The 126,469-nt window shown below is 38.5% G+C and overlaps 6 protein-coding genes and 2 long non-coding RNA genes across 21 annotated transcripts; 2 read left to right on the top strand and 6 right to left on the bottom strand.

Moving 5' to 3' along the window:
• Positions 1–1,591: 1,591 nt before the first annotated feature.
• On the bottom strand, positions 1,592–3,225 carry LOC126912257 (uncharacterized). The gene is made up of 2 exons (XM_050703813.1): positions 3,124–3,225; positions 1,592–2,309 (listed from the first exon to the last, which is right to left on the bottom strand). Exons 1-2 carry the CDS (start codon positions 3,167–3,169, stop codon positions 1,948–1,950), a joined length of 408 nt encoding a protein of 135 aa, XP_050559770.1. The 5' UTR covers positions 3,170–3,225; the 3' UTR covers positions 1,592–1,947.
• Positions 3,226–5,030: 1,805 nt separating this feature from the next.
• LOC118278565 (adrenodoxin) lies at positions 5,031–12,637 on the bottom strand. Its single transcript, XM_035597824.2, has 3 exons — positions 12,292–12,637; positions 9,027–9,206; positions 5,031–7,051 (listed from the first exon to the last, which is right to left on the bottom strand). The coding sequence occupies exons 1-3, from the start codon at positions 12,429–12,431 to the stop codon at positions 6,895–6,897; spliced, it is 477 nt and encodes a 158-aa protein (XP_035453717.1). The 5' UTR covers positions 12,432–12,637; the 3' UTR covers positions 5,031–6,894.
• A 1,176-nt stretch (positions 12,638–13,813) lies between these two features.
• Positions 13,814–29,686, bottom strand: LOC126912240 (uncharacterized). 7 transcript variants are annotated; one of them, XM_050703461.1, is made up of 7 exons: positions 29,081–29,686; positions 28,440–28,652; positions 26,244–26,369; positions 18,148–18,273; positions 17,254–17,322; positions 15,622–16,725; positions 13,814–14,939 (listed from the first exon to the last, which is right to left on the bottom strand). In XM_050703461.1, the coding sequence occupies exons 1-7, from the start codon at positions 29,127–29,129 to the stop codon at positions 13,819–13,821; spliced, it is 2,808 nt and encodes a 935-aa protein (XP_050559418.1). In that variant the 5' UTR covers positions 29,130–29,686; the 3' UTR covers positions 13,814–13,818. The 7 variants fall into 7 exon arrangements, with proteins under 7 accessions (XP_050559418.1, XP_050559422.1, XP_050559423.1 ...); XM_050703465.1 differs by lacking the exons at positions 17,254–17,322; positions 18,148–18,273 and adding an exon at positions 25,339–25,407; XM_050703466.1 differs by lacking the exon at positions 18,148–18,273.
• Positions 29,687–29,691: 5 nt separating this feature from the next.
• LOC118278564 (tetratricopeptide repeat protein 1-like) lies at positions 29,692–33,045 on the top strand. The gene is given in 5 exon segments (XM_035597823.2): positions 29,692–30,000; positions 30,530–30,600; positions 30,603–30,780; positions 32,031–32,187; positions 32,690–33,045. Coding segments are annotated over 5 exon segments (864 nt in total). The 5' UTR covers positions 29,692–29,822; the 3' UTR covers positions 32,970–33,045.
• Positions 33,046–62,556: 29,511 nt separating this feature from the next.
• LOC118278766 (uncharacterized) lies at positions 62,557–76,238 on the bottom strand. Of its 8 annotated transcripts, none has more exons than XR_007706877.1 (5): positions 76,090–76,238; positions 73,953–74,019; positions 71,757–71,849; positions 70,819–70,945; positions 62,557–62,672 (listed from the first exon to the last, which is right to left on the bottom strand). It is a non-coding gene; the product is annotated as an uncharacterized LOC118278766 (long non-coding RNA). The 8 variants fall into 8 exon arrangements; XR_007706875.1 differs by lacking the exon at positions 62,557–62,672 and adding an exon at positions 66,344–66,459; XR_007706872.1 differs by lacking the exons at positions 62,557–62,672; positions 70,819–70,945 and adding exons at positions 66,344–66,459; positions 67,079–67,205.
• Positions 76,239–76,685: 447 nt separating this feature from the next.
• LOC126912262 (uncharacterized) lies at positions 76,686–79,128 on the bottom strand. Its single transcript, XR_007706869.1, has 3 exons — positions 78,876–79,128; positions 77,412–77,444; positions 76,686–76,697 (listed from the first exon to the last, which is right to left on the bottom strand). It is a non-coding gene; the product is annotated as an uncharacterized LOC126912262 (long non-coding RNA).
• A 2,293-nt stretch (positions 79,129–81,421) lies between these two features.
• On the bottom strand, positions 81,422–85,301 carry LOC118278665 (uncharacterized). Its single transcript, XM_035597978.2, has one exon. It carries the CDS (start codon positions 85,199–85,201, stop codon positions 84,452–84,454), a length of 750 nt encoding a protein of 249 aa, XP_035453871.1. The 5' UTR covers positions 85,202–85,301; the 3' UTR covers positions 81,422–84,451.
• A 6,699-nt stretch (positions 85,302–92,000) lies between these two features.
• On the top strand, positions 92,001–124,814 carry LOC118278499 (transferrin-like). The gene is made up of 16 exons (XM_050703484.1): positions 92,001–92,168; positions 98,436–98,529; positions 99,231–99,367; positions 100,239–100,387; positions 101,257–101,401; positions 103,980–104,182; positions 108,085–108,227; positions 108,910–109,076; positions 109,518–109,637; positions 110,958–111,078; positions 111,876–112,036; positions 112,769–112,914; positions 116,203–116,269; positions 117,232–117,345; positions 121,894–122,035; positions 122,893–124,814. The coding sequence occupies exons 1-16, from the start codon at positions 92,108–92,110 to the stop codon at positions 123,227–123,229; spliced, it is 2,307 nt and encodes a 768-aa protein (XP_050559441.1). The 5' UTR covers positions 92,001–92,107; the 3' UTR covers positions 123,230–124,814.
• The last annotated feature ends 1,655 nt before the right edge of the window (positions 124,815–126,469 follow it).

Raw genomic sequence — 126,469 nt, 5'->3', positions numbered from 1 at the left:
AGATTGAAGTGAACTCGATCGCGGTCCACCATATCAGTGATTATGAAAATAATTTCGACTAATGACGGGAAACACTTCGAAAGTTGTAATTGATAGCTACAAAGTAGCCTTATTTGAGTCCTGGCGAGGCGAGAGGGAGTGTCAGACTTTTACTGTTTATAAACAACCCCAATCCTGATTTTCGAGCCGGAACCTCGGTAACCCGCTAGACAATCCGCAGCTCCGGTACAAAATAGCTTAGCAGAAGAATAAGCAACGTAGTCAAAAAAGATTTCTAGTAGATAATAGCACAGAATTTAAAATTAAACAACGCAACAGATTCATCCATCAAATACCACATTCATACATATCGTTACACCTTTAATCCCCGAAGGGGTAGGCAGAGTTGCACAATATGGTACGTAATGCCACTATGTACACCCACATTTCACAATTTATGTTGTAAGTCCCATGTAATGGGTGGTGAGCCTATTGCCATGTACCGGTCACATTTCCAGACTCCAATACCACATGAAATATGTAATTATGTCTTCTCTTTCACAAGCAAAATCTAATAACTAAACACCTCTATCTTTCCAGCATTACCAGCTCAAAAACACAAGTACAACAGCTATCAACTGATAAACAAAACACCAGGCCAACCAAAAGACAACCTAGACAAGATACGCATAACGACGACAAAATACCACAACATACCAATACTTATGTTGACACGCTCAAAAACTGTGCAAAGAAGTGGGGGATACACTTTAAACAACTTATTTGATGATAAAGGCATGATATATCTCACTGAGCCAAGATCTAGGCGGGATGTACAACGGAGAACATATGTTCCTAACCAAAATGCCATGAGCAGAAGGAAAATAGTTGCTGTATTGAATAAGGAACAAGAAAGACGAATGTTATCGGATCCGAATAATAATCACCGACGTCAGAAGAAACTGGGAGAGTATGTGTTTGATGAATTGGTTTCATAAATAATATAGTAATTATGTAGTTTGTTTTTTATTTTTGTAGCGGTTGAGTTAGAATGCTTTTGTCGCCAGTCACCATCCTATACTTTTCCATCTTTTTTTTTATATTTTACATTTGCTGGGTCGACGTTTGGCCGCCATCTCGCCTGATGATAAGTAATTATGCGGCCTACGATGGAGCACATCTGCCCATAAGCAACCTATTCACTCGGGCTTTGAAGACACCCAGGTTATACCCATCAGGAAACGCAGACTCCGGCAGAATTCCACTCCCTAGCTGTTCGCACAAGGAAGCTTGAAGAGAAATGCTTAGTGCTAGTGGGTGGGAAATCTACCATGAAGCGAGTTAGGAGTCGACTTAGGCCTAGCTGTGAATGAGCTATGAGCGAGTGACACTATCATAGGTGTTAATTTAGGTAACATTTGAATAAATAAAAGACATGATGTGATGTGAAATAACTTTAATAACCAACACAAAATATTAATTAAGGAATAGTTTAAAAATATAATTATACTCAACTCTAAAAGGGGCTCACGTATACACAGGGCCCCATGAATTTACAGTCCGCCTCTGGATTCAGGAAAAAAATTGGTTATTGAGTCGTGAAATGATATTTAACCTTATTCGCTTGTTATATACGAGTAGTAAATAAAAATCACGGTTTACTCACGTAAATTAATGGAGAAAAGCTCTACTAGTTTCGAGTAACAGAGGGACTCTTCATCTTGAAGTTATAAATCACTACGTAGTATAAAACAAAATCGCTTTCTCTGTCCCTATATCCCTTTGTATGCTTAAATCTTTAAAACTACGCAACGGATTTTGATGCGGTTTTTTTAATAGATAGAGTGATTCAAAAGGAAGGTTTATATGTATAATACAGGCATAATATATCATCATTGCACCCATGCGAAGCTGGGGCGGGTCGCTAGTAAATAATAAAACTAGAGGAGTTACACGCAAACAAATATTCTAATGTATACCATTAGCCATTTCAATAAGTTTCATATTTAAAATTACATTTTTCGCAGCCAACATCCTCTTTTTAGTTATATCGTGGATTTTAAAGTAATTCCGTATGTCAAAGTCGTAATGTTTCCTGCTTTCAGGCGAAATACCGTCTCTCTTGGTCTTCATTAGTCTGTCCATATTTTTTAAATATACTTTGTCGTCATTATCATCTTCAGTCATTCGGAGCGGTGTTTTGTATTCCACGTCAGTTGTTAAGGGATCTTGTTGTTTGTAAGAAGTAAATAGCAGAATTTTCGGTGAATCGCGCGCCTCTTCATTTGGCTTCTCGGAGTATTGGAAGCCCTTGGGATAACGTGATGTGGCTAAAATGAAATAATTAAATCTTATTAATATTATAAATTGCTGCCTTGTTGGTCGAGTGGTCGCAAGTGCGACTGCCGGACAAGTGGTCTCGGGTACGATCCCCGGGGTCGGGTAAAGTATTATGGATATTTTTGGTATTTCAAAAATTTCTCGACGAGCGCGCGAAACGAGCAGACGGATCACCTGATAATAAGCGATCAGCACCGCAGATGTCCACCCGCAACACTAAACGCAAGAGCAACAGGTGCGTTGCCGGCTTTTTTAAAAGGAAAAAGAATACGTTTTTTTCTTGAAAATTTAAAGGTCGTATCGGTTCGGAAATACCGCTGACGACAGATCATTCCACAGTTTTGCTGTGCGAGGTAGAAAGTTTCGCGAGAAGCGCACAGTTGTGGCCTGCCAACCATCTATATGATGTGGATGGAAGTGCTGTCGTGTAGGTCAATGAAAGACACGGCAGGTATCAGACCAAACAATTCCTCAGAGCACTTCCCGTGGTATAAGCGATAGAGAATGCACAACGAAGCTACATCTCTACGCATTTTTTTAAGTACTTAACATGCTATAGTAACAGTCGCGCATGCAAATTCTCAACTCGTTCGAGCATTGATGATGATCAATGCTCTCTTGACGTCCGCACCAGAGTGTGATTTGTTCGCAGCGAGATGGAAGGATGTATGTCGTGAATGTTTAAGGTTTTGTGAGAAGATGGATGGCTGATGAATTAGTTTTAAGTAATTAAAAATATTGTAATTTTTTCTTTGTTGTCAATTTTCAACATTTTAACTGTATTAAATAAATGTTTACTCTTACCTGCAAATCCAAACAACAACGCTAGCACCAATGCCCTTAGATACATCCTGTTGATAACTGTTCCAAAAAATTATAACACATACGAAAACTGTTAACCCGTTTATAATTATTAATTAAAGCTCATAATTGAAACGAGAAATCGATTTATCTTGCTCCAATCTTTATAATTACCTACATATCTAAGACCTAGGTACATAATTATAAATGGAAAAACCTCTTATGACTTAATTTAAACCACATATTTGTTATCATCTTGGCTAACAATATACGAAAAGTGAGCGAAATGGACCCAGTAGTTAAGCCAAAAAGTGCATTATTCTCTTTAAGCTAATTTGAACACTCTTTACAAATACGGCATTATAACAGCCGCGCCGCATGTCCGTAACATTCTTAGGCAATCTACAACAGCTGTTCATACAGAATTTAATACTTGATTAATTCATTTTTTTTATTTCTGTTGATACTTTCAATTTATTAATTTTCGCTTTTCATTGAAATATTTAGTTGTATTATGCTTCTGTGGATGAGTAACACTTGTGGTTTCATTTTAGTCATACGATGAGTGATCTCCATACTGTAATTTGTTTATCGTCATGCCATAGTTCTCAGAAAGGGCTTAATTAAGCGTAGCGTCAACGTAAAATAATATTAATCAGTTTATCGCACAAATTACTAAAAAATCTACACACGTATTCAATGTAATATTTTTCTTATGGACAAGCCTGCCACAACCTCCCATACCGCTGCAACTCCTGTGCACCAGGATCTACAGTAGATACAACCATGAAAACACCGGAACACTGAAGTCCAACGTCTCAGGGACATGAATGACTGTCTTGGATCCCGCAACGAAATAAATCAGAAGATATTATTAGAGGAGAAGAAAATAACGATAGATTCAATGAAGTATTTTTTAAATATTGATATATCAACAAAAAAAAAGTACTTACTTATATTTTGGGTTCTCAGGTTGGCGGGCCCCTGCGTTACTATGGGCCCCTAAACATGGTATGCAAAATCAATACCAAACTTCTAACTTTTAAAAATAAAAAACAAAACTTACTAAGTAAAAATATATTATTATGCCATAATAAAAATTCATTTAACTATAACTAAATAAAAACAAAATAGTAAACACTACATTTTGTTTTAATAGAAACATAAATAGGTAAGCTGCCATTTTTATTTTAATTGTCCTACAAATCAGTAGCTATAAATAATTAGGTGTCTATGTTTAAAGGAATATTGTATGTCTAAATATAAAGTGTCAAAAGAGTAGAACTCATATTGTCACTATCCCTACTCTTTCCGCGATTGTCATATACTCGACTAATGCGACATCATGCGTAATCGATCTAGAATCGAACGTGAAGCGGTGTTGCGCGGTGCAAAAAATAACAAACTGTCAAAATGTATTGACGTGACACCCCCCCCCGTCCTTGTCACAATTGGTCACATTTCTGAAACCCCTCCCTCTCTAGTGTGACGTCACATTTTATAATTTTACATCTAGACTTTTTTGAGTTTTTAGATAATAGTTTCAAGTTCGTGTTTTAACAGTTAGATTATAATAATTGAAATGTAACGTCACGAAATTTAAGTCTTGCCCCTTGTCACACTTCGTTGACATCCATTAATTACGTCACACCTTAGGGAGGGGGCGCTCCCCCTCCTTAAGGTGTGATGGCCCCTAATGTCGGAAACAGAAACAAAACGAAACGATTCACATGCACGTAAGACATAGCCGCCGTCACATCGCATCGCGTTGGATTCGCGTGTCACCGCACCGCTTCACGTTCGCTTCTAGTTCGCTCGCAGGACGTCGCGTAAGGGACAACACATATGACAGAACTGAACCTTTAAAAACATTAAATAAAAATATGTATACACAAATAACATTGCAAACAGATTTTTATAACATTTTTTATTTCATAAAAGGTATTTTTTATCATTTTTATAATATAAAATTCTACTGAGGTACTTATACGTCAAAATTATACCTACATACAATGCCTGGCGATAAATATTACACATCGACTTTTGGTAAAAGACATTTCGCAGCCTATAAGTGGCCACTGCTGACCAAACGCCTTTTCTCACACGGAGAAGGTTTGAGCATTAATCACCACGCTTGCTCAATGCGGGTTGGCGATTTCAAACTTATAATTAGAAATTATAAGCCCAGGTTTCCTCAAGATGTTTTTCTTCACCATTTGTCAGTGGTGTCTAAATAATCTTAGAAAGTACGTATAACTTGGAAGGAACCGAAACCAGTAAACGAGCAGACGGATCACCGGTAAGCAATCGCCGCCGCCCATGGACACTCGAAACACCAGAGGCATTACAAGTGCGTTACCGGCCTTTTGGGGTTAAGAATTTAAGGTTTGTAGGGGAATCGGGGATTGAGAAGATTGGGGAGGGGTGTGATTGGGCCTCCGGTAATCTCATTCACACAACGAAACACAACGCAAGTTGTTTCACGTCGGTTTTCTGCTCGGCCGTGGTATCACTCTAGCAGGCCCAGCAGTGCCGAAGCATGGTCTAATTCAAATAAATAATTATTTACTTTAACTTTAAGCAATGACGACTTTGACGCAGCTAATTTAGCCAATTATCTCTTTCGAAAAGTCAATGTGCAATATTTATCGCCATGCATTATAATCTAGGTAACCTAGTTAATCTAGGGTATCTCCTAACTTAGCACCGATCCCCCAAAAATCTCAAAAAAGAACTAAATATATAAATACTTATAAAAAAACGGACATCGGTATATTTTATGCCATAATTCGTCATTTAGTTAGGGGCTTACGTTTCTTTTTTTACTCACTAGATGTCGCTAGTGTAGTTTAAGATCACCAGGGCTTAGTATTAGTACGGTTTTAGGTTTAACAAGATCTTTTTTTTTAAGTTGCTTACATTAGGATTGTCTCCTGTGTCGTGTGTGCGTTTACAAACATACAAGTTCACATACACATGACACCCAGACCCGAAACAACAATTTGTGGATCACACAAAGAGTTGAAATGCGGGAATCTAATCCGCTACACGTTGCGCGGCAGCCGTTTGCCCAGGCAACGCACCAACAGTGCAGTCTAAGATCAAACGTTACCACGTAATGCCGCTATACAATGTACACCCACTTTTCACCATTTCTGTTATAAGTCCCATGCAATAGGGGGTGAGCCTATTGCCATCTACTGGGCACAATTGCGACAGACATTTTAATGTGCCAATAATTTGACACTAGCTAGTTTCTCTATTGGACAAATAGATCTCATGCTACATAGACGCCATCTGGTGTGCAAATAAAACGTTAGCCCTTATTGGAAGTCTAGGATTTTAGCGATCTTTCCCTGTAATTTTATTACTACTTTCGTGAGACATACTAAATTAATTATTATGTTATCGGCTTACTCACGTAACCGTTTAACGAGGAACTCGACTAGTTTCAAGCCATGCTAGAGGCTCATATTCATGTCGGCTGGCTACTGTATCAGCGCGACAGTCACCGCGTCGTGTGTCGCGGAATGCTGCTCATGAATATGAGCCTCTAGCATGGCTTGAAACTGGCTTGAAATGGCAAACCCATAGGGGTTCGCGTATCATACTTTAAAAAACCCTAATTAAGCTAACAGAAAACTTAAAATTTTTAATTAGGAACACGCCTAAACTCCTACAAAACGAAAATCCCAATTTTTATACAAAAAGAAAAAACCGCTAAACTCCCAATCCATAGACTATTTTGACATTTGACAGATTTGACAGCTGTCATCAACTTCTAGCATCGTTGATTGTCTCTGGAACCTTGACCTCTAGCCCGTCCATGTCTTTGGTCAGCGTGATCTGGCATCCGAGCCTGGATGTGTCTGTCAGCCCGTAGGCCAGGTCCAACATGTCTCTCTCCTCGTCACACGCTTCTTCTGGTAACCTGTAAAGAGGAGACAAAATTAGTACCTATTATAGACTATCTACATGTTTAGGAGAGCCATGCATTACTAGTGCTGGGCCGGTTCAACGGAGTACCATATAGGAGATACTACGACCTCACACGCTTGCATTGTTTTGCCTTGTGAGTGAGGTTACCGAAGGCCCAACCACCTCACAAATCCTCAATCACAAATACCCATTTGTAACTCCTCTGGTGTTGTGGGTGTCCATAGCCGGCTGTTAAGCGTAAAGATAGTGGCAAACACCTCCGTCTTATTTAGAGTGGATCCAAAGACATAAAACCTTTTTTGAGGTGCCAAAATCTGACATCTCCCACCTTGGGTGAGGCGAGATGGAGCGTTAGACTTTTACTAAGTAGCAAACCACCCGTTTCTACTCCTGCTTTTCGAGCCGGAGCCCCGGTAACCCGCTACGTAATCCGGAGTTCCGACATTTTTTTATCACCACACAAACATACCATCAGGTGGGATTGTAGTCAAGCATTAGTATTTATCGAATAAAAGAAAACAGATCGTATTATAATAGTTATGTAGGTATAATATTTAGTGATAATGGGTATGCCCTAATTTCCTAACGACAATTTAATTTTTGTTTATTTGTAGTAATTAAATATACTAAGTAGATACGTCTTTGAATCAATGAATATTACAAAATAATTGTGCAAGATATACTAGATCAGTTCACCGACTTTTTTATGGTATAAGCTGGTAAACGAACAGACGGATCACCTGATGGTAATCAATCGCCGCCGCCCATGGACACTTGAAACACCAGAGGCGTTACAAGTGCGTTTTCCGGCATTTTGGTTAGGAATTTAAGGGTTGTTGGGGAATCAGGGATTGGGTCTCCGGTAACCTCACTCACACAACGAAAGCATTTTTTCACGTCGGTTTTCTGTGAAGAAGCATGGCTCTCACACTTAATTATATGTAAGACAAAACACTGCCCACGTCGCCCAACTCAAGATTTGAACCAGGAGTTTTTTGCTCGGCAGTAGCCATTATTATTTATCAAATGCATTTCTATCCTCTACCTGAGAGATTAAAGGTCTCAGATAAAATGTAAATTACGAAAGTGACGGACGGTCGGTCTAAATTCTTATAAATGCGCAAAAAAACACCAACTTTTTTGCTCCTTCTCGTCTAAATGTGACATAACTAACTGTAATATGTTTTTCTATTCGGGACAAAAAGAATATATTATACAACGAACGGTCCCCATTTCCGAGATGCATGTATAATATATTTTGGGTCGTCGATGGTGAGAGGAAAAAATAAGATTTTTTAAATGTCTCCTGTATCGTGCGTGCGTTATAAATTGAAAGTAAACTATAAAATATCCGGTATACCTAAAGGTTGGCAGATAACTTAGCAAGATTTTGTATCATTATTTTTAACAAAAAAAAAAAATACTTTATTGACTAAAAATAAGCGGACGCGGACGTTCAATAGTCAGCGCAACGTCGCCGCGTCTGCACACAATGCTTGTGAGGATCAATCCCTGAGCGATTGGCGGAACGTTCTTATTATTTAAAAAAAAATTGCCAAATTACGTGCCGAAGACTATATCATAAAATAAAAAAAAAATCTTAAGGTTAGGGGTAGGTATAAGTATCATGTATTGTAAAGTATTTAATATAAGCGACATATCATTTGATGGAAAAAAATGCGGTGATATCGAATATCCGGGAAACGAGCAGACGGATCACCTGATGGTAAGCAAAAGCCGACGCCCATAGACACCCAAAACACCAGAAGCGTTGTTGGGGATTCGGGAATTGAGAAGATTGGAAAATAACTAGGCCTCCGGTAACCTCACTCACAAAATGTAAGCTTTGTTTCACGTCGGTTTTCTATGAGTCGGCCCAGCAGTGCCGAAGCATGACTCTCCCACACTTGAAGATTATGTCATATATATGTGATAGTTGTGCCTTAGATATAGAAAAAGAGTCTCACCTATCATAATCCTGCTTTTTTAATACAACGTGGCAAGTGGAGCAGGTGAGGGTGCCTTCACACGCGCCGTAGCCCTCGATGTTCAGGTCGTTGTTGACGACCACGTCCAGCAGTGTGTCGCCCACCTTAGCTTCCGTTTCTAGTTTCTTCCCGTCGTACAGGACGAATGTGACTTTTACTCTGAAATAGACAAAAAAAGGTCAAAGTCAAAGTCAAAATCATTTATTTCAAATAGACCAGGAAGGCACTTTTGAACGTCCAAGCAAATCTATACCATCTATACTAATATTATAAAGCTGAAGAGTTTGTTTGTTTGAACGCGCTAATCTCCGAAACTACTGGTCCGATTTGAATAATTCTTTTTGTGTTGAATAGTGCATTTATCGAGGAAGGCTATAGGCTTATAAACCATCACGCTATGACCAATAGGAGCCAAGCAGAGCGGTTGAAACCGCGCGGAAGTAGCTAGTTTCAAATAGACCAGGAAAGCACTTTTGAACGTCAAAGCAAATATAATAATATTAATAACGTCTGTCTGTCGGTCAGTCCTCTAATGAAGCTATTTGCTCGTTCCAAAGTGTAGATTCCTATGGAGAAGAACGAGCAAGAAACTCCATAGGTTACTCTTTTCCAACTATATTCACAATACAATACATGGTTACATTGTTGCGATTGCTTCAATTATGTGAGAACAATGTAAAAGTAATATTCAGGACTAGACTAGAAAGGAGTTCTTAATGAGATGTATCTACGGATGGACTATGGGCCTCTTTATAGGGTAACTGATAATTAGTGTACGATATTTAAACACGTGATTGTACTCATGATTACAAAAAACTTTCCCAAAGAAACTTGTTTTGTATACTCATTAGTTTTATTTTTATCACAATAACAAAACAACAAAATTTCATTAGCACGCGCGCGTAACGTTCCAAAATACCTACCTAGTTACTAGTCTTCCGATAACGCGGGCGCCTCGCTGCTAACAGCTGATCATGCGAAAGCACGCGCGCGCAAAATTTTGTTGTTTTAAAAATAAAACTATAAACGCCGCTTTTCGACAATTTGCAATACTTTAGACGTTAATTATTATGTTATCGGCTTACTCACGTAGGTAACACTCTACTAATCGCCGCGTCGTGTGTCGCGGAATGCTGCTCATTAATATGAGCCTCTAGCATGGCTTGAAACTAGTCGAGTTCCTCGTCAAACAGTTACGTGAGTAAGCCGATAACATAATAATTAATTTAGTATGTATCACGAGAGTTATAATAAAACTTTAGACGTTTTAACCATGATAGACAGATGGACAAGGTTGGTTGATAACACATTGATTATTTCAAGTAGGTACTTCAAGCATCTACTACCGTACTTGTATTGATAGCTGATACTTCCGTATAATGTACGCAGTTACTAGTTAGTATCTCTAGCCAAGGAGTATCAACATTAGAATCTACAACTTTGGGATGAGTAACTTTACAGGAAAAATAAAACACCACCCTATTTCCAGACTCTAGGTTCCTAATGCGAATGCCGCATTCTGCACGCGCCTCAAAGAGTCATCATTTCTCTACAGATAGGGCCCAGTAGGCGACCCGCAGCTGCATACAACAGATTACCGGCTCCAGCTCGAAAAGCAGGAGTAGGAACGTGGTGTTTTTGCAGTAAGAGTCTGACACTCCCTCTCGCCTCGCCCAAGGTCGGTTTCAAACCGACTTTGATACTTTGGCAATGTGTAGAAATGAAGCTTCGTTGTGCATTTTCTATCGCTTATACCACTGGGAGTGCTTTGAGGAATTGTTTGGTCTGATACCAGCCTGCTTTTCGCCATCGACCTACACGACAGCACTTCCATCCCCATCATACAGATGGTTGGCAGGCCACAACTGTGCGCTTCTCTCAAGACTTTCTGCCTCGCACAACAAAACTGTGAAATGAGCCGTTGTCGGCAGTATTTCCGAACCGATACGACCTTCAAATATTCAGGAAAAGAGCATAATCCTTTTAAAAAGCTGGCAACACACCACCAAAAAAGTTACACCTTCAAAAATGGATTTAATTGTAGGTAGCTACATACATGATCTACTCATTTAAAGTCTCTAATGAAGAGAAGCAGTCACAAAAATAAATCTTGCATTGTTGATAAGATTAAGGCACTCTAAGTAGTTACCTTAAAAATTAAAATAGACTTTTATCAACTTTAGTATTTATATCTATCAGCATATCTAGTACCGACTAACTACATCAATTGTTATTGTATTAGTCATAGTATTACAATAATAAATAATAGCGTAACATGATGAAATTGCAGCTGGTGTTTAGCAAGTTAATTTTTTTATGTTTCCCCACAATATAATTTTCTCCTGTGTCATGGGTGCGTTTACAAACATACAATTTCATATCAACATGACACCCAGAATCGAAACAACAATTTGTGGAGCACACAAACAGATTCTTCATGCAGGAAACGAAACAGCTAAGTACATGTTGCATGGCAATCGGTTTTCTGCAGTTGAATATATAGACAAATATTATTATTTTATGCATGAGTGTGCAAGTGTGCAAGTTTAAAACCTACCAACGGCAAGTACCAATGTGACTTTTTTCAAGTTATATGTACTTTCTAAGATTATTTAGACACCACACTTTAACTTTGACATTGAATACTCGGCTGATTAGACTATTAACAAATGTGATATTACAGATTCCAATATTATAATTATGAATTTATTCACTAAGTTAGACAAATAGGTATGTTAGTTAGTTTTATGTATAGAGTTAATTAGTGCCGAAGAAGTATATATTGGGGAGGGGAGAATCTTCTAATTACTTCGCGAGGCGAAAGGGAGAGTCAGACTCATACTGAGTAATAACCACCCCGTTCCTACTCCTGCTTTTCGAGTTGGGACTCCGGTAAATTGCTAGGCAGTCTGCAGCTCCGAAGAGGCATAGTGTTATTATTTAGTCATAAGTACATGTCTATGTATAGTGAATTAACTAATATCAATTTAATTTGAACACCTAGTAACATATTTAGTAAAATTAAATAATTGAAAGATAAAAAATTACTGCAGTTTTATTTATACAATTTGCTAAGTATTATACAATAAATAATGTGTATATTATAATCTCTGGACAGTAGCCAGTACCTCAAAAATAATCTCTAAAAAGTTTTCACTTAGCAACTAACCTCTTTGCAAACTAAATACGAATAGATTTTAGAAATCATGTAAAATTCATAAAAAATTGTAAAAAAACGACTTACTTCTCCTCTTTTAAAGCTAATTCTGTTGTAGATAATGGCGCTATGCTCCTCTGATTGACGAAATTCGTTGTTACACCGTTATTCTTAATAGAACAACGTAGATTTCGTGTTGTTACACTTTTCAATAAATTCCGTAACATTTTTGCTTATTTTCTAAACCACAGGAGTGCTTGGAAGCGCTGAATCACTGCGTATATCACCACTGTATATTAAGTAATTCAACGAGATAGCCTCTAACTGATATATGATAACATAATATGATAATTTCATCAAATTATTCTTGACCTTACAGAGTAAAATTTTTTAGGTTACACAAGATACGTTTCGTTTGTGACATTGAAATTGGTGATAACTATTTTTATTCAAATTTCTCAATTCAATTCTCAATTCTCAATTCTTTATTGCTTGCCATAATGTATTACAGGTTGTTAGTATATAGATATTAGTCACAATTATGGACCCTGTCGGGCACAGCAAAATAATACCTAGTAGGAGAGAGGAGGTGCAGTTTTTTGATAACTAAAATAGGTTTTTAGTATAAATTTTAGAGTCACTTATATCGTGTTATTGTTAATTATAGGTTAGGTATTTGTTTTATTAGTGAAGATGTTTATTACAGCCAAATTAGAAATTGAACAGCTGCGTGAATAGGAAAAGTGTAACACCTGATGTTGACGTTGACATTGCGTTTAATTATTAACTTTCGTGTTTTGGTTTAATAAAAAAAGTTGTTGCATATTCTGTAAATCGATTTGTATTGCTTTAAGAAATTAGATCAACGGTTATAAATAAAAATGAAAATGAAATAGTAATTATACTGCTCATAAACTCAATATTTTACAGAAAATTATTGTCTCACTGCCTTATATCTAAACGCTAAGCGGGTAAAAACGTTTGGTCACGTTCCATCTACGGATGCGTCAATTTCTAATATGTTTAGCATTATCATATTTTTTTACAGATTAAATATAACTTTGAATTATAGGTTTTACAGTGATTGATACCGTTTTCAACTTGTATCAGACTTAAATTAATAATTACATGCTAATCTCTAATATAAGTTACAAAATAATCAACAAATTAATTAAATTTAAATAAAAAATATCGATTTCAAAATAGATGATTCCAGAAACGACATGCTTGTTTTTGACAGCAAAGAAAAAAACGAAACAACACTGGAACGTTTCAATAAACCCCATTGTCATAGATTATACACTTATACGGGAATAGATACGCAACTCTAGGATTAAAAAATAAGTTTCTAGACCTTGAGCACCAGGGCGGCGTGGCTGTCGTTTAGTACCAATAAAATACGCCAGAGGGCTACTACTTTTTGTTGCTTTTTAAATTATTTAATCTTGAATAATACTACGTTGACTGAAATTTATATTCTAACTATAAATTTGAGTTAGAATATTTATTTCACTATAAATTTGAGTTAGAATATTTATTTCAATCAATGTAGTATTATATCAAGTAATTTTAAATTATACTGGTACACATTTTTAATAAAACAACGCAATTGATTTAATTTTTTATTGGTTTCTTTTTAAAGTAATCATAAGCTTGCTGTTTGACATGGTCATTCTTATCGAATGTCATTATTTTGCCCTTCAAAATTCTATTTACCCCTGTACACCAACTGTGTATAATCAACTTGATTGCAAGGTTGTTAATACATTCAATCAACAACTCTTTGTGTTTTATACAGGTTATTATATTATAATCACATGCACAATTAATCATAAACTTTATTTTTTTATATAATACATTTGATTCTGGGCAATCACGTAAGCATGCTACAATCAAATGATAAATATCTGCCATTAAATTATGGAAATTATCGCTGGGATGAAATAATGATTTTTTTGTATAATCAACTTCATAATTGAAAGATTGCACATCAACTTCTGATCTACATAAATCACGCATGCAAGTCTTACACGTCCTGAAAACGTTAGTTTTAATTTTTTTTATTATGTACCCCGCTACATATTTTTTTGATTCCTTATAAATCAATGAATCATTTATTTTAATTTCATTCATCACCATTAATAGTGCATCAATATCACATGCAAAATCATCATTATCTGGCAAATCAGGTTTATTAGCAATCAAATTAAAAAATGATTGAAATGATTTATTGAAATCGTCCTCACAATTGGCTCTAACTGAATGAACAGAATTAAAATTATTAATCAGCAGTGTTTTATAAGCATTCATAAATTGATTACAATTGGGATTAATATTACGTACACCATTACTTCTAATACTACTAAAAAAGTTTTCCAAAGGATCTTGATTAAAGTTTCTAGTAAGTAAATTTTTTATTTTATAATCAACATTCACATGCAACCACATTTCCTTAAAAGTTTTTATATTATGAATCCAATTTTTGATTGAAGGGATCGACTCATGCTTAATCAATACAGAATCATTTTTTCTAACTACTGATTCAAATTTAATTGATTCTAAAATTGGCAACATTTCATTCCACAGTTGGAAATGGGGTGAGTTATATTTTAAACACTGCTTATATTTCTTAGGCGATCCTTCATAAGAATGGCCATTAAATGAGTCAAACAGCTTGTCGAACACTAAGAGGAAATCTGCAGTCCCTTGGCATTCGTCTGGCAGAATGTTGTGTTCTGAAACAAAGCAAATCTCAATTACAATAGGCATTTAAAAATGCTCATCATCACAGCCTTTCACCACAGTACACTAAAGTACTACAGTAGGTACTGGGATTTGTAAAAACGGCTGAACATAGGCCACTCCTAATTTGCTTCACAATAGGTTTGTGAGAAAATACTCAGGCGAATATAATTTCAAAAAGAATAAGCCAAGTAACATAACAAATGTCAACGATTTTATATTATTCATCACAGCCTTTCTCCACGGTACACAATGGTACTAATAAAGAAAGAAAATATAATATAAGAAATAATATAATATAAAATAAAATATAATACATACATACATACATATCGTCACGCCTTTAATCCCCGAAGGCGTAGGCAGAGGTGCACATTATGGCATGTAATGCCACTGTACAATGTACACCCATTTTCACAATTTATGTTGTAACTCCCATGTAATAGGTGGTGAGCCTATTGCCATATACCGGGCACATTTCCAGACTCCGTGCTACCACTGAGAAATTGTCGAAAATCCGAAAAAAGCCCAGTAATACTTTGCCCGACCCGGGAATCGAACCCGAGACCTCTTGTCCGGCAGTCGCACTTGCGACCACTCGACCTACGAGGCAGTCCTATATAAAATATAATATAAGAAAGAAAGAAAAGAAAATATGAAGGTGTAGATACTAACTTGACAAAAATCTCAAGGCACTAGACACTCTCTGGCTGAACACTTGTGCCGCAAACTTGACTTTCATTTTGGGTATTTTGTTTTTATCGACATGCATTTCTGTTAGCTTATTGACTAGTCGAATTTCGTCATCCCCATCATCAACAGCTAATAACATTTTTAGATGTTCCCATTTAGCCCATTTGACTTCACCATTTTGTACAAATTTGGCATTTTTACTTAATAAATTATTTCTGACTCCTTTGAGAAGGTGCGGGGTATCGAACAGGGGAAATATTTTTTTACCATTAATTTCAAACGCTTGACTATTATAGCTATTCCCCTGTCGAACATATCTTTCTCTGGTATCGTTTTGTAGCTCCCGCACCACTCTTACATTTGTTGTGGCTTGGTCACAAATAGTAGCCACAACTATTAAGCCAGTTGCATTTATTTCTTTTATAATGCATTTCAAAAGATTTTTTAATTCTGCCGCCTTTGTTGTTCCTTTACAAAATGTGAAGCAAATGGGCTGTTTGCATTTACTTTTTATGCCTTTTATCATGAAGACAAGTGCGTGGTCAGCCAGAGTTTTATTTCTTGTATATCCATAATCTTCAAAGCCAATGATTTTGCCAATAGCTGCATTATATTCTACGCCAGGTGCCAAGGAAACTTCATCAAATAAAATGTTAACAAGTTTATTTTCCGTAGACATGCGACTTGCAACTTTCTTCAAATCTTCTAAAATCTCTTTGTTGATGCCTGGTTCCATTCTAAAAGAATGTAATAAGCCCTGCAGACATCTCTTTGAAGGCAACACAAACATTTTTTTTAATAATTCATACGCCTTTGGGCTTTGTTTTAATATGGTTAGTGCCATAACCTTTTCCTCATTAGTAAACCGTCTTCCTCTTGGTTTTATTTGACTTTTTAATTGAAGCTTTGTGAAAGTCTTTATACTTTCGGGTAGTTTTTCAATTGCCGACAGAAACGCTGTATTCATTGACATTTTCTTAGCAGCTTGTATTTGTCTTTTTTGATTTTTATATTTCAATGCCATTTTTTCCAACTTCATCTTCAATTTATTGATAATTTTAATATTATTTTGTTGTTTCCGAAGACCTGTAATAAAAGATGTATATAATTTTGGAGAAGAAATTAATACACAATATTGAGTCTATAGTACAATATTCCGGCGACTTAAAGTCAGTCAGAAGATGACGAAGAGAGGTAATATGCTCTATCTATGAGATCAGTGGAAAAATGTATATTTCGTTGCGTCTGGTTTAAACCACATAGTGAACTCGACCGAAAAACTTATTTAAAATTATATTAAAGATAATTATTATAGAGGTTACATTAGATACCACACAGTATTAACATTGCTTAATAATGTTTTCGAAGTTATGTGCGTAATTATCGCTTGTCTCGTGCCTCGGCCAGCACGTTAGGGCCGTCGTTCCGGGTTGTCATAAGATCAGTTATGATAATCGTTACGGGAAGTCAGTACCCTTAAAAAGCCTAACGCATATTAAATAGATATTCGGTCTTCGATCCAATCTGTTTAGACTAGACAGTCGACCCGGACATTAAAGACAAAACTGAGAATGAAATGAGAATATTTTAAAATGATGATGGATTGTTTCTTACTCATTGTAGGTTTATAAATTGTAGAAGTCTGCAATGCGACAGATTCTGCATCACTCGGCTGCTGATGACCTGGAAAATAAAGTTATTTATAAATCACATATCCTAATTTTCATACATACATAGACTCACACCTGTTTACCAAAGGGGTAGGCAGAGTCGAGGGGAAAAATTTTTTTAAATAAATTTTTGGCAGTTATTACAAGACACAGACTATATACACAAATATAAACATACACTCACGCCTGTAACTACAAAATATTAACAGCACTGTAACCCTGAAGAGTAGCAGAGCACCTCTGCCTACCGTATCGATAGGCAGAGGTGCATTGCTACATCCACTCTTTGCCAGATTTATAATACTACGTGATAGGCAGCGAGCCTGTTGCCGTACCGAGCACATTACAGACTGACTGTAAAACGGTATTTCGAAGTTCAAAATAGCAATTAACTGTAAGTGCGCCACATCGAAACACATAAGTTCTAATATTTTCCAATGTGATGCACGTTAGTGCGAAAGACCAAGGAAAAAACTCGTTAATAGACGTAACAAACGTGCTGTCTCGCTAAGAGAGTGAATGCAAGTAACCAAGTGAGTGCTGCATGATTTTATGAACAACGAAATGAATCAATTTTTCTTCAATATTATTCACAAAACTGAAAACTTATGGCATGTATAATTTTTTTTTCGGTTATGGCGACTTCAACAAACCATATTAGATAAATTAATGTATATTTTTTTTGAGGGTTGAAAATCATCCAATGACTTCTCTTGACTAAAAACCACCCCGTTTCTACTCCTGCTTTTCGAGCCGGAGCCCCGGTAAGCCCGCTAGGTAGTCCGCAGCTCCGGAAAATTTATGTATGTTGGATAATTTTTGTTTAAACTTTACAAACCTCTTGGTACTTGAATAGCAGTTAATGTTGATGGTTGCATGTTTTGGTCAATTTGTTGTACTTTTAAAAGTTGCAGCCCTGATGTAGATGGCATACTTTGATCAATTATGGGTGGAGTTTGGCGTCCTGAAAATAGTTAAAGAAAACATTTTAATATCTTAGGAGCAATAGGTTATTAGTATTATTAGATTTTTCTAAAAGGAAATTTTCAGTAGCAGCACGGAGTCTAGTAATATGCCCAGTACAACAATAGGCTCACCCCTATTATGTAGGACTAAAAAAAACTGGCGAAACGTAGTGTTGTAGTAATGCATCTCTGCCTACCTCTTCAGCCAGGCCTAATAGGCAGGGTTAGGCAGTATTGTAATGACTTGTAATTAAAATACGTAAATGAAATAAAAATACGTATTTGGGACTATAAATTATCCACACGAAATGATATTGTTTGTAATCCGAAGCGAGTATTACATTATCTAAATAGCGCGTAAGTAACACAGCATTTTATAAAAACCGAACTGTATAAAAATTTTATGGTACCAAATGGCATGCATTCCGTGTCAAACTAAATAAGAACGGCGGCAATCGGACCAAAAATCACGAAGTAATCGTACATAGATTTTTTTATGTATAATAATACATTAAAAAAATAAAGACGAAAACCAAAGGCTGAATTGAGAATCTCCTCTTATTTGAGTTGGTCAGCCTCCTAATAGAAGTAAAGCGCTTTAAATTTTTGAGCGCTATCTAAATATGTATAATAATTATAATTACAATTTGACACAACTTTTTGCTCACCAAAACTTTTTTTTAGCAATTTTATTCACTCTCTCAAATTCTATTTTGAGAGTGAATAACTAAATAACTAAGCTGTTAGTACATAATAAACTTTATTTATTTATTATGTACTGACAGTACATAATAAATAAATAACCTTTATTGTATACATTTAAATAAATTAAGCATAAGTTAACATCTTTTAGGATGAAAGTGCACAAAGGCATCGCTTATAGCGATAAGCGCCAGGCAACCTTTGGGTGGATGGAGCTGTTGAGTGGTAGTGGAGGTGGTTCTAGGTGTAGGTGTGTGACTTACATAGAATATAATATAATTACATACATACATACATACATACATATATACATACATACAAACATACATACATACAAAAAAAACTAAATATGATATAAATGACAGAATAAGTGAAAGTAAGTAAAAATAAAAACAATAACAAGGAAAAATAGTGAACTACATCGTGGAGAGATAATGTTCCTTCACGAGCACCTTAAACGACGCGAGGGACTGTGCTTGTCTTACTGTAAGCGGCAGAGCATTCCACAGTCGCACAGCCCGAAACGTAAACGATCGGTCGAAGGCTCTGCTCGCATGCTGGGGCATCTCAAGCTTCAATTCCTCCGATGACCGTACTGGTCTAGAATATGTGTCATGGAAGAACTTAAAACGTTCTTTGAGGTAATGGGGGGTAGTAGGATTGAACAGTATATTGTATAGAAGAGATTTGTATTGTATAATATGTATGTATTTAGACGTGTATAAGTATTTTTATCAGCTTTCTGAATACTGTACAGGCTCTGCCTAGTTAGGAATCAGACGACTATGTATAAATTGTGCAGGAATATTTACTATTATAATATTTAAAATAAATATTAAATCATATTACAAATATATTTTAATTATAATTTATAATGTTTGTATGTATATAATATAGTAATAGGTATTTAATTTGCAATCTGAAACTTTCTTATTAATATTTTCCTTCAACTATTTGTATTTTGTTCACACGGCTACACTTTAACTTAAGGCATTAACTGCCACACTCAGAGTCATTTAATGCTTACTTAAACTATTCTTTATTAACGATTTTGTATGAAAAACAATTGCTAAGGACTGGGTTAAGTAACCATTAAATGACTCTGAGTGCGCGTGTAAGTCCTAAAACTTTAATATAGGTGCTGTTAGTATATAAAATTAACAAATCAATTTGAAATAGATAAATTTGTATTTCATATTGTATTTACTTGTCATATAGTATGTGTTAATGTCTATTTCTATTAAAGCCAAGCATTTATTTTACCTAGGCCTTGTGGCAGGCGCAATCCATGTGTGCATGTAAAATTTTGGAGATTATAACTTATAATAAGAAAATGTTCATAAAATATAAAATTTCGCTTACCTAGATTTAAAGTGGGAACAGCATTCTTAGTCAGACGACGGCTTGGTAGCTGATAGCCCTCCAAAAAGTGCTTATTGCACAGTAATATATGGTTATATATATATACATTCCCTTTTTCTTGTGTTATTTTATCTAACACAGCTTTCCACCGAGAAAATTTCTCAATATCTTCTAGTTTAGTACTTTTCGGGTTAGGGAAATGATGCAGCGGTCCTGAAAGTAATTAATGAAGTTATGTACCTAAATTTCTATTTTTCATTCCAACATCGAAAACATATAAATTAATACTAACTCATGACCGCGGCTTCAACGTAGGCGACTTCTATGAAGATATATAATAATTTATAGCATTAATTACTATGTTATTGACTTACTCACGTAATTGTTTGACGATGAACTCGATTAATTAAAAAAGCCGATAACATAGTAATTAATTTAGTATGTCTCACGAAAGTTTCAATAATTTATAGAATATGATTTATTCTCACGTATTAAGCTATTTATCTACAAAGTTTCATCACAATCTATTCGGTATCTTTTGCGTGACCGATTACTACACAACTTAACTATAGATAGGATGTATCTAAACCTTTTCGTTGTACATTAGTTTCATATACGATAATGATTATTGTAAAACTTACCATCATTAGCGCACCCAAAGTAGCACTTCAATCGTGATTTATTAGGCATGGTTATCAAGTAACAAATCCAAAATCGTGAGCAGCCAGTAGTCCGGATATCTTGCCAAGGTAATTCGCGAAAGCAGTTATCAAAATCCAAATTCGAAGCCAAGTAGTATCAGGTGTGGTAGAATATCAAAATCCGTAGGAAGATAGCCAAGTCGTCAAAAAATTAATAAAAAAGCACAATTATAACACCAGCGAAACGTCAGAAAAGCAAAGAAAATTGTTTTGAAAGTTTTGAAAACAAAATGGCACTTCAAATCCCCAACCATAGACACTCCAGCACATAAACTATATCCGTAACTATAACTATTAAAATAATTTATTTTTAAAATGACTAGATGTGATACTTTAAATCATATTTTATTTATTATTTATATAAACAAACACATTATAGTGTTGTTTTTTACAATGTCTATAAATATAATTGATATAATGCCATCTATTGAGAAAAAAAGCAAAATCTAAAATGTATTGTTGCCCTTAACCACGGGATGGCGCTAGTTTCTATGAACATTTTTGTAGCTGTCATTTGTATAGGAGTTTCACGCCCCTGCCCATAGATTATACACTTATACGGGAATAGATACGCAACTCTAGGATTAAAAAATAAGTTTCTAGACCTTGAGCACCAGGGCGGCGTGGCTGTCGTTTAGTACCAATAAAATACGCCAGAGGGCTACTACTTTTTGTTGCTTTTTAAATTATTTAATCTTGAATAATACTACGTTGACTGAAATTTATATTCTAACTATAAATTTGAGTTAGAATATTTATTTCACTATAAATTTGAGTTAGAATATTTATTTCAATCAATGTAGTATTATATCAAGTAATTTTAAATTATACTGGTACACATTTTTAATAAAACAACGCAATTGATTTAATTTTTTATTGGTTTCTTTTTAAAGTAATCATAAGCTTGCTGTTTGACATGGTCATTCTTATCGAATGTCATTATTTTGCCCTTCAAAATTCTATTTACCCCTGTACACCAACTGTGTATAATCAACTTGATTGCAAGGTTGTTAATACATTCAATCAACAACTCTTTGTGTTTTATACAGGTTATTATATTATAATCACATGCACAATTAATCATAAACTTTATTTTTTTATATAATACATTTGATTCTGGGCAATCACGTAAGCATGCTACAATCAAATGATAAATATCTGCCATTAAATTATGGAAATTATCGCTGGGATGAAATAATGATTTTTTTGTATAATCAACTTCATAATTGAAAGATTGCACATCAACTTCTGATCTACATAAATCACGCATGCAAGTCTTACACGTCCTGAAAACGTTAGTTTTAATTTTTTTTATTATGTACCCCGCTACATATTTTTTTGATTCCTTATAAATCAATGAATCATTTATTTTAATTTCATTCATCACCATTAATAGTGCATCAATATCACATGCAAAATCATCATTATCTGGCAAATCAGGTTTATTAGCAATCAAATTAAAAAATGATTGAAATGATTTATTGAAATCGTCCTCACAATTGGCTCTAACTGAATGAACAGAATTAAAATTATTAATCAGCAGTGTTTTATAAGCATTCATAAATTGATTACAATTGGGATTAATATTACGTACACCATTACTTCTAATACTACTAAAAAAGTTTTCCAAAGGATCTTGATTAAAGTTTCTAGTAAGTAAATTTTTTATTTTATAATCAACATTCACATGCAACCACATTTCCTTAAAAGTTTTTATATTATGAATCCAATTTTTGATTGAAGGAATCGACTCATGCTTAATCAATACAGAATCATTTTTTCTAACTACTGATTCAAATTTAATTGATTCTAAAATTGGCAACATTTCATTCCACAGTTGGAAATGGGGTGAGTTATATTTTAAACACTGCTTATATTTCTTAGGCGATCCTTCATAAGAATGGCCATTAAATGAGTCAAACAGCTTGTCGAACACTAAGAGGAAATCTGCAGTCCCTTGGCATTCGTCTGGCAGAATGTTGTGTTCTGAAACAAAGCAAATCTCAATTACAATAGGCATTTAAAAATGCTCATCATCACAGCCTTTCACCACAGTACACTAAAGTACTACAGTAGGTACTGGGATTTGTAAAAACGGCTGAACATAGGCCACTCCTAATTTGCTTCACAATAGGTTTGTGAGAAAATACTCAGGCGAATATAATTTCAAAAAGAATAAGCCAAGTAACATAACAAATGTCAACGATTTTATATTATTCATCACAGCCTTTCTCCACGGTACACAATGGTACTAATAAAGAAAGAAAATATAATATAAGAAATAATATAATATAAAATAAAATATAATACATACATACATACATATCGTCACGCCTTTAATCCCCGAAGGCGTAGGCAGAGGTGCACATTATGGCATGTAATGCCACTGTACAATGTACACCCATTTTCACAATTTATGTTGTAACTCCCATGTAATAGGTGGTGAGCCTATTGCCATATACCGGGCACATTTCCAGACTCCGTGCTACCACTGAGAAATTGTCGAAAATCCGAAAAAAGCCCAGTAATACTTTGCCCGACCCGGGAATCGAACCCGAGACCTCTTGTCCGGCAGTCGCACTTGCGACCACTCGACCTACGAGGCAGTCCTATATAAAATATAATATAAGAAAGAAAGAAAAGAAAATATGAAGGTGTAGATACTAACTTGACAAAAATCTCAAGGCACTAGACACTCTCTGGCTGAACACTTGTGCCGCAAACTTGACTTTCATTTTGGGTATTTTGTTTTTATCGACATGCATTTCTGTTAGCTTATTGACTAGTCGAATTTCGTCATCCCCATCATCAACAGCTAATAACATTTTTAGATGTTCCCATTTAGCCCATTTGACTTCACCATTTTGTACAAATTTGGCATTTTTACTTAATAAATTATTTCTGACTCCTTTGAGAAGGTGCGGGGTATCGAACAGGGGAAATATTTTTTTACCATTAATTTCAAACGCTTGACTATTATAGCTATTCCCCTGTCGAACATATCTTTCTCTGGTATCGTTTTGTAGCTCCCGCACCACTCTTACATTTGTTGTGGCTTGGTCACAAATAGTAGCCACAACTATTAAGCCAGTTGCATTTATTTCTTTTATAATGCATTTCAAAAGATTTTTTAATTCTGCCGCCTTTGTTGTTCCTTTACAAAATGTGAAGCAAATGGGCTGTTTGCATTTACTTTTTATGCCTTTTATCATGAAGACAAGTGCGTGGTCAGCCAGAGTTTTATTTCTTGTATATCCATAATCTTCAAAGCCAATGATTTTGCCAATAGCTGCATTATATTCTACGCCAGGTGCCAAGGAAACTTCATCAAATAAAATGTTAACAAGTTTATTTTCCGTAGACATGCGACTTGCAACTTTCTTCAAATCTTCTAAAATCTCTTTGTTGATGCCTGGTTCCATTCTAAAAGAATGTAATAAGCCCTGCAGACATCTCTTTGAAGGCAACACAAACATTTTTTTAATAATTCATACGCCTTTGGGCTTTGTTTTAATATGGTTAGTGCCATAACCTTTTCCTCATTAGTAAACCGTCTTCCTCTTGGTTTTATTTGACTTTTTAATTGAAGCTTTGTGAAAGTCTTTATACTTTCGGGTAGTTTTTCAATTGCCGACAGAAACGCTGTATTCATTGACATTTTCTTAGCAGCTTGTATTTGTCTTTTTTGATTTTTATATTTCAATGCCATTTTTTCCAACTTCATCTTCAATTTATTGATAATTTTAATATTATTTTGTTGTTTCCGAAGACCTGTAATAAAAGATGTATATAATTTTGGAGAAGAAATTAATACACAATATTGAGTCTATAGTACAATATTCCGGCGACTTAAAGTCAGTCAGAAGATGACGAAGAGAGGTAATATGCTCTATCTATGAGATCAGTGGAAAAATGTATATTTCGTTGCGTCTGGTTTAAACCACATAGTGAACTCGACCGAAAAACTTATTTAAAATTATATTAAAGATAATTATTATAGAGGTTACATTAGATACCACACAGTATTAACATTGCTTAATAATGTTTTCGAAGTTATGTGCGTAATTATCGCTTGTCTCGTGCCTCGGCCAGCACGTTAGGGCCGTCGTTCCGGGTTGTCATAAGATCAGTTATGATAATCGTTACGGGAAGTCAGTACCCTTAAAAAGCCTAACGCATATTAAATAGATATTCGGTCTTCGATCCAATCTGTTTAGACTAGACAGTCGACCCGGACATTAAAGACAAAACTGAGAATGAAATGAGAATATTTTAAAATGATGATGGATTGTTTCTTACTCATTGTAGGTTTATAAATTGTAGAAGTCTGCAATGCGACAGATTCTGCATCACTCGGCTGCTGATGACCTGGAAAATAAAGTTATTTATAAATCACATATCCTAATTTTCATACATACATAGACTCACACCTGTTTACCAAAGGGGTAGGCAGAGTCGAGGGGAAAAATTTTTTTAAATAAATTTTTGGCAGTTATTACAAGACACAGACTATATACACAAATATAAACATACACTCACGCCTGTAACTACAAAATATTAACAGCACTGTAACCCTGAAGAGTAGCAGAGCACCTCAGCCTACCGTATCGATAGGCAGAGGTGCATTGCTACATCCACTCTTTGCCAGATTTATAATACTACGTGATAGGCAGCGAGCCTGTTGCCGTACCGAGCACATTACAGACTGACTGTAAAACGGTATTTCGAAGTTCAAAATAGCAATTAACTGTAAGTGCGCCACATCGAAACACATAAGTTCTAATATTTTCCAATGTGATGCACGTTAGTGCGAAAGACCAAGGAAAAAACTCGTTAATAGACGTAACAAACGTGCTGTCTCGCTAAGAGAGTGAATGCAAGTAACCAAGTGAATGGAGTGCTGCATGATTTTATGAACAACGAAATGAATCAATTTTTCTTCAATATTATTCTTAAAACTGAAAACTTATGGCATGTATAAATTTTTTTTTCGGTTATGGCGACTTCAACAAACCATCTTGAGCAGATAAATTAATGTATGTTTTTTTTTGAGGGTTGAAAATCATCCAATGACTTCTCTTGACTAAAAACCACCCCGTTTCTACTCCTGCTTTTCGAGCCGGAGCCCCGGTAAGCCCGCTAGGTAGTCCGCAGCTCCGGAAAATTTATGTATGTTGGATAATTTTTGTTTAAACTTTACAAACCTCTTGGTACTTGAATAGCAGTTAATGTTGATGGTTGCATGTTTTGGTCAATTTGTTGTACTTTTAAAAGTTGCAGCCCTGATGTAGATGGCATACTTTGATCAATTATGGGTGGAGTTTGGCGTCCTGAAAATAGTTAAAGAAAACATTTTAATATCTTAGGAGCAATAGGTTATTAGTATTATTAGATTTTTCTAAAAGGAAATTTTCAGTAGCAGCACGGAGTCTAGTAATATGCCCAGTACAACAATAGGCTCACCCCTATTATGTAGGACTAAAAAAAACTGGCGAAACGTAGTGTTGTAGTAATGCATCTCTGCCTACCTCTTCAGCCAGGCCTAATAGGCAGGGTTAGGCAGTATTGTAATGACTTGTAATTAAAATACGTAAATGAAATAAAAATACGTATTTGGGACTATAAATTATCCACACGAAATGATATTGTTTGTAATCCGAAGCGAGTATTACATTATCTAAATAGCGCGTAAGTAACACAGCATTTTATTAAAACCGAACTGTATAAAATTTTTATGGTACCAAATGGCATGCATTCCGTGTCAAACTAAATAAGAACGGCGGCAATCGGACTAAAAATCACGGAGTAATCGTACATCGATTTTTTTTATGTATAATAATACATTAAAAAAATAAAGACGAAAACCAAAGGCTGAATTGAGAATCTCCTCTTATTTGAGTTGGTCAGCCTCCTAATAGAAGTAAAGCGCTTTAAATTTTTGAGCGCTATCTAAATATGTATAATAATTATAATTACAATTTGACACAACTTTTTGCTCACCAAAACTTTTTTTTAGCAATTTTATTCACTCTCTCAAATTCTATTTTGAGAGTGAATAACTAAATAACTAAGCTGTTAGTACATAATAAACTTTATTTATTTATTATGTACTGACAGTACATAATAAATAAATAACCTTTATTGTATACATTTAAATAAATTAAGCATAAGTTAACATCTTTTAGGATGAAAGTGCACAAAGGCATCGCTTATAGCGATAAGCGCCAGGCAACCTTTGGGTGGATGGAGCTGTTGAGTGGTAGTGGAGGTGGTTCTAGGTGTAGGTGTGTGACTTACATAGAATATAATATAATTACATACATACATGCATACATATACATACATACATATATACATACATACATACATACAAAAAAAAAAACTAAACATGATATAAATGACAGAATAAGTGAAAGTAAGTAAAAATAAAAACAATAACAAGGAAAAATAGTGAACTACATCGTGGAGAGATAATGTTCCTTCACGAGCACCTTAAACGACGCGAGGGACTGTGCTTGTCTTACTGTAAGCGGCAGAGCATTCCACAGTCGCACAGCCCGAAACGTAAACGATCGGTCGAAGGCTCTGCTCGCATGCTGGGGCATCTCAAGCTTCAATTCCTCCGATGACCGTACTGGTCTAGAATATGTGTCATGGAAGAACTTAAAACGTTCTTTGAGGTAATGGGGGTAGTAGGATTGAACAGTATATTGTATAGAAGAGATTTGTATTGTATAATATGTATGTATTTAGACGTGTATAAGTATTTTTATCAGCTTTCTGAATACTGTACAGGCTCTGCCTAGTTAGGAATCAGACGACTATGTATAAATTGTGCAGGAATATTTACTATTATAATATTTAAAATAAATATTAAATCATATTACAAATATATTTTAATTATAATTTATAATGTTTGTATGTATATAATATAGTAATAGGTATTTAATTTGCAATCTGAAACTTTCTTATTAATATTTTCCTTCAACTATTTGTATTTTGTTCACACGGCTACACTTTAACTTAAGGCATTAACTGCCACACTCAGAGTCATTTAATGCTTACTTAAACTATTCTTTATTAACGATTTTGTATGAAAAACAATTGCTAAGGACTGGGTTAAGTAACCATTAAATGACTCTGAGTGCGCGTGTAAGTCCTAAAACTTTAATATAGGTGCTGTTAGTATATAAAATTAACAAATCAATTTGAAATAGATAAATTTGTATTTCATATTGTATTTACTTGTCATATAGTATGTGTTAATGTCTATTTCTATTAAAGCCAAGCATTTATTTTACCTAGGCCTTGTGGCAGGCGCAATCCATGTGTGCATGTAAAATTTTGGAGATTATAACTTATAATAAGAAAATGTTCATAAAATATAAAATTTCGCTTACCTAGATTTAAAGTGGGAACAGCATTCTTAGTCAGACGACGGCTTGGTAGCTGATAGCCCTCCAAAAAGTGCTTATTGCACAGTAATATATGGTTATATATATATACATTCCCTTTTTCTTGTGTTATTTTATCTAACACAGCTTTCCACCGAGAAAATTTCTCAATATCTTCTAGTTTAGTACTTTTCGGGTTAGGGAAATGATGCAGCGGTCCTGAAAGTAATTAATGAAGTTATGTACCTAAATTTCTATTTTTCATTCCAACATCGAAAACATATAAATTAATACTAACTCATGACCGCGGCTTCAACGTAGGCGACTTCTATGAAGATATATAATAATTTATAGCATTAATTACTATGTTATTGACTTACTCACGTAATTGTTTGACGATGAACTCGATTAATTAAAAAAGCCGATAACATAGTAATTAATTTAGTATGTCTCACGAAAGTTTCAATAATTTATAGAATATGATTTATTCTCACGTATTAAGCTATTTATCTACAAAGTTTCATCACAATCTATTCGGTATCTTTTGCGTGACCGATTACTACACAACTTAACTATAGATAGGATGTATCTAAACCTTTTCGTTGTACATTAGTTTCATATACGATAATGATTATTGTAAAACTTACCATCATTAGCGCACCCAAAGTAGCACTTCAATCGTGATTTATTAGGCATGGTTATCAAGTAACAAATCCAAAATCGTGAGCAGCCAGTAGTCCGGATATCTTGCCAAGGTAATTCGCGAAAGCAGTTATCAAAATCCAAATTCGAAGCCAAGTAGTATCAGGTGTGGTAGAATATCAAAATCCGTAGGAAGATAGCCAAGTCGTCAAAAAATTAATAAAAAAGCACAATTATAACACCAGCGAAACGTCAGAAAAGCAAAGAAAATTGTTTTGAAAGTTTTGAAAACAAAATGGCACTTCAAATCCCCAACCATAGACACTCCAGCACATAAACTATATCCGTAACTATAACTATTAAAATAATTTATTTTTAAAATGACTAGATGTGATACTTTAAATCATATTTTATTTATTATTTATATAAACAAACACATTATAGTGTTGTTTTTTACAATGTCTATAAATATAATTGATATAATGCCATCTATTGAGAAAAAAAAGCAAAATCTAAAATGTATTGTTGCCCTTAACCACGGGATGGCGCTAGTTTCTATGAACATTTTTGTAGCTGTCATTTGTATAGGAGTTTCACGCCCCTGCCCCTGCCCATTGTCAAAATTCGCGTTGTAAGGAGAAGTGTATGAAAATAAAGAAAATTCTCACGTTTTCCCTAATTCTCTTGAATTCTAAATCATTAAGAATAATTTCTAAACTCCTTAAGTTATAGAGTGTAATATAAAAAATGTCGAAAAGGTTACAGAGTACGGATCAGGCGAAAAATGACGAAATTATTGATGAACTAACAAAGAATTTGGAAACATCGTTAAAAACTGAGGAATCTGTGGATGAATTTGTCATAAGTCCTGGTACAAGTGCTGAGGACTTTCCTAAGGCGGCTGGAGACGCACCACAGACAAGCGGTACGTATGTTTTTTTAGTTAGTATGAGTTCATTACGGGCGTAGCCTCTATTTGTGTGTTAATACTTTTCAATGCCAAATTGGTACTTAATTCCACTTAATCATTACGTCTTATGAAAAAACCTTCGTAAAATCTACGAAACTTATTATTAGAATCTTCAAAGTTTCTTAGTAAGATCGATATTTATGATTTTAAGTGCTTTTCTTCAATGCGATTGTTGACTGCGAAGTTTAATGTTCAAAGAATATTGTCATCATGTCTTGTGCGTGTCAATCAATGTCTTTATCGTACATACATACATAACCTCACGACTGTCTCCCATGGGGATAGGCAGAGACTAATGAACGCCAATTGCTATGAATCTTACGAACCTATCACTTTCGCCTCAACAACAGTCATCAATCTATTCATGTATGCTCATCGGTTAAGCAGTAACCATTTTCTCTTTACTCTTTTCTATAAATCCAATTATAACTTTTTTCGAATTTCTACCAAACAACTTATTATAAAAAATACTTACAAATTCCAGACATACCTCGAATCTACCCAGATCTATCCGAAGACGATGGAATAGAAAAAGATTTCGAAGAAAATTCAACACAGAAACCAAAGAGGACAGTGATACGGACATCGATGAGGTGTCTCTGAAGGATGCTGAGGTGGACCTCACCGATGACCAGAAAGAGGAACGGAGAATCATTGCCGAGGAGCTGAAGAAAGCTGGCAATGATGCGTTTAAAGACGGTGACTTTGAACGGAGTATTGAGAAGTATACTGAAGGTTAGTATTTTGCCTTAACTCATATCGCACCTTAGGTCGAAGGCCGAAGTGCTAATAACTATTTCCGAAAATGAGTTAAGTATGCCAAAGTGCCTATAAAAATTATGAAACCCTAAAAATGTCTGTCCTGAAAAATATTAATATTAGTACTTTGGCCCCTGTCTTACCGAAGGTGCATTATACATAATATTCATCATTATATCAGTCACAAGACGTCCACTGCTAAACATATGCCGCCCCAATCACTTCCAGATAGGTCGGTTGGAAACAACCTGCCTCTAGCAGCTCCCTGCGACCCTAATCAGGTTATTTGTCAAAGTCAAAGTCAAAATCATTTATTTCAAATAGACCAGAAAGGCACTTTTGAACGTCAAAGCAAATATAATAATATTAATAACGTCTGTCTGTCGGCTGTGTCCACTGGCATATATACAATTGAATGTAAATTAACTAAAAATCACAGTTTACTCACATACATTAATGGAGAAAAGCACTACTAGTTTCGAGTCACAGAGGAACTCTTCATAATGAGCAGCGACGGCGACGAGGTCGCGCAGCCTACTGTACAAACAACTTTCGTTGATTTGTGATAAAAATAAAACAAATGAGTATACAAAAAAAGTTCTTTGCGAAAGTTTTTTGTAATCATGAGTACAATCACGTGTTACACAATACTATTCACTAATTACTAGTCACCCTACATGTACCAAACTATCAATTCCCGATATTTGATCATAGCAATAAATTCTGTAATTGCTGACCAAAGGCCTCTTCTCACACGGAGAAGGTTTGAGCATTAACCACCACGCTTGCTCAATGCGGGTTGGCGATTTCAAACTTACAATCAGAAATTATAAGTCCAGGTTTCCTCACGATGTTTTCCTTCATTCCTTATAACTCGGAAAAAATCACATTGGTACTTGCCGTTGGTAGGTTTTGAGTCCGCACCCTCCATACATGAGAAGCGGGCGTGTTAAACTACCGCACTTGAAACACCAGAGGAGTTACAAGTGCGTTGTCGGCCTTTTGGGGGTTAGAAATTTAAGGGTTGTTTGTTGGGGAATCGGGGATTAGGAAGGGGGGAATAAGACCTCCGGTAATCTCACTCACACAACGAAGCACAACGCAAGCGTTGTTTTACGTCGGTTTTCTGTAAGGCCGTGGTATCACTCCGGTCGCGCCGGCCCATTAGTGCCGAAGCATGGCTCTCCCACACTTAGATTAATATCTACTTATTAAACTGATTACAGGTCTCCGAACGTGTCCGCTCCAGTTCTCACAACAGCGTGCGATACTCTACTGCAACCGCAGCGCTGCCAAGATGAAGCTCAAGAAGTACAAGCAAGCCATCAAGGATTGCTCTAAAGCTATTGAGTTGGACGAAAATTATGTTAAGGCTTATATACGGTGAGAAATATACTTGACTAGTTACTTTCGCGCTAGTTCACTCGCTCTGCTCGGCTCCTGTTGGTCGTAGCGTGAACAAAACTCCGAGGGTCGGCTTTTAGGTAAGCGTCCACCGTATCGTGCGCATTCCGTATGACGTCATCAGTACATATCGCATGTAGGCATTGCTAATGATGCGGTCCATACGATGCGGATCAGTGGACGCAGTTGTATGAGTGGTCAGATGGGCGACTGCCGATCAAGTCGGATCGGGTCGAGCAAAGTATTGCACCTTTTTATTCCCGGAAGAGTAGGAAAAAGTTCGTGTATACTTTGCTCAAGTCGATTTCTCGCGGGAATTGAACCCACTTGACATTTTTTCGATTGCGAACACCAACGCACCCGCGTTTTCCATTTCGAACTTTGCAATTTCAAATCTCGAACTCACAGATATAATTATTGAGTAACAAATAGGATAATTAGGAAAAATATTTTGTCTACATTTATACTATTTATTCCACAGGAGAGCGCAATCATACGAGGCGACAGAGAAACTAGACGAATCATTAGCGGACTACAAGAAAATATTGGAATTCGACCCCTCACACAAGGAAGCTAAGCAAGCTACCATCCGTTTACCACCTTTAATAGAAGAAAAAAACGAAAAACTCAAAACTGAAATGCTAGGCAAACTAAAAGACCTAGGAAACATGATTTTGAAACCTTTTGGGCTATCTACGGAGAATTTCCAGATGGAACAAGATCCAGTTTCAAAAGGATACAAGATTAATTTCAAACAATAGTTTCGTTTTAAGTGAAATTTGTGATATAAACTTACTTATCTATATTGTTTTATTTAATTATATAAAATTTACTTGATGATGATTATTATTATTTGTCGTTTTTAATTGCCTAATGGAGGAAATCCTAATGTGGGGATTGTCTCCTGTGTCGTGGGTGCGTTTACAAACATACAAGTTCAAATACACATGACACCCAGACCTGAAACAACAATTTGTGGATCACACAAAGAGTCAAACTTTAAATGCCATGCTTCGGCACTGCTGGGCCGGCTCGACCGGAGTGATACCACGGCCGAGCAAATAACCGACGGGAACAATGTTCCCAATCCCCGATTCCCCATCAACCCTTAAATTCCTAACTCTCCAAAAGGCCTGCGATACACTTGTAATGCCTTTGGTGTTAAAAATAAATATTTCGGCCAAACCAGAAATCTAACGCACTGTGATGTAGATTCTACGATGATGTGGAAATTTGTTAAGCACGCCATCTATTGGTGCATTACTTCAACTACATATTTACTTTATGCGACGACAGATGGCACTACCGTAACTTTCAAATTTCCTAAATAAATCTGCAACTAGAGATGTCGCTAGCGTTTCGAATTTTGTAAAAGCCATTTATCTTCGCAGTGATAACGGCAAAGAAGAATACATTTATTACTACCCCTATTCTTCCTGCGGGTGTCGTAGAACCGACTATGACCGGCCAGCAAGACTCTAATAAACCTGAACCTTTTTAAACTGCGATTTCTAACCCTAGTAAGCACCAGCGGAGATTATGGCATACTCCTCTTATGTAGAGGAGGCTCATAGTCCAGCAGTGGACTGCCAAGAGCTGTTGATGTTCAGTACATATAAAATTAAAACATTATTCAAATCTAGATAGACTCAGTCCCTATTCATCTCACCCTTTCAAATTGCACCTCAAAATCAATAACTATGGCGGCGTGCAAATCAAAGTAAATCTTACCTTATATCTTGTAAGCTAAGGTCCATTTTCATTTGAAGCGTGTTATAAGTGTGTGTGTGTGTGATTTGTATATAGGTACACTAGGTATTGAAAAGGGGGAACTGGAACAGGGCTGGATTTAGTACTTGCGGCTTGGGATGTAAGCTAGGGGCCCAGAGGATTTTCAACGCAGTAGGTAGGTACTTTAACCTTTCGTATGTTTGGAACGTGGATCCATGCGAGATACAATGTGTTTTTTATTGTTGTCATATAGGTATACGAGAGGCATCTTTTAATTCGAACATCCGAATTACTTACTGAAGTGTGTATATGTTGCGTCTAATAGTATTTGGAGATAAATAAAATACTAGATACTAACCTTTGTATGTCTATATTAATAAAAGAATAAAATATACAATAACAAGAGTGAGATCAACGAAATTATACAAAATGAAACCGAGAGTAATAATTTATGATGCGCGCGCGATCGCTAGCTGAGGACTGTCTTGGGCGAGCGAGTGGCGCGGGGTGGAAGCGGCGACTGCGCCGTGTGCCGAGCGGCGACCGCGAGCTCCGCTAACGGCCGGACGGTGTGTAGGTATAGCTAAGGGCTTGTTATTTGTATGTATGTAAATGTTTATATTTATTTATGTATACGTAGGTACAAATGTCTGTAATTATAATGTACCTTAGCTATACCCTACATATACACACTCACACTCTCTTACACACGGTGTGGGCTCACCATGCTTCGGCACTGCTGGGCCGGTTGACCGGAGTGATACCACAGCCTCATCGAAAGCCGACATGAAACAACGTTTGCATAATCGTCATAAAACACCTACTTTGTTGCTCTCAGGAACTAAATTGAAGATCCCATGTTTAGCAGCCGCACTTACGACATTTCAACCTATTAATTAATAAGTTGGACCCACTTCGAGTGCTAAAACAGGGCCCCACAATACCGCAGTCCGGCTCTGCATTTAATTAACTGTTAGTAGCTCACTCCAGCATCGTTCAGGTACTTCCAAGAGTAGCAGCAGACGAGCCACTGACCATAGTTACAAAATGTTGTCACTGGCATATTTCGAACATATTTTTGTGTGGGAGAGCCACGCTTCGGCACTGCTGGGCCGCCTCGACCGGAGTGATACCACGGTTTTACAGAAAACCGACGTGAAACAAAGCTTGCATTGTGTGAGTGGCTACCGGAGGCCCAATTCTTCACAAACTCTCCAAATCCTCAATCCTTGATTCCCGATCATTAAAAAGGTTGACAACGTACTTGTAACTCTTCTGGTGCTTCGGGTGTCCATGGCCGGCGTCATTTACTTGCCATCAGGTGGTCCATCGGCTCGTTTGCCGGCTTATATCACAAAAAAAAGTACTAAGGCTCCATTAGTCATATTCCAATTCCACAATCAAACCAGCTAGATGGCACTATAATATTGTATTGTCATCCATTCTACATACAATTGCCAAGTTTTATAATGAAAATACCATATTATACTGGGCAAAATTCCAGACTCCGTGCTACTACTGAGAAATTTTCGAAAAGCCGTAAAAAGCCCAGTAATACTTTGCCCGACCCGGGAATCGAACCCGAGACCTCTTGTCCGGCAGTTGCACTTGCGACCACTCGCCTAATGAGGCAGTCGACGAGTTAAAAGTGTGAAACCGAAAGAAGCCCAATAGTACTTTGCCCGACTCGGGAATCGAACCTGTTACCTATTGTCCGGCAGACGCACTTGCGACCACTCGCCCAACGATTCAGTCAACGTCATTATTAGAAGTGTGTGTAATTCAGATTCTTTCACTTTATTACATAGTTCGAACTAATAAAATATAAATGCGTAATTTTATTGTAACTTTCGTGAGACATACTAAATTAATTATTATGTTATCGGCTTACTCACGTAACTGTTTGACGAGGAACTCGACAGTAGCAGCGCGACAATCGCCGCGTCGTGTGTCGCGGAATGCTGCTCATGAATATGAGCCTCTAGCATGGCTTGAAACTAGTCGAGTTCCTCGTCAAACAAATACGTGAGTAAGCCGATAACATAATAAATGCGTGTTAAAATGTCGCTCGTCTACTCAGTTCCTTTTAACTTCCCCCCATGTAAATACCTAGTGTACCTATCTACAAATAGGTTTCAACTCGCTACAAATGAATATGAACCTTAGTTTTCAAGAATAAAGTTAACTTTGCCTTGTAGGTGTACTCCACCCTGGTTATCGATTTTAGCCCTGCAATTTGAGGGGCTCAGATGCGATGTGTAGTCTGTTATATCATTTGATAACTTCAAAATTATTTGAAATGACATTTTACCTTAAAATCCTCGAAGGAGTAGACAGAGGTGCTTAAAACATACTAAAACGTTCCTCAGATGCATTTTGTCCTACCCAGTCCTTTAGGTGTGGGAGAGCCATGCTTCGGCACTGCTGAGCCGGCTCGACCGGAGTGATACCACGGCCGAGCAGTACACCGACGTGAAACAACGCTTGCGTTGTGTTTCGTTGTGTGAGTGAGGTTACCGGAGACCCAATTACCACCCTTAAATTCCTAACCCTCAAAAGGTCGGTAACGCACTTGTAACGCCTCTGGTGTTTCGGGTGTCCATGCTAATCCGTCTGCTCGTTTTCCGGCTTATTACCATAAAAAAAAACCGTAAATAAAACTCAAAATCTCTTAAAACAATCCCATTTACGACACTACCGACCTCTACGTACATAATTTGACATTCTAAAACTATTGACACACAAACAAAACATTATCATTAATTTGAATTTACATTAAACAAAGGAAATGTTACTAGAAGCTTCGAGAACGCTGTTTCAGTACTTAAAATCTACATAGGTACCTAAATATAGGATACCTAGCTTTGCAGGGTGCAATAAATCAATATTATAAGGGACGAATGTTGGGGGGCGATGCACGGGCTCTAAAGCCGACCATTCATAGCTTCAAAACTGCAGTTTTACACCCTTTTAAAGAGTAAAAGGGTAGGCAGAGGTAGTGGTTAAAATAGGGGATCGGTTCAGATTGTTATGTCATGGTATTTGGTTATGAAAATATAGTTTGTTTTGCTTTTAAAAAAATGGTATTAGTGATATTTTTTTTTTCTAGGGAGTTTTTTGTTAATCAATTACTACGACTGCGACTGAGTGGTCACTAGTGCGACTGCCGGAGAAGTTGTCTCGGTTTCTATATCTGGGTCGAGCAAAGTATTACTGGGCATTTTTCGGCTTTTCAAAAATTTCTCAGTAGTAGCACGGAGTCTGGAATTGTGCCCAGTATATGGCAAAAGGCTCACCCCCTATTACATGGGACTAATAACACAAATTGTGAAAAGTGTGTGTACATTGTATAGCGGCATTACGTGACGTAATGTGCACCTCTGCCCACCGCTTTGTGGATAAAAGGCGTGACGTTGCAATAAGATTAAGATACTCACCACAGTAATGTATCATTTCATCTCTCCAACTGTTTTGTTTACAAAACATCACAATGTTTACATCCTGAATAGCCAGCTTTTTAGGGTGAGGCCGTTGTGGCACCATCGCGACCCGCATGCGCGAAAACCCCACCCGTCCCGCGCACCCCGCGCACCGCTATAAAACCACGCCGCTAGCAGACGAACCAGTCAGTCGAGCTGCGAATTTCAACCGTGACACACCTCTAAACCGAAGAAGCCCTCTTCATAAACCGCAATGGCAACTGTTGTGACAAAGTGCGTTCAAGTCTCCTCAGGAAACAATGAATTCTCATACAAGTTCCTTGGACCAACTTGGGATCTTCAGGAGCAATTGATGTTGATCAACACCATTAACAACATCTTCGCGTACCGACACCTCAACGGCGACAAGGCTGAGTTCCGGCGCTTCATGATGGGCATGCCTTTGGGTGGCGCCATGGCGATCATCAATATGGGCAAGAGCATCCTCCAGCATCCAGCGCCTGCACCAGCACCACAGAAGTCGAAACTGTAAACACCAGCTTTACGAAGACAGAAACATCAAGACGGAAGACATTATTGAAGATTGCAAGCAGTTCCTTCGAAGATTCACCTCAAGACAACTCTTCACCATTTCACCTCACAAGAAAGAAGATTTCAAGAGACCCAAAAACTCAGCTCAAGACAACTCTTCACCACTTCACCTCACAAGAAAGAAGATTTCAAGAGACCCAAAAATTAAGCTCAAGAACACCCTACTTCACTTCACCTCACAAGAAAGAAGATTTCAAGAGACCAAATCAAGACAGCTCAATATCAACTGCCTGTACAGAGACTTATTCTTCAACCAACATCACTTGAAACACCTTCAATATCTCCAGAAGACCTACCATTGAAGACATCAGGAACTAAAACAGCAACTCATCTCACCAAATTGCCGCAAGGACATCGTTCTGCAATGAGAAGATCTTCAGTATGGGAGCAGTATCCTGTCCTGCCTCAAGAAGACCTCAAGACCATCAACGGCTGATGCTGAGCTGCTCAAGATGTTCCTGTTCATCCACCAGTCCAGCTCTTCAAGTCTTCGGGGCAGCCGCTGCAATCTTCATCTTCACGTCGAGTCTTCAAAGCTAAGTTCCTAGTATAGTTTTACCTTTCAGCATAGCTCATCACACTTTGGTACCAGCGAAGATTATTTCCATGTTCATCTGGCGTTAACAGCGAAATTTGTCATCATGATTCTGTTTATGTATTTGTTTCTATAGCAAATGTTTTTGACAGGTCATATTATTGTAAGGGGTGGCAATGATTTTAGGGGCAGTCTGCAGCCAAATGGCGAATTTGTCTTGTATTCGCAGTGGCTTTGGTTCTGTTTCCTTGATCTAGCTTGACTCGTCGTGTGCCGGAATGCAGATCTTCGAGACACAATGTATTTTCTATCGTTGTCTTATATACTGGCATACGAAAGGTTAAGGCTACTGTCACCCCTAATTTTTAACTCCTAAAAACCAGTTTGATTGAGCTTTGTTGGAAAATAGTAGTAGAGCGGTTTTGTGCACCGCTCGTCCGGGGTAGTACTACATCCATGCCTATTTCTGCCGCAAAACGGTGCAACATACCGTGTTTCGGGAGAAGGGGTGGAGTCCGATCCATTTTACTGGCACATAGAGACTTAAAAACCAGTCTCATAAAAGGCGACGCGTTTGCAATGTAAAAAGCAAGTTGGCCGCTTTACACTGAGCGAATCAACAGCGCGTTTAGCCTTAAAACTCCTTTACATAATAGGCTATCCGAACTGGGCCTAAATAAGACATAAGGAGTATAAATATATACTTAAATGCTAGCTTAACAGTCTCATAAAATATGTCTACTTAGACATAATTTATAAGATTGTCCGTGATTGTAAAAGGGTTGAAAAAACATCGCCGTCAACTTTTACGATTCGTCAATACGTGTAACGCTATGTTGATTTCGATATTCAAAGATGCTAAAGCGAAAATTAAAACTGACAATTTAATAAAAATAACTGCAGAAATTGCCATTTTTATACTTTGCAATTGCATATTTAAATATGGAAATCTATTTGTGTGGTTGGTCTCACTTTTATACTCGCTGGCTCACTTCCAACCTGCCGCCTAATAAGTCTTTGTGGGGGGCCTATGTTCAGCAATTAGGAATTATTAACTGACAATGGATACAGAACTCTCCTATTCACATTTTCCATCATTAGGTATTCTGTTTCCCGACTAATCTATTTCACCATAAACATATTTGGCTGTTGCTTTGGGGGACTAAGGGAGTCCTCCATTCACAAACTGCGTGATGTGTGAATGGAGGACTACAGTAGTTGCTGTGTAAGTATCTGTCACAGCAACTGTACAGTAGGTGGACCAGAGAAGTCCCCCGCTCACAAACTCCGTCATAAGTGAGCAGAGGACTTCTGAAACCACTTGGGGTGTGCGTACATGATTGATAATTAACTAGGCTACCGTATAGTGTGGAACTTGAAAAGTCCTCCACTCACAAACTCCGTCAAATTAGAGTGGGGGACCTTTCAGCTTGACGGTAGCTTAGTCAATCATCGATTATGTAGCCTGTCCTTTAAGTCGTTACATCAGACTTAGGGAGTCCCCTAACCTTGCAATCTCCATCAAATGTGAGGTTAGGCCTGTCCCATAGACCCGGGAATCCTCCATTCACAAACTGCGTGATGTGTGAATGGAGGACTACAGTAGTTGCTGTGTAAGTATCTGTCACAGCAACTGTACAGTAGGTGGACCAGCGAAGTCCCCCGCTCACAAACTCCGTCATAAGTGAGCAGCGGACTTCTGAAACCACTTGGAGTGCGCGTACACGATAGATGATTGACTTGGCTACTGTCAAGCTGTGGACTTGAAAAGTCCTCCACTCACAAACTCCGTCAAATTAGAGTGGGGGAATTTTCAAGTTTACCCTGACACAGTTTGACGGTGGCCAAGTGTATCATGAATCGTGTATGTACACAATTAGTGGTTGTCTGGAGTAGCCCGTTATCCTGTCCTTTAAGTCGTTACATCAGACTTAAGGAGTCCCCTAACCTCACAACCTCCATCAAATGTGAGGTTAAGCCCATAGCAACAACATTTGGTGTATACACATGGTCACTGGTCGGCTATAGTCCCCCGCTCACAAACTCCGTCAACATCAGAGCGAGGGACTTAAGCTGCCATTTCTGTTGTATACACACAATGTAGCTGAGTTATCTCAGACATTAAGAGGACTAGAGGAGTCCCCCGTTCACAATCTCCGTTGCAAGTGGATGGGGGACTTTTGCAGCCACTTATTGTCTGGGAACACAGTTGGTTGACTGGGCTGGTCTTTCGCTTAGTAAGTGTAGGTTGTTAAGCTTAAGACTTCAATGGGGGACATAAGTAGTTCTTCGCTTTTAAACTTTGTCAAAATTGTGTTGTCATGCCACAGGAGACAAAGTTTGTGACTGGAGGACTTCTTCTACTACTTGTAATGCGTACACTCTATTGCTTTACCGTTTGTGGGTGTGGACTGAAGAAACGGTAAACGAATAGAGTCCTCCGCTCACAATGTAGTTGATGTGAGAGGGGGACATTAGTTTCCACTTCTGGTGTACGCATACAATCAGTGGCTATGCAGGGTAACTCGGTAGCCTGTCCTTAGGTCGTTCCATCAGATAAGTCCCCTAATCTCGCGATCTCCATCAAATGTGAGGTTAACCTGAGGGGGTATATGGGTGTCCTCCTTTCACAAACTGGGCGTGATGTGTGAACGGAGGACTACAGTAGATGCTGTGTAAGTATCTGTCACAGCAACTGTACATTAGGTGGACCAGAGGAGTCCCCCGCTCACAAACTCCGTCATAAGTGAGCAGCGGACTTCTAAAACCACTTGGAGTGCGCGTATACGATAGATGATTGACTAGGCTACCGTATAGTGTGGAACTTGAAAAGTCCTCCACTCACAAACTCCGTCAAATTAGAGTGGGGGACCTTTCAGCTTGACGGTAGCTTAGTCAATCATCGATTATGTACACACACAATAAGTGGCTATGCAGGGTAACTCGGTATCCTGTCCTTTAAGTCGTTACATCAGACTTAAGGAGTCCCCTAACCTCGCAATCTCCATCAAATGTGAGAGGGCCTATGGGAGTCCTCCATTCACAAACTGGGCGTGATGTGTGAATGGAGGACTACAGTAGTTGCTGTGTAAGTATCTGTCACAGCAACTGTACAGTAGGTGGACCAGCGAAGTCCCCCGCTCACAAACTCCGTCATTAGTGAGCAGAGGACTTCTGAAACCACTTGGAGTGCGCGTACACGATAGATGATTGACTTGGCTACCGTCAAGCTGTGGACTTGAAAAGTCCTCAACTCACAAACTCCGTCAAATTAGAGTGGGGGAATTTTCAAGTTAAGTGTTGCACAGTTTGACGGTGGCCAAGTGTATCATGAATCGTGTATGTACACAATAAGTGGTTATGTAGGGTGGCCCGTTATCCTGTCCTTTAAGTCGTTACATCAGACTTAAAGTGTCCCCTAACCTCGCAATCTCCATCAAATGTGAGGTTAAGCCCATAGCAACAACATTTGGTGTATACACATGGTTACTGGTCGGCTATAGTCCCCCGCTCACAAACTCCGTTAACATCAGAGCGGGGGACTTAAGCTGCCATTTCTGTTGTATACACACAATGTAGCTGAGTTATCTCAGACATTAAGAGGACTAGAGGAGTCCCCCGTTCACAATCTCCGTTGCAAGTGGATGGGGGACTTTTGCAGCCACTTATTGTCTGGGAACACAGTTGGTTGCCTGGGGTAGTCTTTCGCTTAGTAAGTGTAGGTTGTTAAGCTTAAGACTTCAATGGGGGACATAAGTAGTCTTCGCTCACAAACTTTGTCAAAAATGTGTTGGCTTGTCACAGGAGACAAAGTTTGTGACTGGAGGACTTCTTCCACTACTTGTAATGCGTACACTCTATTGCTTTACCGTTTGTGGGCGTGTACTCAAGACTAGAAACGGTAAACAAATAGAGTCCTCCGCTCACAAACTCTCCGATGTGAGAGGGGGACATTAGTTTCCACTTTTCGTGTACGCATACAATCAGTGGCTATGCAGGGTAACTCGGTAGCCTGTCCTTTAAGTCGTTACATCAGACTTAAAGAGTCCCCTAACCTCGCAATCTCCATCAAATGTGAGAGGGCCTATGGGAATCCTCCATTCACAAACTGGGCGTGATGTGTGAATGGAGGACTACAGTAGTTGCTGTGTAAGTATCTGTCACAGCAACTGTACAGTAGGCGGACTAGAGAAGTCCCCCGCTCACAAACTCCGTCATAAGTGAGCAGCGGACTTCTGAAACCACTTGGAGTGCGCGTACACGATAGATGATTGACTTGGCTACTGTCAAGCTGTGGACTTGAAAAGTCCTCCACTCACAAACTCCGTCAAATTAGAGTGGGGGAATTTTCAAGTTTTCTGTTACACAGTTTGACGGTGGCCAAGTGTATCATGAATCGTGTATGTACACAATAAGTGGCTATGCAGGGTAGCCCGTTATCCTGTCCTTTAAGTCGTTACATCAGACTTAAGGTGTCCCCTAACCTCTCAATCTCCATCAAATGTGAAGGGGCCTATGAGAGTCCTCCATTCACAAACTGCGTGATGTGTCAGTGGGGGACTTAAGCAGCCTTTTATGTCGATGTTAGTGTTGAATTAAATTAGTCCGTAACACCACATATAAGAGGATATATCTATCTTTCCTCTTACTCAAATTCCATATAAATAATAAGGAATAATCGTCATAGTTATGGAAACAGAATAATTCTCTGGAATTCTTTTACTGTAGCTTGTTCAATAAAAGAATTCCTATAGATTTGTTTTGTTTCTAAACAGCTGACTATTTATAAATACTGCCATTGGCTAGGGAACTTTATAATCCTATGATTAGCACATTAAACTTATTTCAATCACGAAACGGCTTTAACTTAACATTGGCTAAATGGGGATTATAATTATAACTCCTGTTTAATATTACAGTTTCACATCAAATCTGCAATATTAATGCCATGTGATAGTTAAGTTTTAATCACCATTTATGCCATTGTAAAGTTAAAATTCATCTTTTGTGATTTTTTAATAAGTTTCGTAGCTGATGTGCTATTAAAACATAGGATTACGAAGTTCCCCTAGGTAAGTTAAGTATCTATTTAATCGTTGTCACCTTATAACCAATTGCAAAGACTCATCTATTTGCAGATTTGCTTACTACAAATAGAATTTTGACACGTTTATGTCAAAATTGTGTCTCTAGTTAGCAAATCTACAGATACAGGTACACCCTTAGTACGAATTTGGTCAACTTTTTATGTAATCGAAACGAGAGAGCGTACACCGCCCGTGTTTTCTCGTTTCGTTTTCGTTTAACGTAAAGCAAACTCGTACTAAGGGTAATGGTTATTGAAATTTGCCGATCTAAGTTTTTGTGTCGGATGCAATGTTTTATTACTATTATATAATCACAATTATGATAATAACGCTTGCCCGGATGGTGATATTATTGTGATGTTGATTATATTAAAGTAATAGAGCCAATGTGGTGATAATATTATTACTGTGTCTATTGTAATTATATTGCATTTGTGCAATATAATTATGGTGGTTATAGTAATAGTGATATCAAAAGTTGTCTAGTCTATTAATTATTATGCTATCGGCTTATTCACGTAGATGGCGAGGAACTCGACTAGTTTCAAGTCATGCTAGGCTCATATTCATCAGCAGCATTCCGCTGCTGCGGCATCAGTAAAAGTGCGACCGTCGCCGCGTCGGTTCGTCGTCAAATTACGTCAATGAGCCGATAAGACAGTGTGGTGATAAAAATATTACTTCAATTATTGTGATAATATTGCTTTTTTTAGGTTGGAGCAATATTATTGTGTGTTGATAGTAATATGTTTATAACATAATAGGTAATTAATTTAGTATGTCTCACGAAAGTTATAATAAAACTTTTTAGGGCTGTCAAAGATTACACTGACGATAAGATTCGCGCGACAATATGGAAAGCGGTAATAGTAATAATTAAGGTTACATTATTACTGTAATCGCTTTTAGGTGTAAGTTGCAATGTTATTACAGTAATAATTACAACAATGTCATGAAGGTGGCGTTGTGGTGATTATTGTAGTAATACCGCACTTAATTGAGTCCGGTGGTAGTAATATTATGACAAGACGAAGTATGTGATGAAACGAAAAAGAGGAATCTGTATGTGGACGAATGAGAGGTACTGTAAAATGGGGTGAATAGAATTCGTGGGCTGAATAGATACAGAAGAGTTGTGAAAAAATGTTGGGTAAAGGTAACTAACATCTATTCACTGCTTTCTTGTGTCTATTCACCTTTTGAATTCTATTCACCCTGTTTTATCGTTAAGAAAACGTGAAAGATGTGTGTGAGAAACTTTCTGAATGTCTTGTGTGATTATGATAGGGAAGGATGGAGTAACAAAAAGTAAATTAACTAAAAAAATCACGGTTTACTCACGTACATTAATGGAGAAAGGCTCTACTAGTTTCGAATCACAGAGAGACTCTTCATCATGAGCACGCGGCGTCCCCTCGTATGCGCCAGTTCAAGCTCGATCTCTTGCTCGAAACTAGTAGAGCTTTTTCTCAATAATGTATATGGGTAAACCGTGATTTTTTAGTTAATTTAGTATGTGTTAATTATAGTTATTATAAAAATAAGTTAAATTGATGATTTAAATTATCCTTAAAATTTATTATCCATAAAATTATAGTATTGGTCACGGTTGCAGTATGGACGGTGATAATAGATATATAAAAGTGGCTAATACTGCATATTATAATATGCATACTGCATATATGCAACAATTGTGTTACTTCTACATACATTCGGTTTCTTTCGTCTGTATAATTTGTACTATATTACCTATACTTTTGCATTATAATTGATTATGATTAATTATAAAACTGACTACAGTTATTTAAGTGTTTAAAAACTGACTTAGTCACTAGAACTTGAGACGGGATATTTACCATATTAATTAATTTATTTTGAACATCTCATCCGTGATCTTGCAAAAGTGCCGAAATATCGGAAACTCATAGAAATTAATAAACATGGTAAATATCCCGTTTCAAGTTCTATTTAATGATTTGACTAGTGTTGACTCGGCAATGCCGGTTATTACTAGTTAAATAGACTTTTCCTGACGATGTAAAAGAGTCAATGTGGTGATAACATTATTACTTCAGTTACTGCAATAATATATTTGGCATATTATTGACGTAGTTGGTGATGATGTTATCAGTTGCAGTGTGGCGATAGCGTCTCTATAGGCACTATTAACGCCAGTTTGTGACTTTTGTAGTGGTGATTGAAACATGGCAATGTGTCGATAACAATATTACTACAATTATTGCAATAATGTTGTTTTTACTTTGCGTCAATGTTATTGGGTAGTAGTAGTAGTTGTAGTATATGTTTATCGGCCTATTTAATTATCGTACCGCCAGATAATTAGCCATGTACCACTACGTCTTGCTATGTCTGCAAAGTTACTGAGATATTTCAGTGATTTAGAAACTTGACAGTCCAATGTGGTGATTATGGTAACGTTAAAGTGACAATGTGGTGATAAAAATATTACTTCAATTATTGTGATAATATTGTTTTTGATGGTTAGGGCAATATTATTGTGTTTTGGAAGTAATATGTTTATTATTGCCCTATTTAACTACCGTACCACCAGATCAATTCACTCAAATGTCGGTATAAGAGGCATTTGAGTGAATTTTACAGAGGTGAATAAAAATAATAGTGGCAATGTGGTGATAAAATCACTTCATTACGGCGATAATATTGTTTTTTTTTAGAATTTTTTTTTTTGGCAATATTATTGACGTAATGTTAGTTATAAATTACCAGCTGCTATATGGCTATTACGTTTCTTTAGCCATTATTGCAATAAAAACGCCCCTTAGGTTACAGAGCGATTTTATTGCGGTGGTGAGTTTTAACCTGACAGTGACAATGTGTGGTGGTGAGTAAACCTAAAAGTGACAATGTGGTGATACTATTTTACTCCCATTGTTTTATTTTTAGGATAAGTTAATTAGGTATGTAGCTATAATAATATATGTAGCGATGAGAGTAAATATAGTATCATCTTTTTACGGCGGGAGGTATATAGCTTTCACAGAAAGAGCTTCCTCCATGCCAGAACTATTTCCCGTGCCAATTGGCCGGTGGGACATTTGACTATTATAAACTTGCGTACATGAAACGTGAGTGAAATAATAGTGTTGATTGTGACAAAAAAAATATTAATGTTATTCTTGGAATTACGGCAAGAAAAACATTACTTAATGTGGTAATAGTACTAATGTTTCCAGTCACAGTGTGTCGATAATGCCACAATAGTCCCTATTACGAGAATAGCGTCAGTTAAATTGAACCCATTGACGATATTATTGTAGTGGTGATTTTAATAAACATTAGAGTGACATTGTGGTGATAACATTATGACTTCAATTACCGCAATGATATTGCTTAGACAAGTGATATAATCACTAAAAATTTGATTCCAACATCAAATCACTAGACAACTGGCAACGCGCCATCGTATCTAGGTGAATATTCCACCCATTCGCACGAAGTATTTCACTTCAAGTTTCCTTATGCGAATACCTAAGAAGTAACTAAAGCTCTTCATGAGTCTATACACAAGTATAATGGTAGTAGGAATGTAATGTCTATTACAATAATAGAGCCATATTAAAGGTTACTGGCGATATTATTGTGGTGGTGATTACTATAAAAGATAGTGTCAATGTGGTGATAACATTATTACTTCAATCATTACAATAATATTCTGTTATACAATATTATTGTACTGGTATTAGTAATAATATCATCAGGCATTTATTCAATATAATGTAAATAGAAATTGTAGTGGCTATTACAATAATAGAGCCATATTAAAGGTTACTGGCGATATTATTGTGGTGGTGATTACTATAAAAAATAGTGTTAATGTGGTGATAACATATATACTTCAATTACTGCAATAACATTGTGTTCTGCATCCGTTACACAATATTATTGTGGTGGTATCAGTAATAATATTATCAGATGCATTGTGGTGACAGTATTGTAATTCTGATCGTTGTGATAATGTTGCATTTTGCATATTTAGGCAATATTATCATGATGGTGAACGTAATGACAGTATCAGAAGATCATATTTCGATCAAAGTACAACTACATAATTATAATGACTGTTACGATAATAGCACCAGTTAAGATGTGATGGCGATATTATTGTGGTGGTGATTATACTACCCTAAAAAGGGCAATGTGGTGATAATATTGTTAATGAGATCATAACAATCAATGTCACTTTTGAGAGAAATAAATTACATTAATTTATTCATTCTAGGTTAGGAAACAATATTAATATAGGGGTAGGGACAGCAGTAGTATCAGAAAATAACCATCGTTGTATGGTGGGGGGTACATACCATTAACCAAACTAGGAAGTAATACACTTAATCAGATAACTTGGCCATCGGATCCTCAAATTACCAAAATTACGGAAGCATTACACTTTATTCCATTAAATGTAAATAAAAATAGTAGTGGCTATTACAATAATAGAGCCAGATTAAAGGTTAATGGCGATATTATTGTGGTGGTGATTACTATAAAAAATAGTGTCAATGTGGTGATAACATATATACTTCAATTACTGCAATAATATTGTGTTCTGCATCCGTTACACAATATTATTGTACTGGTATCAGTAATAATATCATAAGGCGCAATGTGGTGATAATATTGTTACTCTGATCGTTGTGATAATGTGCAATAACATCAAGCGACCTTATATTATTATGATGGTCAGCGTAACGATATCAACAGAGCGTCAAATTCAACGTTAAGTTTAACCAAATAGGCATACAAATACTCAACACACTAAAAGAAAATATACACAGTCCTTTTATATTTAAATAAAATAGTTATGAACATATTTAACATCTATCTTCAGCAATCGATAACTTGTGGCTGATATAATGACGACGATGATTCAAATTGAATTAAAATCTATCAAGGAACAACTACATTATAATGACTGTCTCAATAATAGCGCTGGTTATGTAAGGGCTATATTATTGTGGCGGTAATCATAATACTAAAGAGCGACAATGTGGTGATAACATTATTACTTCAGTTACTGCAATAATATTGTTTTTTTTTAGATTTTTTTTTTTGGCAATATTATTGACGTGGTTTTTAGTAATGATGTTATTAGGTACAGTGTTGCCAACGTTAGAATGGTGATTACTATGTCTAGTGTAAAGTTGGATGCCATGTGAGAAGAACTCTTAGCTAAAAGCCGAAGCTAAGTTGTTCGCTGGCGTCTTGACCTCTACCCTATACCCTAGACTACTCGACTAAGACAACTGGCTAAATAAGCCACATATTATGAGTGACTTACTTGACATAATGTCCTTTTGTCCCCTAATTGGGGCAGAGGGCGTCAATAGAAGTCCTCAATCGCGACATATTATAAGTGCACTAGAGAAAATCACGAAGGTGTGATCCCGCGCAATTCGCGGTCGCAATCGACCAGAATCAGAATTCTGGCTTGCGTAGTGTACAATGACTAATATCTTGATTCTGGGCTCTCGCTTGCCTTAGTTGACTGACCGGAGTCCAAAGTTGAGTTATACCGTTTAAAATATTGCGTTATCGCAATTTTTATACGCAAAATGCTACCTAGTGGAAGCAGGTGATGTGTGGACTACATGGTGGTTTTGGGGGTTACCGGGAAACTAATCCTCCACACACCACCATGGTAACATGGTGGTGTGTGCACACGTTACTGATGGTAAAATTAAATCAAAAATTCGCCTGTCTAGCAAATTTGATGGCATTTTGGGGATTATAGCGGGCTTATTAATCCCCAAAATGATACATAGCGAAAGCAGGTGATGTGTGGATCGGTTGGTGACATCACCTCTTCCGTCACCAACCGTCCACTTTTGTGGTAATTGTATCATCATAGTCATCATCATCCCATCATCATCACCAGCTTATAAGTGGCCACTGCTGACCAAAAGCCTCTTCTCACACGGAGAAGGTTTGAGGTTGCACCACGCTTGCTCAATGCGGGTTGGCAATTTTATCATCATAGTAGATGATAATAAAATTAAATGAAACGCGTTAGAACACGTCTAGGAGACCAGGCTTCAACTTTGCCGGAGTCTGTGTTTCCTGATGGGTATAACCTGGGTGACTTTGAGGCCCGAGTGAAAAATATGCTAATGGGGCAGACGTGCTCCATCGTAGGCCGCATATTTACTTACCATCAGACGAGATAGCGGCCAAACGTCGACCCAGCAAATGTAAAAAAAATTGAAAATATTTTTTACGTCTTTTCTTATTGATTTAATTCTTATAAAAAAATGGAAAACAAAAGCTACTCATTACTGTGATATAAGAGTTTTTGAAAGTGGACGAATGAAAGAGTTTTATGTCACTCTGACGTTATATAAGCGTGCTTTTCCAAGATGTGCTATGCAACGTTGCTGTGGATACGTTTGGCTTCCACCAATCATATTCATTGGCACACATAACTTAGCACTGGCGGAAACGGACTCAGCTAAGCTATGTTTTTTGTATGAAAAGATGCGTGCTATATATGTATATGTGCTGTAATCAGCTACCCTAACTATACTCGAGCTGCGCATCTTCCTCACAGCTACATAGCTTAGTATCAGTCGACGCATATCCCGTCAGATATGGATCTTCTCTAAGTCGTACTGTCAACGACGAATCATTTGCGTGATAAGTGAGATGTTACCGCTGACACCTTACTTTGTTTTTACGCAAATTGCAAGCTTTTGTCATTTACATACCATCTATTGCCAGTCGTTGACAGTAAACTTAGGGTGTGAAACAAAAGAGAGTGTGATATGATGACGTCTGATAGGAGAGAATGGAAGGAGATGTATTGCGACCACTGGAGATTTTGAATAGAGGCAGAAACATCATGTGTGTGCCATGCTTCGGCACGAAAGGTTCGGCTCGAAGGGAGCGATTTGACACGAACTTAGGAGACCGGTGTGAAGCAACTGTTGGGTTGTGAATCGCCGTGAGGTTTTCGAATCATCCTCTCTCCTCTCTGAGGGCTGGATTTGCACTTGGAACTTAAATCCGAGTGTTGAAGTATCTAAGCTGATCACTTACCACCTTACAGTGACACATTATACCTCAGAAAAACAATATTTTTTTAACCCTTCGACCGCTACGGTCGGCTATAGCCGACAAACAAAATATGGCCTGAACTGTCACTGCCAGCCACAGATAATAAGAAAATATATTTTTTTAAGTACGTCGTTTGTCGGTTATAGCCGACCGTGGCGGTCAAAGGGTTAAAATATAACAGCAACAACAATACAGTTTTTTCATAATGAGATGAATCAGGCATATAAGAACTATGCATAGTGAGTGTAATCTTTGATGAAACCGCATATATCGTAAAACGGGGTGAATATAATTCAAAGGGTGAATAGATACAGGAATGGGGTGAATAGATGTTAGAACATTTTCCCAACATTTATTCACCCCTTTTCTGTATCTATTCACCCTTCGAATAATTCATATGAATCAATTTAAACCACATATTTGTTATCATCTTGGCTAACAATATATGAAAAATTACCGAAATAAGCCCAATGGTTATGCCATACTTTATCTTCTATATAAGGAGCTTTAAAATTAAATGTATCTGCCATTGCTTTAATGGTGTTGTAATAAATTATTGATTATGAGTAATTTCAGATTTTCATACAAAAAATCTAATTATGTGTTTGTTACGCTTCTCCAATTAAAACAATTGCTATCAATCGTTTTCATTGACGAAGCGACGCATCATGCGTATTTGTGAATCACTTTATGCAGAGTAGAGTCAATGTTTATTTAACTTCTTTATGTTCTCAAATTGAATTAACTGGTCCGCGGTACGAAATTTCTTCACTATTGTAATCTTAACACAACATTACCTCCCATTAAAGTCGTGGCAGATACATTTAGAACACCTTATATTATAAAAGTCTCCTGTTGATAACAGATAGACTAGACAACGCACAACCAAAACTACAGAACCTAGGAATTGGAAATTAGCATTTATATTTCTTGGGGAGTGTAGGGGGAGCACCAAGCAAGGCATCTCCTAAATTCTCACGGGAACGGGAAAAACACGAATAACCAAATCTTCAGAATTAAAGCAAAAAGATAATTAACTATTCCATTCCACAAACATTTTAACAAAATTAAACAAAATTTTTTTCATAGCACTTTTAATTGATACATTTAGGATAAAACATGAATAACCAATTTTTCCGTACAAACTCGATGGCAAAAAGACAATCAATTATTCCATTTCACAAAAAATGTTAACAAAATTAAACAAAACTTTTTCATAACACTTTTAATATTGATACATTTAACATTCACGATAACTTTCAGATACAATATGACAGTTTGTCTCTACTCATTATTCCATGTCAGTGCACTATAAAATAAAACTTTTCTATCTATACATAACTCTCTCCAAAGACTTACTTCACTCAGCGGCGAGATATTTCTGAGAGCGCTCTAGGCAAGCACCTTAATTTTTCCCCGCTGTCACTCTGTGGGCAGTTGCACGCTTCTCGCGGCGCCCCTCTATAACCAGGGGCCTTAGTCTGCTATTACAATTGTGTCAGAGCTGAGCACTGAGCAGTGCGAGAGGGACGGAGCTATACAACCTACACAGCTCCGTCCCTCTCGCACTGCTCAGTGATCGACCATTCTAACACAATTGTAATAGCAGACTAAGGCCCTTGGCGCCCGGCACTTGCCTAGTTCGCCTAAGGGATACGGTTCTGCCTGCGTTGTATATCACCGTATGAGGTTACCATAGCCTCCTTCAAAAGACCATCCAACAAATATATCTTAGTGTTACGACCCATCTATGACCAGCAGTGTTAGCTTACCATCAGGTGATCTATCTGCTCATTTGCATCTTATGAATGCAAAATATTCCCTTATGACGTATGACGAATCAAATATAAGGAGTAAGCGATGTTCTCTCAAATCTTTAAGGAATGTTAGTTGTTAAAGAAACCGAGGAAAAATAAATATTAATGTATTTACATAACATTTACGATAAATATTTCTTTTTAAAAGCTAACATGAAATAAAGTTTAAGTTTTACATATTTCTTTGTTAATATTTGGATAATACAATCGATGTATAATCCTATATAGAGGTGTTTATTTTTCACTCTCACTGTACGCCAATAGGGAGATATTTTGACAAAATAATTAATATTAGTCAGTGAAAACTGTATAAAAATTATTTTGTCCAAGATACACCAACAACTATGTATTACTTTATTACACCTACGTGAGAGATTTAAAAACAGCTGTCAAAAACATCTCAGATGGCACCACTTGTACCACATCTGTCTGTCAAATCCATCTCAGACGGCGCCACTTGTACCATGTCTTTCTGTCAAATCTATCTCAGATGGCGCCACTTGTACCATATTTGTCTGTAAAACCATCTCAGATGACGCCACTTGTAACATATCTGTCTGTCAAAACCATCTCAGATAGAGCAACTTGTAGCATATGTCTGTCAAAACCATCTCAGATGGAGCCACTTGTACCATATCAGTCTGTCAAAAACATCTCAGATGGCGCCACTTGTACCATATTTGTCTGTAAAACCATCTCAGATGACGCCACTTGCAGTATAACTGTTTGTTAAAACCATCTCAGATGACGCCACTTGTAACATATCTTTCTGTCAAAACCATCTCAGATGGAGCCACTTGTACCATATCAGTCTGTCAAAAACATCTCAGATGGCGCCACTAGTATGCATGGCATCTGTGGAATTGTCAGATAGTTGTCAAGTATTTAATTTTGTTTTTAAAATGTTCTATTGTTTGTAATTTATTTTAAATTAAGTAGTAAGGATTATATGTCTTTGTGTATTGGGAAATATTGATAATTAAATACTGTATGGTTGCGATTTTGCTAAGTATTGTAAATATTAAGATAGTTTTAGTCGGACGGGACTGGGATTGTAACTCATGTGTATATTTCCAGCCCCTTTCTGAACTTTTGTAAATAGAGTTTGGTGCCAGGTATTAAATGGGACTCACAATATAAATTGTGAAAAGTGGGTGTATACAGTGGTATTACGTGCCATAATGTGCACCTCTGCCTACCCCATCGGGGATAAAAGTGCGTGACGATGATGACCTACGTAAAAGGCAAATTCTCCACTAACGTAGGTTATATATCTGGCAGTTATCGTGTTAATGCATAACATAGCTAATTTGTGTAGATACTCACCTATCTCAGTTTACAATAGGGATGATAACCGATTAAAATTTTTATGTAATGTCCGTCTGGTAGATTTATTTAAAAAACAATAGACACGTATTATTTCTTTTCTTATATAAACAACGTATTTGTTTTGACGTTATTTTGATTTGAAATGACGTCATTAATTGACGATTTAAGTTCGTTCATTTTATTTTAACATAAGAAACCATTCCTAAACACTTTTTTTAATTTTGTCCGACTAGGATTTTTCTCCTGTGTCGTGTACGTGTTTATAATTAAGCATAAATTCTTAATTTCAATTCTATTCGACTACTGGAAAATCCTTGGTAATTTTGGTCTTTTGTTTTTAAGTGGGAAAACTCATCCAATGACTTCTCGCCTTAGGCGAGGCAAGAGGGAGTGTCAGACTCTTGCTGACTAAATACCACCCCGTTCCTACTCCTCTTTCAAGCCGGAGCCCCGGTAAACCCGCTAGGTAGTCCGCAGCTCTTTTGGTCTGATTTTTGTATCAGTATTCCGTGAATATCAATTATATTGATTTGTTACTGAGTACATTGGTATTATTTTATACTGTTGTTTCATTTTATCTAAGTTTTGTTTCCTTATACGACAAAATTTTAAAAATAGGTGCTTACGTGTCTAATAGTTTTAAATTATCTAACTGACGGACTAACTGCCATACTCAGAGACATTTAATGATTACTTAAACTATTCCTTAGTACCGATTTTGTATCGAAAACAATTGCTAAGGGCTGGGTTAAGTAACTATTAAGCCTTTAACTACCATCAGAAAACTGTTGAAGGCAAATCCGATGTTAGCGGACTAACGTCGGTCACCGGTGACTCCCACGGCGTTCAATGTGTTAAATGACTCTGAGTACGGCTATAAATGTATTTTTTTTTAATCTTCAATGTCATCATCCTTTTTGTAATATTTTTCCTTCGAAAGCTGAGATAGTGAGACCTACTTCTGTATATTTGTAAATAAATCCGGTACTTACATACATTTTAAACTAGATAATAAAATGCATGTATGTACCTCACTGTACATATACAATAATTGTCTTACTTTTTGTTAATAAGTGGGACATTTATTGAAATTTGACTTTTGCTACCTATCTGTCAAATTTAATGTCAGATAGGTTGCAAAAAATTGTATATATTATGCTTTACATGTATGTATGTATGTATAATTGTCTTACTTTTTTGAAAAAAGTGGGACATTTATCGTTAGTCTATCTCCCTCGATGTTTTAATGTCAAATCAAATATCAGCCAGTCATTGAGTTTATTGTTATGAAAACAAGTAGGCAATGAACATATTATTCCATTACCTACCTGTTTACGGATTTTATCTTGAGAGCGATTTTTGTGTATGTAAATAAAATTAAATATGTTTTATTCGAACAGGACTGGTATTACAACTGGGGCCTACTCTAAATCAACGAAAAACGAAGTTTCGGACGAAACTTCGCAGATTGTATACTACAATTTTATTTATTGCGTACTTTCGTGAACAAAAATGAACGAATGAAATGAAGATAAATAAATATATTTTGATATAAAATTAAAAATAAAACGTTATTTCAAGTAATTCTATTAGTAAATCAATAAAACTTACAGCCGAAGATTAAACGAAACTTCGGATTCGAGAACCGGAGTAGGCCCTGTTTTGTATATTCTCAGCCCTTTCGAAGTCAATGTAAATACATTTGGTACCTACATACGTTTTAAATTATGCGTACAGATATGTAGGTACCTCTTGTATAAAATTGTAAATGAGACAATACTGATTACATCAATTTTGTCCCATTTTATATGTCAATACAATGAAGCAAGTACAAAGATGAGATGCCATAATGTGATTGTGTACTGTGACAGAAAAGAAACGGTCCTACCCAATGATATTATAAGTAAAAAGGTGTAAATAAGCTCAGAAAATGGCACATTATAATGTGGACAATTAACAACGTGTTTGTAGTATGGGACCGCTAGTTGGAAAATCGAGAGCGGCAAAGTTTGTAACGTCTCGCGCTCCCCGTAAAGTTAAAGGGAAATCCAGTTATGACATCTCTTTAAAAATGCTTCATGGTCTATGCACATTTGTATATCAATTTTTTTGTAACTAAATTTAACAATGGGTGTATTTTCAGCTGCTAATTAATTTTAGTAAATTGCCTGTGTATCCTACCAACTTGACTAAGGCATCGTTCAATCAAAAATATTGTTTTTAGCGCCGATTGTCAGTATTACTCACTAAATATCGCACTCAGAGACATTTAATGATTACTTAAGCTATTCCTTAGTAACGATTTTGTATAGAAAACAATTGCTAAGGCCTGGATTAAGTAACTATTAAATGACTCTGAGTGCGGCAGTAAATGCCTTATTGTGAACTTAGGCTCAGTCTGTAGTACGCGTTCTTACCAAGCTGACAATACGCTATAGCAGTGGTTTCCAACCGATCGTCTGTGATAAGTATGGACGAAGCAATTCACAAAATCAAATCTAATCAAATCAAATCAACTCAAATCAAATCAAATTAAATCACTTTAATGCATCCATAGTGTACAGTGTGGTTTACAATTTTAATACAGTAATATGTTCCAACTATAGATGATCAAATAGTTCAATGAATATCACAGATAAAGCTAGAATTCTACTTATGCCTAATTAAATTAAACCAAATCAAATCATTTTAATGCATCCATAGTGTACAGTGTGGTTTACAATTTTATACAGTAATATGTTCCAACTATAGATGACCAAATAGTCACATAGAAGTCATAATATCACAGATAAAGCTGGAATTCTACTTATTAAATGCCAGAGAAGACAACTGTAAAGAGCAACTTTACTGATGTCAATAATCCAAATGTCATTTTGAACTAAATCTTAGTCATGTCAAAAAAATAATAGTTAGTCCATAAAATAGTGGGTCCGTATCCAAACAAGAATGACATAGCAGTCTCAATTACCAAAACGAGCGTATACGTGCGATCACTCTGGCGTTTTTCAGATATAGATACTTAATGATATTTTTTACGTAACTCGTTGAAAATAATGATAAACAAATTGTATATTTTTGATAAAATCATTAAATATTTTTATCTGAAAAGCGCTAGAGTGATCACAAGAGTATGCCCGTTTTAGAAATTGACCCAGGATAGGTATTTGACCGTGATAAGGTTTGGAACTACTGCGTTATAGCGTATATTGCGTTACATTTGTGTACAAAGGCCACATTAATTATTATGTTATCGGCTTACTCACGTATTTGTTTGACAAGGAACTCGACTAGTTTCAAGCCATGCTAGAGGCTCATATTCATGAGCAGCATTCCGCGACACACGACGCGGCGATTAGTATTGAGTAAGCCGATTAATTTACAACAAAGGCCACAGTTTTAATGGAAGGTAGTGTTGTGTTTATAGATTACTTTTATAAATATAAATAATTGATGATGAGTATTTTATTTGTCATAAAAAATCTACGTTTGTGTTTGTTATGAAAGAGCTATCTTTTTCACTGTCTCTGTCTCTTCGTCAATGAAAATAATTGCTATCAATTGTTTTCATTGACGAAGCGACGCATCGTGCGTATTTGTGAACCATTTTATGCAGAGTAGAGTCAATGTTTATTTAACTTTTTTATGTTCTCAAATTGAATTAACTGGTCCGGGGTACGAAATTTCTTCACTATTGTAATCTTCAAACAGAACACTACCTCCCATTAAAGCCGTGGCAGATACTTTTAGAACACCTTATATAATTATGACTATAAAATACGTAACGCGGTCATAGTCAGCGGCCGTCAATATGTTTGTTATGAAAGATGCCTTAGTTTAACTAACTATTTTAATAAAAAAACAATATAAAATGTCTAAATGTGTTTCATTTGTTTTCCAAAAAGTATTCATTACATATATGTACATTACAGTACAGACAGTTTAAAAAAAGTCTACTGATAAATCATTCAGGATCTATTTTACTAAATATTTACACCAGTTTTTTCAAAGTCAAAGTCAAATTCAAAGCATTTATTTCAATTAATCTTAAATTGGACACCTTTAAAACGTCAAATTAAATTGTCCGTCAGTCAGTCTGTCTTGAAGCTGGGTGCTCGTTCCTAAGTGTAGGTTCGAATGGAGAAGAACAACTGAGAAATTTTCGAAAATCTGAAAAAAACCCAGCAGTTTTTTGCCCGTTTCGGCAGTCTCACTTGCAACTACTCGGCCAATGAGGCAGTCATTGTAGTGTTATATAGTCCATTTATCGAGGAAGGCTATAGGCTATAAAACATCACGCTAAGATTATAAGGAGCCGAGCAGCGGATGAAACCACGCAGTAGGTATAATATAGTTTCTATAGGCGCAGTAACTGGTGACTAGCAGTTTTGAATACGTGTTGAGGGTTCGATACCCGTAACAACTATAGGTGTGATCCACAAATTGTTGTTTCGGGTCTGGGTGTCATGTGTATGTGAACTTGTATGTTTGTAAACGCACCCACGACACAGGAGACAATCCTAGTTTGAAGCTGTTATGTTATTAACCCAACTTTTATATTCATCTCTGGCGGAAAAGCAGACTTATAAACGACAAATCGAACGTCATACACTAATCTTGATAATAATAAATGAGTTGAGAATTTCGAAAATTGAAATATCTTAATGAACATAAGACATTAACAACTTTGTCCACTAAAAAGAAAAAAAACATCAAAACTCTTTGTTGAGCAAAAAATCGGAAATAGAGTCTTTTCCAGTAGCACTCACATTTGTAATCATATCATGTCATAATAGGTAGGCAGAGGTGCACATTACGGCACGTAATGCCGCTATACAATGTACACACACTTTTCACCATTTGTGTTATAAGTCCCATGTAATAGGGGGTGAGCCTATTGCCATATACTGGGCACAATTCTACACACTTTAGAAAAAATTTGAAAAAGCGAAAAAAAGCCCGTCTATACTTTGTCCGACCCGGGAATTGAACCCGAGAGCCCTTGTCCGGCAGTCGCAGTTGCTCGACCAACGAGGCAGTTCAGTAAGTATTTGTAGTAAGTATAATAACTTAAACTTAAATAAAACAAAGGCATAAAGTAAGTATAACAGGCAATATACAAAACTTATTTTTAATGGTATAAGCCGGTAATCGAGCAGACGGATCACCTGATGGTCAGCAATCGCCGCCGCCCATGGACACTTGAAACACCAGAGGCTTTACTAGTGCGTTGCCGGCCTTTTGGGGGTTAGGAATTTAATGGAGAAAAGCTCTAACTACTAGTAAACTCTGTGACTCGAATCACAAATATTACAAAAAGTCTTTGACTGCATAGTTAGTGTGGTGGCTGGGCAACCAGCTACTATACAGCGCGTAGCGGGTTCAATCCCGCACAGAGCAATTCTTTGTGTAACCCACAAATTGTTGTTTTGGGTCAGGGTGTAATGTGTGTGTGAACTTGTATGTTTGTAAACGTACCCACAACATAGGAGAAAATCCTAGTGTAGGGGCAATATTAAATAAAACAAAAATAAAAAGAATTTTCAAATCAATTTAATATTCTAATAACCTGAGCGAAAAGGTTGCTTATGGGCAGACGTGCTCCATCGTAGGCCGCATCATCACTTACCATCAGGCGAGATAGCGGCCAAACGTCGACTCATCAAATGTAAAAACAAAAACCTATCAATGTTCTTTGTCGCTCCATCAGGCAATCAGGGGCCTTAGTCTGCTATTACAATTGTGTCAGAATGGTCGATCGTTGAGCAGTGCAAGAGGGAAGGAGCTATACAACCTACATAGCTCCGTCTCGCACCAAACAATGGTAGACCATTCTGACACAATTGTAATAACAGACTAAGGCAAACAATCAAACATTCAACAAAAGAGTATACTCCTTTTTAAAAGGTCGGCAACGCACCTGTGACTCCTCTGGTGTTGCGGGTGTCCATGGGCGGCGCTGATAGCTTACCATCGGGTGACTCGTTTGCCTCCTATTCCATAAAAAAACAAAAAAAGGCCTCAGGTCGACAGTCAAAAATGCAGTCTAAAAAAAAAATTGCTACGAAATTACTACGGCGTAGCGGTTTGCTACGCACGCTACGGATATGTCGAAAATTCTAATGACCATAAACAATCTCCTATTAAGTACTTAGCGTGATATAGCACCTAAACTAACCCCTTACCATGTAGATACTGTTAGGTGTCACTTATAGGTAGGTGACAACCAAAATGTCGTTAAAGGTGACCTAATTTTAGCATGACAACAAAAAAAAAAAACGAGTAACGGTAAACAAGCAGACGGATCACCTGATGGTAAGCAATCGCTGCCGCTCATGGACACCCGAAACACCAGAGGCGTTACACGTGCGTTGCCGGCCTTTTGGGGCAGAGAAGATTGGGAAGGGGGTGTAATTGGGCCTCCGGTAACCTCACTCACACAACGAAACACAACGCAAGCGTTGTTTCACGACGGTTTTCTGTGAGACCGTGGTATCACTCTGGTCGAGCCGGCCCAGCAGTGCCGAAGCATGGCTCTTCCACACTTAAGTGTCTCTTAGATGGGATAGAGGGCGTTCATAAAAGTTCTCTTTAGATCCGATCTTAGCTTAGAGGTCCCTTAAAATGTAGGAGAGATTTGTAAATATGGCCATAAGAAAGTCTATTTTATTGAGATTATATTCTATTCTATTCAGTAAAATAGGTCAAAATAAACCTCTTGTACAACAAGCCTTAAAGGGCGTGGTCATTATGACGCAAACGCGACACGCATGCGCGAGACACCCCCCACTCCACAACCCCGCGCAATATCGATCGCACACCGCGTCACCCAGTTTACCTCGAACCACCGCTCGAGACGGACGTGTTTAAGCGTAATCCGCGTCGAAATAAATCAAAAATGGCGTCAGCGAAAGTCGTAAGCGTTGGAAACTTCAATGACCGCAGTAATATCAATTTTATGGAGATTTTGCAAGCGATTCGTCGGAATGATATGGAAGCGTTGCAGAAATATGAGAAATATATTATGGTGAAGTCTTATAACTGTGAAGATTTTGTGAAAAAATCGCCTGCTATGCCGAAACCGATTTACGTGAAAGGCTGGTCGAAGCTATAAGCTGATTTTCACCAAAATTCATAAAGAAATAGCTGATTTTCACCAAAATTCGTCTACAAATATCTTGAAAACTTAGGAACGAGCTAAATATCATTTGAAAAGGACTCATTGCTTTTGACGAAGATAGAATCAAGAAATACAATGACAGAATCCAGCCTTCTACATCTTCTCACTTTTTAAACAAGTCTTCATAATTATGGATCCGTAAGAAACTCCTAAACTCCTGGACACAGTTCACAAGACCAGCTCTCCAATTCTTCAGTGCAGTTGATGTCGTTTCGGTAATTGATTAATGTAACTTTCATTTGTTTTAAGTATAAAACAAAAGTATTTGGTATAGATCCGATCTCGATAACTTTTGAGAGACATACTAAATTAATTACTATGTTATCGGCTTACTCACGTAACTGTTTGACGAGGAACTCGACTAGTTTCAAGACATGCTAAAGGCTCATATTCATCAGTAGCTCGGAGTAGCAGCGCGACAGTAGATGCGTCGTGTGTCGCGCAATGCTGCTCATGAATATGAGCCTCTAGCATGGCTTGAAACTAGTCGAGTTAATCGTCAAACAGTTACGTGAGTAAGCCGATAACATAATAATTAATTGATCTCATTATTGATTTAGTATTAATATGATTGTAAACTAGTTGAAATATGTAATATTATCTATTTTTTTAATAAGCTATGATGTATTTTATGTATGCATAAATAGATTAAATAAGCAACCTATATACCTAAACTGACATATAAAAAATACTATATAACAATGTTAATTTAATATTCTGTAATTTTAATGTGCATTAAATAAATATCTTCATGTTGAATATGTGTTTTTATATGTTTACTTCTAATCCTCTATTTGCGACTTGAGAATGAGGGTGCTTTTCCACCAGAGATGTGCTATGTAGCTATGTAAGGAAAATGCTCGAGTATGCGATGTATCGATAGTAGGGAAGCCATTCATAGCACACATCTATAGCACGCATATTTCTATATAAAAACATAGCTTAACTGAGTCCGTTTCCACCAGTGATAAGCTATGTGTACCAATGAATATGATTGGTGGAAGCCAAACGCATCCACAGCAATGTAGCATAGCACATCTCTTGTGGAAAAGTAGCCTGAAGAAAGAAACTCACTATACATACTTTTTACACACCCTGTAACACGAGAGGAGTTGCCGACCTTTTGGGGATCAGGGATTGGGAATCGGGGATTGAGAATTGGAGATTGGGATTGGGGATTGGAAATCGGACATTGAGAATTAGATATTGAAACGGGTAGCGGATTCGATTCCCGTACGAAGCAGCTCTTTGTGTTATCTACAAATTGTTGGTCGGGTCTAAGTGAACTTGTATGTTTGTAAACGCACCCACGACACAGGAGAAAATCCTAGTGTGGGGCAACGTTAAAAAACAAAAAATAAAAAAAAAGAATTAGGAGATCGAGGATTAGAGACTGGAGATTGAGATTGGGGATTGAGGATTGAAAAATGAGGATTGAGGATTGAGGATTGGTGATTGGGGATTGGGGATTGGGGATTGGGGACTGGGGATTAGGGATTAGAGATTGGGATTCAGAATTGGAAATTAGGTAAAACAAATAACAAAACAGTTGCCTTTACATAAAATATATTCTTGAATTTCGCCATAAATATTGGGATATACATTCACAATTTCTCAAATAAATACTTCTATCTATTATCAAAACACCAACGAGAGAGACTGCATCTGAAACGAAAGATTAAAGAGATTAATAAACATAGTACTACATTTATAACCACCACGGCTCTTTCCGCGGGTGTCGTACACGCGACGAAGGGAGATTTTTATCCCCGAAGGGGTAGGCAGAGGTGCACATTATGGCACGTAACTCCGCTATACAATGTACACCTTCATTTCACCATTTGTGTTATAAGTCCCATGTAATATGGGGATAAGACTGTTGCCATACACTGGGCACAATTCCAGACTCCGTGCTACTACTGAGAAATTTTCAAAAAACCGCAAAAAAGCCCAATTATAATACTTTGCCCGACCCGGGAATCGAACCCGACACCCCTTATCCGGCAGTCACAGTAAACAGGCTGCGGACTACCTAGCGGGTTTACCGGGGCTCCGGCTCGAAAAGCAGGAGTAGGAACGGGGTGGTTTTTAGGGTTCCGTAGCCAAATGGCAAAAAACGGAACCCTTATAGATTCGTCATGTCTGTCTGTCCGTCCGTCCGTCCGTCCGTATGTCACAGTCATTTATTTTTAATCAGTAATAGTCTGACACTCCCTTCTTGAAGACATTCGATGATTTTACTTAAAAAAAAAACAGTAAATAATTTTGTAAATTACCTGCCAAAATGTTTTTAGTTTTAGTTTTTAACACAAGGAACATTATCGACGACGGATACGGTAGCGTCGGTCGCATCGCCCGCATCGCTTGAACGAGCCGGATCGAGAGCGACATCGGTATGTATACCTGTAAAGACAGACAGACATTATTCATAACTATATCTTCACTATATCTACTACAATATAAGGTGTTCTAAAAGTATCTGCCACGGCTTTAATGGGAGGTAGTGTTGTGTTTGAAGATTACAATAGTGAAGAAATTTCGTATCACGGACCAGTTAATTCAATTTGAGAACATGAAGAAGTTAAATAAACATTGACTCTACTCTGCATAAAGTGGTTCACAAATACGCATGATGCGACAGAGATAGTGAAAGAGATAGCTCTTTCATAACAAACTAATACGTAGATTTTTTGTATGAAAAGAAAATACTCATAATCAATAATAATTTCTATTAACTATTGTAATCTTCAAACACAACACTACTTCCTATTAAAGCCGTAGCAGATACTTTTAGAACACCTTAAGCACAGGAATGTTTGTTTCTTAGAACGTGCAAATCTGCGGAATTACTGGTTCAAATTGAATAATTTATTTAATGTGATGAAGGGAATAAAACATTACGCTATAAAAAATATTGCAGCAAAAACGCTCATAGGCTCCATTCGCACGGGCACTTTTTAACGCGCGTTAAAAAAGCATTCAATTGGCACAAATGCTTCTGCTAGTATAAGGTTTTATTCAGCAGTGTTGCGTTTTCAACGCTGAACTTTAGGCGTTAAAGACTAAATTTCTATTCATTATATTTGAATGCTTTTTAACGCGCGTCAAAAAGCGCCTGTGCGAATGGATTAAGGCGCAGTGCTGTACGCAAATTAATTGAGAAAAGTCGCGCCTAAACTTTTAATGAATGAAATATAATATTTACATACATGCATATGATCAGGCCTTTTGTTCACCAGAGTAGAATGTGGAAAGAGGAGGTCACGCCACGTTTGACGATGTAGGAGGGAGGCAGAGGACCGCTGCGCAACATGTAGCGGGTTAAGGTAAGCGTCCACAGGCCCGCATCGTACGCATCGCACACATCGCATCAAAAGGATACATTTTTCAGACTGCGTCCACACTGTATCGGCAGCGTTCGGATTGCCGACGCGAGTATCAGAAATCGAATTGCCGATGCCACTTTTACTCGGATTTATGGCATCGACATTCCATATGACGTCATCGGTATGCATCGTATGTAGGCATTGCTGATAAGCGGTCCATACGATGCGAATCATTGGACACAGTTGTAAGAGTTTCTATACAAGACAAACTAAAATTCGTTGCGTGCGATGTATCCGATGCGTACGGTGCGGGCCTGTGGACGCTTACCTTTAGACTTCCGAAAGAAACTATACACTGACTAACAAACTGTCGAAATCTATTGACGTGGATCAACCGCACGTGAGATGCGATGAGGTGCGGTGCGAACGCGATCAATTGGCTTGATATTTTCGCGCGAACTGGACGCGGTGCCGTCACGTGTTTGTTTATAATGTCGGAAACAGAAACAAAACGAAACGATTCACATGCACGTAGGACATAGCCGCCGTCACACCGCATCGCGTTGGATTCGCGTATCACCGCACTGCTTTGCGTTCACTTCTAGATATCTCACGCAATACATTTTGCCTGTTGTTTTAGTATAGATCCGATCTCGATAACTTTTGTGAGATGTACTAAATTAATTATTATGTTATCGGCTTACTCACGTAACTGTTTGACGAGGAATTCGACTAGTTTCAAGCCATGCTAGAGGCTCATATTCATGAGCAGCATTCCGCGACACGACGCGGCGACTGTCGCGCTGCTACTGGCGACTCGAGTTTCGCGCCCATCGCGTCTTCTGCCTGGAATGACACGGACTTTCCGAAATTTGCCGCGTCGTGTATCGCACAATGCTGCTCATGAATATGAGCCTCTATCATAGCTTGAAACTAGTCGAGTTCCTCGTCAAACAGTTACGTGAGTAAGCCGATAATATAATCATTAATAATTAATCTCATTATTGATTTAGTATTAATATGATTGTAAACTAGTTGAAATAATATGTTATATTATCTATTTTTTTAATATACTATGATGTATGTTATGTATGCATAAATAGATTAAATAAGCAACCTATATACCTATGCTGACATATAAAAAATACTATATAACAATGTTAATTTAATATTCTGTAATTTTAATGTGCATTAAATAAATATCTTCATGTTGAATATTTGTGTTTTTATATTATTACGTCTAACCCCTATCTACAACTTGAGAATGAGGGTCCTTTTCCACCAGAGAATAATGTGCTATGTAGCTGAGTAAGGAAAATGCTCGAGTATGCGATGTATCGATAGCAGGAAAGCCATCCATAGCACACATCCATAGCACGCATCTTTCTATATAAAAACATAGCTTAACTGAGTCCGTTTCCACCAGTGATAAGCTATGTGTACCAATGAATATGATTGGTGGAAGCCAAACGCATCCACAGCAACATAGCATAGCACATCTCTGGTGGAAAAGTAGCCTGAAGAAAGAAACTCACTATACATACTTTTTACACACCCTGTAACACGAGAGGAGTTGCCGACCTTTTGGGGATCAGGGATTGGGAATCGGGGATTGAGAATTGGAGATTGGGATTGGGGATTGGAAATCGGACATTGAGAATTAGATATTGAAACGGGTAGCGGGTTCGATTCCCGCACGGTGCAACTCTTTGTGTGATCCACAAATTGTTGGTCGGGTCATGTGTATGTGAACTTGTATGTTTGTAAACGCACCCACGACACAGGAGAAAATCCTAGTGTGGGGCAACGTTAAAAAACAAAAAAAAAAAGAATTAGGAGATCGAGGATTAGAGACTGGAGATTGAGATTGGGGATTGAGGATTGAAAAATGAGGATTGAGGATTGAGGATTGGTGATTGGGGATTGGGGATTGGGGATTGGGGACTGGGGATTAGGGATTAGAGATTGGGATTCAGAATTGGAAATTAGGTAAAATAAATAACAAAACAGTTGCCTTTACATAAAATATATTCTTGAATTTCGCCATAAATATAGGGATATACATTCACAATTTCTCAAATAAATACTTCTATCTACTATCAAAACACCAACGAGAGAGACTGCATCTGAAACGAAAGATTAAAGAGATTAATAAACATAGTACTACATTTATAACCACCACGGCTCTTTCCGCGGGTGTCGTACACGCGACGAAGGGAGATTTTTATCCCCGAAGAGGTAGGCAGAGGTGCACATTATGGCACGTAACACCGCTATACAATGTACACACACTTTTCACCATTTGTGTTATAAGTCCCATGTAATATGGGGTATTGGGGTAAGCCTATTGCTATATACTGGACACAATTCCAGACTCCGTGCTACTACTGAGAAATTTTCAATAAACCGAAAAAAAGCCCAATTATAATACTTTGCCCGACCCGGGAATCGAACCCGACACCCCTTATCCGGCAGTCACAGTAAACAGGCTGCGGACTGCCTAGCGGGTTTACCGGGGCTCTGGCTTAAAAAGCAGGAGTAGGAACGGGGTGGTTTTTTAGGGTTCCGTAGCCAAATGGCAAAAAACGGAACCCTTATAGATTCGTCATGTCTGTCTGTCCGTCCGTCCGTCCGTCCGTATGTCACAGTCATTTATTTTTAATCAGTAATAGTCTGACACTCCCTTCTTGAAGACATTCGATGATTTTACTTAAAAAAAAAACAGTAAATAATTTTGTAAATTACCTGCCAAAATGTTTTTAGTTTTAGTTTTTAACACAAGGAACATTATCGACGACGGATACGGTAGCGTCGGTCGCATCGCCCGCATCGCTTGAACGAGCCGGATCGAGAGCGACATCGGTATGTATACCTGTAAAGACAGACAGACATTATTCATAACTATATCTTCACTATATCTACTACAATATAAGGTGTTCTAAAAGTATCTGCCACGGCTTTAATGGGAGGTAGTGTTGTGTTTGAAGATTACAATAGTGAAGAAATTTCGTATTCCGGACCAGTTAATTCAATTTGAGAACATGAAGAAGTTAAATAAACATTGACTCTACTCTGCATTAAGTGGTTTATAAATACGCACGATACGTCAGAGACAGTGAAAGGGATAGCTCTTTCATAACAAACACATACGTTAATATTTTTGTATAAAAAGAAAATACTCATAATCAATAATTTATTGTAATGTTCAAACACAACACTACTTCCTATTAAAGCCGTAGCAGATACTTTTAGAACACCTTAAGCACAGGAATGTTTGTTTCTTAGAACGTGCAAATCTGCGGAATTACTGGTTCAAATTGAATAATTTATTTAATGTGATGAAGGGAATAAAACATTACGCTATAAAAAATATTGCAGCAAAAACGCTCATAGGCTCCATTCGCACGGGCGCTTTTTAACGCGCGTTAAAAAAGCATTCAATTAGAACAACTGCTTCTACTAGTATAAGGTTTTATTCAGCAGTGTTGCGTTTTCAACGCTGAACTTTAGGCGTTAAAGACTAAATTTCTATTCATTATATTTGAATGCTTTTTAACGCGCGTCAAAAAGCGCCTGTGCGAATGGATTAAGGCGCAGTGCTGTACGCAAATTAATTGAGAAAAGACCCGCCTAAACTTTTAGTGAATGAAATATAATATTTACATACATGCATATGATCACGCCTTTTGTTCACCAGAGTAGAATGTGGAAAGAGGAGGTCACGCCACGTTTGACGATGTAGGAGGGAGGCAGAGGACCGCTGCACAACATGTAGCGGGTTAAGGTAAGCGTCCACAGAGCCGCATCGTACGCATCGGACGTATCGCATCAAACGGATTCATTTTTCAGACTGCGTCCACTGTATCGGCAGCGTTCGGATTGCCGACGCGAGTATCAGCAATCGGATTGCCGATGCCACTTTCACTCGGATTTTGGCATCGGCATTCCATATGACGTCATCGGTACGCATCGTATGTAGGCATTGCTGATGATGCGGTCCGTACGATGCGGATCAGTGGACGCAGTTGTATGAGTTTCTATACAAGACTAACTAAAATCCGTTGCGTGCGATGCATGCGATGCGTACGATGCGGGCCTGTGGACGCGTACCTTTAGACTTCCGAAAGAAACTATACACTGACTAACAAACTGTCGAAATCTATTGACGTGGATCAACCGCACGTGAGATGCGATGCGGTGCGGCGCGAACGCGATCAATTGGCTTGATATTTTCGCGCGAACTGGACGCGGTGCCGTCACGTTTTTGTTTATAATGTCGGAAACAGAAACAAAACGAAACGATTCACATGCACGTAGGACATAGCCGCCGTCACACCGCATCGCGTTGTATTCGCGTATCGCCGCACCGCTTCGTTCGCTTCTAGATATCTCACGCAATACATTTTGCCTGTTGTTTTAGTATAGATCCGATCTCGATAACTTTTGTGAGATGTACGAAATTAATTATTATGTTATCGGCTTACTCACGTAACTGTTTGACGAGGAATTCGACTAGTTTCAAGCCATGCTAGAGGCTCATATTCATGAGCAGCATTCCGCGACACGACGCGGCGACTGTCGCGCTGCTACTGGCGACTCGAGTTTCGCGCCCATCGCGTCTTCTGCCTTGAATGACCCGCATTTTCCGAAATATGCCGCGTCGTGTGTCGCGAAATGCTGCTCATGAATATGAGCCTCTATCATGGCTTGAAACTAGTCGAGTTCCTCGTCAAACAGTTACGTGAGTAAGCCGATAATATAATCATTAATAATTAATCTCATTATTGATTTAGTATAAATATGATTGTAAACTAAATTAGCTGATATATGTTATAATTATATTATCTATTTTTTTAATATACTACGATGTATGTTATGTATGCATAAATAGATTAAATAAGAAACCTATATACCTATGCTGACATATATGAAAAATACTATATAACAATGTTAATTTAATATTCTGTAATTTTAATGTGCATTAAATAAATATCTTCATGTTGAATATTTGTGTTTTTATATTATTACGTCTAACCCCTATCTACAACTTGAGAATGAGGGTCCTTTTCCACCAGAGAATAATGTGCTATGTAGCTGAGTAAGGAAAATGCTCGAGTATGCGATGTATCGATAGCAGAAAAGCCATCCATAGCACACATCTATAGCACGCATATTTCTATATAAAAACATAGCTTAACTGAGTCCGTTTCCACCAGTGTTAAGCTATGTGTACCAATGAATATGATTGGTGGAAGCCAAACGCATCCACAGCAAAATAGCATAGCACATCTCTGGTGGAAAAGTAGCCTGAAGAAAGAAACTCACTATACATACTTTTTACACACCCTGTAACACGAGAGGAGTTGCCGACCTTTTGGGGATCAGGGATTGAGAATTGGAGATTGGGATTGGGGATTGGAAATCGGACATTGAGAATTAGATATTGGGATTGGGAATAATTTTTTGACTGCACGGTTGGTGCGGTGGCTGGGCAACTGGCTGCCGCGCAACGGGTAGCGGGTTCGATTCCCGCACGGAGCAACTCTGTGTGATCCACAAATTGTTGTTTCGGGTCTGGGTGTCATGTGTATGTGAACTTGTATGTTTGTAAACGCACCCACGACACAGGATAAAATACTAGTGTGGGGCAACGTTTAAAAAAAAAAAAAACAGGATTAGGAGATCGAGGATTAGAGACTGGAGATTGAGATTGGGGTTGAGGATTGAAAAATGAGGATTGAGGATTGAGGATTGAGGATTGAGGATTGAGGATTGGGGATTGGGGATTGGGGATTGGGGATTGGGGATTAGGGATTAGGGATTAAGGATTAGGGATTAGGGATTCAGAATTGGAAATTAGGTAAAAAATAACAAAACGGTTGCCTTTACATAAAATATATTCTTGAATTTCGCCATAAATATAGGGATATACATTCACAATTTCTCAAATAAATACTTCTATCTACTATCAAAACACCAACGAGAGAGACTGCATCTGAAACGAAAGAGAAAACAGATTAATAAACATAGTACTACATTTATAACCACGGCTCTTCCCGCGGGTGTGATATACCCGACGAAGGGTGATTTTTTATCCCCGAAGGGCAGAGGCAGAGGTGCCCATTACGTCACGACACACACCGACAGTACACCCACTTTTCACCATTTGTGTTATAAGTCCCATGTAATAGGTGGTGAGCCGTGCACCACTCCATGCTACCACTGAGAAATTTTCGATAATCCGAAAAAAAAACCAATAATAATTCTTTGCCCGACCCGGGAATCGAACCCAAGACCCCTTGTCCGGCAAGTCTCAGGCTGCCGACTACCTAGCGGGTTAACCGGGGCTCTGGCTCGAAAAGCAGGAGTAGGAACGGGGTGGTTTTTAATCAGCAATACTCCCTCTCGCCTCGCCCAAGGCGGGAGAAGTCATTGGATGACTTTCCCCCCTTAAAAAAAAATCAGTAAATAATTTTGTAAATTACCTGCCAAAATGTTTTTAGTTTTAGTTTTTAACACAAGGAACATTATCGACGACGGATACGGTAGCGTCGGTCGCATCGCCCGCATCGCTTGAACGAGCCGGATCGAGAGCGACATCGGTATGTATACCTGTAAAGACAGACAGACATTATTAACAACTATTTGTACTATATCTACTAATATATAAGGTGTTCTAAAAGTATCTGCCACGGCTTTAATGGGAGGTAGTGTTGTGTTTGAAGATTACAATAGTGAAGAAATTTCGTACTTCGGACCAGTTAATTCAATTTGAGAACATAAAGAAGTTAAATAAACATTGACTCTACTCTGCATAAAGTGGTTCACAAATACGCACGATGCGACAGAGACAGTGCAGACAAAAAGATAGCTGTTTCATAACAAATTCATACTTAAATATTTTTGTAAGTAAAAATTGTTTATAATCATTAATTTATATTTACTATTGTAATGTTCAAACACAACACTACCTCCCATTAAAGCCGTGGCAGATAATTTTAGAACACCTTACATAAAGCTCAAGATTGTATGTTTCTTAGAACGTGCAAATCTGCGGAATTACTGGTTCGAATTGAATAATTTACTTAATGTGATGAAGGCTATAGGCAATATAATATTACGCTTTGATCAATTGCAGCGAAAAGCTCATAGGCTCCATTCGCACGGGCGCTTTTTAACGCGCGTTAAAAAAGCATTCAATTAGAACAACTGCTTCTGCTAGTATAAGGTTTTATTCAGCAGTGTTGCGTTTTCAACGCTGAGCTTTAGGCGTTAAAGACTAGATTTCTATTCATTATATTTGAATGCTTTTTAACGCGCGTCAAAAAGCGCCTGTGCGAATGGACTAAGCGGTGCTGAACGCAAATTAGTTGAGAAAAGTCGCGCCTAAAGCTTTAATGAATGAAATATAATATTTACATACATGCATATGATCAGGCCTTTTGTTCACCAGAGTAGAATGTGGAAAGAGGAGGTCACGCCACGTTTGACGATGTAGGAGGGAGGCAGAGGACCGCTGCGCAACATGTAGCGGGTTAAGGTAAGCGTCCACAGGCCCGCATCGTACACATCGCACGGATCGCATCAAACGGATAAATTTTTCAGACTGCGTCCACTGTATCGGCAGCGTTCGGATTGCCGACGCGAGTATCAGCAATCGGATTGCCGATGCCACTTTCACTCGGATTTTTGGCATCGGCATTCCGTATGACGTTATCAGTACGCATCGTATGTAGGCATTGCTGATGATGCGGTCCGTACGATGCGGATCAGTGGACGCAGTTGTATGAGTTTCTGTACAAGACAAACTAAAATCCGTTGCGTGCGATGCGTCCGATGCGTACGATGTGGGCCTGTGGACGCTTACCTTTAGAAAACAATGGGGTTGTTTCCTAAATTGTATTTTAATATCCATCTCGTAGATTCATTTAAAAAACATTACACACGTATTTTTTATTTTCTAATGGAAACAAATACTTTCGAAGATATATTGATTTGAAATATCGCGTGACGACACTTCTAGGTACGTTTTACAAGTATGTACGTAGAAATGACATATTTCTCCTAAACTTTTATTCGTTTTATCTAAGTTTTGACAACTTATACGACAAAATAAAAAAAATCGTGTCTAATATTTTTTCATTACCTAACTGACGGACTAAATAGATTTTAAATTTACATACCCAGTTAACTACCCCATACTGTGTGATTCACAAATTGTTTTTCTGGTCTGGTTGTGATGTGTAAGTATATGAAATTTTATATTTGTTAACGCACCCACAACACAGGAGACAATCGTGTCCATTTTTATAGACAGAAGTACTCATAAATTATGATCTAAAATGTATGTATTTTATGTCTTCGACCAGTAGTATGACATTTCAGAGGAATTTAAAATTTACAGAGACCAGAGCGACCTATTTGTAGATCTATTTTTGCCCGAAAATAATTACACTAATACATGTAATATATTTACTATATGTGAGGTCCTGCATAAACGATCTAGAAACGAATGCGAAGCGGTGCGGCGCGAAAACAACAAACTGTCGAAATCTATTGACGTGGATCAACCGCACGTGGGATGCGAAGCGAACGCAATTAATTGGCTTAATATTTTCGCGCGAATTAGTCGCGGTGCCGTCACATGTTAGTTTATAAAAATGTCGGAAACAGAAACAAAACGAAACGATTCACATGCACGTAGGACATAGCCGCCGCATCACACCGTATCGCGTTGGATTCGCGTGTCGCCGCACTTCTACTTCTAGATCGCTCACGCAATACATTTTGACTGTTGTTTTCGGACGTTTGCGAGTCTAGATAGACCACGCAGGACGTCGCGATATGATTAAAAATACATGGTTTTTTGATATCCCATAACACTACGGTACAAATGATACCTACATACAATTAAATATAAAAACTATTTTATGAAGTTTTTGTGAGTAATCTAGTCTAATAGGTAACATGATTTAAAAAGAGTTAAAATTGAATTTAAGATACGGATCGAACTAACCTATGGAAACGACATACTGACAGACAAACAGACATGCATTTCCACCAGAAATGTAGTATGTAGCTATGCTACGAAGATGTAATAGCTAAGCTGTGAAACTATGTGACCGTTTCCACCAGTGCTAAGCTATGTGTACCAATGAATATGATAGGTGGAAGCCAAACGCATCCACAGCAACGTAGCATAGCACATCTCTGGTGGAAAAGCTCTCTAATGTTCAAATGTAAATGAAAAGTCCATTGCTGGGTTGGAGCGGTACCGTTTATAAATGATAATGATATTTATTTTTGCAAACAAGTTACAATGTAACTCTTTTACACGTCAATCTCTAAAATAACTAGATGAGGCCGACATTTCCAATCCGACTAGTCTGAGAAGAAATGCCAAACAAACTCAGAGGTCATAGTCTCAAGTCCAGACAAAATCAATTAAAGATGTCGGAGAACCGTGCAAGTTGATTCCGTAGTGGTCTTTTGAAGAAAGAACTACAACAGTTTAAATGTGGTATGTCTTTAAGGGGGAGGCCTTTGTCCAGCAGTAGACGTCTTCAAGCTAATGATGAGGATGGTGACAATGGATAAAAACAATGTAAAATCATCTTACGTGAAATTTCGAACGATGAGATGACTTTTCTTTGCATCGCAGCTACGGAGATGGTCAACACCTAGACCTACACACATAAATATCATATTTTACATACGTTGCACTTACCTATATGTATATAAGGAGCTTTAAAAAGTATCTGTCACGGCTTTAAGTTAAGCGTCCACAGGCCCGCATCGTACGCATCGCACACATTCCGTTTGACGTCATCAGTACGCATCGCATGTAGGCATTGCCGATGATGCGGTCTGTACGATGCGGATCAGTGGACGTAGTTGTATGAGTTTCTATACAAGACAAACTAAAATCCGTTGCGTGCGATGCGTCCGATGCGGGCCTGTGGACGCTTACCTTTAATGGGAGGCAGTATTGTGTTTAAAGATTACAATAGTATTGATTATAAGTTAAAGATACTTTTAGCTTCGTATGAGTTTGTTATGAAAGAGCTATCTCTTTCACTGTCCCTGTCGCTTCGTGCGCATTTGTGAACCACTTTATACAGAGTAGAATCAATGTTTATTTAACTTCTTTATGTTCTCAAATTGAATTAACTGGTCCGGGGTACGAAATTTCTTCACTATTGTAATCTTCAAACACAACACTACCTCCCATTAAAGCCGTGGCAGATACTTTTAGAACACCTTATAATATGTATGTAGCTTAATACTACCTACATATTAGGCTAGTTGACAGGGTATGCAAATTAAAAATCTATTTAGTAAGATAGGTAATAAAAAACACAACATTTAGATAAAACGTAAGTTTAAAATTAACTGATTTTAGCAAAAATAGGCGTAAAATACCTCAATACTTAAAATAGGTATATGTTTTCTACTCTCTGTCTTGAATTCTAAGTTATGGGATATCAAACAAGAAATACACAAAAAAAAATATTTTTTATGTTAAACGGTTTTAATGTGTATGGTCATCAAGATTAAGAGTGTGTACCAAATATCAGATTGATCTATCGTCAGGAAGCGGGTAAAATTCCAATTACATAAGGACATCACCCATTTTGGTCCAAATTCGAAAGTGCCAAGATAAAAAATATAATAATCCAAAACTGTGGAACCAATTAAAAACATTATTGTACATAGTTGAATAGGAGGATTATTTTATTTTTTGCAATCCTATCGACTTTCGTATTTGGACCAAAATTACAAGCGGGGTGATGGTCTTTCACCCAAACAAACAATAGGTAGGTACTCGACCTCTTAAGCATTTTTTCATCTTAGCGACTTTCGAATTTGGACCAAAATTGTACTAAGCGTGGGACAAGCTAACTGAAACAAATATAATTTATACTAGTTTTGCATATTTAGATGTGTGCCTAAGGCATGAAGCAAGTACAAAGAGGAGATGCCATAATGTGATTGTACACTGTGACACAAAACAACGGCCCTGCCCAATGATATTATAAGTAAAAAGGTGTAGATAAGTTACAAGCGCTCAGAAAGTGTCACATTAAAATGTGGACAATTGGCAACGTGTGTGTAGTATGGGACCGCTAGATGGAACATAGAGAGGGGAGCGCTCCCCGTAAAGTGTCACGCATTATGTTAAAGAGAAACCCAGTTATGCCATCTTTCTTTTTTTTTAAAAAACTTTACCCCACACTGGGATTGTCTCCTGTGTCGTGGGTGCGTTTACAAACATACAAGTTAACATACACCATAACACCCAGACCCGAAACAACAATTTGTGGATCACATAAAGAGGAGCTTTTTTGTGAGGGGAAAATCATCCAATGACTTCTCTCGCCTTGGGCGAGGCGAGAAGGAGTGTCAGACTCTTACTGACTAAAAACCACCCCGTTCCTACTCCTGCTTTTCGAGTCGGAGCCCGGGAAACCCGCTAGGTAGTCCGCAGCTCCGGATCAGGCATCAGCCCTACTGGGCCCCATCTGTGGTGGCCTGATGGCTCTTTGAAGCGCGCGCGGAACGCGACGCGCCGCACGCACGGGTCTGGTTCTGGTCGGGCGGCGAGCTACCCTTGCTCGCCGTCCGCAGACCCGCACTTACGGTGCCGGAGGAATCAGCCCTACAGGTGCTACGAACCCGCTACACTTTGCGCGACAACCGGTCAATCTCCTCTTTGTATTTGCTTCATGGCGATGGCGTAGGAGTTGATAGAGTACCTGGATCGCCGACGACAACTGCGCCGTCGCTTGGGGCAGCGGCGGGGCTTGCAGCACGGCTGACGCACAGGGTACCTTCGGTCGCAGCGGCGGCACTTCTTGAAACGGCCAGTCTTCGTACGACAACGGCTGTTTCAAACAACATAATTATATATTTATCAATCTATATACTTGCTTATGTACTATAATTAATATTTATTAATTTTAAAACTAAGATATAAAGCTAAAGAGTTTGTTTCTTTGTTTGAATACGCTAATCTCCAGTGGTTAGAAACGTGCGGGAAAAAAATCTAGGTGGAAAGAACTAGTAGGGAAACGAGGATTGGGAAGGTTGGAGAGGGGGCGGCAATTGGGCTTCCGGTAACCTCACACACAACGCAAGCGTTGTTTTACGTCGGTTTACTGCTCGGACATATCACTCCAGTCGAGCCGGCCCAGCGGTGCCGAAGCAAGGCTCTCCCACACTTACTGGTTGGAAAACGCATGTATCGAGAAAGCTGTTCTCGAGATTAGCGTTTAGCAACATATTAAGCTACATTTTTTATATTACAGAAGCTACGACTACGAAAATAAATAAAATAAACAAGGGTACTTACGTCTTACATAGTCTGGAAATAGAAAAAAAAAACAAAATTAGTCATAATATATTAATAGCGTTGAAAAACTATAACAAATAAAAAAAAAAATGGCTACGTTTTTAACATCCTATATGGGACGGTTGTGGTCTTGAGTGAGGTCTAAAGGTAAGCGTCCACAGGCCCGCATCGTACGCATCGTACGCATTTCGTATAACGTCATTGGTACGCATCGCATCTAGGCATTGCCGATGATGCGGTCCGTACGATGCGGATCAGTGGACGCAGTTGTATGAGTTTCTACACAAGACAAACTAAAATCCGTTGCGTGCGGTGCGTCCGATGCGGGCTTGTACGCGTACCTTAAGGCTGCTTTCCCACAGGAGATGTGCTATGCTACGTTGCTGTGGATGCGTTTGACTTCCACCATTCATATTCATTGGTACACATAGCTTAGCACTGGTGGAAATGGACTCAGCTAAGCTGTGTTTTTTATATGGAAAGATGCGTGCTATGGATGGCTTCCCTACTATCGATACTTCGCATACTCGAGCTGCGCATCTTCCTCGCACAGCTACATAGCTTAGTATCAGTGAAAACGGTCACATGGTTTCACAGTTTAGCTATACATCTTCGTAGCATAGCAACATAGCACGTCTCTGGCGGAAAAGCAACTTAAGACTTATGATGGTGTTTAAGAAAGCCTTGACAACAAAATTATTAAAAATAAATCAAAATGATTCTTACTTTCTTTTTCGGCGACATCGTGCCATGTTTAGCCTGAAAATATAAATAAATAAATAATTATCATGAAATTCTAAACACTGCATGCTTTGGGAATCGGGTGTTTCTTCAAAAAACTAACTTTTATTTAACAAATCATTATTCTCCCGCGTTATTAAGCATCGTGGTAGCTTATTGTCATCCTTATTTTTATTGGATTGGTTGAGAGCAGTGTCACAGCTTAATTTATTGAAACCAAATTTTGAGTTATTGTTAACTTTTGGCACGCATGATGAGGTGGGCAGAATTAATTCACATATTACAATTTAAGTACAGTACAAACATAAATGCCTCACGCCCGACTCCCATGGGGGTAGGCAGAGACAATGGAACGTCAATAGGGATGATGACAAGGTAAGAAAAAACGACGCTTAAAGCTCAAATTAGACTTATACCAAAGGAGACAACTGAGAGGAGCAACTGATTTTAATAATCAGATTTGATGAGTGAAAGAGAAAAATTAATAACAGTAGTGGTCCCTAACCTAACAAGAACTATATAAGTCTTTGACTGCCAATAGAAAACTGTTGAAGGCAAATCCTCCGCTAACGTCGGTCACCGGTGACCACCACGGCGTTCAATGTGTAAAAAGTGGTATTTAGCCAGGAAAAAGTTGGCAACCCTTGCCTTTTATGGAATAAGCTGGTAAACTAGCAGACGGATCACCTGATGGTAAGCAATCAAACTCAAACTCAAAATCTAATCACCGCCGCCCATGGACACCCGAAACGCTAGAGGCGTTACAAGTGCGTTGCCGGCCTTTTGAGGTTAGGAATATATCAAGGGTTGTTGGGGAATCGGGGATTAGGAAGATTGGGAAAGGGAATAATTGGGCCTCCGGTAACCTCACTCACACGACGAAAAAGGCAAGCGTTGTTAGTCGGCCCATTCGTGCAGAAGCATGGCTCTCTCACCCTTAAATTTACGACATCAACAGGTCCCTGATAGTCCACTGCCAGGAACTGAACGGGATGGACGCTAGGCCTCCTCTGCATAAGAGGGTTTGCCATAATCTCCGCGCTTGGCACGCCGACAAGAAATCCCGTCTTTAAGATTTTTTTTTTATGAAACAAGCCGGTAATCGAGCAGACGTATTACCTGATGGTAAGCAATTGCCGCCGCCCATGGACACTTGAAACACCAGAGGCTTTACAAGTCCGTTACCGGCTTTTTGGGAGTTAGGAATTTAAGGGTTGTTGTTCGGGAATGGGGATGGGGAAGATTGGGAAGGGGGAATTGGGCCTCCGGTAACCTCACTCACACAACGAAACACAACGCAAGCGTTGTTTCACGTCGGTTTTCTGTGAGGCCGTGGTATAACTCCGGTCGAGCCGGCCCATTCGTGCCGAAGCATGGCTCTCCCAAACTTAAATTTCTCAAATATGTTCACAATCTAAACTTAGGTTACATTTACAAAAAGTATCTTACCAATTACGACACTCTTATCATTTGGTCATATAATTTAGTTATTTTTAATATCACGATTAAATTATTACTTTGCGTACATTTCACGTTAAAAATTTAACAAATTCTCATCTAGATTGTGTAAAAAGACGTTAAAAAAGATAATGACAGTTTTCAAACTAAAATTAAACGAAAATCGGATTTTTTTACGTTACAATTCTAAATTTTAAATGATGACTTTTTGTATTACTTCTTTTTTGTTTGTCAATTCTCTGTATCTATGGATGAGAGCAGGTGTTATTTCGAGAAGAAAAATAACAACCTTTTTGTTTAGTTTTAATAGAAATCACAAAAGTCGAAATTGACTGCCTCGTTGGCCGAGTGGTTGCAAGTGCCATTCCCGGGTCGGGCGAAGTATTACTGGGCTTTTTTCGGTTTTTCGAAAATTTCTCAGTGGTAGCACGGAGTCTGGAAATGTGCCCGGTAGGTATATGGCAATAGGCTCACCACCTATTACATGGGACTTACAACATAAATTTTGTGGGTGTACATTGGCATTATGTGCCATAATGTGCTCCTCTGCCTACCCCTTCGGGGATAAAAGGCGTGACGTTACAAAAAAAATACGAAATAATCAATTCCTTTTTTCCGCATAAAGCATGCGTTCAAAAGTTGGCAGCAACTTTAGGAAAATTAACGTCTTCATAAGGGCCCCCAAACATGGGCTCGCTGTTATAGCAGCGGTAAGTGCCCTATTTGAGGAGTGGCTTGAGAGGCGCCATGGTGTCCTCACCTACCGCCTGACAGAGGTGCTTACCGGACATGGAATTTGATGGAGAAGAAACGCCCGGGTGTCATCACTGCGAGCACCGCCCGGAAGACACGGTGGAGCATACGGTGGCGGTGTGCCTGCATGGGCTGAGCACCGCCGTGTCCTTAGGGTTGTAGGTAATTGGTAACGGTGACCTCTCGCGTCCGGCTTTGGTTCAGGCCATGGTGCGGAGCGAGGGGGAATGGGTCGCCGTCTCCTCCTTCTGTGTAGCAATTATTCTAGCTAAAAACGATCCTTCTCATACCCTAGCCGCCGCAGAAGACACTCTGGGGCCTTAGTCTCGCACTGCTCAGTGATCGACCATTCTGACACAATTGTAATAGCAGACTAAGGCCCCTGGGCGTGCAATCCAGCAGTACCTATTTTCAATCCAGCTGGATCCAGCGCGAATCAAGCTAAATATGGATTCAAAATAAATACCTGATTTTTTAATCCTATTTGTTTATTTATTCTGTAAGACAGTAGTATCACGCCGGCGTAATGTGAGGCCGTGGTATCACTCCACTAGAGCTGACACAGCAGTGCCGAAGCATGACTCAGAGGTACGAGTTTGTTTTACGGTTAACGAAATCGAAACAAGATTGTGTTCTTTTTTCTGATGTCCATCGAAGAAACTAATCAGAGCGCTGAACACGGTCTTGTTTAAACGTGGGAACTTTAAGTGAGAGCCATACTTCGGCACTGCTGGGCCGGCTCGACCGGAGTGATACCACGGCCTCACAGAAAACCGACGTGAAACAACGCTTGTGTTGTGTTTCGTTGTGTGCGTGAGGGTGCCGGAGGCCCGATTACCCACCTTCCTTGTCGTCCCAATCCCCAATTCCCAAACAACCCTTAAATTTATAACCCCCAAAAGGCTGACAACGCGCTTGTTGATCCGTCTCGTTAACGGCTTATACCATAAGAAACTTAGAACATTTTTTCATTAACTAACTAATGGACCAAATAGATTTTTATTTATCGTATTCTACTCTTCAGAAACTTTCTACGTTTAAGTATCTAATGCAATGTCACGCCTTTTATCCCCGAAGGGATAGGCAGAGTACGCCTTATGGCACGTAATGCCGCTATACAATGTACACCCACTTTTCACCATTTGTGTTATAAGTAAAATGAAATAGGGGGTGAACCTAATGCCATATACTGGGCACAATTCCAGACTCCGTGCCACTACTGAGTAATCTTATCAAAACCAAAAAAAGTCCAGTAATACTTTACCCGACCCGGGAATCGAACCCGAGACATGTCCGACAGTCGCACTTGCGACCACTCGACTGTAGACGCAGACACTTAGGTATCTACTGTAATATTAAAAAAATAAAACAAAACAATATATTTTTTAAACCTTTAATTAATCAAAAAACATCTTAAGAAAATATTTAAAGCCAAAAATTAATCACAATATCATACATCTTTAACATTAGGTACTTATTTTAGTATTCTAATAATTCTAGAAATCTATATATGACATGAGTAACATTAAATTCTATAATGACAATTTGCATCCTTAAAATGAAAGTGACTTAACTCAAAATTTCTGTAACATTCGATTTTATCATAAACTAGCTTCTTCCGCGCGGTTTCACCCGCTCTGCTTGGCTCCTATTGGTCATAGCGTGATGTTTTATAGCCTATAGCCTTCCTCGATGAATAGACTATTCAACAGTAATACGGAATCATTCAAATTGTTATCCAACTGCTTTAGATTCCGGAAAACATTGTTAGTTTTAGAGGAACCAAATACTCTGAATAAATTTTTCACCTTACTTTAAGTGACTGTACTGAATAATTTATGTATTGCGCTAGTAGTGGCAAATTTCACCAAAGTTGGCGCATTTAATAAGGATTCTAAAATAGTATAGCACTTTGCACATTATTTCTTAAATTCGACACAAAAAAAGATTTTTCAACGAAACTCCGTTTCGATGAATTTATTTGAACTTACTAAAAATTCTTCTAGTGTACTCAAATCATACGTTATAACCTCGTATGCACTACAGTACTTTGCACGCTATTTGTTATCATCATGTTGAAAATCAGCGAGGATCTCTTGTCAAACAACATTGTCTGTTTACCCGTGATTTCGCTTGCAGCATTCGTCGGCAATATTATCGCTAGAAGAACTGGTGTTGTGCATCTCGAGCCATCGTACCCGGGCTTCGGTATTTTAGCTGAGCACTGGCTTTTTTGCGCCGTGTTGATTATTTCTTTTTTAAATTATTTTTTGCTTTACCTGCAATTCCTTGCAACGGTGCAAATAACTTTTTCTCGACAAACTAAATAATATTTGATGCTTCATCCCGCATTTGATCACAAGGCATGAACACGTAACTTAATCGGAGGATTCACCCATTTCTTTTTTTTTTTTGATGGGGTCATGACGAGTAATTGTGCGTAAGGGCTCATGTACACCATACCACTACCGCGTCGATATGCTGTGTACATGAATCTGCCGCGTCCGTTCCTTTTGATTTTACTACACATTTGATAATGTGTTTGATACACTATGAACATCATATTGCAATCATTCAATATTATTTAGTGAAACATGATACACAACATCAGTTCCTCTAGTAAGTCTATTAATATTGCCAACGAAAGGTGCAAGCGAAATCACGGGTAAACAGATAATGTTGTTTGACAAGAGATCCTCGCTGATTTTCAACATGATGATAACAAATCGCGTGCAAAGTGTTGTCTAGTGCATACGAGGTTATAACGTATGATTTGAGTACACTAGAAGAAATATTAGTAAGTTCAAATAAATTCATCGAAACCGAGTTTCGTTGAAAAATCTTTTTTTGTGTCGAATTTAAAAAATAATGTGCAAAGTGCTATACCATTTTAGAATCCTTATTAAATGCGCCAACTTTGGTGAAATTTGCCACTACTAGCGCAATACATAATTTATTCAGTACAGTCACTTAAAGTAAGGTGAAAAATTTATTCAGAGTATTTGGTTCCTCTAAAACTAACAATGTTTTCCAATCTAAAGCAGTTGGCTAAGAATTTATGATTCCATATTATTGGAGCACTATTCAGGATAATGTAAGGAAGACTGCAGACGAAAAAATAAAGATTTGTAGCAACAAGAGTCAAAAGACTGGCACAGGGTGTACTTTTTCATGGATAACACATAAGTCGCTGTAATTTAAAACTGTAGGACTTAGATTTTTTTTTATATTTTTCTGATAACAGTTGGAACCTTGCTAATCATCTAGTGCCCGTTGGACGTCGATTTCAGGGACACCCTGTATATGACATGAGTAACATTAAATTCTATAATGACAATGTTTCTATAATGACAATATTACCTTTATTATACAGGTGACTTGAAATTCGACGTATTCCTCTCGGGAGGTGATTATACAATTATTAATTTCCTACAAAATTAGCCCTGAGGTCCTTGGGCGGAAAGTGGGTGGTTTTTGAGATATTACCTTCCGAGAGGAATATGTCGAATTCAAAGTCACCATGTATAAAAGCATTGCCCCGCACTAGGATTTATTTCTGTAAAGCACTAGTCATTCACTAACCACCAGAGATGTGCTGTGCTACGTTCACCAAACATATTCATTGATACACATAGCTTAGCATTGGTGGAAACAGACTCAGCTAAGGTATGTGTTTTATATGGAAAGATGCATAATATGGATAGCTTGATCATATACTCATGCTGCATATCTTCCTAACACAGCTACGTAGTTTAGGTACTAACAGTGGAAAAGGTCACATAGTTTCACAGCTTAACCTATTACATTTTATTTTTTTATTATCATTATCCCCGAAGGGGTAGGCAGACATGTACATTACAACAAGTAATGCCACTATACAATTTACACCCACTTTTTACAATTTATGTTGTAAGTCCCATGTAATAGGTGGTGAGCCTATTGCCATATACTGGACACATTTCCAGACTCCGTGCTACTACTGAGAAATTTTCGAAAAACCGAAAAAAGCCCAGCAATGCTTTGCCCGACCCGAGAATCGAACCCAAGACCCCTTGCCCGGCAGTCGCACTTGCAACCACTTGGCCAACAAGGCAGTTATAGCATAGCTACATAGCACATCTCTGGTGGGAAAGCCCACTTTTCACCAATTGTATTATAGTTAAGTCCCATGTCCTAATTTCTTACTTGAGGTAGGCAAAATAATACCTTATTATCTATACAGTAAATCTTATATTTAAGTGTTTTATCCTTAGGTTTTACTCAAAAATTTTGCTATACAAAATATATTATATTAAAATTGTATCTTTAGTAAGCAAATCTACAGGTGATTATTTAGTATCTACTAGATATTAATAGGAAATTGTTTTTACTACATATCTACCGCCTGAGACAGTCCACTGCTGGACTATGAGCCTCTTATACATAAGGGGAGTAAGCCACAATAGTAAGTTTATTTTGTTTTAAAAAAATTTTGCTCCTGACTAGGATTTTCTCCTGTGTCATGGAAGTGTTTACACACATACAAGTTCACATACACATCACAGTTTCAGTATTTCTTCTCAGAGTAGTCCGATAGAAAATAGTCTCATCTAGTTATTTTAGAGATTGACATGTAAAAGTGTTATCTTGTAATCAATATGCAATAATAAATATAATATATCATTTGCTACTCTTTCACATCAAAACAGCTTAAGGTTTCAAAAATGAAATTTGAAACAGGGGTAGATTATGGTCTGTAATAACACATAGGCTACTTTTAATATGAATGCGGGCGAAGCCACTAGCAGAAACTAGTTTTAATTAACTTAATCATCTTACTGCGGGTCCAACGGCATTTTATGTTCATTAAGCGCACTCTCACAGGACGGCTTCAAGTTTTCTTCCGGAACATTCAATGGATTGTATGCCCTTTGTGACGCCAAATGTCTTAAGATACCAAGCTCATGCTTCTCCGTAGGCCTCGGAAACGTATTTATCTCTTTATCAGACAAATCTATATTATTAATAATGTATTTAAACGCCGCAGTCTTTATAAAGGCCTTACTTGATAACGCTGTTTCTAGAACACATTTGTGAAACACTGAAGAACTGGCCACATCGAGAATGATTGGTTTTCCTTCCATAGCGTTCGCAATTTGGCGGTAAATTTCACGAAAATCTATGTTATCTGTGCAAACTGCTGGTGGTATGTTCTCCAGGTCCGCTACCATGCGTACTGCAGTCGCTGTTTCTGTGCGTAGGTCTTCTAAATTCAAATTATCAGTCAATAACTTCGCCCATCGATTTAATGGTGTTGTAGGTTTGCGGCTTAGTTTTGGCTTAATTTCTTGCTCTTTTTGCAGTAAAGCGGGGTGTTGGGACGCTATTTGAGTGTAGTATTCCACTGCAGCTCTCGTTTCTTCGACAGTTTTAGTTACAATGAGTTCTTGAATCTTTTCAATGTCGTTTCGATGCCACGATTTCAATGCTAGCATTAGGTGGTATTTTTCTAATTGTGTCCAGTTTTTTATGGCGTCTGGGTATGATGAAGGTTGGCTTGATGTGGATGCTGATGTTGATGCCATGTTTTGTGTAGTTTTCGCAGTTAATGTTGTTATTTTCAGTGTTTTTTCGCAGCACAGGACATGCAAGCGATACAATAATAAACGAATTTGACGTGGGTGACATTGACAGATTAACAGGTGACAGTTTTCTGCCTGTGTTGCCAGTGCTTAAAATATTTATTTTTTAAAGTTTATTTATTAAACACACTTCTTTACAGACTTATCCAATACAATAGTCGGCTTTTTGGCTATTACACAACAACTCAAAAGAAGGAATCAATATTATATTAAAAAGGTTTTATTACGGAGATTGAAATAAGTTTCTCTATCGCCTTATTAGTTATTATAATTTTAAAGTAGGAAACAATATTTTTAAAGTATTGATGAAAATATGAATTATAATATTGATAAATTTGATAATACATTCTGGTCAACATGTTTTGGGATTTCGGATTTTATTCTCAGCTTGGGCGATTGGTGCTATGTCAAATATTCATGACATCAACAGCCTATAAGTGACCACTGCTGACCAAAGGCCTCTTCTCACACGGAGTATTAATCACCACGCTTGCTCAATTGGGTTGGCGATTTCAAACTTATAATCAGAAATTATAAATTCAAGTTTCCTCACGACGTTTTCCTTCACCGTTTGTCTGTGGTGTCACGTCACATTGATATTTGCCGTTGGTAGGTTTCGAACCCTCATGCATGAGAAGCGAGTATCTTAAACCTCCGTGCCAATTACTTACCTAAGGACAATTTCTGCCGTACTCAGAGTCGTTTAATGGTTACTTAACCCAGTCAAATAGCTAAAATTACGATATTTGTCGATTTTGAACCTTATATTATGTCGGTATTAAGGTCTAAAATCATGTTGTTTTGGATTGTTCTTATTGTATATAAAAAGAGCTAAAATTACGACATTGTCTATATTAAACCTTATACGTCTGTATTAAGGTGTAAAATCATGTTGTTTTCGTGTATTTTTTCGAGTACAACGATTGCTAAAATGTAAAATTCAATGTATCCGGCCAACAGCGATTGTATTTCGTTTATGACAGTTTTATATTCAGAAGTACAACTTGTTTCAAACTTATTTACAACTAGCGACCCGCCCCAGCTTCGCATGGGTGCAATGGTGATATATTTATTATGCATTATGCATGTATTATACAACGTGTAACAAAAAGGGGGTATAGTTACATATCAAGTACACGGCTTCTAGATAACATAACAAACGATACGGTAAGAGTTTTTAAACTCATGTTTTCATGGTACCAAGTTATGAATTTTTCAAATCGCCGCGTGATTCCAAATTAGGTAGACAGGTACTAGGCGATCAGATTGACAGAATAAATGTTTCGTAATATTAGCGAGTGATCCCTGTAGTGTTGTGACACGTTTGTATGATTTAAAATCAAGAACCATGCGATACCAAGTATTTGGTACAAATTTTTTTAAACGTATTTTAAGCTGAAACTTTGTGTAGAGACTCTATTCAACCTGTATTCTTCAGGGTTTCTTGATGTATATGGGTATTTTGTTACACGTTGTACATATAAACCTTCCTCTTGAATCACTCTATCTATGTATTAAGTCTTTGACTGCCAATAGAAAACTGTTGAAGGCAAATCCGCTCCGCTAACGTCGGTTACCGGTGACCACTACGGCGTTCAATGTGTTAAAAAGTGTTACAAGTGCGTTGTCGGCCTTTTGGGGGTTAAGAATTTAAGGGTTGTTGGGGAATCGGGGATTGGGAAGGTAGGTAATTGGGCCTTCGGTAACCTCATTCACACAATGAAACACAACGCAAGCGTTGTTTCACGTCGGTTTTTTGTGAGGCCGTGGTATCACTCCGGTCGAGCCGACCCAGCAGTGCCGAAGCATGACTCTCCCAAACTTAGTGTACGTGTAAGATTATTTACAACTGTAATAGATAGTACGATGGTACTATGTCTCGGGTCCGATTCCTGGGTCGGGCAAAGTATGAGAGATACTGGGCTTTTTTCGGTTTTTAGAAAATTACTCAGTAGTAGCACGGAGTCTGGAATTGTGTCCAGTATATGGCAATAGGCTCACTCCTTATTACATGGGACTTATAACACAAATGGTGAAAAGTGGGTGTACAATGTATAGCGGCATTACGTGCCGTAATGAGCACCTCTGCCTACCCATTCGGGGATAAAAGGCGTGACGTTGCGTTACTTATAATAGATATTACCTATTATAGGTAAGTATTTCTTTTTACTACAGCATTGTCCTTCTGTCACCTACTTGCTTATCAGCCGCATGATATCACCGTAACACAGATAAGCAGTGTAAATACAAATTGTGATCAATATTTTACCTGGAAACGTTATCTATGTGATAGCACACGCTTACAACATATTTATAAATTGTTAAAATATCGCCGGTACAGACGGCCATGATACTTAAATCGATTTCCAGACGTTTATATGAATTACTAGCTAATTCCGCGCGGTTTCACCCGCTTTGCTTGGCTCCTATTGATCATAGCGTGATGTTTTATAGCCTATAGCCTTCCCCGATAAATGCACTATCCAACACAAAAATAATTATACAAATCGGACCAGTAGATCCGGCGATTAGCGCTTTCAAACAAACAAACAAACAAACAAACTCTTCAGCTTTATAATATTAGTATTAGTATAGATATGACTAATAGCCGCACTCATAGACATTTAATGATTACTTAAACTATTCTTTAGTAACGATTTTGTATCGAACACAATTTTTCCAAACGTTGTTCTGAATAAAAATAAACCCCAACAACAACATGATTTTACACCTTAACACTAATATATAAGGTTTAATATCGACAAATATCGTAATTTTAGCTCTTTTACAGTTTTCCAATCATTATTTAAAACAAAACAACAAATGATTTTACACCTTAATACTGACAAATAAGGTTTAAAATCGACAACTATCGTAATTTTAGCTCATTTCCTTACCTATTTAGGTACATACTTTAATAGTTATCTACATATCTTCATACGTAAGTGCCTGTAAATATTCCGAGAACGATTGATTCTTTCTTAAAATAATATCTTTCGAGGAAACTGTTTTGATTCATTGATCAATCCGGTTTTTGTTAAAGGAAACAGGTAAACATAAAACTGCTTTCTTCTTTTATTTACATTCTTTTCACCGATTTCAAAAAAGGACGAGGTACTACGTTCAGATGTTTATTTTTTTTTCGTTCACCGATTAGTTACTCCGTCATATTTTGTGGACCGATTTTCCAAATATTTTTTTTGTTCGAAAGGGTCCCATTTCCACCTAGTCAGGATCTGATGTTAGAATTACTTGCTTCCAATAATACGTTGCGATATGTATGTTAGTATTTATGTATATATGACTGCACGGTTGGTGCGGTGGCTGGGTAACCGGCTGCCACGCAAGGTGTACGGTGTTTTTCCAGCGGGTTCGATTCCCGCACGGAGCAATTCTTTGTGTAATCCACAAATTGTTGTTTTGGGTCTGGGTGTCACGTGTATGTGAACTTGTATGTTTGTAAACGCACGTTTTTACGTTTAACGTTTTTAAAAAAAAAAGAAAAGAAAAAGAAAAAGTATATTGCATGTATTCCCTATGATAAGCCGAGGTTATCATCATCATCATCTTAAGCCGGCAAACGTCCACTGCTGGACAAAAGCCTCCCTCTTTTTTTGGGGAAGTCATCCATAAACTTCTCGCTTTGGGCGAGGCGAGAAGGAGTATTATACTGTTTTTTTTTGAGGTGAGAAAATCATCCAATGGCATCTCCCGCCTTGGGCGAGGCGGGAGGGAGTGTCAGACTCTTACTAACTAAAAACCAGCCCGTGCCTACCACTGCTCTTCGAGCCTGAGCCCCGGTAACCCGTCAGGTCTTCTGCAGTTGCGGCATTCTGTTTGTTACATTAAATTCACCGCGGGAACTAGAAACTTTCGTTTTCTTTTTCTTCTCCTATAATAATATCTTCTGATGTATTTCGTTGTGGGATACAAGACAGTCATTCATGTCCCTGGGACGTTGGACTTCAGTGTTCCGGTGTTTTCATGGTTGTATCTACTGTAGATCCTGGTGCACAGGAGTTGCAGCGGTATGGGAGGTTGTGGCGGGCTTGTCTTGGCATCAGCCCTACTGGGCCCTATCTGTGGTAGTCTGATGGCTCTTTGAGGCATGCTTGGGTTCCCCTTAGTTCCCTACGTTGAACGACTACACATTGACATTCCTATGTATTCAATAATAATGACTAAAATGATATTGTATTATTAGAAAAAGTATGAATTATTTGTACTTATTATTGGAAATCACTTGCGTCATATTTATCATACTAGTACGTTTCCTATTGTTTTTAATTTTATCATCAAAATTGTCGGCGAGTCATGCTTCATATTTTTTTTTGTAATAACTATCGTGAGACATACTAAATTAACAAAAAATCACGGTTTACTCACGTACATTAATGGAGAAAAGCTCTACTAGTTTTGAGTCACAGAGGGACTCTTCATCATGAGCAGCGTGCGCAGACGCGGCGACGTCGCGCAACCTACCCAATACGCCTTTTATCCCCGAAGGAGTAAACAGAGGTGCACATTACGACACGTAGTACTGCTATATACTCCTTAATGTATAATTACTATTCACTATTTGTGTTATAAGTCCCATGTAATAGGGGGTAAGCCCATTGCCATATACTGGGCACAATTCCAAATTCCGTGCTACTACTGAGAAATTTTCGAAAATCCGAAAAAATATAGTACCTGACTTACTTTAATAACCTTATGAATCATATATTTGTTGTATTCATTTCCGATTTTATACTGTCTTATCGATATCCGGTGAATACCTGTTGACGTCTAAATATCGGAATGCATTCTTGGTATTTTTCAATAACTAATACTAATACTGCTATAGACACATTTGACTGAGATTTTTTAAGTGTGGGAGAGCCATACTTTGGTACGAATGGGCCGGCTCGACCGGAGTGATACCACGGCTGAGCAGAAAACCGACGTGAAACAACGCTTGCGTTGTGTTTCGTTGTGTGAGTGAGGCCTAATAGACGGTAAACAAGCAGACCTGATGGTAAGCAATCGCCGCCGCCTATGGACTCCCGAAACACCAGAGGCGTTACAAATGTCGGTCGAGGCGTTAAAAGGCCGGTACCTTTTGGGGTAACCCCGGAATTTAAGGGGATTCACAAAACACTGACGGACAGACTGAGAGACTATTCTTTATTTCTTTATTTGTTGTCAATTCAAAAGTATGTATGGTTTTATTGGAATTAGTGTTACCCAGCAAAAGTCTTGCAAGTCTCGCATTTACCAATAAAAGTTGGATAAACTTTATTTTTTTGTACGATTATGATTTAACTACCCGGCAAGAGTCTTGCTAGTCTCACAAATACCTATTAGCCTAATGCTATTTTTTATATGTTAGGTGCTTTTGATCTTACAATGACGAAACAAAGTAGCTAGTATACTATATTTGAGGTTATTCAATAGCGGCCACACCTTACAATACAGCTGTATAGTTAAATCTCAGTTAATACAGTTAAATCATAATCGTATAAAAAAATTAAGTTGGCTAATAGGTAAATGCGAGACTTGCAAGACTCTTGCTGGGCAACACTAATTGGAATAAAGGATTTGACCTAGACCTACTCATGACTTATTTTTAACATTGTTAAGTCTGCGTTTGGCCACCGCTTACTATCAGGACGGCGAAGTGAATATGTGGCCTAGGATGGAGCACACAAACTAAGATAGTACCTATTTATTTATTCTGACCTTGAAAAAACCCAGGATTAGTGATGATTAATGATTACTTAAACTATTCCTTAGTAGCGATTCTGTTCCGAAGAAGAAGTAATTATTCACTCTGACCTCGAAAATGCAATAAATGATTTAAGTTTGACTTTGAACAAATTCTCCAGCTTTATACATATTATATTATTGAGAAAGTATAGATTTATTAAAAAATATAATCTAAACACCGATCTCATGACAATTCATGATGGATGAATGTTATACTGCAGGTAAAATACGTATGTAGGTACGTACGTATGTTCAACGCAAATTGTACGTATTTTGATAAGAACCAAAGTCAATGGAAGGACACTGCAGATGGTTAGGTATTTAAAATCTAACTTGAAGATTTATTAGTTGCCATGGTAACGAAAACTGTTTAGCTAAGAGTCCTGAGCACATACATAAAATATTTTTTATGGTATAAGCCGGTAAACGAGCTGAATAATCACCTGATGGTAGGCAATTACCGAACCCCATGAAAGTTCGAAACACCAGAGGCGTTACAAACAATTGCGTTGCCGGCATTTTGGGGGTTAGGAATTTAAAGGTTGTTGGGGAATTTAGGATTAGGAAGGGGGTTACAGAGCCTCCGGTAACCTCAATCACACAACGAAACATAACGCAAGTGTTGTTTCACGTCGGTTTTTTGTGAGGCCGTGGTATCACTTGCATTCGTGCTGAAGCATGGCTCTCCCACACTTAACATTAATAAGTATGAAGATATACTGTGTAACAAACCCATTCATGCATAAAAATAACCTAAATCTCAACAAAAGAGCATGAAATTAAGTAACAGCGATAAATCCCATAAAAAAATCAGATAGCTAAACCGCTCAAGGACATTGGACCTAAAATCGGTCCTTGCGGGACGCCGCCCAAAGCCCGCTACAAAATACCGCTCGACGCTACCTTATCACCGTTATCAGCCGTTATATCACCCACCTTTACACTGAATTTCGAAATGTAGATAAGATACGGTTAGAAACTACTCAGGTATATTAAATAAAATTATTACATTGTGTCGTCTAGTGTCGAACGCTTCGGTGTAGTCGGCGATATATAGGAGCGTTAAAAGTAGGAGTTTTTCCTACAGTGTGTGTTGTGAAAATGGGTTTAAAACAATTAGTTTTGTTTGCCAGTGTGCTCGCTGTAGCTTTGGGACAAGATTGTAAGTTTTTTAAACTATTATATAATATATTTTTTAACGATAATCGTTAAGATAAGGTGAGGAAAAATGGCGGTATCGTTGTCGATAAATCGATATTTCAAATTCGATTGTAAAAAATCAGTGTTTTGTTCGTTTTGAGATATGTTTTCTTTATTTTATCTTTAACCACACCCTGTGATATTGAGACTCATTTAATATAACATACACATCAACAGCCTATAAGTGGCCACTGCTGACCAAAGGCCTCTTCTCGCGAGAAGGTTTGAGCATTACTCACCACGCTTGCTCAATGCGGGTTGGCGATTTCAGACTTATAATCAGAAATTATAAGCCCAAGTTTCCTCACGATGTTTTCCTTCACCGTTTGTCAGTGGTGTCTAAATAATCTTAGAAAGTATGTATAACTCGGAAAAAGTCACTTTGGTACTTGCCGTTAGCGGATTTCTAACCCGCGCCCTTATGCATGAGAAGCGGGCGTCCTAAGCCTCTGGGCTACCACGACATTTTGACATTCCGTTTAATAAAATAGAGATAAAACATGCATTATGCAAACACTAAATGTTAAACAAGGTTAAAAAGGTGTGTTCCATAGTTATGCTACGACGATGCGCAGCTCGAGTATGTATCGATAGTAGCGAAGCCATCCATAGCACGCATCTTTCCATATAAAAAACTTAGCTTAGCTGAGTCCGTTTCCGCCAGTGCTAAGCTATGTGTACCAATGAATATGATTGGTGGAAGCCAAACGCATCCACAGCAACGTAGCATAGCACATCTCTTGTGGAAAAGTACCCTATGGAACACACCTTTCTAACCTAAAGTCATAGATGGAGAAAATATTTCAATAAATGTATGATTTGTCTTTATTTTATTAAAGGGAATGTCAAAATGTCGAGGTAGCCCAGAGGTTTAACGCACGCTTCTCATGCATAAATGAGCGATTTCGAAACCTACCAACGGCAAGTACCAATATGACTTTTTCCGAGTTATATGTACTTTCTAAGATTATTTAGACACCACTGACAAACGATGAAGGAAAACATCGTGAGGAAACCTGGGCTTAACCAATGCGTTAGTAACCTTAACAGCTAATATTTGAATATGGGTATGCTATATAGGTTTATCTATTGAGCATAGTACGCTTGTGATAAAATCAAGTTCTTAACGATAAGGGCTTGTTATCAGCTCGTACTCGAACGAATGCAATCCCAATTTTGGTTAGCCATTTAGATTTAAGTAACTTATGGTATTATGATTCTAGTACATATATATGACACTTTGGAACAAACTTCACTGACAGAGAGACTGACGGACAATTCAATTTGACGTTTCAAAAGTGCCTAATTTAGGATTAATTGAAATAAATGCTTTGATTTTGACTTTGAAAGTATCAATGATCAGTGAGTTAGCCCTTTTATTGGACTGCCTAGTGGGTTACCGGGGCTCCGGCTCAAAAAGTAGGAGAAGGAACGGGGTGGTTTTTAGTCAGTAAAAGTCTGACACTCCCTCTCGCCTCGCCCAAGGCGGGAGAAGTGATTGGATGATTTTTCCCTCTCAAAAAAGCCCTTGTACTTAATACTCAATACTTTATTGCTTTCCACATGTAAGGCTTAGGTGGTAAACTTAACTAGGACACAATGTGGACCCTGTCGGGCACAACAATATAATTTTAGGAGAGAACACAATTTAAAATGGCATTTAAAAGTATATGTAGATATATCAATTGACCCATGCAATACAAATCCAATTATGTTAAGTTTATAACTGTTGGCGCATGTTTCGGTTAACAGCGGTAGAGATATAGTGATAAAAGAAATTAGAAAAAATCGTTTGTTTATTAATTATAAAAAAAAAATAGTTAATGTGCTGGGCATATTACTGTTGTCGTTCGCGAGTTTCATTATCCAGTGACACATGTACGCTGGTATTGTCATAAGCTAATGTCGACATGTAAACAATGACTTGTGTAGTGTAGAGATTTTCCAGCTACGCGCAGTAGTTACAGCTGTGTACAGTCTGTTACTCTCTCAGCACTCCCCTACACTACCCTAGCGCGCTACATGTCACACAGCTTGCTACGCGCATTAGCTTTTCTTTTAAATGATGCAGCTAAACCAGGTTTAGCTTGCCCTTAAAATTGAAATGATTAAATGATACAGAGATCTAGCCTCAGATGATAATGGTAATGCTAAAATACTGTTAAAAAACCAATATTAAAATTATTTGAACTAAAAATCTGACTTTCCGTAGACTTAATGCAGTAGTTACAGCTGTGTACAGTCTGTCACTCTCTTAGTCACCGGTAAAGGTAGAGTTATATATACCTTTTATAAATATAGATAACTAGACAATAATAGTTACTTAGCGACATATATTATGTATAGAGGTAATATATAACAATTGATAAGTAATATAATTACATCGAGTTGATAAGATAAAGGTTTTCTCGAGTCCATAGTAGCGCGTGATCGTGGCCTAATTTCATTATTTTATTACTAGGTAGGTAAACATAACATAATGCCTAATATTCCCTAACAACATCAACAGCCCTTTTTTAGCCCAATTAGGTACTTCTTCTTTGGGACAAATCGCTACTAAGGAATAGTTTAGGTAATCATTAATCATCATTAATCGTTCCTAATCCGTGCAGCCAGGGAATAGAACAATCTGCCGGCTTCTATTTTTCCTGAGAAATACAACCCGGGTCTTTTCAAAGTCAGAGTAAATAGGTACTTTCTAAGTCTGTGTGCTCCATCCTCGGCCACATCTTCGCTTCGCCGTTTTGGCAGTAAGTGGGTTTGTGGCCAAACGCAGGCTTATCAACGTTACAAAAAATGTCTTTGAGTGCGGCAGTTAGCTGATGAAGAAAGAGTCGGGAGACTAAATACTTTTTTCTTTCACTTTCATACAAAAATCTATGTGTACCCAAGTAGACAGAGGTGTTATGAATAGCTTTCATTGTCTTTCAAAAAGAAAATGCTATCCTTGTTTTCATAGACGAAGCGACGCATCGTGCGTATTTATGAACCACTTTATACAGAGTACAGTCAATGTTTATTTAACTTCTTTATGTTCTCATTGAATAACTGGTCTGTAGGCTACTACTATATGTATACCTTATATTTATAGTGATACATGCAGATATTTTAATTACAATAAGATACGATTACTTAGGATTACTAAAAAAATGGCTTTTAGCTAAATCTCCGTATGCTTGGCGACATGGGCTTCTCCCAGTTGTGCAGTCTTTTAGACTCCTTTAGGCTTAAGTCATTCTGTCTGCATTAATTCATCTGAGGGAAGTGGAAACTAGGTTTTCACCTCTAGTAAATGACTTTCGATATAATTTTCTGATTGATCCAAACAGTGAATCATGTTCCTGAGAAATTGGACTTAAACCGGTGTTATCATGGTTGTATTATTGTAGATCCTGGTAACAGAGTTGCAGCAGTTTTGGGAGGTTGTGGCAGACTTGCCCCATAGTGCAAAAAGTAACAAAATAAATTCATATTAATTCGTAAGCAATCGCCGCCGCCCATGGACACTTGAAACACCAGAGGCGTTACATGTGCGTTGCCGGCCTTTTGGAGGTTAGGAATTTAAGGGTTGTTGGGGAATCAGGGATTAGCCTCCAATAACCTCAAACAACGAAACACAACGCAAGCGTTGTTTCACGTCGGTGTACTGCTCGGCCGTGGTATCACTCCGGTCGAGCCGGCCTAGCAGTGCCGAAGCATGGCTCTCCCACATGTTAGCAACATGCTGTGTGTCTCGCTCATACTCAGCTCGTTAGTCATGTTGCCACACCTAAATTTTATCAGAGTTACTGTAAAATTATTCGTCACTTTGTAAATACATTATGCGATACTGATAACACCTTCCTACCTAGAAATCACACTAATATTATAAATTAGCTACTTCCGCGCGGTTTCACTCGCTTTGCTCGGCTCCTATTGGTCATAGCGTGATGTTTTATAGCCTATAGCCTTCCTCGATAAATGCACTATCCAACACAATAATAATTATTCAATTCGGACCAGTATTTTTGGAGATTTAGCGCGTTTAATCAAACAAACTCTTCAGCTTTATTATATTATAGCTTTTGCCCGCGACTTCGTTCGCGTGGAATAGTGACTTCCGGCAAATTTTTGGTTTTATCCGATCTCGCGGGATCTCTTCAAAAATGAGATGTGGAAGATATTCCAGGGAACTCTTCAAAAATCAACATAATGAGCTCTGCGTTTGAATTTAATAGATGTATACTCACTTAGGGCATTGAAAAAATAGTTTAAAAACGGACTTAAACTAACTTAAAACTAAAGAAAGCTACGAATTACGAATTTATAACAATTAAAAAAGAAACAATATTACAACCTATCCTCTATGCTATAATAACCAAGCTTAAACTAAATAATTTAAAAGAAACGAATTAAATCTAATCTAATTAAAAAAAAAATTAGACTTACAATTTTATTAAAAAAACTAACTACAGTAACTACTAATAATCGATATCAAACTAAACCTACGTTAAATAGTTTAACCAAAAAACCAGGAAAACCCAACAAATAAACTTATTAATTGACAAATACAACGAAACCAATTTAGAATATACGAAACAGCAGGACCACTACAGACAAATAATCATACGACTGATAATACACTTTTTCTACGATAGTACCGAAGCGCTCGGCCGATACCCAACCAAATGAATGTAACGAAACCATAGCGCGATCTATTTCGATCCGAAATCGAAAGACAACTTGGATTATTTATTTATACTCCGTTCGGGCATTTTCTTTGTACTCAAAGTTCGTTATATTGATATTATTTTTTTCATACCTTTTTACTATTTATTTACTTTTTTCGATGAATTAAAACAATAACATGAACGGAAGTCGTGTAACGATCGACATAGAATTATCTATACTCCGTTAGAGCATTTTCTTTGTACTAAATGTTTTATTATATTGATATTATTTTTTTCATACCTTTTTACTATTTATTTACTTTTTTTCGATAAATTAAAACAATAACATGAACCGAAGTCGTGTAACGATCGACATAGAATTATTTATAAATAATTTATTTCTTATTTTTATTTTTTGATTTTTGAAATAAAAATATATCTATGTCCTTTCTAAGGTTCTAAACTATATCTGTACCAAATTTCAATCAAATCCGTCAAATAGTTGCGGAGATTAATGGTATAAGCAAAGAAACTTCGACGTGATTCTTTAATTTGACATAACTTTTTTATTTATGAACCGATTGACATGAAACAAACACTAAATGTAAATTTAAGCATCCCACAATATATTCGTGAAAACCGCATCCAACTCGGATCAGCCGTTTCTGAGATTAGCGCGCACAGACGAACAGACAAACAGACAAACAGACAAACAGACAAACAGACAAAAAAAAAGTTAATTACATTTTTGGGTTCGACATCGACATAACAATAACCCCTGCTATTTTTTTTATTTTTATTTTCAATGTACAGACAGCACTTTTCTACGATTTTATTATATGTATAGATAATATACTAGCTACTTCCGCGCGGTTTCACACGCTCTGCTCGTCTCCTAATGATCGTAGCGTAATGTTTTATAGCCTAAAGCCTTTCTCGATAAATGGTCTAGTCAACACAAAAATATTTTTTCAAATCGAACCAGTAGTTCCTGAGATTAGCGCGTTTAAACAAACAAACAAACAATCAAACAAAAAATCTCTTTAGCTTTATAATATTAGTATAGAGTATAGATAAGTATGCTACACACGCACATCTCTGGTGGAAAAGCAACCTAAGATCGCCGCGCCGTGTGTCGCGGAATGCTGCTCATGAATATGAGTCTCTAGCACGGCTTGAAACTAGTCGAGTTCCTCGTCAAACAGTTACGTGCGTAAGCCGATAACATAATAATTAATTCTCACGAAAGTTATAATAAATCATCATAACGTCACACCTTTTATCCCCGAAGGGGTAGGCAGAGGTGCACATTACGACACGTAGGTAATGTCGCTACATAATGTACACCCATTTTACACCATTTATGTTATAAGCACCATGTAATAGGGGGTGAGCCTATTGCCATATACTGGGCACATTTCCAGACTCCGTGCTACTGTTGAGAAATTTTATGAATACCGAAAGAACCCAGCAATATTTTGAATCTGAGACCCCTTAACCGGCAATCGCACTTGCAACCACTCGACCAACGAGGCAGTCATAATAAAATCAACTAATAATTATGTTTATTTTGTTTACAGTCCGAGTGTGTACAACTACTGCAACTACATCAGCCACCTGTGCAAGTCTGAGCATCAATGGCGGCCGGTTCATGTGTGAACATGTGGAGGCTAGGTAAGGCTCCCTGAGACCTTTCTTTTTTTTTTTCTTTTTTTCTTTAAAAAACGTTGCCCCACATTAGGACTTTCTCCTCCACAAACATACAAGTTCACATACACATGACACCCAGACCCGAAACAACAATTTGTGGATCACACAAAGAGTTGCTCCGTGCGGGAACCGAACCCGCTACCCGTTGCGCGGCAGCCAGTTGCCCAGCCACCGCACCAACCGTGCAGTCTAACAACCTACTCTAACTTAACGAAAAACGAAGTTTCTTGCGAAACTTCGCAAATTTTGTACTATAACACCATTTATTGCAAACTTTGGGGAACAAAAACGAACGAATGAAATGAAGATAAATAAATAGGTTTTGATTTGAAATTAAAAATGAAACGTTATTTCAAGTAATTCTATTAGTAAATCAATAAAACCTACGGCCGAAGATTAAACGAAACTTCGCATTCGAGAACCGGAGTAGGCCTACTGATCATAGCTTAAATGCAAGATATGGCAAATAGCTTCACTAGAGGACTGACCGACAGGCAGATATTTTGTTTTCTTTCGACATTGCATCGACTGACAATCGCTCGATTGGTGTGGTAACACCCTTAGGCATTTAAGGATTTGGAAATTAAAACAAACATACCTTCTGTTACCTGAAAACCTTCTGTTTTTAAGACGTAATGAATTAATTTTGATATTTTATCCCCCAGGGTGGAATGCGCAGACAAATTAGTAAGGAACCAAGCAGATGTCGCGTACTTCTCTCAAGAAGAAACTCTACTTCTGGCACAGCAGCAGCCGTCGGAGAACAGAGTAATTGCCACAGTTAGGGATGTTAGCAACATGGGTAAGTTCCTTCTAATATTTTATTGGATAGCTAGCTAATTTCGCACTCAAAGAGCCATCAGACCACCACAGATGGGGCCCAGTAGGGCTGATGCCTGATCTGGAACTGCGGACTACCTAGCGGGTTTACCGGGGCTCCGGCTCGAAAAGCAGGAGTAGGAACGGGGTGGTTTTTAGTCAGTAAGAGTCTGACACTCCCTCTCGCCTTGCCCAAGGCGGGAGAAGTAATTGGATGATTTTCCACCTTAGCCGTTTCACTGTTTCTAAACTAAAAGAGCTTCTTTCTCTGTGATTCGAAACTAGTAGTGCTTTTCTCAATTAATGTATGTGAGTTTTAGTAGTATTTTTTATGGAATAAGCCGGTAAACGAGCAGACGAATCAGCTGATGGTAAGCAATCGCCGCCACCCATGGACACTTGAAACACCAGAGGCGTTACAAGTGCATTGCCGGCCTTTTGGGGGTTAGGAATTTAAGGGTTCGGGAATTGGGGATTGGGAAGATTGGGAAGGGGAGAATTGGGCCTCCGGTAACCTCACTCACACAACGAAACACAACGCAAGCGTTGTTTCACGCCGGTTTTCTGTGTAGTGTAGTAGCCTGTGTAGTAGCCGGGTCACTCCGGTCGAGCCGGCCCAGCAGAGCCGAAGCATGGCGAGCCCACACTTAAAATGTGTCTGAATTTCTTGGTTATTTTTTACAACGTTTACAAACATACAAGTTCACGTGACACTTAGACTCGAAACAACAATTTGTGGATCACACAAAGAGTTGCTTTGTGAGGTAATCGCACCGACTACACGTTGCGCGGCAACCAGTTGCCCAGCCATCGCACCAACCGTGCAATCATTTCATTGTATCTTTTGTCCATAGGCCCCTATGACTTCGAGGCGGTGGCGGTGGTTCCTATAAACCACACCAACGGCTTGGAAGGCCTCCGCGGCGGAGTGTACTGCCACCCTGGTTTCGATGAGAAGGACGCGAAGTGGTCTCCGAGAGTCCTCAAGACCCTTGAGCAACTGGTATGTTGATGCAGATGGGGTATAATGAAATATGTACTTTATTAGGTGAAGAATAGGGGTCAGATTAGCATAATCCATTGGTTTTTTTTTGGGTTTTTTTAGTTCCGGAGTTAAAGAAATGCCATATTTTTTTTGTTTTGTAACGGCTTTTATCCCCGAAGGCCCGTAGGCAGACTTGAGGCATTATGGTACGTAATGCCACTGGCTATAAAATATACTCGGACTTTACTCCACAATTTAATGTTGTAAGTCCCGAAGTGTAATAGAGGGTCGAAGCCTATTGCCATATACTGGGGACATGTCTAGACTCCAATGTTAATACTGAGAAATTTTCGAAAAACCGCAAAAGGCCCAGCAATTGTTCAATCGCACTTGCAACTCAGCCAACGAGGCAGTAATTTTGTATTATATTTTGAAATTTAAGTTTTAAAATAATGCAACGAATACGACCATGGATTTGTCAACGAGTTGCTTCCGTTGCATTTTTATGGTACACAGAGCAGATGCATCACCTGATGGTAAGCAATCGCCGCTGCCCATGGACATTTGAAACACCAGAGGCGTTACAAGTGCGTTGCCGGCCTTTTGGGGATTAGGAACTTGAGGATTGTTGGGAATTCGGGGATTGGGGAGATTGGGAAGGGGGGTAATAGGGCCTCTGGTAACCTCACTCACACGATGAAACACAACGCAAGCGTTGTTTCACGTCGGTTTCCTGCTCGGCCGTGGTATCACTCCGGTCGAGCCGGCCCAGCAGTGCCGAAGCATGGCTCTCCCACACTTAAATTCACCAGATTTGGACGCTTTCTGGGATCCATGCTCCTTGGCTCTTAGCGAGACTAAACAACAAATTTTACTTTACCCAACAGGCGGCTCGCACAGACAGGTGCCAGGATGTGAACACAGCAGGCAAGACTGCTGAGGAGATGGAGGTGGACACCCTGAGTAACTTCTTCTCAGCAGCCTGCCGACCAGGCACTTGGAGCAACAATGACACCGTCGATGCTAACCTGAGTAAGATATTTTTTCTTTTTTCTTATGGGCAGACGTGCTCCGTCGTAGGCCGCATCATCACTTACCATCAGGCGAGATAGCGGCCAAACGTCGACTCATCAAAAGTAAAAAAAAAACAAATATTGCCCCACACTAGGATTGTCTCCTGTGTCGTGTGTGCGTTTACAAACATACAAAGTTCACATACATGTGTATGTGAACTTTGTAAATTTACTAGGATAAATGTATTATATTAAACCATATTAACTAAATAATAAAAATGATTAACTAATGAATAACTATGACTAAAATATTAACAATTTAAAATACCTTAAAAGAAATTAAAAATACTGCCGGTCGAGTGGTCGAAAGTGCGACTGGGGTAAGGAGAGGACAAGGGACAAGGGGTCTCGGGTTCGATTCCCGGGTCGGGCAAAGTATTACTGGGCTTATTTCGGTTTTTCGGAAATTTCTCAGTGGTAGCGCGGAGTCTGGAATCGTGTTCAGTATATGACAATAGGCTCACCTCCTGTTACTTGAGACTTATAACACAAATGGTGAAAAGTGGGTATACATTGTAAAGCGGCATTACATGTCGTAATGAGCATCTCTGCTTGCCCCTTCGGGGATAAAAGGCTTGACGTTGCTTTTTTTATTAGTCATAAAGTGATCAAAGATCAGTTTGAAACACAAATAGAATAATAATATATGGGGGGTGCCGGGGGTGCGGGAGGGGTGCGGGGTGAAGGGATCTCGCGCCTGCGTGTCGCGATGGTGCCAAAGTGACCGCACCCTACCGCATGGAGAAACCTCTTATGACTTAATTTAAACCACATAATTATTTGTTATCATCTTGGCTGACAATATACGAAAAATGAGGTTAGGAATTTAAAGGTTGTTGTTCGGGCATCGGGGACATTGGGAAGATTGGCGAAAGGGGTTCTAAAGTGGGCCTAACGGTAACCTCACTCATACAACGATAAGGATAACGCAAGCGTTGTTTCACGTCGGTTTTCTGCTCGGCCGTGGTATCACTCTTGTCGAGCCGGCCCATTCGTGACGTGCTTTTTTTTAATCATAAAGTGATCAAAGATCAGTTTGAAATACAAATAGAAAAAGACAATGAATCTATTATAAGCGGGGTGTGTGGGGGGGTGCGGGAGGGGTGCGGGGTGAAGGGATCTCGCGCCTGCGTGTCGCGATGGTGCCAAACTGACCGCACCCTACCGCATGGAGAAAACATAAATTTTTTAGTCATAATAGGGATGATGACTGGGTCAAAAATAAATTATAACAACTTTTCCAATACAATAAAATATTCAAAAATAATCAATCACACTCTCATTCATAAATTTTATGAACTATGAACTACTTAATTTTCGATTTTTTCTTTCTAGCTAAATTTCTAGAAATACGTCTGCTATTTGACGTCAAAAACTTATGACGTCATAATAGAGTATTTCATACAAAGTTCATAGAAAATATCGTTTTTGACGTTTCGAAAAAAAGTATTGAATTTGACTAGTAGGAAACATGCCTATTAAAGTAATCAAAGATCAGTTTGAAATACAAATAGAAATAGACAATGAATCGATAATAGGCAGGGGTGCGAGGGGGTGCGGGGTGAAGGGATCTCGCGCCTGCGTGTCGCGGTGGTGTCACGGTGACCGCGCCCTATAAGGCACGCTGTACAACATGTTTACATTGAAGGCTAATGTGGTTTTTTTGGGTAGAGGGCGCTGGTGTAGCGTCTTATAAAGAGAAGAGATTTAGTTCTAGTAACATTCATTAATTAGAGAATATCCTCATCGAATCGTAAATATAATTTTTATGTTTAAAATTTTTTGACTGCACAGTTGGGGCGGTGGCTGGGCAACTGGCTGTCGTGTAACGGGCTCGATTTCCGAAAGGATCAACTCTTTATATGAATCCACAATCACACATCACCAGTCTATAAGTGGCCACTGCTGACCAAAAGCCTCTTCTCATATAGAAAATGTTTGAGCATTAATCACTACGCTTGCTCAATGCGGGTCATCGATTTCAAACTTTAAAATTATAAGCCCAGGTTTCCTCACGATATTTTCCTTCGCCGTTTGTCAGTGGTGTCTAAATAATCTTAGAAAGTACATATAACTCGGAAAAAGTCAAATTGGTACTTGCCGTTGGTAGGTTTCGAGCCCGCATCTTCTTACATGAGAAGCGGTCTTAAACCTCAAGCCCACCTCAACACAATAAGTAAAATAAAACCCTTTTTTTTATTATAACTTTCGAGACACATACTAAATGAATTATTATGTTATCGGCTTACTCACGTAACTGTCTGTCGAGGAACTCGACTAGTTTCAAGCCATGGAGTTTCTTGCTCGTTCTTCTCCATTCGAAGCAACACTTTGGAACGAGCGCCTAGCTTCACTGACAGACAGACTGACGAACAATTCAATTTGACGTTTCAAAAGTGCCTTATTTAGGATTTATTGAAATAAATGCTTTGACTTTGACTTTGACCATGCTAGAGGCTCATATTCAAGAGCTGTTACTTACGTAGCAGCGCGACAATCGCCACGTCGTAAAATGCATTAAAACCTTTCTTTTCCAGAATCCCGCTATTCATCTCTCTGCAGCCGTTGTGGACCTGACGCTAGCTGTTCCCGATACACCCTGGACATGGGAGTAGGAGTAGCTGGAGTCAGGAATGATAACCGCCACATTCAAGCTTTGGAGTGCCTCAGAGTCAATAGTAATGCTACCAACACCGCTGTGGCGTACGTCGCTTGGCAACACGTCAGGGAATTCTTTACTGTAAGTTCTTATTTTTAAGGTTGATTTTTCAATAGAGATGTGCTGTGCTACGTTGCTGTGGATGCGTTTGGTTTCCACTTATCGTTTTTATTGGTAGACGTAGCTTAGTATTGGACTCAGTTTAGGTATGTTTTTTTATATGGAATAGCTACTTCCGCGCGGTTTCACCCGCTCTGCTTGGCTCCTATTGGTCATAGCGTGATGTTTTATAGCCTATAGCCTTCCTCGATAAATGCGCTACCCAACACAAAAATAATTATTCAAATCGGACCAGTAGTTCCGGAGATTAGCGCGTTCAAACAAACAAACAATCAAACAAACTCTTCAGCTTTATAATATTAGTATAAATTAGTATAAATGATGCGTGATATGGATGCGTGCTGTTGATGTATGCTATGGATGGTTTCCCTACTATCGATACATCGTATACTCGAGCTGCGCATCTTCCTCGCACAGCTACATAGCTTAGTATCAGTGGAAACGGTCACATAGTTCACTACATAGTATAAAACAAAATCTCTTTTCGGTAATACGGTTTTTTAACAGATAGAGTGATTCAAGAGGAAGTTTTATATTATGTATAATAACATGCATATTATGCATAATATATCACCATTGCACCCATGCGAAGCTAGTAATAAATAATAGTCTAAGAACTATCGTTTAAAGCAAGCTTTATAGGGTGCAACTTCGATGGCACCACCGCGAGACGCATGCGCGCGGCCTCCTCACCGCTCAGTCCCCGCAATATCGATCACTGCTCCTTGCACTTCTATCCTTATACATATTTGATGCTAAACGACCAACTAATAGGGTATTATCCAACTAGTCAAATTCAATACTTTTATCGAAATGTCAAAAACGTTACTTTTCTATGGAATTTTGTATGACATTGCAAATTATGACGTCATAATTTTTTTGCGTCAAATAGCATACTTATTACGCAAAAAATAGCAAGAAAAATTAAATAAATAACTATATCGTCAAATGAATGAATGAAAATACGATTATTTTGGGATATTTTATTATATTGAAATATCAAAATAATTTATTTTTGACCTAGGAAACTACCCAATTACGAGAAAAGTCGCTTAGTTTCAGTTTAAGTAAACCATTCTTATTTCTTAATTCTTAATAAATCTATACTAATATTATAAAACTGAAGAGTTTGTTTGTTAATCGCTAATCTTTGGAACTACTAGTCCGAATTGAATAATTATTATTGTGTTGGATAGTGCATTTATTAAGGAACGCTATAAGCTATAAAACATCACGCTATGACTAATAGGAGCCGAGCAGAGCGGGTGAAACCGTGCGGAAGTGGCTAGTATTAAATATGGCTCGTATAAATATGGCTAGTATTAATATAATCTGCTATTAAGAGTTATGGGTAGTTCTTCGAAATTTGATTATTCGACTGATTCATATGGCCAAAATTTAATTCCACTTTAAGATCTGTAACACGTGTTCATATGAAAATAGGTATACCAAATAACGTATATTCGAATGAGGGACTCGTTTTAAAAAAATAGTTTTCGAGATATCGACGTTTGAATATTTTCTGCCCAGATGAATCAGAAATTGTTACAGATGAATCTGTTGAACAATTGAAAATTGTATGTAAATGAGCTCTGTATTTATTTTAATTGTTAGCATACCATTTTCGAGTACTTTCGCACAGAGAAGTCACGAGCATTTATCATCACGCTTGCTCAGGGCGGATTAGCAATTTCAGACTCATATTAATTTCCTCAAAAAAAAAGTTTTTAAATTGTAGCTATAACATTTATAGCTAAGTTAATTTAAAAATAAGACTAGTAAAAAAATGGACAACGCAACAAGAGCATTATTTTATAATTCATATGCGGTTTTGACCATACGAATCAGGCACAGATGAATCAGGATTTTGCTTACAATCATGCATAACTCATCGTATATACAGACTTCATTCTTATCATTTTTCAACACGAATGTATAACCAAAAAGCTTCACACGAAACATAGGTTGAAGTTTTAAAACTGTAAAGTAAATTTTATAAAATAGGCATTGTAATCAGGATGCCATGTAAACCAAACACAGATGAATCAGATATTTACCTTAGTAACACCTGGATCTAAGCCAACCAGCCGCATGTCCGCCTCCTAGCTTGTCCGTTGTACGCCTGGTTTCCCTCCGCACAGGAAGCCTCTCGTCTCATTATTAATACCCGACAAAGTATGGTCATTCGTAGCTTACGCCATATTAATCAGTATTATACGCCGGACACTTCTTATTTATTTATTTATAATCATACTAACATAGTTATAATGACTGCATATTTTTTTTTGAAGAGGACAACTCATCTCCTTTCGATGTAATTATAATTTATATTGAAGTATCAAAGGGAAAATGCGAAATCGACTACTTTGTTCCGGAAAATGGCAAACGGACACACCATATGAATCAGAAGAACAAGCTTTAAAAAAAAATATTTTGTACCTAGACTGCAATTATTTAAAAAATATTGTTTGTCCTAGTAACTGATATAGCTAAACTATACTAAAAAAAATATTACATGCCGTTTTGTTAGTTGGTTTCAAAAATATTCCCAAAGACATCGAAAATTTTGTCTCTGAAGAACTACCCTTATTAGATTATATTCAAATAAAATATATCTGGAAGTCATTAGGGGTGGCCTATTTTAAACACCAGAGGCGTTACAAGTGCGTTGCCGGCCTTTTAGGGGTTAGGAAATTAAGGGTTGTTAGGGAATCGGGGATTGAGAAGATTGGAAAGGGAGTAATTGGGCCTCCGGTAACCAACGCAACCGTTGTTTCACGTCGGTTTTCTGCTCGGCCGTGGTATCACCCCGGTCGTGCCGAAACATGGCTCTCCCACACTTAAACGCTTATGTGCAGCAGTGGACGTCTTTTAGCTGATAAGATGTTGATTAAAAATGAATTAGATCTTTTAGGACCACGGCTTAAAACACAAAAGAATTAGTAGACAATATTAAAAAAATATATATCTGGAAGTCATTGAAGGAGGCCTATGATCAGCAGTGGGTGTCTTTTAGCTGATATGATGATGATTAAAAAATAATTAGATCCTATTGCACCACGTGGTTTAAAAACACAAAAGGCGTTGGTCCCACGCTTCATTTTAAAAGATCGATATTGCGGGGGTGAGCGGCGAGGTATTCTCGCGCATGCGGGTCGCGCTGGTGCCAAAATGGACGCATCCTATTGGCTAGAAATGAACAAAGAAACGGTTACTTATTACACCATATTATTGTTTAAATAAATATCATGATACTAGCTTCCTGTTAACGGCTTTGCTCACGTTTCTGTGGGATATAAAAGTAGCCTATGTGTTTTTCTATTCTTAGTCCTAATTTTATTCCGATCCCTTCAGCCGTTTCTACGTGGTTGAGTAACAAACATACATATATATATCTACACAAACTCTCAAACATTCACACATTTTTTTATAAAATGTTGTCCCACACTAGGATTTTCTTCTGTGTCGTGGGTGCGTTTACAAACATACAAGTTCACATACACGTGACACCCAGACCCAAAACAACAATTTGTGGATCACACAAAGAGTTGCTTGCGGGGATCGAAACCGCTACATGTTGTACGGCAGCCATGCAGCCTGCGCACCGTGCAGTCTATTTATAGATATCTACAAGACGGACATTAAGATAAAAATTAGTCTACTAGCCTATTCAGAAGTCCGGAGCTGCGGACAACGTAAAAGGTTACCGGGGCTCCGGCTCAAAGCAGGAGAAGGAACGGGGTGGTTTTTAGTCAGTAAGAGTCTGACACTCCCTCTCGCCTCACCTAAGGCGGGAGAAGTCATTGAATGATTTTCCCCCTTTAAAAAAAAGGTTACTCAGAAGTGATCTCTTTTTTTTTCAGACTCGCAACCCCAATGACGCCCCATCCTATGCGGTGCTATGCCCCAATGGTACGCTTGCCCCTCTTACCACCGACACGCTGAACAACGCTATCTCACCATGTGCCTTCGTCCGTCAACCATGGGGCACCATTGTGGCTTCTACGTAAGTATTTAATAACATAACATCATAATATTATTTACTAATCTTCGTAAAAAACAAAAAGCATTTTTAATGTAGCACCCAATTTAATCCACCAGTTATGTAATAAAGTCTGTTATACTACTGAAAATGTTCAAAAAACGGTGTTAAAACAATTTCAGATCGCTAAATAAAAAATAAAAAATAAAATCCTTTGTTAGTATTAATTTTAAATATTGCTAGATTTTTGCTAAGCGCGCCATCTGTCGGCGTATTGAGTAAATCTTCGTTACTCGTATGTCGCGATAGATGGCATCACATACATGTCAGTGCAGTGAGTACAAGTTATAATTTCGTAGTGATAGAGGTCGCTATACTTAATGTAAAGAGCAACTTATAAATAGAAATTATAAGCCCTGGTTTCCTCACGATGTTTTCCTTCACCGTTTGTCAGTAGTGTCTAAATAATCTTAAAAAGTACATATAACTCGGAAAAAATCATATTGGTACATTGCCGTTGGTAGGTTTCGAACCCGCTCTCTCATGCATGAGAAGCGGGCGTCTTATACCTCCTGGGGCCTTAGTCTGCTATTACAATTGTGTCAAAATGGTCGATCACTGATCAGTGCGAGAGGGACGGAGCTACACAACCTCTAGGTCTCTCAAGGTCTTAAAACTACTAAAAACTTGAACTTTTGAATTACAGAGCAAACGCAGAAGCCGTTTATCTGGCTTTGAGAAGCGCTTGGCCGGCTGGCTCCTCCCCAAGCGGCTCTTGGCAGGCCACTCTATTCACCATGCTCGCTGGTGGTGCCAACGCCAGGGTGGTGTATGAGGATGCTCCTGTATCGCCATTGAATTACACTTCATCAAGTAAGTCTTATTTATCATTTTATTATAACTTTCGTGAGACATACTAAATTAATTATAATGTTATCGGCTTACTCACGTAACTGTTTGACGAAGAATTCGACTAGTATCAAGTCTTGCTAGAGCATCGCAATGCAATAATATACATGAATAATAAACAGTGATTTTTGTTAATTTGGAATGTCTCACGATAGTTATTAAACGATAGATAAAAAGTGGGATATCCATAATATAAAAATAAGTCGGGTTTTCCTTCCTGACGCTATAACTCCCGAACGCACGAACCGATTTCCACGGTTTTGCATTCGTTGGAAAGGTCTCGGGCTCCGTTTAGGTTTATAGCAAAGAACATTCAGGAAAAATTCAAGAGAAAAACAGGAAAACAGGGAAAATAATTATCTATCTATCTAGTCTGTTATAAATGTTATTTTACTTTAATTACAGTTCGTACGATCAGCAGTGCTGAAGCCAGTGCATCCTGCATGCCTGCCCGCCGCTGGTGCACCATCTCCGCTGAGGAAGACACCAAGTGCAACTGGGTGCGATCTGCAGCTCATGTTCTGGGTAAGATACCATTTTTTTATATATAAAACACGCCGGTATACGAGCATACGTATCACCTGATGGTAAGCAATCGCCGCCACCCATGGACACTTGAAACATCAGAGGCGTTACAAGTGCGTTGCCAGCCGTTTGACGTTGAAGAGTGCCTTCCTGGTCTATTGAAATAAATAATTTTGATTTTGACTTTGACTTTGGGCGTCAGGAAATTAAGTGTTGTTGTTCAGGAATCGGGGATTGGGAAGTTTAGGAAGGGGGTAATGGGCCTCCGGGCCGCCTTATTTAACTACAACCAATACTCTACAAAACTTGGTAGTGACAACAGCCTATAAGTGTCCACTACTGACCAATACCTCTTTTCACACGTAGAAGGTTTGAGCATTAATCTCCACGCTTGCTTAATGCGGGTTGGCTATTTGAAAACTTATAATAAGAAATTATAAGCCCAGGTTTCCACACGGTGTATTCTTTCACTGTTTGTCAGTGGTGTCTAAATAATCTTAGAAAGATGCGACCACAGGCCCGCATACGCATTCCGTATGACTTCATCAGTGCGCATCGCATGTAGACATTCGGTCCGTACGATACGGATCAGTGGACGCAGTTGTATGAGTTTCTATACAAGATAAACTAAAATCCGTTGCGTGCGATGCGTACGATTCGGGCCTGTGGACGCGTACCTTTAACTAAATTTATACCGACTTCAAAAAAGAAGGAAGTACTATGTTCAGATGTTTTTTTTGTTGGTTATGGTTGTAGTAATGAGTTCCTATAATTTGTAAATGTTAGTAAGTATTAGGATAACGTTAATGTTAAGTTTGTTTTTATGTTCATACAGATACTCGTATTTGGTTTATTTTATTTTTATAAGTACTGCATTTTATCGTATTAGGTGTGCCTGTAAAGATGTATTTAATGTTAAGATAGATAAATAAATAAATTGTTTAAAGGTTTAATTGAATGAAAATGCTTTGACTTTTAGTGACTTGTAAAAATGTATTCTTTCTTTAAGGTCGGTACAAATTATTATTTTTTTAAAAGAACGTTGCCCCACTTTAGGATTTTCTCGTGGGTGCGTTTACAAACATACAAGTTCACATACACATGACACACAGACCCGAAACAACAATAGGTTGCTTATGGGCAGACGTGCTCCATCGTAGGCCGCATCATCACTTACCATCAGGCGAGATAGCGGCCAAACGTCAGCCCATTTAACATAAAAAAAAAACAATTTGTGGATCACACAAAGAGTTGCTCCGTGCGGGAATCCAGCCACCGCACCAACCGTGCAGTCATAATAAAATATTGTTTTTGCTTCAGGTATCCAGCCGGCTATAACCTGTCTGAGAAGGAACACGATCCTGGACTGTCTCTCCGACATCAAGGCTGAGCAAGTGGACTTCCTCGCCATCCCCACCACCTACGGCTACTTAGCTAGACAGTAAGTGATAATTCTTACATGGATATCATCCCTACAGAGTGGACTTCCCTTGGATGCGAAAGAAAACGGTTCGAATCAACGTTCCTAACCGTGCAGGCAAAGAATGGGAACAATCTGCCGGCTTCTATATTTCCTGAGAAATACACCTCGGATCTTTCCAAGGTCAGAGTGAATAGGTACTTTCTAAGTCTGTGTGCTCACTGCTCCATCTTCGGCCACATCTTCGCTTTACTATTCTGTCAGTGAGCGGTTTGGTGATCAAATGCAGACTCATCAACTTTTCCATTCGAAGCTACACTTTGGAACGTGCTCCTAGCTTTATTGCGGATTACCTAGCGGGTTACCGGAGCTCCGGCTCGATAAGCAGGAGTAGGAACAGGGTGGGTTTTAGTCAGTAAGAGTCTGACACTCCCTCTCGCCTCGCCCTGGCGAGAGAAGTCATTGGATGATTTTTCCCCCTAAAAAAAAAGGTTCACTGACGGAGACAGACTATTGCTTATTTCTTTCTTTGTTGACGTTTCAAAAGTCCCTATGGTTTAATTGGAATATATGATTTGACTTTGACTTGAGACGTATCACCTGATGGTAAGCAATCGACGTCGTCCATGGATACTTGAAACACCAGAAGCGTTACAAGCGTGTTGCCGACCTTTAGGGGGTTAGGAATTTAAGGGTTTTTCGGGGATTGGGAAGATTGGGGAGGTAATTGGGCCTCCGGTAACCTCACTCACACAACGAAACACAATGCAACTGTTGTTTCACGTCAGTTTTTACTAACCCTTACTTTCTTTCACCAGACACTACCAGCTGACACCAGTGAAACTGATCCAGAACCAACCGATCAACGCGACCAGGATCGCTGCTTTCGTCAAGGAATCGTCTGTCGTCTCCGGCAACGTCTCCCGCTTCGAGAACCTGCGAGACAGGAACGCCTGCTTCCCTGAATTCGGTGGATTAGGTAAGACGACCACAAAATTTCCCCCAATTCCCCCTTCCCAATCTTCCCTATCCCCGATTCCCGAACAACTACCCTTTAATTGCTAATCCTCAAAAAGCCGGCAATGCACTTGTAACGCCTCTGGTGTTTCAAGTGTCCATGGGCGGCGGCGATTGCTTAGAAATAATCGGCGAAGCGCCACCGGGAGATTTTCCAAAAAATAACATAAAGTTAACGGCGTCATTATCCTCAACCAAAAGTTAACAATTCTGCCGATTGAAACACACAATTTGGTTTCAATAAATTAAGCTGTGTCAACTCAACCAATCCAATAAAAATGAGGATGATAATAAGCTACCACGATGATTATGCTCGCGTCCGGCTCTGGTTCAGGCCATGGTGCGGAGCGAGGGGGACTGGGATGCCGTCTCCTCTTTCTGCGAAGCAGTCATGCTAGCTAAATAAGAGGCGGGGCGCATGATTAGCAGGGGGCTATAAGGCGAGCTAGAGTAGCTCGCCGCCCGACCAGAACCAGACCCTTCAGAAACCTTCCACGCGCGTCTCAAAGAGCCATCAGACCACCACAGTAGGGAACCAGTAGGGCTGATGTCGAACGGATTACCGGGGCTCCGGCTTAAAAAGCAAGAGTAGGAACGGGGTAGTTTTTAGAAAGAGTCTGACACTGTCTCTCGCCTCGCTCATTATAAGTTATTTTTCTTCAGTGAATTTTAAGTTTATGTTATTTATTTCCAGCTTATGTGTCGTTTGTGAGGACTGGACATGAGAGGGGTATTCTGTCGACCTCTGAATGTGACTACGCGAGAGTAGTTGGCGAGTACTTCGGCGGAGCTTGTGCCCCCGGCGCTATCGACGCTTCCTTTGCTCTGTCTGACTCTTCGGTAAGTATCTTTTTTTTATGAAACATGCCGGTAATCGAGCAGACGTATTACCTGATGGTAAGCAATCGCCGCTGCCCATGGACACTTGAAACACCAGAGGCTTTACAAGTGCGTTACCGGCTTTTTTGGAGTTAGGAAATTAAGGGTTGTTGTTCGGGAATGGGGATGGGGAAGATTGGGAAGGGGGGAATTGGGCCTCCGGTAACCTCACTCACACAACGAAACACAACGCAAGCGTTGTTTCACGTCGGTTTTCTGTGAGGCCGTGGTATCAAAAATTGATACCAAGTATCTTTATAAGTGTGCTTTTCTACCAGAGATGTGCTATGCTACGTTGCTGTGGATGCATTTGCCTTGGAGTTTCCACGTCATGACTGCCTCGTTAGCCGAGTGGTTGCAAGTGCGACTGCCGGGCAAGGGGTCTCGGGTTCGATTCCCGGGTCGGGCTAAGTATTTTTTTTTTTTTTTTTTTTTTTTTACATTTAATGGGTCGACGTTTGGCCGCTATCTCACCTGATGGTAAGTGATGATACGGCCTACGGTGGAGCACGTCTGCCCATAAGCAACCTATTCACTCGGGCCTTGAAGACACCCAAGTTATACCCATCAGGAAACACAGACTCCGGCAAGGAGTTCCACTCCCTAGCAGTTCGCACAAGGAAGCTTGAAGCGAAGCGCTTCGTGCGAGTGGGTGGGATATCTACCATGAAGCGGTTACGCCTCGCCGATTGTCTTGTGGTTCGATGATGAAAAGGACTAGGGGGAATCAAGTTGTGCAATTCCCCCGCACACTCTCCGAAATGTATCCGGTAAAAAACGGAAAGGCTTGCGACCTTGCGCCTGTGTTCAAGGCTTTGAAGCCGGGCCTCCACAAGCGCATCGTCATTGATGAGCCTCTTGGCACGCCTTTCAATGTGTTCGAGCGCATCCAGCTGGTATTTGGCCGAGCCGTCCCAAAGGTGAGAACAGTACTCCATACATGACCGAACCTGCGCTTGGTACAGGCTCAGCAGTTGTTTCGGTGTGAAGTACCGTCTCACCTTCGAGAGAATACCCAACTTCCTACCAGCCAGATGCGCCTTCGACTCTATATAAGAGCCGAAGTTAAGCGTTGGCGATAGAGTTACGCCCAGAAGCTCAAGACGATCCGCTACCGGAACGGACACATTTCGGAAAGTCGGAGCCAGCGGAAATTGACTCCGTTTGGCAGAGAATAGACACGCCTGGGTTTCGGTAGCGTTGAACTTGACCAAGTTGGCGTCACCCCAATCGGAAACCGCCTTCAAGGACGAGTTCAACCGTTCGACCATGGATTCTCTTTGAGACCGGATCTGTGTTCCGCTACTCCGCGCATCGGACACATACCTTTCAACAACTGTGCTGTCATCTGCATACCCAAAGATACCGGGCTTAAGCAGGTCGTTGATGTGCAGCAAAAAGAGCGTTGCTGAAAGTACTGACCCCTGAGGGACTCCGGCGTTGATGCCAAATTGGTCAGACGAGCAGCCATCAATGACTACTCGAATTGACCGATCCCTCAGGAAGTCTGCAATCCATCTGCACAGATCAGCGGGAAGTCCATATGCAGGAAGCTTGCCGATAAGGCTGTCGTGCCAAACCCTGTCAAAGGCCTTCGATATATCGAGTGAGACCGCTATTGCCTCCCCGTGCTTCTCGATGGCCTCGCTCCAAATGTGGGTGGCATACGCAAGAAGGTCCCCAGTGGATCGGTTGCGGCGAAACCCATACTGCTGATCACTGAGGAGGTCGTTACCTTCAAGGTATGCCAGGAGCCTGTTGTTAAGTACACGTTCCATACTCTTGCAGAGTATGGACGTGACCGAGATGGGCCGGTAATTATTAGGGTCGGCACGACTACCTTTTTGGGCACAGGCTGCACGTTGGCTAGCTTCCATGCAACCGGCACTTGACCAGTCTCCAAAGAAAGTCGAAACAGGCGTGTCAGGATTGGAGACAACTCAGGCGCACAGATTTTTAAAACCACGGCTGGGATTCCGTCGGGGCCACTGGCCTTGTTCACGTCAAGATTACGCAACGTCTTATATACCTCCTTCTGTCGTATGCGAATTTTTGACATATTCGTCTCGCAAACTCTATGGAGAGAAGGAGGCAAAGCGCCACCAGTATCAAGACGTGAAGATTCCGCAAATAGAGAAGCAAACAGGTTCGCTTTCTCTACCGCGGTGTGTGCCAGCGTCCCGTTAGGCCCCAGGAGAGGTGGGAGTGAAGGGCGGCAGAAGTTCGATTCAACCGCCTTGGCCAGGGACCAAAACGCTTTACTACCCGCTGGGTAAGAAGCCAGTTTGTTCCCTATTCGGCCAATGTGGTTGAACCGAGCCATCCGTAATGCCTTTTTGCATGACTTGGCAGCCCGGTTATAGGCTCTCTTCCTCTGAAGAATATCGTCAGCCCTACGACGCCTGGCATCCGCCCATGCCAAGTATGCCGCATGCTTTCGCGCTTCAGCACGTCTGCAGTCGGCATCGAACCATGGACGAGTCCCACCGAAAGATGTCGCATCCGAGAATGTATTACTGGGCTTATTTCGGTTTTTCGAAAATTTCTCAGTTGAAATGTGCCCGGTATATGGCAATAGTCTCACCACCTATTACATGGGACTTACAACATAAATTGTGAAATGTGGGTGTACATTGGCATTATGTGCCATAATGTGTACCTCTGCCTACCTCTTCGGGGATTAAAGGCGTGACGTTATAATAAAATAATAATAATTTCCACGTCCACTGCTGGACTATGAGCCTCCTCTACATATGAGGGGATTATCATAATCCTCTTGATTGAGCATTAGTGGAGATCGCAGTGTAAAAGGTTCAGGTTTATCAGAGAGCGCTGCTGCCCGGTCTCTGTCAAATGTATAGTTCCTTAGCATGCTTTTCCACCAGAGATGTGCTATGCTACGTTGCTGTGGATGCGTTTGGCTTCCACCAATCATATTCATTGGTACACTTAGCTTAGCACTGGTGGAAACGGACGCAGCTAAGCTTTGTTTTTTATATGGAAAGATGTGTGGTATGGATGGCTTCCCTACTATCGATACATCGCATACTCGAGCTGCGCATCTTCCTTCCACAGCTACTTTGCGGCGGCGCATCTTTATAGCATATCTTACTCGCTACTACATAGCTTAGTACGTATCAGTGGAAACGCTCTCACATAGTTTCATGGCTTAGTCATTACATCTTCGTAGCATAGTTACATAGCACATCTTTATTAAAAAAACACCCTAAGTTTTATTCTATTTTACAGAGTTTCAACTCATCCAGACTGTGTACCGCTTGCCGAGCCACGCCCGGTATGATCGACATTCCTGACCGTAAGTACCTTCCTAAATGATAAATAAATGATAAATGATATTTATTTTGCAAATAGGTTACAATGTAACTCTTTTACACGTCAATATTTCAAATAGCTAGATGAGGCCGGCATTTCCTATCCGACTACTCTGAGAAGAAATGCCGGAACAAACTCAAAATCAATTAAAGATGTCGGAGAACCGTGCAAATTGGTTCTGTAGTGGTCTTTTGAGGAAAGAACCACAACAGTTTGAGCGCGCCTGTTCAGATGGCAGCACGCATGTGTCAGTTTACAATCAGCGCAGCTGACGGCTCTTTTTATATAAAAAACTGTTGAATCACTCTATGTATTAAAAAAACCGCATCAAAATCCGTTGCGTAGTTTTAAAGATTTAAGCGTACAAAGGGACATAGGGACAGAGAAAGCGACTTTGTTTTATACTATGTAGTGATATAGGGTGCCTGGTAAATTAGTAAAGGGTATTAAAATATTTGACTGCCTCGTTGGCCGAGTGGTTGCAAGTGCGACTGCCGAGCAAGGGGTCTTAGTTTCGATTCCCGGGTCGGGCAAAGTATTGTCGAAAATTTCTCAGTAGTAGCACGGAATTGGATTGGCAGTCTGGAATTGTGCCCAGTATATGGCAATAGACTTACCCACTATTACATGGGACTTATAACAGAAATGGTGAAAAGTGTGTGTACATTGTATAGCAGCATTACGTGTCGCAATGTCCACCTCTGCCTCTTCAGGGATAAAAGGCGTGACGTTGCAAACAAAAGCCCGCCGCAGCCTCCCATACCGCTGCAACTCCTGTGCACCAGGATCTACAGTAGATACAACCATGCAAACACCGAAACACTGAAGTCCAACGTCCCAGGGACATGAATGACTGTCTTGGATCCCGCAACGAAATAACTCAGAAGATATTATTAGAGGAGAAGAAAAAGAACTGTTTATAAAACATTAATTATTATTTTTCAGCGGTCTGCTCCTGGGACTATGCGTCGAACAGATACTTCGGTAACAACGGCACCATCGCCTGCCTGGCTGATCCAGCCAACGATGTAGCATTCTTGAACATCAGGAATATGCGAAGTAAGTTTCCATTTTACTAGCATCACCTCATCATCATCAACAGCCTATAAGTGGCCACTGCTGACCAAAGGCCTTTTCTCATAATATAGAAAAGGTTTGCGCATTATTCACCGTGCTTACTCAATGCGGGTTGGCGATTTTAAACTCATAATTTTAGAACAATGTTCCCTTACAATGTTTTTCTTCACTGTTTGTCAGTGGTGTCTAAATAATCTTAGGAAGTACGTATAGGGTGACCGGTAATTAGTGAACGATATTTAAACACGTGATTGTACTCGTGATTACAAACAACTTTCCTAAAGAAACTTTCTTTGTATACTGATTAGTTTTATATTTATCACAATAACAAAACAATAGATTTTCGCGAGCGCGTAAAAATCACTTCGAGTCACAGAGGGACTCTCAGTAGGCTGCATAACGTCGCCGCGTCTGCGCAAGCTGCTCATAATGAAGAGCCCCTCCGTGACTCGAAACTAGTAGAGCTTCTCTCCACATGAGGAAACTAGTAGAGATTTTCTCCATTAATGTACGAGAGTAAACCGGGATTTTTTAGTTAATGCTTACATTTAGGTATGATTTACGTATCACTAATATCATACTGCTGACTATATCGTTGGTCTAGTGATCGCAAGTGCGACTGCCGTGCAGGAGGTCTCGAGTTCAATTTCCGGGTCGGGCAAAGTATTGCTGTTCTCTTTTCAGTAACTCAAAAATTTCTCAGTAGTAGCAAAGAGTTTAGAATCGTGCCCAGTATATGTCAACAGGCTCACCCCCTATTACATGGGACTTACAACACAAATGGTGAAAAGTGGGAGTAGGTACATTGTATAGCGGCATAACGAGCCATAATGTGTACCTCTGACTACTCCTTTGTAGATAAAAGGCATTTTTTATGGAACATTAAACGAGCATTCGTATCACCTGATGGAAAGCAATCGCCGCCGCCCATGGACACTTGAAACACCAGAGGCGTTACGTAACAATACATACTAATGTCATATCGACGCTGGAAAGGCAAAATGTATTAAGCGCCACTTTGGTCGAAAATGAGTTATATATACCGTTGGAATCGCCTGATTTTTCTCTTTCGAATGGTCTATGTCTCGCCTTAATTTGAGCACTTTGATGGCGGTTAATACACCGGTGATTTTAGACCTTTTCGTATATTTTTTTGTTTTAAATCCATTCATTTTTTTACTTTGGCTCATAAAGCGTACATGATAGTAACAAACTATTGATAAGTCATTTATACCTGCTTAAGTTTACAACTAGATTGGTTTTAAATCTCTTTACCTTTCCATTTTTCTAAAAAGTAACGCAATAAAACATTTTACAGATTGGCAATTATTATAAAATATAAACATAAGTCAATTTACTTGTAAATAAAATGTATGTTTTTTGCATTTAAAACATTTTACTTTTCTGCATGTTACAATTATTTTGACGTTAAAACAATTTTATCCAAAACATTTTATTACTAAAATGGTTGATAATACTATTTTACCTGAAGCTATTATAATGTGTTTGTAGCACTTAAATTAATTTACCTAATGTAAAATTAATTGCATTTGTGAGTTAACCCTCCCAAAAAAGATTGATAAATACCAAACTATGGTGGTTAGACGGTAGTTCAAGACTGTAATTCACCGAGACCGCGGCTGTTAATCAGGGCCGAGAGAGTTGCGCGGGCGCTTCAGTCACCCATGCGCTGTCGACGAGGGAGTTCACGCTCGCTGTCGCAATACACTGTTCGTAAATATGAGGAGTACCTTAGTTTGCAAACGTGTAATGCCAAAAAGAATTTACCAGATACTGATATAGAAGATGTTGATATAGAAGAAGATTTTTAATTTTCCAAAATGTGATTATTTTTTATTATTATATCGTCACGCTCTTTATCCCCGAAGGGATAGGCAGCGGTGCACATTATGCCACGTAACGCCACTGTATAATGTACACCCACTTTTCACAATTTATATTGTAAGTCCCATGTAATAGGTGAGCCTATTGCCATACATCGGACACATTTCTAGATTCCATGCTATTACTGAGAAATTTTCGAAAAACCGAAAAAAGCCCAGCAATAATTCGCCCAACCCGGGTATTGCCCTTGCCCAGTAATCGCACTTGCAACCACTCGGCCAAGGAGGCAGTCATTATTTCAATATAAGATTAAGTGAGATTATATTTTACACTTATAAGATTAATACTGATACAAAAGATGTTGATGAAGTTTCATGTTATCTATGTCTTGAATATGTTTCCAAAGTCTGATTGTTTTTCATTTTGTATTTGATTAGTATAAGTCTAAGTACAAGTGTACCTATTAACTTGTGATATCTGATCTCTACTAGGTATACTTAAAAGTATTGCCTTTCCATGTTCCGTACCAAAATGGCAAAACTGTTGGGCCTACATAGTTGAAACTTTGTAGGTTGATGTATTCTGGTAACCGCTATTTGGATTTCGAATAACAATTAATAAATTAAAAGGGGTTTTAACCTATTCGTGATGGGTGTCTATCGATAATACTTTAAAAAAGACATTAAAGTTCCTAAAACCATTTTTCGTTAAAATCAATTGTTTGAAAGATAGACGTTTCCAAAGTAGAAAAATGAGTGTCCCCCTCTCTAACATTTAAAATATGGGAGGGACAAAACTAAAAAAAAAATATATGCTGTAAATTTCATTTGAAACTTTCAAAGAAAATTGGTTTGAACGAGATATCATTATTACTTTTTCAGAAATAATACTAATAGAACTCGTCCGTGAACGGTGGCGGTGTGTCCTGTATGGGCTGAGCACCGCCAAGTCCTCAGGGATGTGGTCGGCGACGGTGACTTCTCGCGCCCGTCACTGGTTCAGGCCATGGTGCGGAGCGAGGGGGACTGGGATGCCGTCTCCACCTTTTGCGAAGCAGTCATGCTAGCTACGGAGAAGGCGGGGCGCGTGAGAGAACAAACCTCCTCACGTCCCAGCCGTCGCGTGAGACACTCCGGGCGTCGGGGATCGCGGGACGATCTCCGGCCACCGTAAGTGCGGGTCTGCGGACGGCGAGCAAGGGTAGCTCGCCGCCCGACCAGAACCAGACCCGTGCGTGCGGATCGGATCATCTTGAGCTTCTGGGCGTAACTTTATCGCTTACACTAAACTTCGGCTCTTATATAGAGTCGAAGGCGCATCTGGCTAGTAGAAAGTTGGGTATCCTCTGGTGGGTGAGACGGTACTTCACACCGAAACAACTGCTGAGCCTGTACCAAGCGCAGGTTCGGTCATGTATGGATTACTGTTCTCACCTTTGGGACGGCTCGGCTAAATGCCAGATCAAAGCGCTAGAAAACATCGAAAAGCGTGCCAAGAAGCTCATCAATGATGATGCGCTTGTGGAGGCCCGGCTTCAAAGCCTTGAACACAGGCGCAAGGTTGCAAGCCTTTCCAATTTTTACCGGATACTTTTCGGAGAGTGTGCGGGGGAATTGCACAACTTGATTCCCCCGTGTCCTTTCCATTATCGAACCACAAGACAATCGGCGAGGCGTCACCGTTTCATGGTAGATATCCCACCCACTCGCACGAAGCGCTTCACTCCAAGCTTCCATGTGCGAACTGTTAGAGAGTGGGATTCTTTGCCGGAGTCTGTGTTTCCTGATGGGTATAACCTGGGTGTTTTCAAGGCCCGAGTGAATAGGTTGGTTATGGGCAGACGTGCTCCATCGTAGGCCGCGTCATCACTTACCACCAGGCAAGATAGCGGCTAAACGTCGACCCATCAAACGTAATAAAAAAGTGCATTTTCAAAAAACGCAAATATAACTTTGTCGTTCATACAAACACTATGTATAACGAAGTTATTTTATAACTTTTATATTATGCCATCTACTTGCTGCTACGGAACCCCTCATGGGCGAGTCTGACTCCCACTTGGCCGGTTTTTTTAAGACTGATTGATCTCAGAAGTAAGTGGTTTATGTTTTTTCTTCATTTTGCGATGAAAAGTCCTTTTAAAAATTTTTTTTGCGTTATTTAGTTTTACCCGTAACTTCCATTATTCATTAATATTGTGAGATAATACTTAAAGCCCAGCGAAAACTTTAGCTTAATGCAAGATAAGACATTTTAGTTTTCATGGTCTGACTTGACCGGGCCTGATAAAACATTTTACTTAGACGTGTTAGTATGCTGTACAGAATATAACACATTTTATCTAGCTCATTTATGCAGCTTTTTGTTCGTTAAAACATGTTTTACCTGGACACGGTGAGTACGGTCAACTGACTTAAGTCAATTTTACCTAACCAAGATTATGGCCTGCATTGTATTAACTCCAAAATCTTGGACACGAAGACACTTACATTATTTTCTATTATTACATTTCATAGTAAACGTTATTCGTAATAACTATTTTGAGTTTCAATGAAAAAGCTCCAGTAATTAATTAGTTATGATTTTTTTTGCAAAATTTGAAACTTCAAATCGCTCTACTGAACAATTCACATAATGGCGGTTAATACATTTTGCCTTTCCAGCGTCGATATGCTTCTCCCCCAGGCTACATTCGCTCCCTGCAGCTGGAAGAGACCCAGTTCCGCGCCCTGTGCCGCAACAACTCGCTCGCGTTGCGCACCGGTATCGAGATCGATGATGGATGTCTGCTATCTCTCGTTTTCGACAGTGAAATCGTTGTTCGAAGGTAAGTTATCAATACCAATATACTTACGGAAACTCTTTTATTATTTATTTATTTATTTTCAGCCATGGCCGTCCCACTGCAGGGCAAAGGCCTCCTTACCCTCCTTCCACTCGTCCCTATGCAGAGCTTTCTGTGGCCAATCCTTTTCATAGTTCGTCGGAAACTCTTATGACTTAGTTTAAACCACATATTTGTTATCATCTTGGCTGACGATATATGAAAAACTAGCTACTTCCGCGCGGTTTCACCCGCTCTGCTTGGCTCCTATTGGTCATAGCGTGATGTTTTATTGCCTATAGCCTTCCTCGATAAATGCACTATTCAACACAAAAAGAATTATTCAAATCGGACCAGTAGTTCCGGAGATTAACGCGTTCAAACAAACAAACAAACAAACAATCAAACAAACTCTTCAGCTTTATAATATTAGTATAGATGAGCGAAATAGGCCCAGTAGTTAAGCCAAAAAGTACATTATTCTCTATGAGCTAATTTGAACACTCTTTACAAATACGGCATTATAACAGCCGCGCCACATGTCTGTAACATTCCTAGACAACCTACAACATTACAGCTCTTCTATGGTCAAGGAACATAAAGAGTTTGTTTGAATGCACTAATCTCCGAACCTACTGTTTTAAAAAACCGACTTTAATCGCGAACGAATCGCGATCAACACATAAAACTCATGATAAAATGCGAACCTCAATTTTTAAGTCGATAATATACCTAAAACTTACGTCAGTTTTCTGCTCGGCCGTGGTATCACTCCGGTCGAGCCGAAGCATGGCTCTCCCACACTTCTATATCTCACGAAACTTATAAATTAATAACGAAAATCCATTCTCAATTTCCAGAAGCGACCCATACTACAACAGCCTGAGCACTCTCATGGATTCCCTCGACACCTACTTCGGATACATAGCAGCCAATGGAAACCAGTTAATCAACATAGAAATTTACTCGCCATTCAACGGGGTATCCCACTTATTATTCAGAGACACTGCCATCAGTTTGGCCGAACCTGTGAGGAACCCTGAGTTAATAGGGGCCACTAATTACATGGATCTAGTGAGCCACTTGCAAACTTGCACGGGCACCACGCCTCCTGTACCTGGGCATGCGAATCGCAGCGTATATTCCTTTATCACATTATTCGTCATGGCTCTAGTGACGAGATTCGTTGTCTATTAAAACAATTTTCAGTGTGTATCCGAACGCACCTTTTTTAGTTTTTTTTAAGCTTTTTTTGACATTGACATTGACAGTTGTTTTGGCGGGATTTTTTAACGATTTGTTTTTATTTTTCCTGTGTGTGTATTTTGTATTGATTTTCTAAATCAAGTTCTTTTTTGTTAAGTAATGAAGAAATATTAGACACGTATTTTTTTGTTTTGTCGTATAAGATAACAATACTTAGATACTTAAAACGAATCAAAGTTTAGGAGTGGAAGCAAATATAATGAGTGTCATCGGAGTACATAGAAGAGTCGTCATGCAATATTTCAAATCGATATAACTTCGAAAGTATTTGTTTCCGTAAGAAAATAAAAAATACGTGTCTAATGTTTTAAAATAATCTACAAGACGGACATTGAAATAAAAATTAGTCATCTACCCCTATTGTGCAAATCTACTTACTACAGAATTTAACGAATTATAGTTATTATTTTTACTTTCATATAAGAACAGTATTCAATTATTAACATATCCTAAATACTAATTGCCGTACTCAGAGTCATTTAATGGTTACTTAACCCAGTCCTTAGCAATTCTTTTCGATACAAAATCGTTACTAAGGAATAGTTTAAGTAATCATTAAATGTCTCTGAGCGCTACAGTTAGTTAGGTAAGTATTATTTTAAATATTTTTTCGTACAAAACTTATGAAATAAACATTTTTGAACTTTAAATAAGACTAGCAAACTGATTTTCTCTGTTTTCTCTTGAATTTTTTCCTGAATTTTCTTTGCTATAAACTAGAGTCCGACCGAAACTGGTTTTCCAGCCGAAACCGAAACCGAAACCGAATATTCGGCCGTGGCTTTAGTTTCGGCCGAAACCGAAACCGAAACTCACGTGGTCATGTATCGATTAATCTGCATTAATTATTAATTAGGACATGAAATGGAAACAGTATATTAATTTTCTTGTAATGATTTATTATTTAATATAGTATAGAAAAATATTAATAATATTTTTATTATTTTTTCAAATAAAGTTGTCATAGCAAAATGTTTATTAGTTATGAATAATCAAATTACGGCGCACGACAATTCCCGAACATGGCCGCCAGCGGCCGCCAAAGCGTTGCTGCGAGAAACGACGTTAGGCGAGCGTGCACGACAACTTCCGAAATCAGTTTCGGTTTCGGCAAAAATTTCGGCCAATTTTGGCCGAAACCGAAATTGTTGCCGAAACTTGATTTTTGGCCGAAACTCGGCCGAAACCGAACTTTCGGTCGGACACTACTATAAACCTCATGGAGCCCGAGACCTTTCCAACGAATGCAAAACCGTGGAAATCGGTTCGTGCGTTCTGGAGTTATAGCGTCAGTAAGGAAAACCCGACTTATTTTTATATTATAACTATAAGATTATTGGTAAGAAAAGATATATTTTTGTAGCTAAAATCCTCCGATTTCTTCAATATTATTGTATGTATGTATGTATAACAAATTAGGTAGTATAGTGAAATGTAATTTAGATTAAGCTAACAGCGTTACCATTGAATTCGTTTGTATTTTTTGTGAATAAAATTAAAACATTTTTTATTAAAACTATGCGTTTTTTTATTTAAAAATCTTGATATTTTGTCGTAGTAGAGTAGAATACATTTGTCACTATCCTTACTCTTTCTGCGGGTGCCGTATACCCGATAAAGGGTGCTTTACCACCAGAGATGTGCTATGTAGCTACGAAGATGCAATAGCTAAGCTGTGAAACTGTGTGACCGTTTCCACTGATACTAAGCTATGTGTGTAGCTGTGCAAGTAAGATGTGCTATGAAGATGCGCCGCCGCAAAGTAGCTGTGCGAGGAAGATGCACATCTCGAGTATACGATGTATCGATAGTAGAGGAAGTCATCTATAGCACGCATCCATGGCTTGCATACATAGCATGCATCTTTCCATATAAAAAAAACATAGCTGAGTCTGTTTCCACCAGTACTAAGCTATGTGTACCAATGAATATGATTGGTGGAAGCCAAACGCATTCACAGTAACGTAGCATATCACATCCCTGGGGGAAAATCTTTCTGGAGGCAGGCGTGAGGTTATGTATGTAAACCTACAATATCATTGATTATGGCCGAGCGTGGCAATAAATAGGCTTGAGGGAACACTAATAGGGTTCTAAATAAAACAACTATTGTTCTCTGATCTGCTGGTTTGAAAAACGCCGACTTATTTGGTAGTTATATATAATTTTCCTTCTTTGCTATAAACCTCACGGAGCCCGAGATTTTGACCCCAACACCATCTATCGAGCGAGGAGTAAAACCTTTTATAACTTGACTGCAGACTTCTAATTTACATGTGGCGAGCCGAAAATGGGTTTATAAAGAAAAACAACAAAAATATAGGTAGGGTCAGGTGGGGTAAGTGAAACATACTTTACTTGTATTTTAACATAACGGCATCTGACGCAGTAATGCGACGATCAATTTCAGTTGCATTTCTTGCACAGTACTCTCCTTTAGCCAATGATTCATGGAGTTATGACAAACAGCTCTTTAGTCTTACCATAAGCGAGAAAACAATCAATATTTTCAGACTATGGTTTTGTTTCACTTGCCCCTGGAAAGGGGTAAGTGAAACAAACGTCAGAAATATAGTTAAATGTTGTATTTATGCAACGGTTACTTGACTAAGGCAACAATTCAGAATTTGTTTCTCTAATGTCTATATTCTACAATCAATATAAGGCTTAGTTTTAGAAAAGAAAACAAAAAACGTATTTTGGGGTAACTGAAACATAGTTACCATGGTCAGATGTCTCAAACATTTGTATAAAATTTAAAACAGAAATTATAGGTAGTGAAATCAAAAACAAAATAAAAATAAATTTCTTTACTGACTTAACAGTTTGCTTACAATTACGAAAACAAGCATCAGACACCGCACAGTGTGTAATTTCCATAATCTAAAGGGACAAAAGTCTTGAACTGTACAAATTTACTACGAGATAAAATGCATTGAATGAAATTCAAAGACATTGTCAAGGTTTCAGACATATATTGTAACCATATTATTAATATATAACACAGCATATATGTATAAAAAAAATATTAAAACTTCAAATCGGAAGTACCATGAAGACCTTAAACAGGAAGAAATTCAGTCAGAATACTGAAATTCTTCCAAGTCGCTATTAGTATCAGAATCTTAATTTTCTGACTGAATTTCTTCGCGTTCAATGTCAATAGTACTC

This window comes from Spodoptera frugiperda, chromosome 24, assembly GCF_023101765.2.
Source record: "Spodoptera frugiperda isolate SF20-4 chromosome 24, AGI-APGP_CSIRO_Sfru_2.0, whole genome shotgun sequence".
NCBI lineage: Eukaryota > Metazoa > Arthropoda > Insecta > Lepidoptera > Noctuidae > Spodoptera > Spodoptera frugiperda.
The sequence above is the reverse complement of the archived record's forward strand: the minus strand, read 5'-3'. Positions and strand labels throughout refer to the sequence as shown.

Bases quoted from the DNA above. Each gene is read 5' to 3' on its own strand.
- LOC126912257 (XM_050703813.1), bottom strand. From the start codon at position 3,169: ATGTATCTAAGGGCATTGGTGCTAGCGTTGTTGTTTGGATTTGCAG. The intron at 2,310-3,123 runs GTAAGAGTAAAC...ATTTCATTTTAG, and splicing joins GTTGTTGTTTGGATTTGCAG to CCACATCACGTTATCCCAAG.
- LOC126912240 (XM_050703461.1), bottom strand. From the start codon at position 29,129: ATGCCTAATAAATCACGATTGAAGTGCTACTTTGGGTGCGCTAATGAT. The intron at 16,726-17,253 runs GTAAGAAACAAT...CTTTTATTACAG, and splicing joins AATTTATAAACCTACAATGA to GTCTTCGGAAACAACAAAAT. The intron at 14,940-15,621 runs GTTAGTATCTAC...GCTTTGTTTCAG, and splicing joins TGCCTTGAGATTTTTGTCAA to AACACAACATTCTGCCAGAC.
- LOC118278665 (XM_035597978.2), bottom strand. From the start codon at position 85,201: ATGGCATCAACATCAGCATCCACATCAAGCCAACCTTCATCATACCCA.
- LOC118278499 (XM_050703484.1), top strand. From the start codon at position 92,108: ATGGGTTTAAAACAATTAGTTTTGTTTGCCAGTGTGCTCGCTGTAGCT. The intron at 109,638-110,957 runs GTAAGATACCAT...TTTTTGCTTCAG, and splicing joins ATCTGCAGCTCATGTTCTGG to GTATCCAGCCGGCTATAACC. The intron at 111,079-111,875 runs GTAAGTGATAAT...TTCTTTCACCAG, and splicing joins TACGGCTACTTAGCTAGACA to ACACTACCAGCTGACACCAG.
- LOC118278565 (XM_035597824.2), bottom strand. From the start codon at position 12,431: ATGTTACGGAATTTATTGAAAAGTGTAACAACACGAAATCTACGTTGT. The intron at 9,207-12,291 runs GTAAGTCGTTTT...TGTCTATTTCAG, and splicing joins TTAGCTTTAAAAGAGGAGAA to AGTAAAAGTCACATTCGTCC. The intron at 7,052-9,026 runs GTGAGACTCTTT...TCCTCTTTACAG, and splicing joins AAAAAGCAGGATTATGATAG to GTTACCAGAAGAAGCGTGTG.